Here is a 144179-nt window from a genome sequence, read left to right on the forward strand (position 1 = left end):
ACTGGCAGTTGGCAATGGGCTGGAGCTCATTAAAAGGCCACAGGGAATTGGGTGTGACAGTGACAGTTTCTGCTACACCAGGGTGGCAGGGGTCACAGGAGCAAAAGCAAGGTGACCTTTTTGCAGGGATCTGCCTCTGGCCACTTGGTTCATGAGTGACCTAAGAGAGTGGCAGACACTCAGCGTGATCTAGATTGTTTTCGTAGACAACGACCTCTCACTGCATTGAGAAGACCAAACTGTTTTTCCAACATAGTCTGTAATAATAACAGGCTAACATTTCATGCATTAACTCACTAATTCCTCTCAAATCCCTGCAGCGTAGGCACTACTCTTTTCATTTTACAGAAGAGAAAAGCGAGGCTAAGACAACAGAGACAATAATATCTACATGGGGATATCTTTTTCAAAAGGTTGTTGTACAGGCTCGATGAAAGTTGTGATGATGATAATTTACCTAGAAGGTAATAATATTTTGCTCCTGGCAGGTTTATTCATCCCACAGTCCGGTGTCTCACAAAGTGCTTTGCACATAGAAGATGCTCAATGAATGATGTGTTCAATTGGATTGAATCCATCCTGCTACATGGCACATAAGTGCCAAGATCATAGTTTCCACACCAAGGAGTTCTGGCTTATGAATGTATTTGTCTGAAAGGGATTGTCAAAGACAAAACGCACAGGAGAATTAAGGGGGTGATTTTATTCAGGCTGTTGCAACAGGGAGAGCCATCCAAATGTGAAGATCAAAGGGTCTTGTCAGAGCGGCATTATCTTAGACTTTTATAGGAAGGAGTAGATAAGTTACAAGGTGGGGGGATGTAGAGTTGGAATTGTTCTGCAATCAGAAGAAGTCTCAATCAGCCGATTAGGAAGTGTTTATCTTTGTGTCTGGCTAGTTTCAGAGGGATAAACCATTCTAATCTTAATCACTCAGGAGACAAAGAAGGGTCATCTGTGTCTGGTCTTGCCACAGATAAACAAGGGAGTCATATGTGAATTTGTAAGAGTAGTGACAACAGGTGACAGGGAGTCTTTTCTAAATTATTTGGGGAAGAGTGGTTCTTTCAGGTAAGTTATTTCCAGAAACACAAAAGTGTAGGGGATTTTGGAAAACAAAGGTTAAGGGGGGTTGTTGCTGTTTTCCAGGAGCACAGGACTCAGATAAAATTGAACATTGTCAATCTCACTGACGAAATAAAATTCATATTTTATGGCAAGACAAGAAAAATTTAAGCATAAAATATTTCTCTGCCTGTTTGGCCTCCTCCCTCCCCTTTAGTGTATACTGTGCATGTGCATTAACCAGACCTTCTTCGAAGATACCTTCCTTCTTGATCTTATAAAGGGTCATGATGACCCACTACTCCATAACTTCTTAGGAGATAATCTTACTTCTTAATCTTGTAAAGGGTCACAATGACCCACTACTCGCTTTGTACATGCAGATGTGGATTGTGTAAATGTCATTTAATGTATAACCCCTTTTCTAAAAAGCGTATATAACTGTGCTTTTTTTAAAATTTATTATTATTTTAAAATTTTTTGGCTGCATCACTCGGCACATGGGATCTTAGTTACACGATCAGGGATCGAACCCGTGCCCCCTGCAATGGAAGCGCAGAGTCTTAACCACTGGACCACAGGGAAGTCCTATAACTGTGCTTTGACCTCTAACTGGTGGAACAGTCCTCAGGGCTTTCTGAAAGACTGTCTCCTAGGTTATAATTCTCAGGTTGGCTTGAATAAAATTTTCTATTGTAAGGCCAACTGGCCCGAGGCAGGGGAACACAATCAAATTCACAGGTTGCATCAGACCGAAATTCTCTGGGCCACCCAGTTCCACAAACTGCCCTGGAGACATTCCGGACCACCCAGTTCCAGGAACTGACCTGGGGACTTTGAACCCAGCCCAGCCTTACCGCCTTTCGAGGGGCGGGACTAACTGTTCCCCAGGATACCCGAAAAGACCACCAAATAAGGAATACCCTGCGCCCTCCCAGATTCACCACACCCCTTTCCCTTCTTCCCCTATAAAATCTTGCCCAACCCTCGCCCGGGTGCGGCTTCTCTGGCCCCTTTCTCCCGGACCAGTGAACCTCGCCCGGGACGGGCGCTCCCTAATAAAGCTCCCTTGAAGCTTTCCTCTGTTTCGCGGTGCCGTTTGTTAAGATCCGACCTTACATCTGTTTCTTTCCAAGATCGGCTATTGATTATTTCTTGTCGATATCATGAAAAATGGATAAAAATTAATTATATTTGATTACATATTAAGCCTCATTTAATTCAAAAACAAAAACTACTCATACACATACATACAGATGCAGCAAGAGCAATCTTTTCAGAAGACGAATGCATCCCTGTCTCTACTCTGCTGGCATCCCATTGCTTTTAAGATAAAGGTCCAAGTCCTTAGCAAGGCCTCCAGGGCCCACCTGATCTGGCCTCGTCTCAGCCCCTCTACCCCTCCCTCTGTGCACTCCAGCCTCACTGCTCTTTCTGGAATATTCCATGTCCTCTCTTGCCTCAGAGCTCTTCTTGCTCAAGTCGTGTTCTCTACCTCAAAAGCTCTCCACGCCCCCTGCCCTCAGCCCCATGCAGTATAAACGCCTGAAGCTTGGCTGGTTACCCACTCCTTGACAGTCAGGTCAGGTCCTTTGTTAAAAATCCCTGAAGACCCCTCAACCAACAGAAGGTTAGCAACCATTTGAAACTACTTATCTTCATTTGAATGTCTTCTAGAATATGTAAAAAGTAAAAATTAACTCTATCTTCCATGCTTCCATGTACAATCAGAACAGATAGCTATGTCCTTATGAGTAGTGAATACATTCTAAACTAATTACATGTATTAACTAATTTAATCCTCATTATAACCCTATTATACTATTATTAACTTCATATGAAAACCTGAGGCTCACAGAGGTTTAAGAATTTTGCTGAAGGTCACCCAGCAAGTAAATGACAGGGTTGGGATTCGAACCTTGTTCAGTTTCCTTAGCCCAAGCAATGAGAGACCCCGCTTCCCTTAGTCCTTGTTGACCTGGGGCCAGGAAAGATTGTTGATGCTCCTTCACCTTGTTTCAGGCTTGTGTCTGAACAGCCCCACCTCAGAATGGGCACATTCTTTTCCTAGACTTGCTAATACATTCCCTCATCAGGGAAACAAGGCCTGGAATCAACTCTGTACCCTTCAGATGACTTTGCTAATCTTTGTTCTGACCTGTTGGCTCAAGACTTGAAGGCTTCCCTTGGAGGCAATTGCTTGACCCTCATTTCCTAGTTATTTGAGGGACATCTCCCCAGGGTACCCAAGTTCTGACAACAAACACCCACTCAGATAATCAGAAAACCCAAACCAGTCTGAATATTTCAGAGGACAGATTGTCTAGAGTTTCTCTCTTTATACAATAAACTTTTGAAATGCTGCGAGGAAAAAAAATTCTGGAATTTGTAGATATTTATATGCTTCAAGGAAGCTGGCTGTTAGAGAAACCCTGATGTGAAGGCTTTTGTTAAGTGGAGAGCTGGATTTGTAAATCAAACAGTTACTCCCTAGCCAGCAAAAGACAACAGCTTCCATTTCGTGGCACTTACTGTGGACTAGAAACTGTGCAAATCTTCACATCCACGTCTTTGTTTTCGCAACAGCTTTATTGCAACATAATTCACATACTGTACCATGCGCCCTTTTAAAATGTACAATTTGGCGTTTTAAGTATATTGACAAGAGTGTGCAGCCATCACCCCATCTAATTCCAGAACATTTCCATCATCCCCCAAACCCCCATACCAGCCCGCAGTCACTCTTCATTCCCTCTTCCCCCAGCCCCATTAGCAACTGTAGGGCAGCAAAACCTGCCGTCCCAAAGTGTCTCTTTAGCATGCAGATTATTTTGAACTGAAAATAATCAAGGCCCAAAAGACTCAGGAAAAACTTTGACCTTCCACCTAACTGCCTGAAGAATTTAGATAGAGGACCTGTTACAGGAGTAGAGCTATCACCAGAGTTGTCTGCAGAGAATATGGGCTAAGTGTGTTGGGGGAAACTCTTCAGAGACCAGAGTCCACTCTGTGTCCCACTGACTCAGCGTGGCCCAGCAAACATTTATTCACCAAGCATTTGCTTTTCCATCTCCGTGTCAGTTGCCTTCCTCCCTCTCTGAAGTCCCAAACCCCTGCCCCCACTATCCTCTTTTGTTTCAGCTGAAGATGGTATTTAAGGTGAAGGTTTCAGCCATTTTGGTGAGTTACTCAGTTTTCCTGGGTCTCTCCATGTATACACATTCTTAGGTTTTGCTTGATCTTCTCCTGTTAATTTGTTTCGTGTCAAATTTAATTCTTAGACGAGCCAGAAGAACCTAGAAGGGTAGAGGAAATCTTCCTCCGTAACAGCTCGCGATGAGGATAGGATGTAGCTTTAGTGACTATGTAACCGAGCAGGACCCTATGGGGCCTTCCTGGGACAGGCAGTCCCCCATGTCCTCTGCTTTAGCTCCTCTCTGAAGTACCTAGATAACAGTATTTGATGCACATTTCCTGAGTTGTTTTGCAGTGGTGAACCCCTCCCCACCACCACCAAATGGAAGCCCCAGGCCTCCTGGAGCCTAAGGTTTGACAATATTAACCCCTGTGACACCACCCTGCTACCTCACCATCAGGCAATCAGAGAACTGTGCACAAGCTGATCACGTACCCTGTGAATCCCCCCACCCTGCCTCCTGGCCTTTAAAAATGCTTTGCTGAAACCCTTCGGGGAGCTGGAGGTTTTTCAGGGCATGAGCCACCACATCTCCTTTTGTGGGCTTTCAATAAACCTTTCTCTGCTCCAAACTCCAACGTTTCAGTTTGTTTGGCCTCTCTGTGCATTGGGCACATGAACTTGCGTTAACAACTGGACACAATTCACCCCAAAGCTGCTGCAGTTAAGAGACCCTGGGACAGCTGACAAAACCTGATGGAAGGTGAGAATCCTTACCATGTCAGTCAGTCTCCTGGATCTCTGCCTACAGGATTTGTTGGAAATAAGAATGGTAAGAGTTTTCCTCTTTTCTAAAATTGGATTAGCAGGAAGAAACATTTGTAGGGCTAGCTCCTTGGACTCAGCAACTCTTGGTTTGCAATTCGATTGAGTACTCTTGGTTTGTTGATCCTTTTCTTCCCAGAGATGATCTCTGTTTCTCTTTGTTTCTGTCTTTTGTGTCCTTTGCTATAAGGAGGAAAACCATTGGTCTGATTAGGTTTTCCTTTTGTCTTGCTCTATGTCTTGAGAACTTGGCTTATAAACCCATTGGAATAGTCTCTCTGGTCTCTGCCATCCGGAAGGTGCACACACTGGTGTGCATTTGGCAGCCAGTCAAATAGACTGGGATTCCTAGCGGTCCCTTTGTCCAGCTGTGCCACCTCTCAGGGGAGTTTGTCATAAGGGGTCCCAGTCCATAAGAGGCCTTCGTCATGTCAACCTTTGTTGCTTTGTTATTGATGCAATAAAGTTCTTCACTTAAAAAATTTTATTTACTTATTTATTTGGTTGCACCAGGTCTTAGTTGCAGCATGTTGTCTCCTCAGTTGTGGCAGGCGAACTCTTAGGTGCAGCATGCATGTGGGATCTACTTCCCTGACCAGGGATGGAACCCGGGCTCCCTGTATTGGGAGCGTGGAGTCTTATCTACTGCGCCACCAGGGAAGTCCGCAAGGTCTTCACTTTTTAAGACTGTTCTTGGACCTTTCTGGACTTTGCAAGGGCCACATCCTTTGCAGTCTCTTGTGCAGACGCCTCTTGCGTCTTATTGGTTTGAGTCGCTATTAAGACCCTACTTGTCAATGGCCAGAAGATGGATCCTTTAAATTGAAAAAACTTCTAAATTGGTAAACTTTTTAGAGAGCTCTCATATAAACAGCTGTTTTATTGGTACCTGTGAAAAGAGCAAATTAAAAGGTGGACACAATATAACAGCTAACCTTAAGCATTCCAACAACAGTTTGGGAAGCCTTATGGAGTCTGATTGGTGTCTCAGCTTCCTCTCATGAGTCTTACAGATGCTAGTAAAAACATTCGATTTATTAGCAAGAGAATGAAAAGAAGCTGAGAGGAAAGTCAAGAGACTCTTGCCAATAAGCTATCTGGTCATATCTGAGTCTGTGCCTATCTCTCTCAAATATGACATTCCAGTCAAAGCCCTGGTAATATAACCAATGTTTCCAATTGTGCCCTGTTATAAGGAGAACAGATTCTTAGGGAACTTATGCAAATAATGATATTGCCTGAAAATAAGAATATTCCCTAAGAGTTTCCAGATTCTAGAGGGATTAGGGAGGGAGAAAAAGATAAATGTTTCAATTCTGCTTACAAAGGTATAATTTACCAAATTGCTGTAAGGCATAGTTGGCATACGAGGAAAAGTTCCCTTATGTCTGGAAAAAAAACAGTAATATTTCAGAAAAAAAGTCATAAAATTATATTCATATCCATCAGTTCATGTTTAGACAATCTTTGTGCCTGTTGCTCTGTGGTCCACTCAGAAAGTTTACCTGAATACCTGATGATATCATCAGAGACATTTTAAACTGCAAAAGATGCTTAGATGCTGACATTTAGAAATCTTCTTGACTGGCAGCTCTCAGGACTTAGACACTGGGTTTATAATTTGCTCCAATTGTTGACATTTGTTTCTCTTTTGTCTCCATAGAAATGCTTATTAAATACCTGATTGCTTACACTTTACAGACCTAACTTTGAGAGCCCACTTGCATCACTGCTTCGTGAAATGAATTTAACTGGACTGACCTAGTGTCAGGACTAAAGGAATGGGCTTAATGAGATGGAACAATCTACCAATTCAGCTTCCGGACCGTGAAACTTCTTAAAAGAAGGGTCAAGAATGGGAATGTAGGAGAGCAAAATTTGCCGCCCCAAAATGTCTCTTTAGCATGCAGATTATTTTGAACTGAAAATAATCAAGGCCCAAAAAAGACTCAGGAAGAAACTTTGACCTTCCCCTTAACTGCCTGAAGAATTTAGATAGAGGACCTGTTACAGGAGTAGAGCTATCACCAGAGTTATCTGCAAAGAATGTGGGCTAAGTGTGTTGGGGGAAACTCTTAGAGACCAGAGTCCACTGTGAGTCCCATTGACCCTCCGTGGCCCAGCAAACATTTATTCACCAAGCATTTGCTTTTCCATCTTATGTCAATTGCCTTCCTCCCCTTGGAAATCCCAAACCCCTGCCCCAAATATCCCCTTTTGTCTTCAGCTGAAGATGGTATTTAAGGTGAAGATTTCAGCCATTTTGGTGAGTTACTGTTTTCCTGGGTCCCTCCATGCGTACATGTATCAAGCTTTGTTTGACTTTCTCCTGTAAATCTGTCTCATGTCAATTTCTTAGACCAGCCAGAAGAACCTAGAAGGGTCGGGGAAATTTTCTCCCTTCCCGACACCACAACCTACTTTCTGTCTCTATAGATTTGTCTACTGTGAACATTTCACATAAATGGAACTGTACAGTACGTGGTCTTTTGTGCCTGGATTCTTTCACATCGTGTTATCAAGGTCCAATCATTCTGCAGCATGTACCAGGACTTCATTCCTTTTTATGAACATCTAGTATTCATTGTAAAGATCTGACACATTCTGTTTATCCACTCATCAGATGATACGCACTTGAGTCGTTACCACTTTGGGGTTACTATTATCTCTTATTTAATTTTTTTTTTGGACCTGCTATGTGGCATGTGGGATCTTAGTTCCCCCATCAGGGATTGAACCCCTGCCCCCTGCATTGGGAGCATGGAGTCTTAACCACTAGACCACCAGGGAAGTCCCACATTTATATTTAATTTTAATTTTTTAATGGAGGTAGAGTTGATGTACAATATTATATGTTTCAGGTATACAACACAGTGAGTCACAATTTTTAAAGGTTATACTCGATTTACAGTTATTATAAAATATTAGCTATGTTCCCTATTATGTTGTACAATATATCTTTGTAACTTATTTTATACATAGTAGTTTGTGGCTCTTAATCCCCTAGCCCTACCTTGCCCCTCCCCCGCAATGGTAACCACTAGTTCGTTCTCTATATCTGTGAGTCTGTTTCTTTTTTGTTATATTCACTAATTCGTTCTATTTTTTTAAATTCCACATACAAGTAATACCATAGAGTATTTGTCTTTTTCCGTCTGACTTATTTCATTAAGCACAGTACTCTCCAAATCCATCCATGCTGTTGCCAGTGGCAGAATTTCATTCCTTCTTATGGTTAAGTAGTATTCCATTGTATATATATATACCACATCTTCTTTATCCATTCATCTGTCGATGGACACTTAGGTTGCTTCCATGTCCTGGCTATTGTAAATAGAGCTGCAATGAACATTGTGGTACATGACTCTTTTTGAATTATGGTTTTCTCAGGGTATATGCCCAGGTGTGGGATTGCTGGATCGTATGGTAGTTCTATTTTTAGTTTTTTAAGGAACCTCCATACTGTTCTCCATAGTGGTTGTATCAATTTACATTCCCACCAACAGTGCAAGAGGGTGCCCTTTTCTCCACACCCTCTCTAGCATTTACTGTTTGTAGTTTTTTTGATGATGGCCATTCTGACTGGTGTGAGGTGATATCTCATTGTAGTTATGATTTGCATTTCTCTAATGATTAGTGATGTTGAGCATCTTTTCATGTGTTTGTTGGCAATCTATATATCTTCTTTGGAGAAATGTCTATTTAGGTCTTCTGCCCATTTTTGGATTGGGTTGTTTGTTTTTTGATATTGAGCTGCATGAGCTGCTTGTATATTTTGGAGATTAATCCTTTGTCAGTTGCTTCATTTGCAAATATTTTCTCCCATTCTGAGGGTTGTCTTTTCATCTTGTTTCCTTTGCTGTGCAAAAGCTTTTAAGTTTCATTAGGTCCCATTTGTTTATTCTTGTTTTTATTTCCATTTCTCTAGGAGGTGATACCCAGCTCTTTTGATCCTCATCACACCCTTAGAAGTGTGTACTGTCCTCCGTTGACTGACTGAATGAATTATGTTTTCTTGAAATGCCAAAAATGACAAATTTTCCCAGGAAATCATCGGCTGGAATTTAAAGTTCCAGAGATCAGTCAAGTAACAGTTCTTGAATCGGGAAAGGAGTTTCTGATTTTAGCCTCCTTTCAACCCCACTCCTAACCCCACCAAATGAAAATGTCCTGAGGCAGGAATCCAGCACCTTCTGAAGTACAGAGATACTTCTATCTAAAAGTTCTGGCATCATTCTATGCTCGTCGTGCTTGGTGAATTCTAGATCATCTGGTCCTTTCCACAGCCCACAAGATTCTCAGAGAAGAGCACAATGGGTCAGATATTCCACTCTGCAGCCCTGGCTAGATTCATACACCTTATCTCACAGTTAACAGGGATTTGACTTCGGGCAAGTTACTTAACCTCTGTGAGATGCAGTTTGGTCAGCTACAAAATGGGGTTAATAACACTACTTCTAAGTTACCATAAGGAGTTGTCAAGCGTTTAGGACACTGCTTGTCATATTGTAAACTCAACCACTGGCTTCCTACCTCCCTATTTGTGGTGGGAGACTTCTCTGTGCCATGTTGCTCCCCCCAAATCCACATATGCATGTCCTTTTCCCCTAATCACGCTCCACCCCCACTGTCTCCCACTATCCTTTCCTGGCTAACTTCTCATTATTCTGATATCATTTTAAATACCACTTCTTTGGGAGAGTCTTCATAGTCACCTCCACACCCCCTCTTCCTTATTCCTTCGTAGAGCAACCTGCGTTTTTCCTTCATTACTTTACCACAGTTTGTAATTTTCCCTTTAGTTTAATCTGGTTTTGCCCATAAACTGCGTGCTCCACCAGGGACCTTGTTGGTCTCGCTCTCTGCTGTATCCTCAGTACCAACAGCGGTCTCGGGTCGGAGCAGGCATTCATCAAATATTTATGAAAAACACTAATCCTTTCCTGAACTTCGGTTAAGAAAGGGAAAACACCCTTCCTCAAATCACACAGATTAGTGGCAGACTTCACCCCAAGTCTCCCTATTCCCAATTCAGATTCCAACCCAAGAGCCTGGCAAGAATTTTAGCCTGTCCCCAAATATATTCCGAGTGCCAAAGAAAACTCCAAAAAGGGGCGGGAGTACAGCAGTGGGCAAAATAGGGGAAAGTGATTTGACTTGGCCCCTCCTCTCTGGATCTCGATGTGAGCTTACTGTAAAGGGAGGGATTACTGCAATAACGACGTCGCAGAGCGGCCACAAAGATGGAACCAGAGAAAAGACAGACCTTGAAAGGGCCTTGAGCTGCGTGTGAGCAAGGAAGACAGCAACAGCAGGTCCTACGCAGGCGCAGTCAAGGCGCTCTGGTCTCCCGCCTCCGTCCCGTCCCGCCCCGCCTCGCCCCGCCTCGCCCCGCCTCACCTCGCCTCGCCCCGCCTCACCTTACCTCGTCCCCTCCGAGTCACAAGACGCCAAGCGAAGTCAGCTGACGCGGCGTTGCGGACGTCACGTGATGGTGCGCGGGGCGGCGGGCGCAGGCGCAGATCTTGGGCAGCTGGGTCAGCTGACCCGAGGGGGCGATAGAGCCAATTTAGGCCTGTCTGTGGCGTCTCGGAAACGCCGCCGCAGCTATGGCCAGTCAGTCGCAGGGTATCCAGCAGCTGCTCCAGGCCGAGAAGCGGGCCGCCGAGAAGGTGTCCGAGGCCCGCAAGCGTGAGTTTGGGGTCGGGGCGGCCAGGCGTGGCGCGAGTCCAAGAGTTGCGGGCAGGCCGCGGGAGGTGGTAGGTGGGTGAGGCCCGAAAAACTGCTGACGGGGCCGGGGGCGGGGTGGGGGGTTGATTACAATCGCACTCGCAGCTCTCTGGATCCGAGGCTTTGGAAGTCTTGTAGGTCGCCTGAGAGCTGCGATGTAGGCTAGTAGATAGGGCGTGGAGACAAAGTGGACGTCCTTCTTAGGGTCTCGGGGGTGTGTAAAGTGGATTATCCAAACGGAACGCGTTGTTCTCCCCCTTCGCACTTACTCCTTTGGGGTCCTCCGTCTCACTGTAGGGAGCCACCATCTACACTTTTGCCCAGTCTGGAAACAGTCCTTTTTGCCAGGTCTCAGACCCTCCCTCGTTCGCCATGTTTAGTCAGTTGCTAAGGTTTATTTGTTCACTTTTTCTCCATCCCTGCAGCCAGCATCTTAGTCCAGGGCATCAAGTTCTCTGAGGCTCCCGTAGTAGCCTAATTTGTTAATTCCTTACACTTGTTTTTTCAGTGCTGTTAATACGTGCCAAACACAGTACCTGGGACATCTGTGGTCTTTATTGCGGTATTCAAAGCCCCAGTGAAGGAAGCAAATTTGGGGTAGATTAATTGCAGGTGAGAGGAGGGCTAGAGTTGAGAAGTGTGAGGTTGCTCAAGAACTTAACAGGTAGATCGAATCTAGATTGGTGAGTGGGAGGCTTCCTCTTCTCTTCCATTTGGTTCTCCTCACTGCAGTCAGTCATACCTCTCAATTGCGAATATGACTTCCCCACCGCCCCTATAGTCAACAAACGTTTAGTGCTTGCAGAACAAAGCCTAAATTCCTTAAGAGGGTGTAGGAGGTGCATTTGCATCAGGCTGTGGCTTTCTTCTCTAATCTCCCCTTTAGATACTCGCTCCCGACACAGTGATTGCTCAAAGGCGCCTTGGTTGATTTCCCCTGCAAGCCTTTGCACAGCTGGTTCCTGATTGGAAGAGCCTTTTCCTAGTTACTCTTCATCCTCTAACACTTAGGCTTCTTCAGATATCAAAATTTAGGCAGTAGTTCTTCCAGGAAGCCTTCCCTGACTTCATCTTTTCCCCTCAGACTAGGCTAGGAGTCCTCCCCAAGTACCTATTCCCGTCATCACTGTGCAGTAAGCTGTTTCTTTATATGGCTCAGTCACTAGACTAAGCTCCTGGAGAATAGGGACTATGTCTGATTTAACTTTTATATCTTCAGTTTCCCATCTGGTGAGATAGATGTTTCTATTCCTATTTGACAGATGGGAAAAATGAGGCTCAGAGAAAAATGGTATGACCATACCCTGGGAAACAACATAGCTGGGGTAAAATACCAAAAACGATTAATCTTAGTAATTTCTTGGCGTGCTTTCCCCCAGAATAGGATTTATACTCTTATCCCATACCCAAGTAGATTTCAAGCATGGCTCTTTTACTTTTTCAATTAGGGGTTGTGTGGTACTCTGTATTTCATTGGAAAAGCTTTCTTTGAGGGAGCTGGAGATGGGAACAAGTCTTCTATTCTTGCTCTGGTGACTGGGAAGTTCTGTGTTCCTCATGGAGTATTTCTGATCATGACCTTGACGCAGTATTTCCAGAATGACTTCTCAGAGTTTGTCCTGTGATGGCTCAGCAGCGGAAGTTGTATCTGTTGGGAAGCATGTGAGAGTATTTGGGGGAAGTGTAAGGACAGGTATTGGGCATATGGTAAGAATGATTCTGAGTGCCTTGGAGGTAGGGGTCATATTATACATCTTCCTTTATCCCATCAGGCCTGGTGCATGGACTTGTATATCTCAGGTAGCTATTACATAGTGACTGAAAGAACTTGTTTTAAAGGAGTGAGTTTATGGCTAATATACATCTCAGAATTTGCGGTGGTTAGGAACAGAAGTATCGAGAAGACCTATAATTTGAAGATACTCTCTTTCTTGATCTGTAGTTATGGTTGACACACCCAGTTAGGAATGGGGAAGAGGCAGTGCATGATGTGGTAAAACGGTCCAACCCCAGTTTTTCATGAAATCGTTGCTTGGACCATAAACTTTTTTTTTTTTTCTTTTTGGACCATAAACTTTTTAAAAATTTGTATGTGGTTTGTCATTGGGAGTGAAACAAAACGCTGGCCTCCCCATGTAAGGCCCACAAAAAACAAGATTTAAAAGAAATGATTTCCTTCTCAGATATTTTCAGGTTTTCAGAGAAGCCAATGAAAATTGAACTTTGAAGGTGTTTGCTGACAGGCGGAGAATGGTTTACTAAGTGATTAATTCAGGGAGCCATAGTTGTTGGGAGTGATCGGGACAGTGGTATTGTGACATTATGTGGAGCTACTGCATAATGTTCAGGCTGTGTTAAAATTTGTTGGTTTGGAAAAGAACCTTGACTTTGGAATATGGCTTTGAATATATAGCAGATGAGGAGGACAGCATGTGGGGCATTGGGATAGAAGTTGGCTCCGGCAGACCTTAAATCGTAGGCACTAAATAGTACTGGAGTAAATATATACTTGGAGAAATAGTCCTTGTGGGGCTTGGACACCTATTGATTATTTTAGACTAGCCTCATGGAGGATTGATGTCATGGGGTCATCACCAGTTCAAAATCCTGTTCTTAATCAGGAGGTGGAAGGTTAAATTCAGTTTCATTCACCTACGTGGGCTGACTGGGATTTCGGCAGTTGCTATACAATGAATTATAACAGCTTGCTTTTAGATGCAGGATGTCTTTTACTCTGAATTAAATAAAATCTCAATTGATTGTCTAGGACCTGCCCCCCTCCCCCACCATCACATTTGGGTGTCTTAGAAGTTTGGTGAACAGGGAAACTTGTTGGTTGATCTTGTGGTCTGTTTTCATAAAGCCTCTGATAGAACCTAGAGACTTTTTCCAGCTTTATGTTAAACTATGCTCTTCTAAAAAGCAGAGCCGCTGTGTCTCCTCACTTCTTAGATGCTTGTGCAGTCTTATGTCCAGTGCTCCCCATTCAGAATTCCTTCCCAGAACCACTTTTACTTATTTCCTTGTGCACAGGCATGCGTTTTAGTTTCCAATATTACATCGTCTGTTTCATTAGTTACAGTTTAGGTTGATGTCCCTTGGGAGTGTATTAGCCTCCCTGCTAAGCTTCTAAGCCGAGCTCCAATTGTAGTCAGCAGCATAGGTGTTTACTTCTCAGGAAGAGAGAGAATTCCCCAGATGGCTAATGTCACCCATTTTATGTTGGTTCTTAGTAGTTGAGATGGAGAGAATATTCTGACACATTCCAAAATTTTTTGCATCATTTTTACGGTCTACTGTAGGTATAGAAGGCGGTCCTTTTTATCTAGTCACTTCCTTCTGAAGTACAGTCTAGTTAAGTACAGGAGGCAGGAGCTTGTACTATTAGTTAGCTCTGAATTCTCTCTCTCCCTCTTCCCCATGCATGTCTCTTGAGACTGTATCTTTAAACTTTGTGCTTGTTTATTAGAATTTACCATCTCAGTCTCTGCTTCCTCTTCTGCTTGTCTCTTAACCACTTCCTTTGAAAACAGGAAAGAACCGGAGACTGAAGCAGGCCAAAGAAGAAGCCCAGGCTGAAATTGAACAGTACCGCCTGCAGAGGGAGAAGGAATTCAAGGCCAAGGAAGCTGCGGTGGGCTCAGTTTATTTTCATTACTGCCTTAGTTTCCTGAGGCTTCCTTCTCCTCCTCTTCCCCTTAGGCTCTCAAAATATCCAGCGTAGCTCAGAGATTCTGATTGTGGTAGAAATTTGAAAATTTGGTTACTGGATGCTTAGGCTGAATCTCTTAAGGTGATTAATTTTTAACTAACATTTGAATCCTAGTCTTCATTTATCCAGTTAAATTATTGAGTTATTAATAGATATAATTAGATTTTAAATATAGATAATTTATATAGATAAGTTATTTAATATATATATTGAATATAGATATTATTAAATATCTTTTGAACAGTTAATGTGTGCCAGATGCTAGAGGATCAACTGTGAACAGAAATAGACATGGCCCTCATGGAGTTTAGCGTACAGCCTGGTGGTCAGGGACACTTAGTAATAAAGTGCCTGGTGGTCAGGGACACTTAGTAATAAAATGCAAACCAACAACTGAAGAGGGCTGTAATGGTCATAAACATAAATCACATGGAGCCCCACTTTAGTCACTTATCAGTAGTATAGGCTAGACCACAATGTGTAAGATGTGTAAGATGCATATAATAATAGTACAAAAACAGATACAGAAAGTACAGAGAAAGTAGGGAAAATTCTGGAAAAGGGAACGGATGGAGGAGGCTTCGTAGAGAAAAGAACCTCTATCAGGACTCTTGGATACAGGCAGCAGAAAACAGTGCAAACTGGTTTAAGCAAAATGGAATCTATTGACCTATATGCTTGGAAGCCCAGGTAAAGGCTAAGGTTTTTTGGGTTTTTTTGCAGGCCTCTCACTGTTGTGGCCTCTCCTGTTGCGGAGCACAGGCTCCAGACGCGCAGGCTCAGCGGCCATGGCTCACGGGCCCAGCCGCTCCGCGGCATGTGGGATCTTCCCGGACCAGGGCACGAACCCGTGTCCCCTGCATCGGCAGGCGGACTCTCAACCACTGTGCCACCAGGGAAGCCCCACTTGGACCTCTTTGAGCCCTGGTTTCCTCAACTGTAGAAAGGGGAGTGATAGCCTCCTCATAGGTTATGGAGGAATAGGTAACAGGTCATATGAGAGAATGCTCTGTAAACTGATGTGTTACACAAATGTGAAGGGATATAGTTGTAAACCTTCATAATGAGGCGATAGCAGTTTAGGTGATGAAAAGATTCAGGCACAAAAAAGTGATACCTTAAGAACCTGATAAATCACATTCTAATAAAGTAGGCATAACAGTTAACAAAGAGAAGACAGTGGACAGTAAAAGAAAATCTGTCCATCAGTGTGTGTGTTAAGTTGTAAATGGAAACTGAAGAGGTGAGACATCCATGCACTAAAAATTTCAAGCAATAAAATAGGGCAACAATGAAGGGATAGTTTCCCTCTCACCCAGACCCACAGTCCTCTTTAGAGATAACCACTGTTAACAGTTTCTTGTGTATTCTTGTAGAATATTTCTACTTGAAAGAACAGATGTCACGTATTCTTAATACTGGTGAAACCACTGTTGAACTTAAGAGCTAAAACATTAACCAGTAATGGTGAAACTCTATATTCCTTCTAAATTGTATTGCCCTTGTGTTTGTTATTTTTTAAGAGCTTTTTTTTTTTAAAAACACCATGTATCTACTCCCTTTAAAACCACACAAGGAGACATAGTACTAACCACCAGGCCTCAGTTGTTAGGTCTTTAGGTTCATTCCAGTCTCTGGTTAAGGCTGCACGTGAGGCTGTAGAGGGATGTGACTGTGGAACCCTGACTTCTCTCACGCTCTTCAGTCATGCTGCTGATTACTTATATTCATTATGAGACTGGGTTTCTTCAAAAGTCAGAACGTTGCTTATTAAATGTTGTTCCTGCCCAGCGGGAGCATCGTCCTGATGTTCCCTCTGTCATTGCTCCCCGACTCCAGGCTCTGGGATCCCACGGCAGTTGCAGCACTGAAGTGGAGAAGGACACCCAGGAGAAGATGACCATCCTTCAGACCTACTTCCGGCAGAACAGGGATGAGGTCCTGGATAACCTCTTGGCCTTTGTCTGTGACATCCGGCCAGAAATCCATGAGAATTACCGCATAAACGGATAGGGGAAGAGCAAAAGCGCTGTGCCGTGGATTGGCATTTTAGATGCCTTCATAGAATATGAGGCTTTAACAAGGCTTGGGTTATATTCTTGTGAAAAGGCATTAAATAATTTCTGTATATTATATAATAGGTCCCTTCACTGTTTGCAGAATAGCAATCATAGCTTCTTTGTACAAACTTATGGCCTATCCAAAGATTTTATCTTTTTACCTCACATTTCTTAGAAACTTAATGGGTATATGTTGTCTGTTTTCCTATACCTTTTCGCTCGAGTGGCATATTATGAACACTGACTTTTTCTTTCTTAGATATAGTTTTTTTTTCTTTTAATTTTATGTCATAGCTTTATGTTGCAACTCTACTTGTTCAAAAGTTAGATCATGAAGGTTCCTTCCTATGACCTTAGATATAGTTTAAAAAAAAACAATTTTCTTAAGAAAGAAAGGGATTAAATTTTTTTTTTTTCCCTAACTCTTTCTTGAAGGTCAGGGGCTTTATCTATGAAAAAGTAGTAAATAGTTACTTGTAACCTATGTGAACAGCCGGCCTTAAAATAGTCCTTTCCGGCCAGGAGTTAGTGGGTACTAGTACTGGGCTGCTTTTGGTTTCTCTTATTTAAAATTACTAGATGATGGAATTCAAGAACTTGTTGCATGTCACTGCTTGGTGTACTGATACTGTACGAATAATCATTTAAAAGTCAAGACTCTGTCATGCATATTTTTCCCCTCTGCTTCATCCTCTTTGATAATGCAAAATGCACTTTGACCCAGATGTTCTGCAGAATTTCACTAAGGAAATTAAATTAGCACATGTATCACACACGTTCTCATACATACTTAGAAAATATTCATGGTGCATATCTTAGCAGGAAGGAAATCACTTTCTTCGGTCATTTCACCCAACAACTGTTTTGAAAAACAGCAAGCAGGGGACTTCCCTGGTGGTCCAGTGGTTAAGAATCCACCTTCCAGGGCTTCCCTGGTGGCGCAGTGGTTGAGAGTCTCCCTGCCAATGCAGGGGACACGGGTTCGTGCCCCGGTCCGGAGGATCCCACATGCTGCAGAGCGGCTGGGCCTGTGAGCCATGGCCTCTGGGCCTGCGCGTCCAGAGCCTGTGCTCCGCAACGGGAGAGGCCACAACAGTGAGAGGCCCGCATAACGCAAAAAAAAAAAAAAAGAATCCACCTTCCAATGCAAGGGACAAGGGTTCGATCCCTGGTCAGGGAACTAAGATCCTACGTGCCGCGGAGCAACTCAGCCATTGCTCCGCAGCTACTGAGCCTGTTCGCCCTAATGAAGACTCATCGCAGCCAAAAAATTAAAAAAAAAAAAAACCACACACACACACAAAACAGCAAGCAATTAGTAGATCTGAAGTTTGCCTTTTCTCTAGAGCACCCTGTCCTGGGGCAGCCTTGGACAGGTTATCAAGCGTGTTTCCTTCCTGGTGGGCTAAATGCTGAGTGTAGTACCTACAGTAACTTCACTCTAGCACTTAAGAATTAAATGCCCTCTGGACTTCCCTGGTGGCACAGTGGTTAAGAATCCGCTTGCTAATGCAGGGGGACAGGTTCGAGCCCTGGTCTGGGAAGATCCCACGTGCCGCGGAACTACTGAGCCTGCGCTCTAGAGCCTGCCAGCTACAACTACTGAAGCCCACGCTCCTGGAGCCCATGCTCTGCAGCAAGCAAAGCCACCACAACGAGAAGCCCACGCACTGCAAAGAAGAGTAGCCCCTGCTTGCCGCAACTAGAGAAAGCCCGCGCAGCAACGAGGACCCAACGCAGCCAAAAATAAATTTATATTAAAAAAAAAATGCCCTCTGACCCCCTAGAAGCTGAAAGTCTTCCGCTGCAAGATAATATCTGGTACGTAGAAACAATTGAAAGAACATTGTGCTGAAACTATGGGGGAATTAGAGGGCCTTTTAAAAAATTGTATCTTTTATGTGACTGAGGATGGGTGGATCTCAGGCCACTTCCGTCTCTAGTTGCTGTTCCCTCTCGCAGAATTCCTCATAAGAATTTTCTATACGAGCTTTTCCATTTTGTACTGTTCAGGCACTCCAGTCAGGCTTGCCATGCCATTGAAACTGCTTGCTCGTCAGGGTCAGCAATGATGACCTAGTTGGGGTCCAATCCTCTGCCTGCTTGACCTTCAGTATCATTGGACAGGGTTGGCTATTCTTGAGCCACTTTCTTAGCCTCCCTTCTGCAGCCGTGTGCCGCCTTGCCTCTCCAGTCTCTTGCTGGTTCCTCCGCCTCTTTTCCTGTGGTTTTGTTCTTGTGTGTCTCTACGTCCCCATTTGAGACCATCTACATTTCATGGCTTTGATACCATCTATATTGAAGACCCAAATTTGTATCTCCAACTGTCCTGAACTCTAGAATTCTCAGATTGTTTATTTGATATTTTCATTCAGTTATCTGGTAAGCATCTCGATCCTAATATGTCCCAAACTATACCTGGTTTTGTTAGGACTTTACTCCTGGTATTGCTAAGTGTATCCAGACCACGGTCAGCAGTGTCCTTGACTTCTGCCCACTGGATGCCAGTAGTACCCTGTCAGTTGTGACAACCAAAAATGTCCCCAGACGTGGTCAAATGTCCCCTGGGGATCAAAACCACCCAGTTGACAACTACTGTTAAAGCAACAACAAAATTATTGAAAGTACCACACGATCCCTGGAACATTCTAGGTACTCAAAAATTGTGTCCTAATTTTCCAAAATTTGGTTCTCCTTTTCTCACCCTAATCATCCTTGATTATATGCCTAATAATAGCTCTTATTTGTTGGTATAGGATGTACTCTGAAGTCTCAGTGGCTTAATACAACAAAGATTTCTTACAATGTTTGATACATGTTGGGTGACCAAGGCAGCTGTTCTCCATGTGGTGATGCAGTGATTCAGATCACCTCCACTTTGTGGTTCTACCATTTTAGCACATGGTTCCCATGATTCCAGAGGCAAGGGAAGAAAAAGTTGGCAAACGTGCACCAGCTCGTCTATGCTTACGTCCTGAAATAAATGACACTTGTTCTCAGCTCACTGACGCTCGTGCATCACGTGAGCCAACCTGACTGCAAGGGAGGCTAAGAGATGAGGCAGATCCTGTGGTTATTTGGTGAGTAAAAAATCTCTGTTTTAATTGCAAACAGTAGCTTTCTCCATGCCGGCTAGTGACCATGTGCATTGTTCACGAGCAAGAATATTTTGAAAGGCATCTTTTTTCCCCAAGTAGTGGGTCTCAACAGTGGGTTTCAAATGTTCGGTAAACCATGTTGTAAACAAATGTGCTGTCATCTAGGCTTTGTTGTTCTATTTATAGAGCACAGGCAGAGTAGATGTAGCACAGTTCTTAAGGGCCCTAGGATTTTCAGAGTGGTCAGTGAACATTGGCTTCAACTTCAAGTCACCAGCTGCATTAGCCCCTAATAAAAGAGACTGTCCTTTGAAGCCAGGCACTGACTCCTCTCTAGCTATGAAAGTCCTAGATGGCATCTTCTTCCAACATAAGACTGTTTTGTCTACATTGAAAACCTTTGTTTAGTGTAGCCACCTTCATTCATTATCTTAGCTGGATCTTCTGAGTAACTTGCTGCAGCTTTTACGTCAACAATTACTGAATCATGGAGATGGCTTCCTTCCTTAAACCTCATGAACCAATCTCCACTAGCTTCAGACTTTTCTCTGCAGCTTCCTCACCTCTCTCAGCCTTCACAATTATACAGAGTTAAGGCCTTGCCCTGGATTAGGCTTTGGTTTTAGGGAATATTGTGGCTGGTTTGATCTTCTATCCAGACCGCTAAAAACTTTCACCGGGACTTCCCTGGCGGTCTAGTGGTTAGGACTCTGAGCTTCCACTGTAGGGGCCCCGGGATCGATCCCAGGTTGGGGATCTAAGATTCCGCAAGCTGCACAGTGCAGCCAAAAATAAATAAAAATTTTAAAAAACCAAAGTATTTCTTCTGGTTTTGACCCAGTTTCCTGACAAATAGCATGTGACTTGTCCAACTCCCTGCACATTCCTGCCAAGGACAGTGGTGTGTCTAGGCCCAAGCTCTCCCGTGCGTATCTTACAGGGGAGTACTCACTGTGTGATGTGACTCCCAGGATTTCGAATCAATGTAATGGAGCCAGGAGCAATGGAACGTACTGTGGGGCGTGCTTTTGGAAATACTCTTTAAGATGGCTCTAATTAGTGGCCAAGCCTAGATTTGAACCCAGGTCTGCCTGACTTCCCAGCCTGGGTTGCTGTATGATTTAGTTCAGTGTGTTCTATGGCAGAGTTTCAAGCAGTGTGTTTCTAAAAGAGAAAGTCAGTGACTCTACAACTGGCAGGCAGATTCCAAAAAACAAGATCTAATTTTCGATCTTTGCCTTTTCACTTACTCATCCCATGGTTCTGAGGCTCTCTCCTGTCCTGTCTGCTGCCACACTTGAAGATTCTTCCAGGCCAGGAAGAAGTTCTTTCCCTCTTGCTTCACCAAGGTTGCCAGCTAGTTGGCAGCTAACCCTCAGACATGGGCCTGTAACCCTTGCAAACATGACAGGACGAAGGGGCTAATTGCTGAGTAAGGGTGGCTTTGGCTGGGGTTTGTGGTTATTTGGATTTGTCTGTAGTTGAGGCCCTGATAATTTCATTCATAGCCATTCATTCTCTAATTCAGATGTGTGTAACAATAGCTGGGGGCCAGCTCTGAGCATGGGCAGAAACAGCCCTGTGCCCCAAAGGTTTATTCTCCTTTTGGGAAAGGGGACACTGAACATTGACCATAGCGAGTGCTAGGTGTGGCCATAGGTTAAGGAAGACTAACTATAAGAATGGGGAACTGGCCTGGGCTCAGGACAGGAGAGGGCTCCTAGAAGAAGGGCCCTTTCAGCTGAGACCTGAGAATGTGTCAGTTATCTGGGCAACGAGGTGAGGATGAGGTTTGAGGGTTACATTCCAGAGGGAGAAGGATGGCAACCACTGAGAACTGGAAGTGAGAGAGCACAGGTGTAGGAGGAACGAGAGATGGTCTGTGCTCTTGGAGCTTAGGGTTTTCAGAGGTTGGGGGACAGTGGGTAAAGATGAGTACAGGATAGGCTGGGGGGTGGGGAGGGGCTTGGGCCTACCACAGAGAGCCTTGTGAATCCATCAAGATAGCGCCACTGAAGACTGCTTTCCAGTGGACTTTACTAGGTATTACTCACCTTTTATCAGATTTCATTCATCTTTCTCCATTCTCCATGGAGCCCCCATTCCCTCACGCCATAGTGCTAGGCCTTGCCATTTACTGTATTTTTGGAGATGCAAAAGAATTGCCCAGAAATGCAGTTCACTTTTTTCTTTTTTAAAAATTTATTTATGGCTGCATTGGGTCTTCGTTGCTGCACAAGGGCTTTCTCTAGTTGTGGCGAGCAGGGGCTACCCTTTGCTGTGGTGCACGGGCTTCTTGCGAGCCACAACTACTGAGCCCTCGTGCCACAACCACTGAAGCCCGTGCGCCTAGAGCCCATGCTCCGCAACAAGAGAACCCACCAGAATGAGAAGCCTGCAGTTCACTTTTACTCTGCACTTTCTGCTAAGCACTTCATCATCTCATTTAATTCTTAAAATCTCTCAGTTTAGCAGATATTCTTATCCTTTTATAAATGAGGGAATTGAAACTCAGAGAGGGGAACTGGCCTGTGCAAGTTCACATGCCAGTGAGTGGTGGAGCCTGGTCAGCCAGTTCCAAAGGTCCACGTCTTCTGCCTCCTTAGCAAAGGAGGCTGATGTGTCAACGTTCAAGCTAGAGAGACAGGCAGTGAGAATGCAGAGTGAAGGTAGCTCAGCAGAAAGGGCAGGAGTATGACATCTGGCTTCATGTAGGAGGTAGGCCTTGCTGGGGAGGCAGGATTGATTTATTTATTTATTATTTAAAAAAAAATTAAACCTATTTTAATTTATTTTTTGCTGTGTTGGGTCTTCGTTTCTGTGCGAGGGCCCTCTCCAGGTGTGGCAAGGGGGGGCCACTCTTCATCGCGGTGCGCGGGCCTCCCACTTTCGCGGCCTCTCTCGTTGCGGAGCACAGGCTCCAGACACGCAGGCTCAGCAGCTGTGGCTCACGGGCCTAGTTGCTCCGCGGCATGTGGGATCCTCCCAGACCAGGGCTTGAACCCGTGTCCCCTGCACTAGCAGGCAGACTCCCAACCACTGCGCCACCAGGGAAGCCCGGGAGGCAGAATTTAGATGGTGACCAGTTCACACACCTGTCCCAGGATCCCTTTCAACATCCAGTCAGCAGGTAGGAGAACTCCAACAGCCCATGAATCTTGCTCCCATGCCCCCAGATTGTGTGTTGGGAAATTAGGCAAACTAAATAGAGATCTTGTGTGTCTTGCTCAGTGGTACCCAGAACAATGGCTGGCACTCGGCAGGCCCTCGGTGTCGATCTTTTGATGAATAAACGAATAAACTAATTTTTCGTAGCCTGCTTCCTGGATGCCCACTTGTCTGATGAATGCGGACGCTGCCCGGGCAGCATCAGGTGCTTATTCCTCAGTCACTGCTCTGCTCGTGTCCCCAGGCACTCCACCTCGGCCTCTGGCAGAGCATGAACACAGCTATAGCTGCTGAAATTAAAATTGCACCCATATTCTGACTCGGCAAGTCCACTTGTAGATAGGCAGCCTGTGGCATGTACCCGGCACTGTGGCTATGACCATCCCAGCAAGGCCTGTGAGCAAGAGTGGGAATTCCCCTTACATGTCCACGAGCGGAGAGAGGCAAAGGAAAGAAAGAGCCTTCCTATTACAATACATGGAGGTGAGTGCGCACCCCTTAAAAAGAAACGAGACAGAGGGGAGTGTTCTGGCATGAGGTGAATGCCAAGGAACTTTGCTGAATGAAAAAGCAGGGTGTCCAACAGAATAGAACAGGTTCCCTTTTGTGTAAATGCACAGTGTACACATCTGTCCATACGTTTCTATGGAAATGTACGCAAGGTTAGTGCTTTTCTCAGGGAAGGGGTTAGTTGTCACTGTAGACACCCCTGAAGTCTCGAGTGATGGTGCTGGGGGTGGCAGCCAACGTCTAGTGAGCGGCCATCATGTGTCCTGCAGTTGTGTACACTTCACACCGATTATCTGATTAGAGCTTTACACAATCCCATGAAACAGTATCATCTGTTGTTTACAGAAAACTAAGGCACAGAGAGGTTAAACACTATAGCGAAGATGACCTAAAAAATCGGAGACACCTGGCTTAGAGCTCAGGGAGCCTGATCCCCAAACCGATGCTGTTAACACAGTGCACATATAACTTTTCATTAAAAAACAAGTCCCTAAGAAATTTCTGGTCCAAATATTTCTTCATCCACCGGGTCCCGTGACTGTCAGACATGGGCTGGACCACGACGGGGAGACCGAGGCTCCGAGGGGGATTGGAACTCTTTCCGTCCGGGACGCGGAGACACCCCCCCCCCCCCCCACGCCCCCGCGCCTCAGAAGCGATGCGCGTGGTCGGCGAGCGCCGGGGCGCTTCCCGGCGTCCCGGGAGGGAGCCCGGCTTATGAAAGGCAGCTCCCAGCTCGGTTCCGAAGCGGGTCCGGGAGCCGGCTTCCCTCTGGGCCCCGAGGCGAGCCCGGCGGGCGGCTCCTCCCGGTGGGGTGACCGCGCGGGGCCGCCCCGGGCCGGGGGCGGGACCCGGGAGGGCGGCGCGCGGCGCGGGCGGCGGGCGGAGCGCGGGCAGAGGTGCCCCGAGGCTGCGGCGTTGTGGGGCGGCGGCGCCGCCCGACCTTCGGCGTCCCCGGGACCCCCGGGCGGCGGTGAGGGCGGCGACGGCGGCGCGGACGGGTGAGTGTGCGCGGGCCCGGGGCGCGCCCCCTGTGTTTGTGCGCGGGCCCGAGCGCGGGCGGCCGCGAGCCCCGATTTGAGCCGCGCGGGTCCCGTGCTGCCGCTGGGCTCCCGTGTCTTGGTCTGGAGTGGGCGCCGCGGGCCGCGTCCGCTTTCTTCCTGCGCCTTTGGGCCCCATTTCCCTCTGTCGTAAGTGGGAGCTGCTCTCGGGCGGCTCCTGGGAGCCGGTGGGCTTGGGACAGTGGGAGTGATTTCAGGGTGAGGGAGGCCCAGAGGCAGCAGACCCGGGAGGAGACTTGAGGGCAGAACCTGAAGCTAGACTCAGCTGCCCAAGGCCAAGGCCAGATGCGGCGGAGCATCCCTTGCCCGAATGAGCTCGGTTCCGTTGTGGCTCCATCCCCCACCTGGCTTCTTGACCTTGGAGAGTTCACTTTCGTTTCTGGGTCTTAATTTTCTCATGTGGAAAGTGGAGAGCTTGGAGCCATTGTCTCTCAAGGCTTTTCCACCGCAAAACTACTGTGACAGACCCTCTGTGGTCCCTTGTTGGGACTTTCCAGTTTAACAAAACAAAACCTGACATGTGAAAACTGTAGGAGTCCCCTTCTCCCCCAGCACACACGAAGGCACACATGCACACCCCTCAGTGAGGCACAGGGCCTCCTGGGGAAGCTGGGCACTCAGTGTCTGCAGAAATGGAGACCTTTGCTCAGCGGGACTTTTAGGAGATCTTCCTTTGCAGAGGCTTGCCACTCAGCTCAAAAAGATGGATAACTGGAAGGTCTGGTTAAGTGGAATCAGCAGTGGGAGTTAAGGAAGCTGGGAAGTGGATGACCCGTTAGTTACAGGAACCTCAGGGCTGTGCTCGCTCCCTGGCTCTGACTCCACCCCTGGTGCCTCTCCCTCCCTCCCTTGTCCCCTAGGGCTAGTGCAGGGCTGAGTGGGGTGGCAGGTCAGGACACACTGATGGGTGATGGCTCAGCGCCTGCCCTTGGCCAGTCTTTCCAACAGCCCTCGTGCCCTCTGCAGCCTCCAGGTTGGATGAGGGGCTGCAGGGTGAGTGCAGAGGCTGCCCTGATTGGGCCCATCCTGGCCTCTGGTTTGTACCTCTCCCTACTTGGTAGCCCCTTCTCTTGCTCTACCTTTGCCAAGCCAGGAGCCTCTTTCCCTGCTCCAAGAAGCCTCCTGAAACACTCTTCCCTCATTCCAAGGCACTGCCGGCCCCCTCTGACTGCCTTCTTTGGTCATTGTCTGTTTGTTATTTCTCTTTCTCTGAGTTTCTCTTTCCCACCAGATGGTGGTACCCAGCAGGGAGGGCTGAACAGGGACTTAAGATTTTATTTCCGGTTTTATAGTTTAGAAAGCACAGGGCCTGGCACTAGAAGGTTCTTAGGGAGTGTCTGTGGAGTAAAAATAATGATTGCTATATTCCTTTTTGCCCCGTGCTGCTCTCGAGTGATTCAGGTATGAATTCTTTAAACCTCACAACAGCCTCATTACATTATTCCCATTTACATGTGTAGAAACTGAGGCAGGTACAAGTCACTTGCTCCAGGTCGTACACGTGGGAAGTGGCAGGACTGTGCAGGTTGCTTTTATCCATTACGCTAAATGGCCTTCAGGTGAATGAATTCTCCTGGTTGGGACTTTGTGGAGGCTAATTGGGCCAACTGGGGTGCTGGGATTTCTTCTTCCCAAAGACAATGTCTAGTTGTGGGATTTTGCAACTAATGAACCTTCCATGCAGTCTGGAAGGATGTCTGTGCAGCCCCAGCTTGTGGGTGGTCCCTCCTGCCTGGAGGAGGGAGGGTGGGCTCAAGGACCTTTCTGAGATTCCAGTACAGCTTCTCCGGGCAGCAGGTTCCTAGCTATGATGTCCCTGGGTTCCTGGTCTGGAAAATGGATCCAAGGATTCTGTTTGTCTCCTGGGCCTAGGATGTAATCAGGTGAGGCAGCAAAGGTCCTCAGTTATTGCCAAGTGCAGGGCTGACATCCTTGGGCTGTTGTTGCTTTCATGCCTCTTGGGGGATGCAAGATAAGAAGGAGGAAGTAAGGGGTGATATGACTGACCGGTACTCAGTGATATTTGGGAGTGCCTGCTGTGTGCCAGGCTTGGGCTAGGTAAGGGGAGGTGGTCCCTGCCATCCCACAGCTTGGCAGTTCAGATGCCAACTGGAGCTTGTTACTAGATCACACCTGGGAAATGCAGTCTCCCTCTACCCAGTCCTTTTTTTTTTTTTTTTTTTTTTGTGGTACGCGGGCCTCTCACCGTTGTGGCCTCTCCCGTTGCGGAGCACAGGCTCCGGACGCGCAGGTCCAGCGGCCATGGCTCACGGGCCCAGCCGCTCCGCAGCATGTGGGATCCTCCCAGACTGGGCACAAACCCGCGTCCCCTGCATCGGCAGGCAGACTCTCAACCACTGCGCCACCAGGGAAGCCCGACCCAGTCTTTTTTAAGGTGGTTTAAGGAGGAGGCTCAGCGATAGCCAGAGCTGGGTGCTGAGGTTCAGGGACATGGGCATGAGGGGCTTGTATTCTGCAGCTGGATAGCCTGGTCCATCTCCTGTCTCCACAGCTCCCAGCCATCCCACCTTGGGCAGGTCATGTCACATCTTTGACCCTGTTAAATGGGAGAAACCTGTGAGGAAATGGGCCTTACGATGAGCAGGGTACTGGATGCCATACTTATGTTTCCTTGTGTTACCCCCACAGCAGCTATGCCAGATAGGCCTCCCTGAACCCATTTTACAGATGAGGTCAGAACGGCTCAGGGAGTTAAGTACCTGGCAGTGAATGTCCCAGAGCATGTGAGGGCTGAGTGAAGGTTCAAATCTAGGTCTTTTGGTGCTAAAGTCCTTGCTCTTTTCTTTTCATAACATTTTGCTGCTTTGTATAAACACGGCTCCCCATGATGAATATATATCTATCCTGTACTCAGTCAGGAAGGGAAATCCCAGATGCCTGGGAGTGGGGCCTGGTCAGCTCGTGAGTTCTCTGTGGGTCCCTCGATGTGTCTGAGCTGGAGAAGATCCCAGAGCAGAGGAAGTCTCAGCCAAGACCTTGAAGGGTTTTAGCCCTTGCCCCTCACTCCCTCTGAGAACGTTCCTCAGCATATCAGCAAGTTCACAGTCCAAGGGAAGACTCTGGGTGGCTCTCACTGGTCTGGTGATGGCTTTGGCCTTGAGAGCCTGAGGAGCCTGGCCTGCCCAGGACCAGGCCTGAACTTCTTTCTCGTGATGTTGTTTTCTGAAGGCAGGCGAAGCTGAGCTGGCTGCTCCAGGATGCACCACAGCTCTGAGAAGGGGAAGCAGAAATCCTGCTGGCTCTGCTATGGCATGTGAACCGCAGATGGACCCCGGCGGGGCGGCTGGCCCCTTGCCCACCTCCTCCCCTGGGTGGAGCGCCCTGCCTGGCGGGAGCCCTCCTGGCTGGGGGCAAGGTAGGATCATGACCCTTAATTCCTTCCTCCCCTATCCCCCCAGGATGCTGAACTGGACTCACATAGTATGATTGAGGGGAGGGGAGCGGAGGGGCACAAAAGTGTCTTTAGATAAGGGTGGGCATTTGGAGATGTGTTTCCAGGCCACTTTCTGTCATTTCTACCTCTTCTCTCTGTCACCAACTCCTTAGATTGCCCTCTGCCAGGATCCCTGCTGTACCTTCCTAGCACCTTTCCTCCTTGCCTCTTCTGTTTTCTGCATGGTGTTTCAGAGAGATTTTTTAAAATGCACAGCCAACCAAATCGCTTTCTGTTTCAGTGTTTCCCATTAGGCTTAGCATGAAGATCTATCATTCTCCAGCTTGCCAGGCCTGCCTAAATGGCTCTTGCTGCCCCTGTTCTCTGTTCCTGCCATGCTGCCCTGCCCCAGGACCTTTGCACCTGCTGTCCCTGCTGTGTGTTATGCCCTTTCCCTGCCTCCCTTTCCCTGCTTAATTTCCATCCATCCTTCAGAGCTAAGTTCAGATATCCCTTCCATGGTGAATCCTCTCCTGATGGCCCAGCCTAAGCCGGGACCCTCTGATATATTCCTGTTTCTCCCTATAGCAATTACCAGTCTGTAATTAAATAATTACCTGTGTAATAAAGTGTTGAATGTCCAGTTTCCTCACTAGAATGTAAGCTCCACGAGTGCAGGGTCCCTGTTTTGCTTTGTTCATCACTGTGTCTATAGTACTTAGCACATGGCTTGGCCCATAGTATTATTATTTAAAAAATTTTATTATTATTTATTTTATTTCTTTATTTTTCACTGCATTGGGTCTTTGTTGCTGTGTGCAGGCTTTCTCTAGTTGCGGTGAGCGGAGGCTACTCTTTGTTGCAGTGCGTGGCCTTCTCATTGCAGTGGCTTCTCTTGTTGCAGAGCACGGGCTTTCGGCACCCGGGCTTCAGGAGTTTTGACTTACGGGTTCTGGAGCGCCGGCTCAGTAGTTGTGGCGCACGGGCTTAGTTGCTCTGCGGCATGTAGGATCTTCCCAGACCAGGGCTCGAACCCGTGTCCCCTGCATTGGCAGGCGGATTTTTAACCACTGCGCCACCAGGGAAGCCCTTTGCTCATAGTAGATGCTCAATAAGTATTTTGTTGAATGAATGAATGAATGAGTGGCTGGGCATAGGCAAGGGGAGATGGCATTTTGCATTGTGGCTTGTTTCTTAGATGATTTAAAACTTAAAAACAAGGGTTCCTTTTATGACTACTGTTATTAGGAAAGCAGTTCACATACACACACACCAGTAGAATGAAATGGAATGGAATAATTTACCTTCAGCTCTTTGAAGATATAGCTCTACTGGTTTTTGGCAAGCTAGTTCTTGCCCCTTTATAGGAAATAGCTCCCTGTACACACACACACACACACACACACACACACACACACACACACACACGCTTCTTTGGTAGCTTTTTAGATCCTTTTTCTTAAGTGGAGGACTTGCAGTTCTCACGTTGAGGAGCAGATGAGAGAGATTATTACCAAGAATCCAGGAACTCATGGTTTGAAAGGGAAACAGAGACACTATGAAAAGTCCTCACATTGCTCAGGCAAACACTGTCCTCATAGTGCAAAGAGCCAGGCTAGGGGAGTGGTTCACAACCTCCATGCCTGGGATCCAGGTCAGTGTGTGTTTTCTGCTCTGTGCTGTGCAGTGGAGGGCTAGTCTGAGGCTCCGCACAGCATGACTGCCTGCGTTTTGTATGCTACCCTTTCTCTTCACTTCTTCTCTTCTTACTTTCATTTCCCCTGGTACCACCAGGCAAGCTGGTTCTCCTTTCCGAGGTTCAGTTTCCTTTTCCATTGTAATGGTTTTCCACCTTCTAGGAGTCTTGGAGGATTAAATGGAATCACGACTGTGAGCCTAAGCCCATGCCTGGTGCATAGGATGGGATCAGTCCCTGGAAGCTCTTCTTATCGCATTTTATTGTTCTGTTTTATTTTGGTCTTGATCTTCTTTTTGTCTGTTTTCCCTCATTTACTTATTTTTAAATCTAATTTTATCTTTTCATATTTTATTTTATGAAGCCACCTTAAATCCTTTCTGGAACAAGGTGTGGGAAGGTAAAAACCAACACAGCTAAACTGGTGTGCCTTTATGGTAACGTAGGAGCTTTGACAAGCTGGCTTTTAAATTATGACAACAGTAGCAGCCAGTCATTCAGTACCCATTTTGCACCAAGCGCTTAATTTTCATCATCTTAATTATTTGCAAAATCCTCCACGGTGGATATAATCATCCTCTAAGGGGATGGCCAGGGATTAAATTGTTTCTTCAAGGTGCTCTGTTAGAGAGAGGCTGAGTTACCATTTGAACCCCAAAGCATCTAGCTTGTGCTTTCCCCACCTCATTTATACAGGAAGCATTTATTTAGTGCCTACTGTACACCTGGCACTGAACCCAGCTCAGGGGATTCAGTGATGTGCAAAACCAACGTGGGAGTATATAGTCTGATGGAGACAGTGGACTTTAATCAAGTAATTGCATACACATGTGCTCATCTTTGATAAGCATAAAGGAGGAGAGCATGTAGTTATGGGCAGGTTTATCAGACAGATTTGATCTGCTATGAGTTTAGAATGTCAGGGAAGACTTCCTGGGCAAGGGATTAATGAGCTGGAACACAAATGATGACTTGGATATAAGGGAGTGAGGCTAGGTGGATGTGTTCTAGGGAGAGAGCTGGAAGAGCATGCACAAAAGCCCTGGGGTGGGAGAGAACACTACATGTCCAAGGGGCTAAGGAGGCTGGGGTGGCAAGACACAGAGTGAGGCTGAGGCTTCAAGGTGAGCTTGGCAGGAGGCTAGTTCTTCGAAGGGCCGAGGGAGCTTGGTAAGGAGGTTGGTTTTTGCCAGAGGACTGGGAGGCTCTTGAAAGTTTTACTCAGAGAATTTGTATTAATCTGATCTGTGCTCTGGCTGCTGTGTGAATGCATCGTAAGAGGAAGAGCAGGTTGGAGAAACCAGTTAGGAGACTACGGCAGGTACAGGGAGGGGTGAAGGGAGCCTGGCCTAGGGTTGTGGTGAAGACACCAAGGGGTGCACGGAGCTGGGAGAGACTTTGTTGGCCCAGGTGGCAGGGCCCAGGGATGGACGGGGTGAGGGGTTAGAGGAGCGTTTGGGTGGGCCAGGGATTCCCAGGAAGGTAGAGCTAGTCATTTTGCTTTAAGACTCAGGGATTAACCCCGAGCTGGGCCCTGAGCCAGCAGGTAACATGTTCATGGTTTAATCCCTTCAGCCCTGCCTCCTTTTCTGAGCAACAGCTACAGAAAACGTGCTGAAATATTCAGCTCCCAGCCCTGTGTGGCTGAACGCTGGGATCCTAGAATCTCAGGGCTGGACTACCCTGCAGCAGCTGCCCTGGCTGCTCTCTGGTGGCTCCCTGGGCCTCGTACGTGATGGAAGGAGATCTCGGTCCTTTTGTTCAGAGTTTCTCTACTCAGAACGGAAGTTGGTTTGGCTTCTTTCTGCTGCCCTTCCTCCCTGGACCCGAGGGGATTTCACTGTAGCTGGCCTCCCTCGGGTCTCCTGGTCTGGCTTCATTGCAGCCCTGCAGGGCATCCTCGAATAAATTTGATAGCCATTGTGACAAGGCTGAGATGATGTGTGTTTTTGAGGTATGACTTCACTCAATATATGCTTTTAAAATGTTGAGCGAGTGCAGAGACACTGGGGAGGGCTTGCCCGTAAGTCAGTGGATTAGTTTTCTGTGACTGTTGTAACAGGTGCCACTAACAGTGGCTTAGCAAATGCAGTTCTTCTCTTACAGTTCTGTAGGTTAGAAGTCTGACACTGGCCAGACTGTTCGCTCACAGCCTGACAGCCCTGGTCAGCAAGGCTGCATTCCTTTAGGAAGCTCCAGCGGAGAATCTGTTTCCTTTTCTTTTCCAGCATCTAAAGGCCACCCACAGTCCTTGGCTGCTGAAGCCTTCGGCCATTTGTTTTTTTAATTTTATATTTATTTATTTACTTGGCTGCGTCGGGTTTTAGTTGCGGCGTGCGGGCAGCACACGGGCTTCTCTCTAGTCGTGGCGCGCGGGCTCTAGAGCACTCGGGCTTAGCTGCCCCGTGGCATGTGGGATCTTAGTTCCCCGACCAGGGATCGAACCCACGTCCCCCTGCATTAGAAGGCGGATTCTTAACTATTGGACCACCAGGGAAGTCCCCTTCCGTCATTTTAAAGCCAGTAATGTTCCATCTCTCTGTACCTTTCTTCCGTAGTCACATCCCTCTTGGCTCTTCTGCTGCCTCCCTCTTCCACTTCTTTTTTTTTTTTTTTTTTTTTGCTGCGCTGAGTGGCATGCGGGATCTTAGTTCCCTAACCAGGGATCGAACCTGAGCCCTCAGCAGTGAAAGCGTGGAGTCCTAACCACTGGACCGCCAGGGAATTCCCTCTCGTCCACTTCTGAGGATCCTTGTGATTACAGTGGGCCCACCCAGATAACCTAGGATAACCTCCCTATTTCAGGCCAGCTGGTTAATACCAGTAAGTTCACCTGCAACCCCCATTCTCCTTTGCCATGTAAGATAACGTATTCACAGGTTCTGGGGGTTAGGGTGGGGACATCCTTGGGGGTTCACTGTTGTGCCTACCACATTGTTACCTGCTACTTAGACTCTGAGCCCACTAGGGATGTAAGTTGTTTGGTTGCACTTCCTTTGCCATCCTCGAATAAATGTCTGCTGGATCATCTCCTCAGTGTAATTAGTTGTTCAGTCTCTGTTTAAATATCCCTTGTGAGGGGGAGCCCACTACCTCCCAGACTTTGTGTGGACAGAGCTCACATTCTTGAGAAGTTCTTCCTTTTATGGTCTCAAATAATGTCCTAAAAGCCTCCGGCCTCAGTTCTGTCTCCTGGGAGCTTTCCAGTCAAGTCCAGTCCTTCTCCCGTAGGAGTTGGAGGATGGCAAGTCCCTCCTTGCCATGAGAATGTTCTCAAGGCCAGAGGAGGTGATGCCATCAAGGTCTGGGCTCACCCAAAGTCCTTATTGCTCAGCCTGATGAAGCTCCTGGTCTGCTTTCAGAGCTCCACAACGGCCAGGTCCTCACAGTTCTCCGGATTGACAATACCTGTGCACCCATCTCCTTCGATCTGGGAGCCGCCGAAGAACAACTGCAGACCTGGGGCATTCAGGTGAGCGCTGACTTTATGGAGTCCTTAGTACTTTTTCTTCCATACATCCATCCATCCATCCACCTGTCTGTCCGTCTATCTATTCTATCATCCAATTATTCACAACATTTTTATTAAACACCTACCCTGTGCTCAACATGGTAGGGAATATAAGGAAGATGTCCTCTCCTTCCAATTAATTTACTTAACAGATGTGTGTTTTGGGGTGTCCACCCTGTGCTGGCCACTTGGGCGGTCACTGAGTACTACAGAGGTGACTAGGTCCCCGTGCCTGGTGTCACACTGCTCACAGAGCCCAGTGGGTGAGAGAGACATGCGTCAGGTAAAGCAGAACAGTATGGTATAAATGCTGCAGTAGAGGGATGCACAAGACATTGAAGACATTCACAGGAGAAAATGATAAACTCAGCTCAGGGAGCAGTGGTTATGAAAGTGTCCGCCTTAAAACTAAAGCAGCCCGTTATTATACTGGCAAAATGGGTTTATTCGGTAATAGCAGAAAGTTGCAATTCGGGACAGGCATGCTATAGTAAAAACTGGGCAAGTCTGGAGAAACAAAGGAAAGGACTGTTCTTTTATAGAGGTAAAAGAGAGGTTGGGAGGGGCTCTTATAAACAAGGAGGCCAGTGGGGGAAACTGGGGTTCGAAGTGTAGTGGCTTTTCATTGGCTGAGTTGTGACAGCCTCTGGTTGGCTGGGCTGTTGCCAGGCGAGGAGAAAATCTTCCTCCTGCTGAGGTAGTAAAAGGCAGAAACCGACCTTCTTCCTGTTGGAGATGCAAGGTGATTCTCTTCGTGTTTGGAGTCTGCAGATGACAATGAGTGGTAGGGCATGAGAGCACCTCCTTCTGGCCTTCCCAACTCCAGTATAAATGAGCTTTCCTTTATTCATTCTAACAAAAGCTTTGCAGTGGAGCAGATACTTGATCTGGGCTCTTGAAGGAAAAAGAGTTTGCTGGGTGGACAGGAGGAAGGGCATTTTAGGAGAAGGAACTGCTTCTGCAAAGGGAAGGGTGTGTGAATTCATTAGATGATAATGCAGTACCTTCGAGCATAGTGATTCGAGGCATAGGCTTCACGGGGGTTCATAGATCTGGATGCAGATCCAGCTCAGCTGCTTACTGCCTGGGTGACTTTAGGCAGGTGACTTAACCTCTCTGAGCCACAGTCTCATCATCTGTAAAACGAGGTTAATATTAATGCCTATTACACAGGGTCTTTGTATGGATTAAGAGAAGTAGTGCTCGAGGAGCACTTGCGCTGGCCCTGGCACATAGTAAATGTTCAATAAATTGTGGTATTGCTATTAAGTTCCCACAGGTGTGGTTCTTGCCCTTCTCAAATCCTCCAGCATGATTAGGCCTTCATCTTCACTGCCCAGGGAGGATTATTTATGGCTGAGGAAGCTACATTGCTAATTTTACCCTGAAGACTCGAGAGTTTACTCCTTGCATTATGGTTTAAAACAACATTTTATCACCATTAAAGGGAAACTTTCCAAGTTGACAGTACTAGCCCCACATCAGCACATGAGCTGGTTTTACTTCTCACGCTTCCTTTCAGCCTTTGTACAAAAGAACATTTTTCTTAAACAGTTGTCTTCAGGTTGGGTTTTCTTAACTGATGAACCGTTTACATCTTGTTCTGCCATGTTCCTAAATATCTCTGATGATTAAATTCTGTGTTCTTAAGCAATCCATTCTCATAGGACCTTTGCTCTATGACATTTTTTGTTTGGGCAGGAAGATGTGAATTTTCAGGATCTTGGACTGTATTAATAGTTATTGATGGTACAGTTTGAGAATAACACTTGTGTATCAAGTGTTCACTACGGAACCAGCACCGGGCTTGTGTACACATACACTTAGACACACATATCTATCTAAGTAAGAGAACAGAGGCCCCCAAAGATGTCCAGATAATATGTGTCTACATACTATATGTATATTTATTGTATTTATTGTAAATATTGTATATGTATTATTTAATATGCCTATCACCTCTACAAGGTGTACTTTGATTATCCTCATTTTATTTTATTTATTTATTTTAAAAATTTTATTTATTTATTTATTTATGGCTGCATTGGGTTTTCGTTGCTGTGCCCGGGCTTTCTCTAGTTGCGGCAAGCAGGGACTCCTCTTCGTTGTGGTGCGGGAGCTTCTCATTGTGGTGGCTTCTTTTTGTTGCAGAGCACGGGTTCTAGAGCGCAGGCTCAGTAGTTGTGGCGCGCAGGCTTAGCTGCTCCGCGGCATGTGGGATCCTCCCGGACCAGGGCGTGAACACGGGTGCCCTGCACTGGCAGGTGGACTCCCAATCACTGCGCCACCAGGGAAGTCCCTATCCTCATTTTAAAGAGGAGGAAACTGAGGAGAAGTGGGGTTACTTGCTCCCGGTCACACAGCACATGAGGGGCAGGGCCAAGGTTTGGAGACCCAGGGCTGGCTGACTCCATGCCCTGCACCTTAACCATTAGGCTATCCTGGGTCTGCTGTGAGGTGCTGAGCCTTGGGCTACAGGGATCCCTCTCCTGGACGTCCTCCTGGATCTCGAGCTGTCCCACCTCCCCAGTGGTGCCTGTCCTTCTCTGAGCTGGAAGCTGCACCCTGTGATTGCCACGCCGTGCTCCACGCTCCCCATTCTGCCTTTGGGGGCAGCCAGGAATGCACCTCATCCCCCTTCCACGTGATAGCCACGTGAACTGGCCACAACACCCCTGCTGGTGGGAAGGAGTGGGATGTGGTTCTCCGGGGCTGACGGGCCTCTTTCCCTTGGGTGGCCAAGCAGGTCCCGGCTGAGCAGTACAGGAGCCTGGCTGAGAGTGCCCTCTTGGAGCCCCAAGTGAGAAGATACATCATCTACAACTCGAGGCCTATGCGGCTGGCCTTCGCTGTGGTAAGAGAGAGGGAGGCCTCTGAGGCACTGCTGAATTCGGCACAGTGCGCTGGAGCCTGTTGGTGTGGGTCACGGGTTTGGGGGCTGGTGGCTGGGCTGCCTGGGAGAGAGCAGTACACCTGGACCTGGGTTTGGTGTAAGAGGAAATTCATGGGGGAGAGTTGTAACCAGCTCTCCATGCAGAGGATGGGAGGCAGGGTTTACTAAGGGCAGAGCTGGGGGATTGGGAATCTGTAGACCCACCACTGAGGCTCTGGACTCAGTGTCTGGCTTTGTCAAGACTTTCCTCCTCTCTGGGACTTGGTTTCCCCATCTGTTCAACAGATTGGTCTATTTCAGCTCTAGTCATATATGTGTGTGTGTATACATATAAACATATGTATACACCTATATATATACGTAAACACACACAGGCATACAGAATATGGCACAGCCAGTGTTGGAACCCGGGCACTCTGGTTTCTGCATCTGTGCTCTTAACCGCTGTGACCTGCCACTCCTCTGTATGTATAAATGGTCAAAAAGCACTCTTGACTCCCATGTCCTGCTTCTGGGAGCGGAAGGGATGGCCACTGGCAGTTACTGATTTCCTAAGAAGTGCTAGGCTGTTACATAGGTTATCTTATTCACCCTTATAACAACACTGTGAAGTAGGTATTATTATCCCCATTTTACGGATGAGGAAACTGAGGCCCAGAGAGTTGTTACAACTTGTCTAAGGCCACCTAGCTGTTGAAGGATCAACGTGGGCTTTCTGATTCAAATTTATCTCACTCCCAAGCCCCCTGCCCTTTTCTGTTTTATTTGAATTCAGAGTAAGCAAGGATTTGGAGTAGCTATTCTAACCCCTTGCCTCTCCCTTTGCTTTTGAACAAGGAACAAGGGCCCATTCTCACAGACCACCCCAATCTCCCGCCCCCATCAGCCTCTGACTGGCCTTGTGAGCTCGCGCATCCATGGAGGGCATCAGAAGTGGCCAGAGGGTGTCCCTTGGAATGGAGCTGCTTCGTTTGAGGACTGGTGTTCCTGACCGTGCCCTTTCTCTGGCTTCTTGCAGGTGTTCTATGTGGTGGTATGGGCCAACATCTACTCCACCAGCCAGATGTTCGCCCTGGGGAACCACTGGGTGGGTGTGCTGCTCGTGACCCTGGCTGCCATGAGCCTGACCCTGACTCTTGTGCTCATTTTCGAGAGACACCAGAGGAAGGTAAGACATCCGGGGACTCCAGCCACGCTCCCTCCAGAAAGGCTGTGTGGACAGGATAATCCCAAGTCAGATTTTTCTTTTACCTGCTTCAAAGAATTTCCCCAACCATGAAAATTCACCCTGGCCCATGTGCCCAGTGACTAAAAGAAATCAAATCACACATGTGATTAAATCCTTTCTGTTTTTCTCTCTAATGCCTGTGGGTTGTTTTTCTGGAAGCAGGCTGTGTTTTGAGAGAGTCTGGGAGCGGGGAGGATGGCACTTTGAGGCGACTGAGCCCTTCCATGCACCTCCTCTGCCTGGGTGCTTGCCACGGCCCTGTGAGCGAGGGTGTTTCCTGGACCCACCTCACAGCATGGGGTACCTGGGGAGAGGTGGATGGACTCTACCTGGTGCTTGGTTGACAGTTGTGTCTCATTTAACCCCAGTAATGACCTCTGAGGCAGAGAGTGGGTGGGTGATCAGGGAGTTTAGGTAACTTGTCCCAATCCCACTCTGAGTGTCAGAGTGGAGCTTCAAAGACTGAACCCTCTGATTCCTGATCTCATTCACAAAGGAGATCGATACCCCCTGGCTTAATGTATGGTTTGCTAATTGTCTTCTGCTTCTTCAACATCTGTCTTTTGTTACTGTTGAGCACTTCATATGTGGTAGGTCATCTACTAAATGCTTTACATGCATTAACTCATTAAACCCCCCAGTAAATCTCTGGGTAGAGGCTTTTACGTTCATTTTGCAGGTGAGGAATCCGAGGCTCCGAAAGGCCCAAGAAGTAGTCCAAGGTCATGCTGCTAATAAATGGCAGAGCTCAAATTCAAGGCCAGGATGCTCAGATTCCAAGCCATCTTCTCAGTCAATACCCACCTGTATTGGTGTTCTGTGGCTGTAACAGATAACCATAAATGTAGTGGCTTAAAACAACAGAAATGTGTTGTGTTACAGTTCTGTAGTTTAAAAGTTTGACAGGGCTGGGCTGCCTCCTTTCTGGAGCCTCTAGGGGGGGCATCTGTTTCCTTGTCTTTTCCAGCTCCTGGAGGCCACCTGCGTTCCTTGGCTCATGGCCCCTTCCTCCATCTTCAAAGCCAGCAGTGGTGGGTTGAGTCCTTCTCGCATTCTTGACTCTGAGTCTTCTGTCTCCCTCTTCTACTTTCAAGGCCCCCTGTGATTACATTGGGCTGTCTAGATAATCTGGGACAATCTTCCCATTTTAAGGCTAACTAATTAGCAACATTAATTCCATCTACACCCTTAATTTTTCTGTGCCAAGTAACATAAATTCACAGGTTCTGGGAAGTAGGATTTTACACATCCTTGGGGGACCCTTATTCTGGCAACCACCCCTCCACTGTCTTTCCAGCTGCTTCGGAAGCTCCCCCAGCACCTGGCACAGAGCTGGACTTTGAGATCTTTAGCAAACACTCCACTCTTGCCTCACTCAGGAGGAGAGGGCGCGATGTTGGGAAATGTGGTCAGGGTTCGGGGGTATGAATTCCATTTAGTGCCTGTGCTCACAGGGACAAATAGGAACTTCATGGCTTAATCATTCTGAAAGGATCTTTGTCGGGCTTTGCGATGAGGCTGACAGAATAATGCTGCCCTTGGACTCTGTGAAGCTCTCATGGCCCCTGTGTTTGGCCTATAAAAAAATCAGTGGAGCTGGCTGCTTCTGCAGCAAGAACCTTCTCTTGGGGAGGGGGAAGAAGCAAAGTGCCCTGCTTTATCAGGAGCAAGCAAAATATCTGGCACCTGGCAGGTGCTTCAGGGAGGCAGTTCAGGGAATGCCTGCCGTGGCTCTCTGCCTCCTTCCTCCCTTTCTTCCTTATTCAGCTGGCATTTATGAAGCCTCCGCAAGTGCCTAGGAGATGTGCTAGGCACAGGGCACAGAGACAAACAAGACCCTGGATCTTTACGCGTAGGGGCAGCGTGGAGGCCCCAGGTACATAATAGCCCTTCTGTCATCACTGTTTGTTGATCCCCTCCAGGATCCTTACTTTCTCGTATGACCATCGTTTAACGAGCACTTATTATGTGTTCTGTGTTTGGGGCCTGATATCCATGCCCAACAACAGCCTCACAAGGAGGCAGGGTACCTCTGCCACTTGCTAGCCCTGCAACCTGGGGTGATTTATTATTTAACCTCTCAGGGCCTTAGTTTTCTCATCTGTACAATGGGATAATAATTTTAGCTCCCTCATAGGATTGTTGGGAGAACTAAATGACTTAATACATGCAACGTGCTTATAATCTTACTTGGTGTTACATAAATGCTCACTATGTATCAACTGTCATGATTATTTACTCTTCACTAGTGGTGAAACCAAAGCTCAGAGCGGTTAAGTAACTAGTCTGTGGTCACACAGCCTTGCTCAGGTCTTCCTCTGAGCCTCAGCTCAAGGACTTCTTTATCCTCGGATCCCTCATCTCTCAGGACCATGCAGATCCCCCTTCCTGACCATTGTCACTCTTACTGTTTGTGTCCTACCCGCATCACATAGCATCCTTGAGAGCCTCAGCATTTGTACACACTGCCTTGTTTTCCCCTTGTTTGGGTCATTATTAGCCTTTTTCAAGATCAGAAGGCTTATGAAGGCAGGCAAGACTCTGTCTTTTATCCCCTAGAGAGTAAAACACATCACTAGGGTATGTTGAAAATTCCTAAAAATATTCGTTTGTGGCCAACATGGTACAGTGGAAAACATGATGTCTTCAGTTCAGTATCGTCATCATAAAGATATTACTGGTGACATATATCGAGCGTTCATTCTTCCAGGTGTCCTACGTGGATTAACTCATTTCATCCTTATTCTAACCCTTATTATTAGGGGATGTTATCTCCAATTTGGACGTGAGGGTGTGGAGGCAGAGATGGTGACTAATTTGCCCAGGGTTATATAGGTAGTTAAGAGATGGAGTCAGGACCTGAAATCTTGGTGATAGGGGTTTCTGAAAGGGTGAACACCCTTGCTAAAGTTCTAGGCAAAACAAAATATAATCACCCCTTGATTTTTATAATACAGGCAGACTTTGGAGATACTGTGGGTTTGGTTCCAGACCACTGCTACAAAGCGGATATCACAATAAAGAGAGTCACATGAATTTTTTGGCTTTCCAGTGCATATAAAAGTTATGTTTACACTATACTGTAGTCTATTAAGTGTGTAAAAGCACTATGTCTAAAAAAAAGCAATGCACATACCTCAGTTAAAAAATAACGCTAGTGGAAAAATGGCGCCAATAGACTTGCTCGACTCAGGATTGTCACAAACATTGTTTGTAAAAAAAAAAAAAAAGCAGTATCTGTAAAGTGCAATAAAGCGAAATGCAATAAACGAGGTGTGCCTTTAGTGGCATTCCTGGAAAATTCGATGTATTTTAAAACCTATTCACAAAACACTTTAGGTTTATATGTAAAATGGAATTAGGTTGGCCAGTCAGAGAATTATGAAGAGAGTTTTTCACATGTGCTCGTGCCCAGTGGGACATTTAGGGTTCAGGTAGGCTGGGGGACAGTTCTTCCACGTGCAAGATTCTCTGTCATGGGACGTGGCCTACGGTGGAAGGCATGTGTTTAGCATCCCTGGTCCTCGTCCCTAAATGCCAGCATTGCCTGTCCTGTGCCTGTGACAACCGTAAGGGCCTTCTCACACATTCAGAAGCTCCCTACAGGGGTCCTTCCTGTTTTGGGGACCATTGTCCTCGATTGGGTTGCCTTCTAATTGCATCTGAAAGTCCTTGTAGGGTCTTTTAGAGGTTTGGGTCCTGTCACCCTTCCTGTCCTCTCCTGCCCAGTCTGCTTAGCACCTACTTTGTCATCCATGGCGTCAGTTGGTTCTGGTGGGAAAAGAAGGAGATGGATTCCCAGAGCCCCCCTCCGAGGGCCAGTCACTGGGTTAGGTAGTATGGAAAGTAGGTGCTTTATTCCCACAATCGATGCTCAAAGGTCTCCAACCGCCTCCTCCCTCAGTTATGTGTGGCCCCCGACTGTGTCCCAGGCACCGGGTTAAGTGCGTCACACACACAATCTCAGTTCAATCTCACCATGTTCCTAAGGGCCGGAGATGCTTTTTATCCTTCTTCAACAACTGAAGAAAGCAAGACTCAGAAGGGACACATTTGTCCAGGGCCACACCGCCGGGAAGTAGCAGAGCTGGGCTTCACCCGAAGCTCTCTGACACTGTTGAATTTATTGTCCCAACAATGCCACAGTCTGTTTTATAGGGGAGACAATGGATGTGTCTCGGAGACCAGGATTGTTCCGTGGTGTCTCGGGGAGGGACAGTGTGTGGTTATTGCTCAGGCCCAAGAGCTCCCCGGCAGCATGGAGGTTGGGCCATGGGGCTGGCGTTTGTCTTACAGGCCAACGCCAACACGGATCTGAGGCTGGCGGCTGCCAACGGAGCCCTCCTGAGACACCGGGTGCTGTTGGGGGTGACAGACACGGTGGAAGGCTGCCAGAGTGTGATTCAGGTACTGTGTCTCGGAGTGACCTCTCCAGTGAACCCACTTTGGGGCTGGGCTCTCCCAGTCTGTGCAGTGTCCCCCGGAGTCTGCTAACGGAGATGGCGTCGGCAGCCCCTCCTTCCTCTCTGCTCCAGTGTTTCTTTCTGGAGACTCCTCTCTGGGTGGTAACCAGCAGCCTAGAACCTCCACGAGGCGGGGCTGGAAGGGAAGCTCGGAGACCATCCAAGCCACATTCCTCATTGAACATTTATTCAGCAAAGAGATGGGGCCTCCTCTGTTTCGAGCCCTCAGTACCCAGACAAGGTCCCTGGGGAGGCAGGTCAGACCCTGAGGGCCTTGTCCTCCTGGCATGGTTGTTTTCTTGGCCCCAAGGCAATGGGGAGATCTGAAGTGACTAGAAAGAGGTCACACAGTGGGTCTGGGACACAGCTGGGCTGGTTGAGGCCCAGGGTGCCTGAGCCTGGCTGGGCTCTGCCTGGGAGGATTGATAAATCTCCTCAGCACCACGTTCGCATTCTTAGCTGGTGAGGGGCCCAGGGTGTGGGTACAGGTGGGCCCCCAGCAGGCACAGGGTTTGACATTTTCCAAATCTGCACACGAAGCCACTTGTCTACCAGACCCCGTCGTGCGGGGGGGACTGTGGGAGAGAGCAGAATGGCATGCTCACGCCGGAGACTGGGATGAATCTGGTCATCCCCAGAAGGGCAAGTCTCCAGCGAGGAGGCAGGAGGTGAGGCCCGTCTCAGAGATGGAGAGTTCGAGGTCTGGTGGGTTTTGGCCTCAGCAGTCATGGCTGCTTCTCTCCCCAGCTCTGGTTTGTCTACTTCGACCTGGAGACCTGTGTGCAGTTTTTGTCCGACCATGTTCGAGAAATGAAGACGAGCCAAGAGGTGAGATACCTTAAGTGAAAAACAAAAAAATAAACCAGGAGGCTAGATTGTATAGATTGCATTACCTCAGCGTTGGAACAAGTGTCTAAGGAAAAGTTACCTGGAAGTAAGAATACCTCTGTGGAATCATGGTTGTTTTTGCCTAGGGAATTATGACTGTTTTTATCTTCCTTTTTAAAGAATTTTTTAAAAATAGAATTATTTATTTATATTTAATTTTTGGCTGCGTTGGGTCTTTGTTGCGGCGAGCGGGGGCTACTCTTCGTTGCGGTACGCGGGCTTCTCATTGCGGTGGCTTCTCTTGTTGCGGAGCACGGGCTCTAGGTGCTTGGACTTCAGTAGTTGTGGTGCGTGGGCTCAGTAGTTGTGGCTTGCGGGCTCTAGCGCGCAGGTTCAGTAGTTGTGGCACACGGGCTTAGTTGCTCCGCAGCATGTGGGATCTTCCCGGACCAGGGCTCGAACCCATGTCCCCTGCATTGGCAGGCGGATTCTTAACCACTGTGCCACCAGGGAAGTCCTCTTTTCCTTTTTAACTAGTTGCATTTTCCACATTTTCTACAGTGAATATAAATTTTATCTATAATAATAATAAATAACAGTGAGAATATATTTCATTTATAACACCAACAATAAGAAAGATTCTGGCAGAGGAAAATACCGTATATTTAGATGACTTTCACTTGTTTGAAATCCTGAATGTTTTGAGAAGGAACCGGGAGAGTTTGCTCCAGTTCCACAGAGGAGGAAACTGAGGCTCTGAGAAGCCGGCATAGCTGGTTGGTGATGCTAAGTTTGGAGCCCAGCTCGCCTCTCCTCGAGCCCTGTGCTTCTTCCCCGGGATCCATTTTCGGGCCCCCGCAAGTGCTGTAGTTGGTTTTGAAGTCAGGATTGTGGCTTAGCCCTGATCCGGACCCATTGGTTCCCGTGTGGCTTTGGGCAATTCCTTTGAGCTCCAGTTTGTTCATCTGCAACATATGGGTAAAGATTCCCACGTCCCAGGCTGCTTTGAGGAGCACATGAGAGCATGGAAGGAAAAGTGCTTCTGACCATACTTTTGCAGGAATTATCTGATCTCGCCAGAGTCTCCTGAGGTCAGCATCTGAGTCTGTAGACAGTCTCTCCGTCCTATGTGGGTCTGCGGCTCAGGGAACCACCCGGCACTGAGCCCCTCTCTGTTTCCTTTGCAGTCCTTGCTGAGAAGCAGATTGAGCCAGCTGTGTGTCGTCATGGAGACTGGGGTGAGCCCCACAGTGGCCGAGGGGCCGGAGAACCTGCTGGAGGAAGCTCCTCTCCTGCCCAGCAGTCCTCGTCCCTCGGAGAGGCCACTCATGCAGACCGAACTTCGCCAGCTTATTCCTGAGGCTGAGCCGGAGGTAACAAGCACCTGGGCCAGTCAGGTCCCCTCCTCCCCCACCAGGTGTTTGCATAGAGTCCGTGTGGGGCTCTCAAGTTCTAGATTCCTGGGGACATGCCTTTACTGGGTTGGTAGGGACCATACACATCTTCTAGCCTACTAGTTTTCAATATTCTTTTCCTCACCCCAGCACTTTAAAAGATAGCTTAGAGGAATCATTTTATACTTATTGGGTGCCCCCGCACCCCATTTAAAAAATATCTTGGTATTCTTTTGTGTAGTTCTATTGGATATGTAGTTGCATATTGATGGATCATAGCCTACCTAACCATGAACATGTTGATGAATATTTGGGTCATTTTTAAATCTATCAATCAATCTGTCATCTCTCCATCCATCTCCTTAAATTGCAGTTGGATATTTAAATCTTGTATGCATCTCTGTTGAATTCTTTCCTCCTGCTCCGGAGTTCTGTTGGGTCCTGCCACCCAAGCTGTCTGTTGGGTATGGTCAAGAGCTAGTAGACCAGAAGTCTGGTAATGTGGTTTGCGGCTTGTGCAACCCTCTTCTCACCACGAGGACAGACCCACTGTCTGGGAGACATGCAGTGAGGGGCAACCTTCGGCAGGGTGTGATACAGGAGAGCACTTGCATTTTCTTTTCAGCCAATAGATTTGGGGATTAAAGGTCCAAACCAGCCCAGACTTTCCCTTTTGTATGGATGAGGAGTGGGGGGACCTGCAAATAGGACCATTATGAGAGAAAATGTTAATCTCTTCAAAGAGCTGAAAAGATTGATAAGTTCTTTCTTGTGCATGCATGCCTGGGTTTATGTGAAATAGCTCATTAACTATGACGGGTCTTTTAAATTATTTTTTCAAATTCATTCAAACCAATAGTACTACAATTTCCTGTCATGAATATCAAGTCTCAGTGTGTGTGCACATGTTTTTAAAGTAGCTGCCCTTATAAAATAGCAAAGGAAAATACAAGCAATGCCCAAGTCTCAACCTGGGCCAGACTGTCATATTTCAGGAGGAACCCAGTGTGTGCAAAAGGCGGAGAAATAGTTATAATGACCTCTTTCATTTTCACAGGTTTTTATCATGCATAAAATTCTTTAGCATATCCTCTGAAGTATAGATTATTTTCCCTTCTTCCTTGATGGGTGAAATAAGCTTCCAAGAGGTCAGCTGACTCACCCAAGGTCGCAGAACAAGGGAGAATGTGGCAAAGCCCAAAGCAGAAACCAGTCCTATGATCCTCAGGAGGCCAATTTCTTGTCACAGTTCTTTGTTTCTTATGTTATCACTTTTAGAATAAATGGGCGGGAAGACCAATCTGAGTTAGTAAGTGGTAGGCTGTTTGACGTTTTCAACATTTTTCTAGCACAAAGGATAACTCCAAGGAAACACGGATCCTACAGAGCTAGGTGGAATTTCTGCTTTTTGAATAATGATAATGGTAGTGATATTGATGCCATTTATTGCAAATTAGGTATTGGGCTTTCTATCCATTAGTGCCTTTAGTCCTCACTCCAGCTCAACCAGAAAGGTGCTGTGATTTTCTGTCTTTTACTGATGAGGAAGTGGGCTAAGCAAGGTGAAGTGACTTCGCTCAGGGTCCATCCCAGGGTGGCTGAGCTGACATTCCCATCTGGCCCTTTTGATTTAAAAGCCTATTCTTGATCCCTAACTGTATTGACGTAAACAGGCTGGGTGTAACCCACACTTTACTTCATTACATTCAGACTGGACACAAGTACTGTGAAAGAGTTCCATTCCACACAAAAGAAACTGGAGCATCTTTGCTGGAATCCCAACTGCCAGACAGGTGGATGGAACTTTAGAGACCAAATGTGTTAAGAGCATGCATTAAATACAATTAAAAACATTTTTTTCCTCTTTTTCACTTTTTAATTTTTTTCACTGCAGTAAAATATACATAGTATAAAATTCACCGCCTTAACTATTTTTAAGTGTACGATTCAGTAGCAGTAAGCGCATTCACATCGTTGTGCAACCATCACTACACCCTCCTCCAGAACTTTTTCATCCTCCCAAATTGAAACAGCATACCCATTAAATACAAATTCTTTTACCTTACCCAGCCCCTGAAAACCACCATTCTACTTTCTGTCTCTATGAATTTATTGCTCTCGGTGCCTCATATAAGTGGAATCATACCGTATTTGTCTTTTTGTGCTAAATCCAGTTTTGATAAGCACTTTTAATATAGGAGTACTGTCTGAAGCAATTCAGCAGGTACTGCTGTGTATGACTTTAAGAATCCTGCCGTCAGAGGGGTATTCCCCCAACCATGCCTCCATTTACTGGTGATTTTCTTCAAGTGCATTACCTTGATGTCATGTACTTTACAAAATCACAGACACTTGAAACTGGAAAAATGTGTGTGTGTGTGTTTGTGTGTGCACAATGGGCTGGTATAAACCAATGGTAATTCCTCTAGTGCTTTGAGGCTCCCTAGCTTTTTTGTGCACATTATTATCACCTATTAGCAGTTAGGTTACCACCTCAGAGATGTGGAAACTGAGGCTGCAGGAGCTCCACAGAGCCTGAGAGCTGGAGTTCCAGACCAGATTCAGGCATCTTGCAGTTGTCCCGGGTGAGGGCCTTGCCGGGTTCTTCCTAGTGGGCATTACTGCTGGTCCAGGGGTGCAAGGACCACTTGGCGTACCCCTCATGCTTTAGACACTTTTCTATGGCCCTCACTCTGCTTCCCTACCTCTTCCAGGAAATGGCCCAGCAGCTGCTGGCAGTGTTTGGTGGCTACTACATCCGGCTCCTGGTGACCTCTCAGCTCCCCCAGGCGTTGGGCACACGACACACAGACTCTCCAAGGATTCCATGCCCCTGCCAGCTCATAGAAGCCCACATCCTGGGTACAGGGTGCTGCCCATTCCTGGCCAGGTGACCTAGGGGCGAAGGTACTCATCTTCTTCCAAGGCTGAAGGTGAGAAGTCTGGGAGGCCTCAGGAGCCCAAGGTGGCCGACGGTGAGCCCTAGGCGAGGAGAGCAGCATCTGGGGGCACTCTGAGGCTGTCAGTCATGTCAGCACTGTGAGTATCGTGCTCACTCCAGGACCCTGCACAAGAATGGCTTGTCAACATCCCACACTGACCCCTGGCCTTTGCAGAAGCCGATGGTCCCACTCTGAGGTACTTTCGGTGCTGCTTAGAACTGTGGGCATGGATGAAAGGGCCACCCGCACACCCCTTTCATTGTCTGGAGAGCCCAGGAAATGTGAAGATGACCAGACTGGACTGAATGTGTGTCCAAAACTTGGTCTCAGGTGATGCTTCTGTCCCCACCCCCTTCTTGTCAGATGGAGACTCAGGGAGGACACTGCTCTTTGTGGCATCGCCTTGGGCCCCTTAGATTATAAGAAGCCTCTTCCCAATCTGAAGTGAAGAAGTAAATTCTCAGAATGTTCTCCATTTTTAAGTTGTTTTTTCCCTACATTTTCTGAAAAAAGATGGCACTTGGGCTTGTATGCTAGCACACAGGCCTTGAGGAGTAGGAAACAAACGGCCTGTAACTGCTAATGGGAATATTTGGAAGAGACTGATCCTGTCTGATTGGAGGACATATTTTGTTCACAGCATGCTTGCTTGTGGGATGGTTTCATACTGCAGACGGAGAATGGCCGTGTGTTCCTTAACACTAACACTGTCCTGGAGTGAAGCGTAATCTGTCACTTGTGGAATTCCATGAAGAGCTCAGAGGCTGCCAGGTGCTCTGCTTCTGAACAAGTTTGAAGACCCGTTGTTCCCTAGGCCCAAATCCAAAAGCCCTAGCCTGGCATTTAAAGGCTCCCCAGCTCCTAAGGCCTGGCCTTCGTCTGCAATTTTGGCTTCATCGCCCGTAAAAATCCTTCGTAGGTTGAAACTCTTTTCCTGGACTGACATACCTGTTCCTTTGTATGTGCTGGGCTCCTATGCATGCTTTTGTAAAAAAAAATTTTTTTTAATTGAGGTATGGTTGACGTAAGATATATACAAGGTTCAGGTGTACAACGTAGTGATTCACCATTTTTAAATGTTATACTCCACTTACAGTTATTATAAAATATTGACTGTATTCCCTGTGTTGTACAATATATCTTTGTAGCTTATTTATTTTATACATTGCAGTTTGTACCTCTTATCCCCTCCCCCATCTTGCCCCTCCCCCTCCTATGCATGCTTTAATGCTCAGCTTTCCTTACCCCTCCTTCAGGAAGCCTTTCAACATAGCCAGACCTGCCACTCTCTGCCTCCTTTATTTTTTTATTTTTATTTTTAAAAAATTACCTCTTAATCCATGAATCCAAATCATCTCACTTTTTTTGTTTGTTTGTTTTGTTTCCCACGCCACGTGGCTTGCGGGATCGTAGTTCCCCGACCTTGGATTGAACCCAGGCCACCGCAGTGAAAACACCGAGTCCTAACCACTGGACCGCCAGGGAATTCCTGACTCTGCGGCCTTTAAATTCTTGATGTAGTTGCTGCTTTTATTCATGTTTTATGTTATTGATTCTGTTTTCCTGTGCATATACCTATTCTTCTAGCTAGACTATAAGCTCCTCAAGGACAAAGACTGCACCTTGTACTTTTTGTGCATGACCTGGACTTGCTAAGGAAAAAAATCCTGTGGACTGAGTGCTTTGTCATCTCTATAGTAGCTTTTGCAAATTACTCTCTGTACTCAGTTGAATGATGAAGTTGTCACAGACTGGGGTTCTGGTCCTGAACTGCCACTTTTAGCTATGTAACTTTAGGCTGGTCCTCAGTCTACACATCTGTATAGTGGGTAGATTGGATGATTCTTAATGGCCCTTTCAAAGCCAAAGATCTGGGAATTTCCATCTTTTTCTGTTCCATTTTAACCCTTGGCCTTTCTCTCTGTTATGCCTTTATCTACATGCAGAAAGGTTCTATAGACCCACACAGGTGAGGTGTCCCAGACCTGATACCCCTTTGGATGGAACACTGGCCTAGCCAGCAGGAGAGCTGTATTCTCATTTCAGATCTGCTACTTCTTAGCAGTGTGACCTTGGCTAGGTTAACCTCTCTGAATGTCAGTTCACTCTATAAATGAACCTGGTGAACATGAAATGTAATTATGTGGGTGACTTACCATGTAAGAGGTGAATCTGACTGTTCACTTTCTCTGGGCCAGAGAAGACAAATCATGTACATAGACCAGCCCTTGGAAATGGCTCTTTTAGGCATTTCTCGTCAGCCGACAAATGCTGCGGCCCGCTTTGCTCAATGAGAATTATTCATGAAGGCGATCATTGTCTTTCTCACCTGCCACAGCGGAAGTGTGGGCTGTGAATGTGATCAGTAGTAGCCCATATTTATCATCCAACCATAAAACCCTGGTAAGTATAATAACAGAGAATAAAAATGTGTGTGTTTTGACCAAACAGCAGTTTCTCCATTTGACAGCCTCCTTAAAGGACCCTCGATGTGTTGTTTCCTGCCTTTTCCTCTCTTTAGAGTTTCTGGTGGTGTCACCCAGTGGGTAGGGCATTCAGGTGTGCCCATGATGTACATTTCTTCGCATTTGAGCCTCAGTTTCCTCTTTTAGAAAATTCTGTGATCTCTGTCTTGCCTGCTTCACAGGGTTGCTGTGAAGATGAGATTCCACAAAGGAACATGTGCGCCGTTTCAAAGCTCTGTGTTGATGGCAGGCATGGAGCTGGTGAAGGTGGTGCCATGTCGTGAAGTGGGAGCGGAGGGCTTGGATTCTAGAGTCACAGGTATTCAAATCCAAGGGCTGCCACCTAGGAGCCGCGTCCCTCCCATCCTTGGGTCTCAGTCCTCAAGTGTGGAATGGGGTAAGTGTGCCTACCTGGCAGGTGATTGTGAAGATTAAATGGTATACAAAATGTAAAGTGCTTGCAACTGTGAGTCGCAAACTTGAGTAAGCGCTCAAGAAATTGTTGCTATTATTATTTTTTTTAATCTCTCACTATGTCTTAAATGCTGTAGGTGCCCGACTTATGCTTTTGTGGATGATGTAGTTCATTAACAGTTAATGTTTATTCATTCTGCGTCAGACCTCAGTTACTCCAGCACCATGGGGTGTATTTATGTGAATAAAGATTCTACTCTTTATTCTTTAATCTAGGGAAGATTCTGCTTCCCTAGCAGGGAAGTTAAGCACAAGCTGGTTGGTGACGTTGGGCCAGATGCTCACCCTCTCTGTTCTTCCTCATCTATTAAGGGGGCATGTGATAATAGGGAGATGAATTGAGGTGACGCATGCAAAGCACAAGGCCTGGTTCATAGTGTGGTCCATAGTAAGGGCTCCGCCATCTGAAGATGACTTTTCTTCAGCTGCTGCATACTGTTTTCTACCTGTGTCTATTTGTGTGAGTTTTTACTTACCTTATTCAAATCTATATCCTTACTGATTTTGGTTGGTTGGTTCTATCAGTGACCAAAGGAGGAAACTCTCCAGCTAGGATTGTAGATTTTCTGTTTCTCCTTTTACTTTTGACAAAGTTTTTTTTTTTTAATTACACAGTTTAAAAAATTGAGATGTAATTAACATACCATAAAATCCACCATTTTAAAGTATAAAATTCAGTGGTTTTTAGTATATTCACAAGATTGCACAAACATCACCACTATTTAATCCTAGAACATTTTCATCACATCTTCCCCCCACAGAATCCCCCTACCCATTTGTAGTCACCCTGTGACTCCCTGTCCCCAGCCCCTGACAATCACTGGTCTACTTTATCTCTCTGGATTTTCCCATTCTGGACATTTCACAAATGGAATCATGCAGTTTGTGGCCTTTTATGTCTGGCTTTTTCACATAACATAAAGTTTTCAAGAATCATCCATATTGTAGCATGTATCAATACTTTATCCCTTTTTAATGGTTGGATAATATTCCATTGCACGGATAGAGCAGATTTTGTCTATCCATTCATCCAGCTGGGTTATTCATCAAATCTACTTTTTGGCTATTATGAATAATGCTGCTATGAACAACTGTGTACAAGTTTTTGTGTGAACGTGTATTTTAATTCACTTCTGACAAGTTTTGCTCTGTTATTCCATGCATACAAATTTAGAATTATTAGAACTGCCTGATGGTTTGACCCTTTTATCTTTATGAAATATCCCTCTTTAGTAGATTTTTGCCTTAAAATCTACTTTGTCTGATACATTAGCTTTCTTTTGATTGGTGATTACATAGTATATCTGTTCATCCTTTTACCTTCAACTTATCTGCATCCTTGTATTTACGGTGCTCCTCTTGTGAAAGTGTGGGATTAAAAAAATTCAGTCCGTTTTTTAACTGGAGTATTTACTATGCTATGTCCAGTGTGTTTCCTGATATATTAGATAGTTTTGGGCTTAAATGTTCCATCTTACTGTTTACTTACTATTGGTCCTCCCCTTCTGTGTTCTTTTTTCTGTATTATTTTTGCCTTCTTTTGCATTAAGTTTTTGTGATTTGTATAATTTCTCTTCTAGTAGCTTGTGAGGTATGTATTCTTTTCTCTTAGTGGTGACCCTAGATTACAACATGCATCCTGCACTTATTCAATTCTATTATAAGAGGATCCTTCTATCACTTTCTGGACAATCCAAAGACCTTAGAACTCTTTCACCTTTCTGTCTGTGGTGGTCTTGTTATCATGGATGTCAATTCTTGCTATATTTTAAACCACAACAGACATTATTATTAATGCTTTGTATAGCCAGTGTTCATTTAGGTTTATGCACATGTTTACTTTTTATTATTCTTCATTTATTGCTTTGTTATTACTCTTTATCCCTTCCTGCATTTCCGCACATTTGTCTAGAATCATTCACCTACTCCTGAAACTACCTTTGGAATTTTTCTTTAGTATAGGATTTATATATAGAAGTACCTTTAGTATCTTCCTTCCAGTACAGATCTTCTAGTAACAGATTGAGTTTTTGTTTGCTGAGAGGTCTCTATTGTGTTTTTATTTTTGAAAGAAGTTTCTGGTAAGTCAGGAATTCTAGAGTACTACAGGTTTTTTGGGTTCTTTTCAACCTTTGGAAGATGTCATTGGCTTTCATTATTTGTGAAGTCAATTATCAGTCTTGTTGCTGTTCTTAAAATTTTCTCTTTGCTTTGGGTTTCAGTAATTGTATTTTGATGTGCCTAGGTATAACTTTTTTTATATTTATCCTGTTTGGGATTCGTAACACATCTTGAATCTGTGATACAGTATTTTTCATCATAGCTTCTGCCCTCTTTTTTCTCATCTTCTTCTGGGACTCTAAGGATATGTGTGTTAAGACCTTGTCACTGTATCTCTAAGACTCTCTGTGTTTTCTATTCTTTTGGTTCTTCATGACTCAGTCTGAATATTTTTTACTGACTTATCTTCCACTTCATTACTCTTACCCTCAGTTATGTTTACTCAGTTGTTAATCCTTTGACTTGAGTTCTTTTTTTTTTTTGACTTGAGTTCTTAATTTAAGCTATTGTAATATTCAGTCCTGTAATTTTTAACTGATTTTTAAAAAATAGTGTACAGTTCTCAGATGAAATTATCCATCTTGTCATCTGTTTTCTTCAATATTTTAAAGTCCACATCTGCTGACTCCAGTATCTGGCTCTTCTGTAAGTATGTTCCTTTTGCGTTTTTGGTCAGTTGGTCCTATCTTCCGGTATTCCTGGTAATTTTTTATTGAATGCTAGACACTTTTAAAAAAATGAAACATTGAAGAGATGCACAAGACTCTGGATATTCCTTCAGAAAGGATTTACTTTTGCTTCTGAGAAAAGTAAAGTTGGGTTAGTTTGACTCTGGGTTTTAGTCCTAGTAAGACTTAGTATATTTCTGGTTAGCACTGATTTGCAGGTTCTAGCTCTTCAGAGATTTTAACTGGAAACGTACTTTTAAAAACTTTTAACAGCCAATCCTCTTCCTCCAGGGTGAGCCCTCAGCCTCTAAGCTGTGAGTCTACTGAAAGCTCTGCCCAGTTTTTCAGCCTTTTAGACTCTTTTTAGGAGTTGGCAAGTGCCTCGAGGAGGTCAGAAGACCTTGATGTCCATTTCATCTCTCTGCACTTTCTTTCTCTTGAGGATCTTGGCCCCTCAAGTCCACACTGCATTGGTAGCTCTGTGACATATTTGGACAGATTTAAGAAAAAGAAACTACAGCCTTTTAAACTGCTCTCAGTAGGAGGATTGGTCTGATACCAGCTAGTTTGCCATGGTCAGAGGTAAGGTCCAGCTGTGGCTTCCATTATTATTTTTATTGTTATTATTTGAAAATCCTCTAAAGAAAGATATCACCCTGAGGCCAAGAGCCCTTTGACAAGTTCATAGGATGTGAGCCTCCCCCCATCTTTCTGTGAAGTGGCTTCTAAATGCAGGAGGTGACATTTAAGGAGCATCTTTTATGTGCAAAGCACCTGCTGAATCTGTTGCAGGAAACAGTTCCAAGACATAAGGAACATAGGTTTTTCTGGAGATTCCCTTGTTTCCTTTCAGCCATTGTTCTTTTAACTTTACCTGCCACATATTTCTAACCTCCTTCTGGATGTGGCCACCTGGATGTCCCATAGACTCATTTAGCTTGACATAGCGCAAGATGAAACAATCTCCTGTGTGTGGTGAACTTGGCCTCACTACCACCCCCTTCGCAGTTCTCTGCATTACAAAAGAAGTGAAGAACTTCATTTTGCAGAATCTTCTTCCCTGTATGGTTCCGAGTTCGAATTGGCCAGCTTTACCTGAGATATATTTTGGAACTTGGGGCTCTCGTCTCCATCTTAGGGATGCTGACCTAGTTCATACCTATATCACTGTCTGTCCTGATTGCCTAGGCAGCCTCTTTTTGGATGTCTGTATCAGTTAGGGGCCAATCAGAAGACAGAAAGCACACAGTAATTTGAATATAAGAAGTTTAATATAAAGAATTATTAACTTTAACAGGGGGTTGAAATAATGGATTGGTGAATAAGAAGCAAGATCCTGTAAAGAATATAGAAATAACAGGTCTAAGGCATAGCCGCCACCACAGGGCTGAGATAGAGGCCCCAAGGAAGAGCCCCCCCGCCCATCTCCAGCTGAGATATGGACCTTGGGAACGACATGGCTGTGGCCCATTGGACGCAGAGAAGTCGCTGAGATGCCATGTTGACAGAATGTTCTAGAAATCTGCCCTCTAAGGTGCTAGGGAAAGATATCACAGAGAGATGGAGGCACTACCCCATTTGTTGGGGGTAAGTCACCGGGAGAAGCTGCTGGCTGCTAAGTGCTGCCGACCACCATATACAGCAGGATCTGGGCGCTGGAGAAGCCACGTGAACTGCCAGAGCCAGATACCCAAGGAGCTACATGTGCTGCTCCCTGCTAAATGAGCTCCCCAGAACAGAAGGAAGGCCCTTCCTCTTCCAGTATCTCCAGCACCCCCTACTGACGAAGTCTAACATTGCACTAGCTGCCAAGGGAAAAAGATTTAAAGGGCCCAACTCCAGTTTTGAAGAACAGGCAATGAACTGTCAATTTGGAGCCAAAAGCAATCACTGAATGTCATTCTACCATCATTGTGAGGGGCAGCATAACTGGTTGGTTAAGAGTATCAATTCTGGAGTCAGGTGTCCTGGGTTCAAGTCTCAGCTCTGCCATTTACTATTAGTGTAATCTTCAGAGGCTTGTTTAAGTTCTCTGTGTCTCAGTTTCCTAATTTGTAAAACCAGAGTAGTAACAGTACTATCCTTGTTGGGTTATTATGCTAAGTGAGTTGATATTTATAAAGCATTGAGAAGAGAAATATACCAGATTTATACACTGCTGTTATCGTTATTGCTCACACTTCTTCAAATTGCACATCCTTCAAATTGCAGCCAGGATGGGCTTTCCATTGTAGGTATGAATCTCAATCTATAATATTGTGGTATAAGACATCATCTTCCTTTATTCTCCTCTTCAGTGCTGGGGGCAGACACAGGGAGTGCTAATGTGTTGTCTTAACAAACTCACCATGTTCATATTGCAAAAACCAGAAATATGGCTATGTCACTTTGTTGCCTAAACATTACCTTCCCTGGCTCCCCATTACCTTCTGGATAGAGTCCAACTTTCTTCTTCTGGATACGAGGGTCTTAAAGCTCTGTTCCCCTCACCTCTCCCAACACCCTGGCTTAGGTTTTCACTTTCATCTTTCCAAGCATCGAAGTTCGCTACTTTATACTCCTGCCAGCTTGTGTCTCTGTTTTCCAAATTTGCTTATTCTGTTCCCTCCTTCTGGAATACCATTCCCCTCTCCTCTTTGCTTGGCTAATTCCCTTTCAACTTTCAAAAAACTCAAGCACCATCTCTTCCAGGAAGGCTTCCCCAAATCCCCAAGTTGTCTATAAGGTGAAGTGATATGCTTCTGTGCTGGCTCCCTGGCTAAAGTTGAAGCCACTTGGGGTGTCTGGCATGTTACGTTTGCATGCTCTGCGTTTTAGCATAGACAGCTTTCTACAACTGCATGGGCTGTGCATTGCATCACTGTAGGGCTGCTTGTTGCAGAGTTGTGCACTACCTGCCCCACTGTCCACTATGACCCTGAGCACCAAATTGAGTCCCACAGTAGGCGAGCAGTATTGTGCCCTCAAGCTCTAGACAGTTATTACAGCATCCATTTATAGCTGCCCATTGCTGACCAGCCTCTCCTAAGTACTTCATTAGGTTGGTAAGGAGTGACTGAAAGTGTTTTAGAATCAGACCTCATTTCTTAATAAGAGATGCCTAATTCTAATTGTTCTGTATTCAAGGGAATCTCAGAAGTAGGGCTGGGAGAGGGGAATAGAGGAGGGACCCAGGCCTAAGATGCAACTAAGGACTTTAATTGGAGGCAGCTCCTCCGCAGTGGCTTCTCCGGGAGCCGAAGTGACTCTTGCTGGAGGCACAGGGATGGCTCAGACGTCTTCTCCTCCTCTGGGGAGTTTCCGAATCAGTCTTCATGGCCCCTGTTCACCGTCCCCTTCCTGCTGGAGACCCTCCAGCAGCCGTGCAGCCTCGGAGACCTGCGAGGGGGCTGCCGTCTAGAGGGCTCAGGGTCTCCCAAGAGTACATGCCTTCAACGCCAAAATGTCGGGGCGATGGTGTGGGTGTCTCTTTTGCATACTATTTCTGTGAGGATCTGCATTCAGATCTGAAAGAGTGAAGGAAAATATTTACCCTGGGTAAAGGCTTTGAATTATACGTGAATAAATGGTCTTGGTCATACTCCACTCAGGGATGGCTCATATTATTAGTGACTTTAAAAAAATACTTTACAGATAACCCCAAAGTGGGTTAAGGAATTGAGATCTTAGAATTTACTTGTTACCTCAGCATAGCCTAGCTGGTCCTGACTGCTGACACATACACAGTTACCATCTGTTGAGTGCCTGGGTAGGACCAGAGTCTAGGCACTTATATACGCTGCCTCATTTCATCCTCCCAACAACCTGAAAAGTAAGTAGTGTATTGTCATGATCCCCATTTTGCAGAGAAGATGCTAAAGCTCAGAGAGAGGTTCAGGGACATGCACAGTAAGTGGCTGAGGCTGAACTCAAACTGGTATGTAGGACTAAGCCAGTCATCTTTAATATCTAATAACTAATATAGTTTTTAGGCTGTGCTGTTACAGGTTTGGGTAAAAACTCCCTTTCCACACCCCAAAAGGCTTGAAGGAAATCTGAGGTGTCCCAGAGCAGAAGGTGGCCGGGGAGTCAGAGGTCCAGAGAAATAACTCAGGTGTTTTTGCCAAACCACCACACACCCACACGTGGAACACACTGAAGGTCCGTGGATAATGCTGTTGGCAGGTACTTGGATTGTAGGAGCCAACAGTGGCAGAAGCCCCCTCGCCGGTGTAGCAGCAACAGATCTTTGACGCCATGTTTTGGTGGGCTGTGGGAAGAGGAAAGGGCACTGGGGTGTCTGTAGCCCCAATCCCAGAGGCCCATTGTTATTTAACCAGTGGCTCATTCTAGGCCAGCCTCTCCCAAGGTATCATACCCCTCCTCTCTCCCAAACCTTCTGTAGCTCTGGCAGGTCCAGGTCCTCTTTTGTCCAAAGTTCTCTTAACCATGGAAAGGACTGGGACCTCTACTCTGCCAGTCTTTACCGCAGGGCTGCCTTGTTGAATCAGCAGATCTTGGGGTCTGATACAGTTCTCTGGACGGGGCTGTTTCCTAAATGAGCGTAATACTGTGACCAGAAAAAGCCAATCTCTTTTCTTCCAGGTGCTGTGGCAGTGGAAGCCCAGCTCACATGGCAGTGCCCACAGACAAGCCCATGCTTAGGAGTCAGATCTGTCTTCTGCTTTCTAGGTGTGTGCTCTTGGGCTGATTCTGTAACGTCTTTGAGCCTCACTTTCCTACCTGCAAAATGGGAACAGTAGTACCCACCTTAGAAGAATAAGTGATTAACTATGCACAGTGACCACTGGGATGGCAGGTGCATACAAGTGCTGGCTCAGTGTGCATTCCATTCCCTCCTTTTTATCTATTTCCACTGGGTCCTGCTTCCATGGCAGCATGGTAATGCAGCTCAGCCTTGCTGGTTCAACTCCTGCTTCTGCCACTAACTTGCTTTGTAGCTCTGGGCCTAAGATCCCATCTGTAACAGGAGGCAGTTGGGATGCACGATCTCTCCAAGGATCCTTCCAGCTCTGATGACACAGGTTGTAAGTCCTTGTCTTAGTCCCAGAGTCCTTTCTCTCTTCCATGTCCCTGGCCATCTCCTGCTCTCACTCCCCCTTCCCTGTGGCCAAAGCCCCACCCTGGGAATTTCCATCACGGCGACTGTATTCACTAATGTCACACTGGCCTCACTCCGTGGCCTCACCGGTGGGCACTGGCTTCCCACCCCTCCCAGCCACCACCATCTCTCACCTGGATTATTGCAATGGCCTCCCTGCTTCTTCCAGCCTGATCTCCATTAGTGTCAACACAGCAGAGCCCTCTTACAGGATCATGTCGCACCTCTGCTCTGAGTCTCCCAGTGGCTTCCCATATTAGGCAGAATAAAAGCTGAAGCCCTTCTTTGGGACTTCCCTGAAAAATTCGCAATCTCACCGCTACCTTCGCCCCCTCCTCCTCTGGGCTCTCCTCCCGCCCTCCCTTCACTCCATTCTAGCTGCACTCAGTATTCTAACACGACTGCCTTTGCATGAGCTCCACCTTTGGCATGGAATGCTCTTGCCTAGAGATCCACAAGACTCATTCCCTCCCTCCTTCAAGCCTCTGCTTAAAGGTCGCCTTTCTACTGAGGTCTTCTGGCCTATTCACCATAATTATTCATGTTATTTAAATGCCCCTCCCTGTTCCCCTGCCCCACTTCATTCTTCTTCATAGCCCTTGGCACGTTCTAACACATCCTAGAATTTATCTGCATGGCCCTGTCTTCCCAATAGTCAATCGCAGGAAGGCAGGGGGGTGTTCGTCATTCACCGCTGGATCCCCCGTCAGGGGTGTAGAGCAGTAAACATTTGTGGAATGGTTGAATGAACCTTTGGTTAAACTTTGGTCGTGGGTGCAAGGCGATGCTGTCACCAGGGAGCAGCAGGGGGTGAGGTGAATCATTTTTGCTCCCGGAACCTCACAGCTGCTAGGACGCTGCTTGTCTCGTCCACGTGCCGAGCTGACTGATGCTTTCATAGGTTTGCTTCTGGCTGCTTGCTGGTGGGGCTACCTGCCTTCCTCACCCTCTTCAGTGCAAACCTAGTTTTTCTCCTCTCATGTTTCCTATTTTGGGGTTAGGTCCCACTCTTCACTTTGTGTCAGGGGCTGGAAATGGGGAACCCCCTTTGCTTCCTGCTGCCCCACTTCCCTTCTTTCCATATTCAACTATTCATCGAGGCATTTTGATTCTTGAATCGAATATCTCCTTGATTCGTGATTCACATAGCATGAGTAACTCCTCCACTGCCTGCCCCTTGCATCCCACTGCCCTCACCACGCCCCTCCGTCCTGGACCACCACAACCACAGCTTCCCCACTGACCTTCCTGGTTCACCTGCAACCAGAAGATCTGCTTCCAGTGTAAACCACATCAAGTCACTCCTCTGCCTCCAACCCTCAGCGGCTCCCATTCTGCTGCTCAAAACCTACCTTGTGATCTGGCCCCACCAACTTTGCCAGCCTCATTTGCTCCCGGCTTCACTCGCTACTCTGGCCGTAGGAGCTGCTGGCAGCGCCCCAAACGTGCCCTCATTGTGCTACCACTGTGCCTTTGCACAAGCTGTGCCTTCCACCTCCATGTTCTCTCCGCATTCCCTTCACCCATCAGCCTTGAAGACTCAGCTCAGGCGTCACTTCCTCCGCGAAGCCATCTCTTATGCGTTTTTTACTTAGATGGACTCGGGATTGAATTCTTGTTGCACCTTGCTGTGTAGTTTAGAGCAATTTAACCTCCTTGAACTTCAGTTTTCCTATCTGTAAAATCTACCCGAGAATATTATTGTGAGGACTTGGGTGACATGAAGATGTGAAGCGCTTAACACAATGTCGGGCGCACAGTAAGTGCTTAACAACGGGATTGACCGTATTGTAGGAGAGATGCTGGCTGGGGCAGGGTGGATGTGGTGTTTCTTGCACTACCAGCGCCCTCCTCTAGGTGGAAGCAGGAGCCAAAGAAAAGGGCCCTTGGGTCACCCCCAGTGGGCTGTGAACTTCAGGTCTCCAGTGACCCCACAGAACTTTGACCAGAGCAAGAAAGATCACTGAGGTCAAACAGGAAGACTTCTGGAGCTGGAGGAGCCCTTAGGGGTCATTTGGCACAGGTGGGGAGACTGGGACCCAGAGAAACAGTGGGGTCATGGTAAGAGGGATGGTGTCTGCTTCCTGGAGCAACGTGAAAAGGTGCCCAGGAGTGATGGAGACATTGTCCCTTTAAGTACAAAAAAAAAATATCCCTCCTACTCTCAGGTCTAACTTTTGAGCCTCACTTACCTGCAGCTGGCAGAGCAGAGATGGGGCTGTCTGTGATGTCACAGGGCCTGGGAACCAGGGAATGTGGGGACAGAATGGACCCCACAGGTAGAGAGGAAGAAGGAGGTTGACTGACCCTCTCTCCAGTGGTCCTTCCCTCTGTCCATGATGCCGTGCTGTCTGCCATGCTCATCAGGCTGGCGGGGGTAGTTCCACCTCAAGTATCTCTTATCCTTGGAATAGTAGGCTAGCTGGGGTATGTTCTTCTCAAGGGGGTTCTAGAGGCATGAGACAGCAAGCCCCACTGTGAAAACACATTTCTAAGCCTCCACCGGTGTCCCATCAACTAAGTTTCCATTGGTTAAAGCAAGTCATATGATGAAGCCCAAAGTCAAGGGGGAGGAAAGTACACTCCACCCAAGAAGACATGGCTAAGAAGGGTGAAGTACTGGCCAGTAGTTTGCTCTGCCACAGGTAGCTACCATTGCTGTACCCATTTTACAGACAAAGAAACTGAGGGACAGAGTGTATTAAGTATCTTGGCTAAGGTGACACAGTTAGTAACTGGCAAAGGGAGGTGGATCAGAGACTGGGACTTTTTAAAGGTTCAGATTGCTTTAAAAATGGGTTGTCCCAATGTAGTTCCTGCTCTACTAGGGAGGCAATGCTGGTGTATTACCTGCTGCTGCTACTTCCCCTCCTTGTGTCTTGGCCTCTGTACTGTCATGGCAGAAACCAGCCCCAGAGCTGGGATGCAGAGATTCTCCCCATGTGATGAGATGGGGCTCACCAAGATAATTGAGATTATCTCTCCATTTCAAGGTCAGCTGACTAGAACCTTAAGTATGACTACATGCTTAATCCTCTCTTGCAATGTAAGGTAGCATATTCATAAGTTCCAGGGAATGGGACAGAGACATCTTTGGGGGGCCATTATTCTGCCTCCAACAGTCCTTAAACACTTGTATCAAGAAAATAAAAGAATGGAATAAATATCCAATTCAAAAAGCTAGAAAAAGAACAACAAAGTAATCAAAAGAATGTACAAGAAAAGGAAGTACTAAGGATTAAAAACAAATTACTGAAGTAATTAGTATTAATCTAATTAGTGAACCAAAATCTTTTTTTTGAAAAAAAAATTAACAAAATAGAAATACTATATAACCGAATCAGGAAAAAGCAAGAAAGCACAAATTTTTAAGATTCTTGTACACCTGAAACTAATGTAATATTGTAAATCGACTATACTCTAATAAAAGAAGTTTTAAAAACAAAGGATAAAGGGAATGTAATCATTGAAACAAAAGAAATTTTTAAAATCTTGAGAGTATATTATATATCTTTATGCAAATACATTTGAAAAACTACATGAAGTGGATAATTTTCTTGGAAAATACAGTTTTCAGGATGACTGCGTTAGAGGTGAAATAACTATAAATTTCTATAGAAGAAATACATAAATTTATCAAGGAACTAACCCTCCTCCTAAAAGAAAACAGGCCCAGATGGTTTCACAGGGAAATCCTATAATTTTTCAAACTACAGGTAGTTCCAATTCTACATAAATCACTCTAGAGCATATACAATGATAGAAAGCTTTCAGTTTCTTTTTATGAAGCAAGTATGTAATATTAATAACTAAGTCTGAAAGAATACACAAAAGAAAATTACAGAGCAATATTATCTATCAATATTGGTACAGAACGCCAAGTATTAGTGAACAGACTCCAATTCCATACTATAAAAATAATACATCATGATCAGGTGGAATTTATTTGTGAAGTGGAAATTTGATTCAATGTGAGGAGAGAGATTAAATGATTTTTTTCCATACATGATAGAAGAAAGAAAAGGAAATTGATGGATATTATCTTAACATGATATTTCTATCTCTACCTCTATACTTTTGTCCTAAAATGAGCTTCTTCTTACTTAATAGGCAAACACTAGAGGTATTTGCTTTACAATTAGGAACAAAGCACAGATGTCCACTTTCTCCAGTATTCAACTTTGTGCTGGTGGTATTAACCATTGCAATTAGGCAAGATAAGTCAGAGACATAAGAATTAGAAAAGGAAGAAGCTAAAGTGTCTCTACTTGCAGATGGTATAACAGTATTCCTGATAAGCCATGGAGAATCAGTGACAAGCCTGGCTCAAACAATACCATAATTCGGAAGGGAAGCAAAACATAAGATTAACATAGTGAACTCAATAGTGTTAAATACACAAGCAATGACTAGTTATAGCAATAATGATAGAGGAAAACCCCACTTACAATAGCAACAAAAAGATAAAATACTTAGGAATAAATTTGCAAAATCCTGCGAAGAACATTTAAAAATAGCCCTGAAAGACAGAAAAAGTAGGTTTGAACAAATGAAAAGCCATTTGTAAGTGGGTGGGAGGAATCAACATTATAGAGGCGTCAGTTCTTCCTATGTTAATTTATAATTTTCCCTAAGTTAATTTTAAAATTTAGCACAGTCACAATGAAAATATCAATTTTTTTTCTTTTTTGTTGGCCACACCGCACAACATGTGGGATCTTAGTTCCCTGATGAGGGAGTGAACCTGTGCCCCCTGCTTTGGAAGCACAGAGTCCTAACCACTGGGCCACCAGGGAATTCCCCCAAAATATCAATATTTTTTAATGGAGCTAGACAAATTGAAACAAATATTTATAATTAAAAAAAATCCAGGAATAAGACAAGGTGGTATCAGCAGATGAACAGACAGACTTACCAGTGGAATAAAATAGAAATTTCAGAAAGAAACCAAAATGCATATGAAATTTTCATACATGATGATAAAGGAGCCATCTCAAATGACTGGGCCAAAGATGGTCTTTTAAATAATGTGCTGGAATGACTATATAACCATTTGGAAAAAAGATATAGAACCATACCTAATATATATATAATAATAAATGCCAAATGGAGCAGGGATCTAGATGTAAAAAATAAAGCCATACAAGTATGTAAGAAACATGGATGAATTCCTCTATAAACTGAATGTACCGGTAAGAGGGAGGGGAAAAGAGGAGGGACACAGTCCTGTGACGTCAGCAAAGACTTTAATTGGAGGCAGCTCCTCTGCAGTGGCTTCTCCGGGAGCCGAAGTGACTCTTGCTGGTGGCACAGGGATAGCTCAGACGTCTTCTCCTCCTCTGGGGAGTTTCCGAATCAGTCTTCATGGCCCCCGTTCACCGCCCCCTTCCTGCCGGAGACCCTCCAGCAGCTGTGCAGCCTCGGAGACCTGCGAGGGGGCTGCCGTCTAGAATGTTCAGGGTCTCCCAGTGAGGCACGGCTGTTACGGCCAGCGATCCTGGGAGTAGCGGCTTAGGTTTCTCTTGTGAAATCCTCTTTTGGAAACGTGAATTCACATCTGAAAGAAGAAAGGGAAAAATCACACTGAGTGAAGGCTTTGCTCTGGCCCTGGGTGGACTGTTCTGGTCGCCGCCATCCCTGGTCATTGTCAGTTTCTGGAATACTGTGTGAGCCACGTGGATCCTGGCCTGGGACGCACTGGTACCCCATTGGAGCATTCAATGACAGCAGGGTGTCTTGCAAAGTGCAGTGGCCTGGAAAATAGAAGAATTGGGCCCATAATGGTTCTGACGTTAACATTACTCTCTGCTGGGCCTTTGGAAAGTCCCTTCCCACTGTGGGCCAAAGCCTTCTCTACACAGTGAGAGGTGGGTTTATTTTTTTTTAACATCTTTATTGGAGTATAATTGCTGTACGGTGTTGTGTCAGTTTCTGGTGTATAACAAAGTGAATCAGCTATACATATATCCCCATATCTCCTCCCTCTTGCATCTCCCTCCCGCCCTCCCTATCCCATCCCTCTAGGTGGTCACAAAGCACCGAGCTGATCTCCCTGTGCTATGTGGCTGCTTCCCACTAGCTATCTGTTTTACGTTTGGTAGTGTATGTATGTCCATGCCACTCTCTCACTTAGTCCCAGCTTACCCTTCCCCCTCCCCGTGTCCTCAAGTCCATCAAGAGGGGGATTTTTAAACTATGCTTCATGGAGCCCTGTGGGGGGGAGGGGAGCTAGGGGGGCTCCCAGACCCTCACCCCCAATTCAAGTAGAGCAGGACTCCTTAGATTTTTTATAGAAATTGGACTTTGAAATTTTGTTTGCCAGGAGGGTTTAGCTGTTACGAGAATTCTGAGGTGACTGGGCTGGATGACGCTTACCTCTTAACAGCCAGCCTAATAGGGTGGTTGTGAGCTATGTGAGAGCACCTGGGTACAGTATGGGTGCCCATCAATGGGGCTGCATTCCTTCTTTCTGGATGTGGCTACACTCCAGGAACCAGAGGCATTTCTCCCCCCGCTGGACTACGCTCAATCCACAAGCATTTTCTGGCATGTTTATTTGCCATGTACCTGGTTGAGTTTGGAGGAACAAAAGTGATGTAGGCCCTGCCCTCCTGGAACTTATCGTCTGGTGGCCGAAGCAGACATGAAGCAAACAATCACATGCAATACACATATAAGACAGTGCCACAAGGGCTTAGAAGGGAAGTATGGATATGTGTTCTTTCTTCCCAGACCTCCTGCTCTTCCTGTAATTCCCAGCTCAGAGGGTCCTGCAGCCAGGTCTTAGTCCCCTGGACTCTGTCCAGTGTGTCCTAGAATGTGACTGCAGCTTCCTGAAGGGAGCAGTCCTGTCACCCCACTTAGCTCAATATCAAATTGGGGTTTGGTCATTAGGACAAGGCCCCCTCCCCCAGAGGTTCCTGGTCAGTGTTAGGACCCCAGTTTGGAACTCACCCTCAAACTCACTGCTGCTGAAATAGGATGTTCTCTTTTCTGGATGGAGCAGGGAGTTTCCCCAAATCACATGGGACGCTTCATTATCTTGCTTGAGATTTTGTCCGTCAAGCTCATCCTTCTGCAGACCTGGCAGTGGTAATTCCACGTGGTCATGTGGGGAGGCTCAGAGGTGAAGGCGTTTTGCCAGCTGGAGCAGGGCACATGGACCAGTGGTGATTATCGTGGGGTGGGGAGTACCTGAGTCTGCGTCCTCTAGTCTTCTGAGTTCTCTGCCTCATAAGCAGGCACTGGATTCAAAATATGTATTCTTTTTAAAATATAAAGTTTACTGTTTTCCTGTTTATAAATATAATGCATACCCATTATAGAAAAGCTAGGAAATATTGAAGAATATGAAGTAGGAAAAAAAGCCCCAAACACCCCTCCCCTCAGATATGATCACAGCTCCAGTGTTTGCCTATATGCACATTTCTACATAGTCCATCACATCCTGTATATTATGCATGCATTTCACTTTTTACGTATCATAAACATTTTTCTCACGTCACTAAATTTTAAGAATTTTATGGATAATTCCGGATTTATTTAACCAATGTTCTATTGTTGGGTGTTTAGACTGCTTTCAAATTTCACTACCGTAAATACCATTGTGATGACCACTGTTGTATAGAAGGCTTTGTTTTGACATACTCCTAGATTCTTAAAAGAATAACATACAGTCTTGTCAACAGACTAAGCTGTATTCTGTAATAAACGACTGTCCTTTTCTAGCCGCATACCTTGAACAAATTGCTTCACCTCTCTCTGTCTGTGTTTTCAGACCTGCAAAATGATATATCCATTCTGGATAATCAGGTCCACTTCTTAGAGTTATTACAGAGATTAAATAAGATCACTTTTCTAGTGCGTAAGCTCTGAAACAGTAGGGGACTTATCTGATCACAGCTGGGTCCCTTGGGCCTCGACAGTGCCTTGCATGTAATTGGGGCTCAGTAATTATCATTATTATCATCTTGGACAAAGGGACTGACATTTTTAAGTTTCTTGGTTTTTATCGTGAAATTATTTTCAGGGGAAGTATTTTAAAGGCCCCTGCTATGGATTGCTGGCAAAATATGCCATGAGAATTTTTTTCCTGCCACTGAACTGTCCTGTCTCCCAGTAGGACTGTGCCAGCTGCCTGACCAGCCTCCCTGACCCCACCACTCACCACCCAACTGCGTGTTTATCAGTCCTAGCTTTGCCGGATCTTGACAATAATGCTTTTTTTTTTTTCTGTCTGAAATTGCTGATTTTGACCCCCAGTCTTCTCCACTATGACCTTTTTTCCTGGATCATCAAGAAGGATGTAATTACAAACTGAAGGTCAGGATGCCTTCTCTCTCTCTCCCTCTCCTCTTATACATGGTGGCCTTGGAAACTGTGTGTTCCAGATGCTCTGACTAAAGATGAAAATAGATGTGTAATAGACTTTGCATGAGCAAGAAATACACTTTCGTTTCGTTTAAATGATTGAGATTTAAAGGCATATTTGTTTTAGCAGCAGGGCCTATCCTATCCTGGCCAGTACCTATATACCATAGTTGCCATTTGTTGACCTTTGTTGAATGCCTACCTAGTGCAAGCCCTGTGCTTGGTGCTTCTATATATTCCCTCATTTAATCCTCCCAGTGATCCTGAAAAGTAATAATACAGTATGGATATCCCCATTTTACAGGTAGGGACACTGAAGCTCAGAGTGAAAGGGTAAGTGACTTGCCCAATTCTGTGGCAGAGCTGATTGGATCTAACCCCAGCCCCAAAGGCAGAGTTTAACTGCTATCTTTATAGTCTTTAGACAAGTGATTCTCAGACTATGATGTATGTTCAGGTTTCCCTGTGGGTCATGTTAAAACGTAGGTTCTGACTTGGTAGGACTGGAGTAGGGTCTGAAAGTGCAGCTTTAACAAGCTCCCAGGTGATGCCAATGTTCCTGCTTCATGAATCACACTTTAAGTTTCAAGATTTTTAAGCTCTATTGTTTATTTATTAATTTTTTTTTTTTTTTTTTGAGAGGTACGCAGGCCTCTCACTGTTGTGGCCTCTCCCGTTGCGGAGCACAGGCTCTGGACGCGCAGGCTCAGCAGCCATGGCTCACGGGCCCAGCCGCTCCGCGGCATGTGGGATCTTCCCGGACCGGGGCACCAACCCGTGTCCCCTGCATTGGCAGGTGGACTCTCAACTACTGCGCCACCAGGGAAGCCCTATTGTTTATTGATTTGGGTACTTAACCACCCAATCTTCACCTCATTTTAGGTTGGAATTATTCAATCAAAAGCTGAAGGAAATCTGAGGGTATCTCAGCAGGAAGGGGGATGAGCAAAATGAGGTCTCGAGAGGCCAGGCAGGGTGTTTTTGCCTGGTACCTACCATGCTTTGATGGCTGAAGCTCTTGGGTTTGGGGATCTTGGAGTCATCTGTGGCATTGGCTTCCTCACAGCATTTGCAGCATATACAGAAGATCTTCGAGGCCAGGTTTCGGTGGGGGCTGCTGTATGAAAGAAAGGAATGGGGCCTTGGGTTCTGGGTCCTGAATTCCAGATGCCCCGTTGGAAATTTACTGTGATGGGGGTCCTACAGGGTCAGCCTCTCCCAAGGTATAATAACACTTCCCTCTCCCAGATCTCTTGTAGCTCCCCACGGCCAGCAGGCCCAAGCCCTTCAGCCTAGGTTGCTCTCTCGTAAGGTCACTATTCCTATTTTATACAAAATTTTCTTACCCATGGAAAGGAGTTGAAGCCTCTATTCTTCCAGCTTTGCTTGCAAGATCAACCGATCTTGAATTTGAGCCCAGTTCCCTGGGCAGGGTTGTTTCCTAAATAAACATAAGACTGTGCATGAAAAGTGCCAGTCCTTCACCTGTGCTCACACTCCAGGTAGGATCCCACTACAGCAGAATCCCAGCCCATGCGGAAATCCACGTAAACATGCTTGGCTTTTAACCAGATCTGTATTCTACCCCGTTTCCAGGGGTAGGTTCCTTAACCTTCTCGAGCCTCACTTTTATCATGTGGAAAATGGGAAAAGCAGTGCCTACTTTGCAAAAAGTAAAGGTTTAAACATACGAAAAGTGACCCCTGTGGTGATGGGTACACAAAGTGCCCAGTCAGTGGTCATTGTATTTCCTTTCCCTTCCCTTCATGTAGCTCATTGGCTCCAAACTATTCTAGCTGGTCCAGGTCCCATGAGAACATGGTGATGAAGCACAGTCTTATAGATGTAGGTCCTGGTTCTGCCACCAACTTGCTGTATGGCTTTGAGTAAGTCCATGCTTATCTCAGTGTCTCAGGCTTCTCATCAGTAATAAGAGGAAGTTAGGTTAGATGATGTCTTCAAGGATCTTCCTAGTTTGGGTGGTCCAGAATTACAAGGCCTTGTTTTCGTCCCAAACTCCTTTCACTATGTATCAACTTTTCCAGATCTCTGAATGCTTCCTGTTCTCCCTTCCCTTTCTGTGGCAAACCCCCTCGTAGGAAATTCTTCTCACAATACCCAACTCACTGAGTGAGTTGTCTCACTCATGGGCATTTGCTTCTCATTTTCTCTACTCTCATACCATCCAAGCCACCATCAGCTCTTGCCTGAATTATGGCAGTAGATTTCGAACTGATCTTACTGTTTCTTTTACCCTTGACTTCTTAATAATTAATACAAAATTTCTAACTTCCTGCACATAAGCTATTCAATACAGCACAATTTATATACTGTGGCTAGACACAGCCAGCAGACTAGACACGTACGATGTCCCCATTGTGTGGGATCCTTGGACCAAGAGGGGCACTTTCTGGGCCCATTTAGCTTCAATCTCCAATAGTCCTTTGGATCTGCTGTCAAGTGAGTTTTTAATCATAATTTGATCTGTGACATATTTCTCTGAGCTCTCTTTAATGAATCTATTTTCTTAGGATTTATAAGCAAATAGAAATTAATATAAGGCAATTAGATCTTTTGTTTTGGAGATGCACCATTTAGCAAATATGCTTGCCATTAATACGCTGATTCTTCTGCTGCTTGCTATAGTTTCAGTCTTCATCTACTTATATAAACTCTTGCTTCATGGGCTTTTGTTTTGTTCTAGATTGCCTTATGTATGTTGAGTGTAGAAGGAAGTGCTTCATAAGGAAGAAACGAAAACATAAATCTGACCTACCTCCACCACCAGGCAGCCCTGGGAACTAATGGTTGGAGGTCTGTTAGATTGGTGGTCAGCTTGTATAAAGGAAATTGATAAAATTTTGCCTTGGGTCTCTCCAAACCTTCATGAGCACATGTCTGTCTTGGTAAAGCAATGAAAAGTCACTTTTCTCAGCCTATATTTTGGAGTTAGTGATTTCTAGGGCATTGATCATATGAAGCCTTTTAGGTTCTCCTTGGCCAAGGAATTCAAGATGTCATGCATAGTACAAAGTTTTGGCTAACTGTAGTGTATTCTTTCCTGTTTGTCAGGGTGTCAGCTGCATTAAAGTTGCTTCCTCTTCCCTGGAAAAACTCTTGCTTTGTATATATACTCTCACTGAATGTACTCTGATGTGCTTATCTTAATTAATGGCAAAATTTTGCTAGATGACTTAAAATTACAATGGCCATTATGGCAAACTTTCAGTGTCAAAAATAATAGATTAAAAAAAATAATAATAGATTTAAGAGGGGCGGTAGAAGAGAGAGAAGACAAAAACACCAAACAGTCAGTAGAGGGCTTCTTTGATTGATATGCTCTTGCTCCAGAAAGAAGAAAAAAAAATCTTACTACTACTCAAACCTGAAACCTACTTGCATTGCATGTCTCCCTCTCTCCACCTAGCTTTATCTCTACCACCCGCTTAAACTTCTCTTGTTCCTTTCCCTAACTACCTAAATAAACTTTCTTCATGGGGCATTTCTCTAGAAAAGAGAACAAAACATTGCACAATATTCCCCTAAAACTCCTGTACCAGAAGGTGGATCCAGAGAGGTTGAATTTAAAACCTGGGTGAGAGCTGAATTGAGGAGAAATATTTTAAATCATCTCAAATTTTGGAACAACAGAAAGTTGCTGTCTAGTTCAGGATTCTGTTATTGTTACTTATTGGCCTAGACTACCACATTTGTATCAATTAGTTAACTTAATTGTTAACCTTCAACAATGGAGCAAAATGTTTAAAAGCAGCAGGATGGAAAAGACCAGAAGATTTAAATAACCCATCTATGCATAATTCCAAAAAATTAAGGGCTTGAGAAGTTAAGAAACACAGAAAAGGCACCACATAAAATTATTTCAAAAGTTATTTCAAAAGGTAAAACCTTTTTCTTAAGGGTAGATTGGGTAAAGATTCAGAATTGAAAACAAAATCAAGATGAATCAGTAGGAGACTGAATAAACTTCAGGACGTTCTGGGGTAGACCAACAGCTTAAGGGAACCTTTTCTTCTTTTCTTGCAGAGGACTCAGACCTGAAATAGTGAACTTAGACACAATAAATTGGAATGAGAAATGTCCACTTTGATCTCCCGATTATTTTCAAATAGTCCTAAAAATTAATTAGAAATCAAGATAACTTTAAGCCCTCTTGGACCAAAAGTTCCTCTGTTCTTAAAGAATACGGAGCCTGTGGATGAGGACACGTGTGTGTGTGTGTGTATATATATATATATATGTATGTATGTATATATATATATATATATATATATATATATATATATACTTTGACCAGAAAGACCATTGGAAGAACTCATGTTCCATAATGGCCAAAGGACAACTGTCCAGGTCTGTCCAGTGATACCACTCTAAGGAGACCTTAGCACTCAGCACTCTCCTGTTCTTCCTCTAAACTCCCAAGGAAAATTGATAAATAAAGGTGGACGGTAATACTGCTTGATTGTTGACACGGTTTATTTCTTACTGGGAAATCAGACTCTTCAATGCCAACTGGGACTAAGACCTACTGTTCTTTGTGATGACTGTGTGCCTTTCCAAGTGTGCAACTCCCGGGCACCCTCAGTGGACAATGTTTCTTACACAGTGTTGGAAGGGAAAAAAAATCCTTCATGGGGTTATCAATATCCCAGACTTCTGAGGACAGTGAGCCCTCCAAAGGAGGTGGACAACACAAGGGGCTCATTTTCCTTCACCTTGACTGACATAGTACGCAACACAGCCCACATCCTAGGGCACAACTGACCAATTGAAAATTCTTAGGTAATAGTGGATAATAGAATAACTTTGGATTTTATTTTGGCTAATCAAGGGGATTATGCACCATTGCTTTCACTTCATGCTGTACCTTGATTAATACCACAGGTGAGGTTAATCTATATCTAAGCCCAAAGAAAAGGCAACCTGGCTGTTTGAGGCAGACACAGTGTATCATTTGAAATTTATCTTCTTCCGTCATGCCTGAGAAATAGTTATGATTCTAGACTGCCTTCCACACTCTCTTAAAAATACTTTTAATTATTATTGTTTGTCTCAGTCATTCATTGGCTGTTGTCCAGAGAGTGGAATACTTTTATGCGGCAACTGTTTCAACTTCTGGCTCCACAGATGATTGAAAGACAGAAACAAGAAGACATCAGGCTGGCTGATGCTCAAACTGAACATCAGATCTCTGTAAGTGGAAAACTGTAACTGTGTCTTCAAGGAAAGTGGACAACAGTGGTGAAGATCTGACAGTCCCTGAGGGTCTCTCCTGAGGCTTTGAGGGAGGGCCAAAAGGGGGAGATTGAGAATAAAAAAGGAGTTCCCACACTCCTAAGCGAAGACTGATTGCTCTGTAACCATGGTAACAGATAATCACCAGCAACTGTTTAAACCCGTTTAATCTGTTAATGAACTTTTATCTTGATGACCATTCTGCTGAAAGTAACATCCACAGACAGTACTTCATGGCCTATGGTCTACCACTCCTAAGCACTCCCGCCTCTGAAATACCACCTGTCCACGAACTCAGTGCCTCCACAAACCCCTTAAATATTAGCCATTAGCTTTGTTCAGAGACTTTGTCACCAGAGCATAGTTCTCTCTTGTTTAATGAGAAATAAATTCAGTTTTTGTTCCACACGTTGAGTGGAGGTCTCTTCTGCTAAAGCAGCTTATACGTACACAGCATCTTGGAGATCATTCTGTAGTAGCAGCTCAGCAGATATTGTCAAATATAAGTTTATCTGAATCTAGCACTGATGCTTTTCATATCTTTACTCCCCAGCAATTTCCCGAGAAACAGCAATTTCCCGAGAATCTAGCACTGATGCTTTTCATATCTTTACTCCCCAGCAATTTCCCGAGAAACAGAGGGGAGTAGAACCACTTTCTTCTCTAAGTGTTGGTAGCCAAGAGTTTTGAACTTCTGAACCCTTTCAGAAATGGAAAGGATCTTAACACTGTAGCAATCACAAGCACGTTCTTTGGGGTATAATTCCTAAGGATTTACAATTTATTAGCTATGAAATTTAAAAGAATTTAACTTTCCTGAACTTTTGTTTTCTTATCTGTAAAATGGGAATGATAATAGTATCTACCCTAGAATGTGGTTGTGAGGATTAAATAACCCTCACATAAATAATGATGGAAAGTGCTTAGCACAACTGTCTGGCACGTTGTAAAGGCTCAATAAATGTAAATGCTGATGCTGATGAGAATGTGGAGTTGATTTTGGTTAGGGCAGGGTGGGTGTGTTGTTTCTTGCACTACCAGCGCCCTCCTCTAGGTGGAAGCAGGAGCCAAAGAACAGGGCCCTTGGGTCACCCCCAGTGGGCTGTGAACTTCAGGTCTTCAGTGACCCCACAGAACTTCGACCAGAGCAAGAAAGATCAATGAGGTCAAACAGGAAGACTTCTGGAGCTGGAGGAGCCCTTAGGGGTCATTCAGCACAGGTGGGGAGACTGGGACCCAGAGAGAGAAACAGTGGGGTCATGGTAAGAGGGATGGTGTCTGCTTCCTGGAGCAAAGTGAAAAGGTGCCCAGGAGTGATGGAGACATTGTCCCTTTAAGTATGAAACAATATCCCTCCTGCTCTCAGGTCTAACTTTTGAGCCTCACTCACCTGCAGCTGGCAGAGCAGAGATGGAACTATCTGTGATGTCACAGGGCCTGGGAACCACGGAATGTTGGGGGCAGAGGGGTTTGGACTGACTGCAAATGCAGGGAGGAGGGAGGATGTCTGCTGATCCTCTCTCCAGTGGTCCTTCCCTCTGTCCACAATGCCATGCTGTCCTTTGGGGCACTGGAATGGAAGTCCTGGTGCCTCTGGTGAAAGCATCTTGAGGATGGCTGGGCCAGAAGGGGGCGGTATAGCACTGGATGCAGAAGACCTTGGTCCACATTCTGTGTCCGTAGCCAGCAGGGTGGTAACCTTAGGCAGATAGACGTCATGTCTTGGTTTCTTCCTCTTTAAAGTGGGAATAATGGGACTTCCCTGGTAGCACAGTGGTTAAGAATCGCCTGCCAATGCAGGGGACACGGGTTCAACCCCTGGTCCGGGAAGATCCCACATGCTGCGGAGCAGCTAAGCTCGGGCGCCACAGCTATGGAGCCTGCGCTCTGCAGCCCATGAACCACAGCTACTGAGCCCACATGCCACAACTAAAGCCCGCGCGCGCCTAGAGCCTGTGCTCCGCAACAAGAGGAGCCCCCACTCGCTGCAACTAGAGAAAGCCTGCACGCAGCAACGAAGACCCAACGCAGCCGAAATTAAAAATAAATAAATTTATTTTAAAAAAGTGGGAATAATAATTACTTAATTTTAATTGATATTTTTAGGATTAAATGAGGTCAGGTAAACATTTAAAACGGTGCCTAGGTATAGTAAACATTCAAGAAATGGTTGTTATTAATGATATGTGCAAATATAAAGTGGCATTCTCTTCCCAATCTATCTTTCTGGAAAATTGAGTCCTGACAAAATCTCTCACCTTTGGGGAACTCTCAGTTCCTTTATTTAGGACAACCAATTTCTATTTGGGGAAGCCAAATTAGGTTAAAATGTTCTCAATCAGTGCTATCTTTGGATGCTTCTACAGGTCACCTGATACAAAAGGAACAGAAGCCAGCAAAACTTGAGCACAGTTTTGGATGTTCCGTTGGAGGGGTCGATTGGGGTTCAGGTGGTTACTTTCAGGAGAATGGTCATCAAGATAAAAGTTTATTAACAGATGAAATGTGTTTAAACAAGTTCTGGTGATTATCTGTTACCATGGTTACAGAGCAATTGGTCTGTGTGACCTAAGCCATACTAAGTATTCGATAGTGGTAAAAACAGTCTTTTAAACCTCAGTTGTAAAGAATTACTCCTAAGTGGTAATATTGAAGGTTCTCAATTCTGGCTGCAAGTGAGATTCATCTGAGATGTTTTTTAAAACATAGGAATACCCTCAGGCCTCACTCCAGATAAATTAGAATCCTTGGGGATAGCAGTGGGTGAAGCCTGGGCATCAGGAGGTTGACAAAGCTTTCCAGGTGATTCTTATACATAATCAAGACTGAGAACTACTAAGTTACATTGTGGAGATGGCTAATTACACACATAAGCAGTGATTCTCTGCAAAGGCTGCCCTTAGGGAGGAACATTTAAAAATGCCCACGCTCAGGGCTTCCCTGGTGGCGCAGTGATTGAGAGTCTGCCTGCCGATGCGGGGGACACGGGTTCGTGCCCCGGTTCGGGAAGATCCCACGTGCCGCGGAGCCGCTGAGCCTGCGCGTCCGGAGCCTGTGCTCCGCAACGGGAGAGCCACACTGTGTAAGGCCCGCGTACCACAAAAAAAAAGCCACGCTCAGTGCCCACTCTATAGGCCAGTAAAATCACTATTTCTGGGCATTGGTAGTTTTGGAAAGCTCTCCAGATGATTTTCCCCCATCGCACTTTTAAACAATTGAGATATAATTGACATATAACGTTGTATAAGTTTGAGATGTACAGTGTGTTGGTATGATACATTTATATATTGCAGTATGATTACTGTGCAATAGTAGTGTTAGCTAACACCTTTATTGCGTCACATAATTATTTCTTTTTTGTGTTGAGAACAATTAAGATGTAGCCTCTTAGCAACTTTGAAGTTTATAATACAGTATGATTTTTAACTTGCAGCCAGCATTGAAAACTACTGACCTACAGAACAAATTTTAAAAACCTAACTTTTCTTGATGCTGTATAAATGTATTTTTTTAGCTTTTCAGGGACAGTATTATATATGGATTCAATAGGACTATTTTTCAAATAACTTAGAAATGAAAATATACTCTGGAAACCTGTGTTAGATGAAAATTGTGAAGATACTGATGTTAGAGGTATGTGAGAAGCATTTGAATGAAATTGTTTCAGAAGATGGGAGAATGAGGATAGCGGTATTTCTAAATTAATATATTTTATAATATATAATATGCCATTGTATACACACATCCTGTATTGAATCCTTGTAAATAGATGTTTGGTTGTTTCACCTATAGCACAAAACATTTATATATTCAGGTTGGCCAAAATACTTAAAAAGAAATCTTTGCATGGGGAAATTGGGAGATTGTCTTCTGTTTGGGGTGGTTTACCATTCAAGCTTAGATCTGGGGTAGGAGTCTAGTTAGCAGGTTCCTGCACTAATCCCTGGTCCAGGTAGAGAATAATGAACTAAGGCGCTGGCCTAAGGTAAGTGGGTGGATTTTGAATCTGGTGATTCCAGAGGGTATGGGCTCTGGAGTTGGGCTGCCTGCATGAGAAACCTGCTGTGGTAACTTGCTGTATGACGTTGGCCAAGGTCATTTACCCCTCTAATCCTCAGTTTCCTTACCTTTAAAATGGGAATTATAATAGCGTTGATGTGAGGAATACATTAGACCAGCCATGGAATGTCATAAGTGTATAGTTGTCCCTCAGTATCTGCGGGGGGAATTGGACCCCCAAGGATACCAAATCTGAGGATGCTCAAGTCGCTTATATAAAATGGTGTAGTATTTGCATGTAACCTAAGCACATCCTCCTGTATACTTTAAATCATCTCTAGATTACTTATAATACCTAATACAATGTAAATGCCATGTAAATAGTTGCTGGAGAGGTGCAAATTCAAATTTTGCTTTTTAGAACTTTCTGGATTTATTTTTTTTTTCTCCGAGTGTTTTCTGTTGTGGTTGGTCGAATCTGTGGATGTGAAGCCCTCGGATGTGGAGGGCTGACTGTAGTACCTGGTAGAGAAGCGTTCAATAAATGTGGCCTGTTACTATTATTATTTGATACTGAGAGTGAAGGGTGAGTCTGGGCTGATGCTTTCATACCTGTGGATGTGAAATTAGAGAATTCAGGAAGAGTACATTTTGGATAAGGATAAATTTAGGTATTTTGTTTTTGTTTTTTAAAACAACTTTATTTTGAAATAATTACAAATTCACAGGAAGTTGCAAAGAAATGTGCAGTTTTTTTTTAATTTTTAAATTTTATATTTTTATACAGCAGGTTCTTATTAGTCATCAGTTTTATACACATCAATGTATACATGTCAGTCCCAATCACCCAATTCATCACACACACCCCCCCCCCCGCAGCTTTCCCCCCTTGGTGTCCATATGTTTGTTCTCTACATCTGTGTCTCAACTTCAAGTGCAGAGAGTTTCTATGAATCCTTTACCCAGTCTCCCCCAATGTTAGCATCTTGTGTCATTAATGATATCACAACCGGAAAATTAACATTGGTGCAATCCACTAAGCTCATTCGACCATTCACGTTTCGTACGTACTCATATGTGTGTATGTGTGTAGCTGCACGCAGTTTTATCACATGTGGCTTCATGTAACTGCCACCACAACCAAGACACTTAACTACCATCACCACAAAGTTCCTTATGTGCTACTTCATTATAGCCACACCACCCCCTTTCCCCACCATCTCTAACTCCTGGAAACCACTAATCTGTTTCCCATTTCTATAATTATGTCATTTCATGAATGTTCACAAATGGAAACATGTATCTTTTTGTATCTTTTTGAGTTTTTTTTTCTTTTGAGGTACGCGGGCCTCTCACTGTTGTGGCCTCTCCCGTTGCGGAGCACAGGCTCCGGACGCGCAGGCTCAGCGGCCATGGCTCACGGGCCCAGCCACTCCGAAGCATGTGGGGCCACTCCGAAGCCCCTCTTTTTGAGTTTTTTTTTTCACTCAGCATAATTTCCTTGAGATTAATCCAAGTTCTAGCATGTATCAATAGTTTATTCCTTTTCATTGCTGACTCATAATCCACAGTATGCATGTACCACAGTTTGTTTAACCAGTCATCCAGTGAAAGATATTTGAATGGTTTCTAGTTTTTGGCCATTACAAAGAAAGCTACTTTGCGGGCTTCCCTGGTGGCACAGTAGTTAAGAATCCGCCTGCCAATGCAGGGGACACAGGTTCGAGCCCTGCTCCGGGAAGATCCCACATGCCACGGAGCAGCTAAGCCCGTGCGCCACAACTACTGAACCTGTGCTCTAGAGCCCGTGAGCCACAGCTACTGAACCCCGCGCGCCTAGAGCCCGTGCTCTACAACAAGAGAAGCCACCGCAATGAGAAGCCCGTGCACCCCAACGAAGAGTAGCCCTCGCTCGCTGCAGCTAGAGAAAAACCAGTGCGCAGCAACAAAGACCCAAAGCAGCCAAAGATGAAATAAATAAATTTATGGAAAAATAAATAAAGCTACTCTGAACATTCATGTACTAGTTTCTGGGTGAAGATAAGTTTTCACTTCTGTGGGGTAAATGCCCAAGAGTACAATTTCTAGATTGTATGGTAAACCCATTTTTAGTTCTAAAAGAAAATGCCAAATTGTTACCAGCCCTTCCAAGTTGGTCCCCAACAGGGGTCTTCCTGCCTAGTGTCGCTCGCGCCAATATAACTAGACTGACCTGGGTTCAGAAGCAAAGGAAAGTTTTATTCTTTTTTTTTTTTTTTGCGGTAGGCGGGCCTCTCACCGCTGCGGCCTCTCCCGCTGTGGAGCACAGGCTCCAGACGCGCAGGCTCAGCGGCCATGGCTCACGGGCCTAGCCGCTCCGCGGCATGAGGGATCCTCCCGGACCGGGGCACTAACCCGCGTCCCCAGCATCGGCCGGCGGACTCCCAACCACTGCGCCACCAGTGAAGCCCCAGTTTTATTCTTTGATCAAAGAACGCAGAGGTGCCAGCTCCCGCTCTAAAGTCTGCGCTCCGCCCGCTCCCCCTCCCTAGGCCATCAGGGCGGGGCTGCTTTGTAGTGGGGGGGGTGGGGTGGGTGTCTCTTCAGCGGGGGGCGGGGCCGGAGTTCTCCTGGGTCTCGCGCAGTTACGCTACTCACGCTCCAGATCACAGTGCCGGGTGCAGCCTCTCTGCACGCGGCCTGCTGCAGCCATCTTGAATTGCAGTGTCGTGCTGCGCTTCTGCACGGCCCCGAGTTGCGGTGTCGGGCGAAGCCCTTTCGCACTAGGAACTCTGGTCTGAAGTGCCGGGTGGAGTTCTCTGCCCATGGTATCCTGTGAGAAAGTGAAGCTAGACGGGACACAAAGAAAAAGAAAAAAAAGGTTAGACTTTATTTTATTACCCAGATTCTATTTTTATTTTTCGGGAATTGTGAATGGGCTCTGCTGTTGACCAGGTTATTTTCCAGAGGGACTGTGCCATTTTAGATTTCCACCAGCAACTCTCCTCTTCTCCAGTGTTTTTTTCACTGTTTTTTATTTTAGTCATTCTAATAGGTGTGTCTTGGTATCTCATTGTGATTTTAATGTGCATTTCCCTAATAGCTACTAGTGTTGAACATTTTTTTTTTAAAGAAGATGTTGGGGGTAGGAGTTTATTAATTAATTTATTTTTGCTGTGTTGGGTCTTCATTTCAGTGCGAGGGCTTTCTCTAGTTGCGGTGAGCGGGGGCCACTCTCTATCGCGGTGCGCGGGCCTCTCACTGTTGTAGCCTCGCTTGTTGCGGAGCACAGGCTCCAGACGCGCAGGCTCAGTAGTTGTGGCTCACTAGTCCCCAACTAGCGGGCCTAGTTGCTCCGCGGCATGTGGGATCCTCCCAGACCAGGGCTCGAGCCTGTGTCCCCTGCATTGGCGGGCAGATTCTCAACCACTGCGCCACCAGGGAAGCTCTGAACATCTTTTTACATGCTTATTAGTCACTCATACATCCTCTTAGGTGAAACGTCTCTTCATGTCTTTTGCCCACTTTCTAACTGGATTGTTTTGAAAATTCAGTTTTTAAAATGATAGATTATTGAAATATAATTCATATGCCATAAAATTTATACTTCTAAGGTGTACATAGAATTGTGCAACACTGTTTAATTCCTGAATATTTGCATCACCCCAAAAGGAAACTCCATGTCCATTAGCAGTCACTCTCCATTCCCCCTTCCTTCCAGCCCCTGGCAACCACTAATCTGCTTTCTGTCTCTATGGATTTGCCTCTTCTGGACATTTCATATAAATTAAATCATACAATATGATTTACTTTTTCAACGTACCTCCAGATTGTACCATATATCAGTTCTTCATTCCTTTGTGTTGCCAAATAATATTCCATTGTATGGATATACCTCATTTTGTTCATCTATTGATGGACATTTAGGTTCTCTTCACTTCTTGGCTCAAAAAATACTGCTATGAATATTTGTGTGCCAGTTTTCTTATGGACATGTGTTTTCTTTTATCTTGGGTATATATACCTGGAAATGAATTTGCTGAGTCAGATAGTAACTCAATTTTAACTTTTCAGAAATTGCCAGACTGTTTCCAAGGTGGCACTACCCTCGGCAATGTATGAGGGTTTCATTTGCTTTATATCCTCAACAACACTTGTTATTGTCTGTCTTTTTTACTTTAACCATCTTAGTGAGTGTGAATAGTATCTCATTGTGGTTTAGATCTGTATTTTCCTAATGACTAATGATATTGAGCATCTTTGCATGTATTTATTGGCCATTTGTATACCTTGATTGGAGAAATGTCTGTTAAGCTCCTTTGCCCATTTAAAAATTGGACTGTCTTTTTATGGTTGAATTTTAAGAGTTCTTTATATATTCTGGATATTAGACCGTTATCAGATATATGGTTTGCAAATATTTCTCGCATTCTGTTTTTCTTGCATTCTCAATGTGTCTTTTCACGTTCTTGCTGGTGTCCTTTGAAGCACAAAAGTTTTTAATTTTGATGAAGTTCACTTAACCATTTTTTCTTTTGTTGCTTGTGTTTTTGATGTCATATCTAACAAATCAACCACCTCACCCAAGGTCATGAAGATTTACTACCATATTTTCTTCTAAGATTTTATAGTTTTAACTCTTACATGTAGGTCTTTGGTCCATTTTGAGTTAGTATTAAAGTAGGAGTCCCAACTTCATTGTTTTGCATGTGGGTGTCTAGTGGTCCCAGCACCATTTGTTTAAAAGACTATTCTTTCCGCATTGAATTGTCTTGGTCTTGGCACTGTTGTCAAGAATCAGTTGACCATAAATGCAAGAACTAAAATTTACTTCTGAGAATGTTGCATTTGATATTGTAAGAGAGAGTCAAATGAAGGTTTCCAGAAAGGTCAAATGAGTGTGGTAGATGGCACTGTTGGCCCCAATTCTTTACCCCTGCCAATGGTCGTACGTTCTCCATGGCATCATCATAAGCAGAGTGTATTTCCCTGTGTTTGATTTTGGATGTGACTAAGTGACTTGCTTTGGTCAATGGTTTGTGGGCAAAAGGGACAGTATTAGAGTTTTGAGATTAGAATTCCTAGCATGTTGCCACTTCGGCTCTTGCTCTTCTGCCTCTGCCCTGACAGACTATGTCCCCATTAGCCCATTAGTCCCAGAAGAAGAATGAGAGACATAGATCAGAGTCACTCCAGGCAAGCAGTCAAGCTAAGTCCAGCTTAGATCAGCCAACCCCCATTCAACTCACAGACAGTTAGAGGCCTTGGGATGTTTGCTAGGCACAGGCATTCATATTTTCCCAAAGTGTGGGACGCAGTCCCCCAGTGGGAAGTGCAATGATTTAAGGTCAAACATGGACATGACACTATATAGCATTGAATCATATCATGAGAGAGCAACTCCCTTTTGAGTCTTCAATTACCTAAGGGGAGAAGTCTCTGCTAGGTGTACCCACTCTGTAATGCCTCCAGAAAGTTGACAATTTCCCTTTATAACAAAAAGAAAATAGCCTGCAGGCTCAGAGTCTTTGCAGGTGACAGCATCATACCAGGATTTCAGCACATTATTTTGTTTTCATTCTGTTTTTTAATGTTGACCTTTTCCATTTGTGGTACATTTGTTTTAGTGTAAAATAATGAGATGGTTTAAAGAAAAATATTAGGGGAATAATAGTAGAGATAATAGGCAGATCCAACAATGTTATGTGAATAAATGCAGTTTAGGAAATACTGATTTGATATACAACATCATGTCTATGACCTATATAATAAATATTAAGAGAGATTTATGTTTGTCTTCTAAGCAGCTTGTGGAAGGGCATCATTTTATTTATTTATTTATTTATTTATTTATTTATTTATTATTGGCTGTGTTGGGTCTTCGTTGCTGCGCGCAGGCTTTCTCTAGTTGCGGCGAGCGGGGGCCACTCTTAGTTGTGGTGCGCGGGCTTCTCATTGAGGTGGCTTCTCTTATCGCGGACCACAGGCTCTAGGCGTGCGGGATTCAGTAGTTCCGGCGCTTGGGCTCAGTAGTTGTGGCTCGCGGGCTTGAGAGCGCAGGCTCAGTAGTTGTGGCGCACGGGCTTAGTTGCTCCGTGGCATGTGGGATCTTCCTGGACCAGGGCTTGAACCTGTGTCCCCTGCATTGCCAGGCAGATTCTTAACCACTGCGCCACTAGGGAAGTCCCAGGGCATCATTTTAGTTGTAAACTCATCTCTTGCCCGTACTTTTTGAGCTGAAAATTGGGTTTATTCTTTCAAAAAATGTAGGCTTCTCAATTTCCAGGAATCTTAACCCCTAGACTCCCTTCAAAGCCCCAGGGTGATGGTAGCAAATAAAACCCTTTTGTGGCTCTTACATAATTGATACTTAAGAACCTTTTGGAAAAATACTCCTCTGTAATCTCACATTCTAAAAATAGGCTTGACTTTTGGATTGCTTCTAAATAAAAACATATTTTTCGATTACACTGGAGACAAAGAAAAAAACTTTCCAGTATCTATTTGAGACTTGTGGGAAAACGGAGAGAATCAAAGTTTCACTGTTCTCGGTGAAGGTTTTGGTATTGAAATCTTGTCATGTTGGCTGACTTTTGAGTGTGATGGCGGTGGGGAGGAAGGAAGGGTAAACATTGTCACCAGTCATTTAATATGTCACTTATTACTCAGATCTGACACTAAATGCAAAGGCTGCGGCAGGAAGACGAAGCTCGCATCACCGTACATGCTGTGGTCCAGGAGAACATCTCTGAAATGCTATGGCTTCTCTGAGTAATTACTGAATCATCTCTTCATTACAGTGAAACTTCACAGTGACACTATTTGCTGTGGAGCAGAACCAGAGGGCTTCATTCTGGGACTTCTTGGGCAGCAACTAAAATGGCTTGGCTTCCAAAGAGGCAAGGCATGTCCCTTTACAAGTCCCTCTCAACTGAGCACAGCACACAGGACAATGCTACAGTGTAGGCTATTTCTCAAGAACTCCCTCTTGGTGCTGAATTTTGTTTTTTCTCCCTCCTCTTTTGAAACAGTGGAAAGAAAAGAAGGAGCCATGGGCAGTGTAGGGTAGCATGTAATCCAGAGTTAAACTGTGGTCTTTCCCTATTCATTCAAGGATGTTTTCCCCTTACACCAAGTCATCTGCTAGGTCCATGGTCTAAAAAATTACTTACCCTATGTGGATTCAGACTTCTGCCTTTCCCATTCACGGCAAATCACTTCCCTTCTTTGAGTCCCATTTGCTTATCTCTGAAATGGGACCCATAATTCCCACCTCTCCCAGGGCAAGAAGAACGGGCATCTATGAAATTGCTTGTTGAACTGCACCATGTGTGTATTTTGGAAGAACATCTGTGCCTTCCCCAGTGTCTCACCAGGCTGTCTTTATATAGCCACCCGCCTCTCTGTGCTCTCTTGGTAAGCTTTTGTGCTCACAAGGCACCATCATATTACCTGACCCAGAGGGGGATAGTGTAACTTGACTGAACGATAAAGGGGGAAGCTTGATACCTCACCTTTTTTTCCCTGACCTTTGAACAGCAATATTGTTTATTATGTCTCTTTATATTACAAATCCCAGCAGAGTGCCATATACATGTGGAGGAGGGTACATAAATATACTTTAATTGGATTTGAGTAAGAATCTATATTTATTGTTGCCTCGATGCTTGAAAGAAGTAAACAGAGGGGATATAGGAAAACATACTCACACAGTGTCAAGCTATAGGGGGATAGAGAAGAAGTATGTTACAAGACAAAGGACAAAGTCTTACAGAGAAAAACATTTAACAAATGAGTTGAGAAAGAGAGATTCATGGTTTACAAATCAGTGGATTTGGATTTATCTACTGGTGTATCCACATATGTTCTTCCAATATTTTCTCTGGTCTACTGATGGGCAAAGATGCACCATTAGAATTGATAATACATCCATGTGCAACGTACAGAAAGTCTTCCATTTCTAACATCCAGCCACCTGAACTCCATCAGTCATCTCTTCAACTGGATAAATTAGAGGTTGCTCTTTGTAAAGAAAGATTGGAAACTACCAATTTGGAGTCCCACCCTTTTCATGGTGATTCTCCACTTAGCCTTATAACTGATTTCAAGACAATTTGCCAACTCCCCAGGCATATGGAAGAGATTATTTCTTAAGATTGTTTTAAAAAGCCCTAAAAAGTGAAATCCAACATTCTCAAAAACTTTGACTTTGGCAGGGATGCCGGAGTTCTACAGGAGAACTTATGGACTTCTCCCATGGAAGTCAGCTAGATGCTGTGGGTTAGAGGATCCCTGGGGCCACCTTGCCTAAGTATAGGCAAGAGTCATTTTATGGGGAGTTAGCACAATAGTAACATGAGTGGAAACTCTGTGCCAGGCAGTGTACTAAGGGCTTTGTTTGGGAGAAACTACCTAGGATGAAATATGACCTTTTACATGTTATGTGGTTTCTCTGAGCTTCAGTGTTCATGCCTCTAAATGGGGTCAGAACACCTAACTCTTAGGAATTTTTAAGGATTTGTTGAGACATTGAACTCAAAGTAATAGGTACAGAGGAAACACTCAATACCTAATGTTGCTGTTTTCTTGTTATTCATACATTTCATACAAAATTCAGGCAGCCATGAATTTTCATGGCAGATGGAGCATTCCGCCTGGCCCTGGGCTTCGGTGCCATTTTGAATTTTTTTCTTCCAAAGAGAGAGAGATTTAAATTTTAAAGGAAGAGGATTTCTGAGTTGTAAACTAAATGAGTCTGATTTATAAAAGTAGAACAATTTTGACTGCAAATCCAATGACAATGATTTCAAAGTAGATAAAGACAAAGCCATAGACCTAGGCTTATTTTGGAAGAAGAGATTCTTATGTCTATCAGATGGAAGAGACTTTTACTCTAAGATTTGAAAGCCTCGTAATATTATCCTAACCTAGAAGGGAGTAAGTAGTTTCTTTCATCACAGAATTGTAAGGCTTTATAAGACTTGTAGAAGAATTTAATTAGACTCTGAGCAAAGGTTTATTTCCTCTTTATAAAGTGCACATATGGGCTATATAATTTGATGGTGGTAAATTAAAATATGTTTGTTCTCTATTCCCGCTCCAAACAGGGTCACATAAATGTCGCCTGGCTGGATTTTGAATATCTGACTGCTCCCTTCACAGATCTTTTTGGATCGCATAGCTTCCTTGCACTGGGTCAGGAGCGGGAGTTGAGCGGTGTAAATTGATCTTTGTTCTCTGACCACTACTAGGGTTATAGCTAAGATCAGCCTTAGGACCTCCTGGGCTCCCGAGACAGCCACTTCTATGCAACTCAAAAAGTAGCAATGAGAGAGCTCAGGTAGATCTCTATCCAACACAGGTTTATATTTGGCATTTTTCCTTTTATTCACTAAATGCTTTCAGACTAAAGAGGAGATGTCACCTGGGTTCATAAATAGGTATATCTCTGATGGAAGGCTAACCCACTCAGAATCTTCATTCTGTGATTCTGGAAAGGGAAGAGCCAGAAGGAGATTAAGAGGCCATGCAGACCAACTCTCTCCTTTGCCCCCATTGTATAGGTAGGAACACTGAGGCCTGAAGAAGGAAAGAATTTTCCCAAGTTCGTAAGTTGAGGTCCTGGTTGAGCTATGATATGGATCTAGGTCTGTTTGATCCAAAACCTGTTTGGACTTGCAGCAGAAACTACTAGTTGTTTCCCAATTTCCATCTTCTACTTCTCCCTTATTAATAGAACCTCCAATTTGTGGCTGAGCATATAACTGTCTGGAAAACGATTTATTTTCCAGTCTTCTTTGCAGTAGAGGTAGTCAAGAGACTAAGTTCTGGCCAATGACAAATAAGTGGTAGTATCCTATGCGTCTTCTGGAAATATTACTTGGTCCTTCCTCCACCTTACTGGTTGTAATATGGAAGTGAAGGCTGGAGCTTGAGCAGCTGTCTTGGATTACGAGGTGGAAGCCATGTGTTGAGGATGGGGGAACATCCAGAGAGCAGAATCCTGGGTGCCTGACTTCACAGAACGTGATAGCAGCCCTGAAATGCCCATCCCTGGCCTTTTTATGTGATTGAATTATTTTTTTAAAAATTTCATTTGCTTCTGGATCTTATCTTTACTGATACTCCACTACCTCGTTCTGCCTCCAGTTAAGTTTTCTTGTTGTTAAGAAGATAGAAGTTAGGTCTTGGGAGTTCTGCGGGGGGATGGTGAGGTAATATCCTCGTAGATAAAGAAAAAGATGTTCGTGTGTCTCTTTCAGCAGATTGGGATCCCTAGGAGGTAGGACCATGACTAAATTTTCCTTGTGGCTCAGAACTCAGCATAGGATATAGAAGACACTGGTAAATGTTGTTGGATCTTATGACAGTAATTTATTGCCAAAATAACGCTGAGTAACAAATAACCACAAAACCTCGGTGGCTTATGACAATGCCTATTTATCGCTCATGTGTCTGGGCTGGTCAGCTAGGCAGCTCTGCTGAACTTGGCTGGGCCTGACCACACGTCTGGGAGATTGGCTGGCTACTGGATGATCTAGTGTGGCCATGGCTTGGGCAACTGGGGTGACTTGACTCTGCTTCACATGCCTGTTATATCCTACCAAGCTAGCTTATGCCAATGGAAGAGGCCACAAATGATGAGTAGAAACATGCAGGTAGTTTTTCTTGCCTCTGCTTGTGTCATATCTGCTAACACCCCCATTGGCCAAAGCAAGTGCCATGGCTGGACCCAGAGATAAGAGTGGGAGGTCACTTAACTGTGACATGGCAAAGGCATTGGTACAGGGCGGGATGAGAACTGGGGCCTTAATGGATCCAGTCTTCTACAGATGGATGACTGAATGGATGGAGGGATAGATGGAAAGAGGGAGAGAAAAAAAGGCAGACAAGGGTAGGAAGTTCTAGTCACTGTGTCCAATACAAGGGAAAAGAGGCACTAGAGGGTGGTTTCGTAAGCCTCTAATGCTCTCTGGGGTGAGCAGCTTTGGGCTCGGGGACTGCCCATGGCACATGGGGTCTGCAGCTTTGGCACAGACCCAGGCTATGGGGTATTTATATTGTGACTTGCTTCTGTGCTGGGGAATCTTTGCTTCTGAGTGAGTAATTATGAAAGGCTTCGCAGGCTTTACCTAGTGGTTGGGAAGAGTCTATTTTGGAGACGAGAAGCCTTTTCAGAGAGAACTAATTCATAACATGAAGACTGTTGTGTCGTGGCCTGAGAACTGAACTGGGAAGCAAGGGGCCTAAGTTTCAGTCCTGCCTCTGTCAAGTCAGGAAGAAACACCATATATACAAGCTTCTCTTAGGCAACTTCTGAGCACTATAGTACTTGTCAGCAAGAGAAAAGGCTTAAAAGAAAAAAGAAGTTTTAAAGAATACATTTTTCTCCCAGTCTTTATGGTTGTTTGAGCTCCTGGAAATAATATTATTATTACTATTTTTTAGATGTTGGGGGTAGGAGTTTATTAATTAATTTATTTTAATTTTGGCTGTGTTGGGTCTTCGTTTCTGTGCGAGGGCTTTCTCTAGTTGCGGCAAGCGGGGGCCACTCTTCATTGCGGTGCGCGGGCCTCCCACTTTCGCGGCCTCTCTTGTTGCGGAGCACAGGCTCCAGACGCGCAGGCTCAGTAGTTGTGGCTCACGGGCCCAGTTGCTCCGTGGCATGTGGGGTCCTCCCAGACCAGGGCTCGAACCCGTGTCCCCTGCATTAGCAGGCAGATTCTCAACCACTACACCACCAGGGAAGCCCTGGAAATAGTATTTTTTAAGAAGATGAAAATTCTCTAGTGCTAATAAATTTGGTAACTTAGTTTTCTGTTATATGTATTGAAGATCCTTTTTCATTTGTTGTTTCAAATGCTTTCAAAATAATGCTTAAATGTTTATATCATAAAATGATGGCTAGTATGAAAATTAAACATTATTAATGTGAACATTAACAATGATTCTAAATTTCATAATTGTTGATGCAAGAGATTTACTGGTAAGTCTAATCATGTTTTCCCTCAAAGATGGGAAAAAAAAACTCAATTGGTTCTGATGGTGTTAGGATGAACAATTCTCTTCATTTTCCTTCTGTTGTAGAAATGAAAGTGATCCTGGCAATTCTCCTGAATCTTCAACACAAAGTAAATGCTTTGTTTGCTTTCTCAGCTTAAATGAAAGGAAAATTAGATCCAATTCCTTGGCAACTGCAGATCCTGCAGGCTTTTCAGAGTCAAGGTCAGGAGCACCAAAGTAGGCCACCTTCCAAGGGATTGAATTCTGCAGGCCTGAGACAGGTCTTTCTGATCCTCTTTTTGATCTTTCCCCACCTTTAAATTCCCGGGAATCCTGTGGCCTGGAAGAGGAAAGAGACTTGCCTGTGTGAGTCTCAGAGGGCCACCGGGAATACTGGATCCTCATGCTGGTTCCCTGTACGTTGCACGAGATCTCGTTCTTCCATCCTACACAGCTTGTGTCCCTTTAAATAGTGACTTGCCAGTTCCGAGATGCACTAATTCAAAACATATTTCTTTTTTTTTTTTTTTTCAAAACATATTTCTATATCTGCTTTCAGAAGAGAGCAAGCAATGTCATATAATGTTGCCCCCGAGGAAAGTGGAGAAATAGCTATTTCATTTCCTTATTACTCGAGCATACTCCGCTTAAACCCCAGAAGTTTGTTGACTAGAGCCAGGGCCTGTCTCATTCTGTCTCAGTCCTTTTTATCCCTTTCCTCCGTGGCTTGTACTGAAATATAGAAAAGATGCCTTCTTTTTGCTTGTGCATGGTTTGTGATTTCATTATGAATTCAGGATAGGCATGAGATTGAAAGCATCAGCACGAGGCACTGAGAGCTGTGGGATGGAAGGGCTCCCGGGAGTGTCTCAAATCTCCCTCTATCAGACGTCAGATAGATCTTAGAAGGGCTTCTGTTCCTGCAACTTTGATTCATGTAGACAATGATGCCTGTGTGCAGAATGATGGCTTCTAATACAGGAGGTGATCTTGAGATTCATCTGCTGATTCCTTGAGTCAAAACCTTGCAGCTGGAGTCTTAATTCTTTAGAGAGAAGCAACAGTCCCCATCTCCCTTGCTGACAGTGGCCAGGATTGGGTGTGCCTCTGGTATCAAGATTCATAGCTGCTTCTTTAGATTTTGTGTTGTTCCAAATAGGATGAAAAGAACCACCTCCAGACTATTGGCCTGGAAGGCATCCAGGGTTCTGAGTTTGGAGTGAGTCTTCAGAGACCCTAAAGTCCCATGGCTTTCTCACTGGAGTCTGTAGTCATTTTCCCTTCTCTGACCTCAGTTTTCGCCCCTGCCAAAACTGATGGCCATGTAAAGACCACCCCGGGGGGTTAAGGAAAAGCTGAACAGAAAGGGCTCTGACGTCTTGCATAGGCTTTAAAAAGAGCACCTCCAGTCTTAACAATTTCATAAATTGAGGATACCTGTAAGATTGTGTTCAAACAAAGGGCCCTGCTATTGAAGAAGAAGCTTGAACTCTTCCTCACCTCTTTTATCAACGTGACCTATGCTTGATATCTGAGAACTTCTGTTCTTAAATATTCCCAGGGACATGAGGTGGTAGTAAGGAAACAAAATTCCCCAAACTCTTCATTGTTTATGACATCTTGGCTACGACTGTGTAAGGCCAACTGGCCCGAGGCAGGGGAACACGATCAGATTCACAGGTTGCATCAGACCGAAACTCTCCGGACCACCCAGTTCCAGAAACTTCCCTGGAGACATTCCGGACCACCCAGTTCCAGAAACTGACGTGGGGACTTTGAACCCAGCCCAGCCTTCCCACCTTTCGAGGGGCGGGACCAAGGGCCCCCCAGGATACCCGAAAAGACCACCAAATAAGGAATACCCTGCGCCCTCCCAGATTCACCACACCCCTTTCCCTTCTTCCCCTATAAAATCTTGCCCAACCCTCGCCCGGGTGCGACTTCTCTGGCCCCTTTCTCTCGGACCAGTGAACCTCGCCCGGGAGCGCTCCCTAATAAAGCTCCGTTGAAGCCTTCCTCTGTTTCGCGGTGCCGTTTGTTAAGATCCGACCTTACAGAGTGGACTTCTGCAGTATATTTTTTTGTTCTCTGTATGTTAATACTTTCTTCTCATCTATGCTTTTTGGCCCTGGATTGAACCCCTGAATCCCTGAGTAGTGATTAGCCTTGGGAGTAGACATATCTTATCCAAGTTCATAAGGGACTAATGTACAAACTGGATGCCGTGGTGTCAGTTTACAATCTATATAAATAAAAATATTTGTCCATTTGCCTGTTATTACATGATATGAAAATATTGATTGACTTCAGAGATTATGTTTTGGATGGAATAACCTAAATAATAGTCTCTGTGTCCGTATTAGTCAATGTTTTTTGCTTGGTAATACTGCATAACAAATAATCCTACCTACCCACCCCCATATCGGTGACTTATGATAACGTGCATTTTTCTTACAGATTTGCTGGTCAGTTCACGTGTCTCTGTTGGGCTTAGCTTGGATCAGCAGGGCTTGGCTCTAGGATGAAGGTCAGTGCAGGTCTGCCTCACATGTCTTCATTTTAGGACCTGAACTGAAGGGGCAGAAGCTGCTTGGGGGAAGCTTTTAACATGGCAAATAGCAGGAGTACAGGAGAGGTGAGCAGAAGCGTGTGGTGCCTCTTAAGGCCGTTGTTAGAACTGGCACTTTGTCACTTCCACCCACGTCCCACTGGCTAAAACAAGTCTTATGGCCGAGTCCAGTGTTAATGGGCTTGGATATATACTTTATTTCTTCTACTCAGAGGGAATGACAAGTGACAAGGCAAAAAGGATATGTAGTCCTAATAGTAATGACAGGGCAGAGAACTGGGACTAGTAATTCAGCCTACTACAGAGGCATATGTTAAATTCACTTAGTGGGAGGCACTGGGGAGCACTTCAAAGAGACAGCCATTCACCTCCCAGAGTAGTTAAAATGGAATTACAACGAGAGCCCGTGTTACACTGCCCTTCAGAGCCTATCACATAAGACAGCAAGCAGTGGTTTCAAATGTGAGCTCTACATTGAAAATCACAACGATAAGCAGGTAGGTAAAGGTAGGTATTGGTTTTCAGGTGAGCTGTTTCCCACCACACGGCATCTCTATTCATTGCACTCCTGGGCTGGCCGCACCACGTCCCAGCTGAGTCCACACTTAACCTGTGAACTTTGGCTTTTCCAAAAAAGATCAGAATTCTTGTAAAGATGGCAGCTCTCATGAGTTTTTTGTCCATTTGTCTTATTTTCATTCTCAGGGTTCTAGATATGACTGTTTCTGTCACCTTCATATTCTGCCTACAGTAATGCTACTCAGCATAGGAGAAAAGGGAGTGAGAATAGAATCCAGACAAACAGGAAATGGAGAGTGACCAGTCTACCTGCAGCACTCGTGACAGACGCTGATGAACAAGTGTCCTCTCTCCTGCTGAGCTCACGCGAACCATCGTTCTTGTAACAGTGAGCTCCACGCAGCCATTGCCAATCCATCCACCTGACAAGAAAACTATTTGCTACCTTTTCCTAAAAGGAAATGTGCATGGTGCCAAAGATAGTGTCTGTCCCGAGAGAGCTCCAAGGAGAGAGGCAAGGCAGTGGAATGAAAAGAGCTTTGACCTATGAGGGACACAGGTTCTGCCCCCAGCCCTGTGGGTGACCTCCTGTGTGACTTTAGGCAAATTGTTTTCCCTCCTCTGACCTCAGTTTCCCCAATGCTCATTGATATCTATGATGGAAGTAGTGGGTTTTAGTCCTGACTCAGCTGTGTGGCCCCAGTCATCTCATCTGGGCTTTCAGAATCCCATTTTTCTCATCTGGTAGAGTGAGGTCAAATTTTCTGCAATAACTGGGACAAGAAAGTGACCTGTAAACTCCAAAGTGTCAGAGAAATGGGAAGGGCTTTCATCCAGGGGCTTCTTGATCAGTCCTGGAAGAGCCAGGATTCTCCCTGCAGTGGCTTTTTCAGTTGACCTGGTAGAAGGCAGAGGACTGGGTCCCAGAAGCTTTGAGGGTCCCTTCCTCCCTGACTTGGATGCTTTTGCAACCTTTGCTCCCAGAGAAGGTGAAAGGCCCCGTTGCATGCTGGTGTGAGTGTGCATGTTGGAAAAACAAAACAAAATCCCACCACTTTCTGGCCTGGGGCCTCTTCTGAATCTCTCTGCAGAGAGAAATTAGGGATGCCCTGAAATTGAGAATGTGGCAGAGGACTGAGGTCAAATTGCTCACCACACAGTTATGTGACGGATGCTCAGTCATATCAGGACCCAGAAGATGCGCAGAGCCCTGCCCTGTGGGCTGTTTGAAGGTCACACCGACTTTGCCCTGCTGGGAAACGAACTCAGCGTGTCTGTTTGCGGGTTCCCCGTGCTGAGGGCATGGTTCCCTGGGGCTCTGGCTCCCCTATTCCCACTGCTGCTTGGCTGTGTCTCTACCATCCGCTTTCTGGGCCCTGCTCCAGAGCCCCTCCTTGTGGGGGCAACTTTTAGACTTAATTACTTTTGAATTCTCCTCTTTTTTGGTGTGTTTTCCTCAAAATTTGTTATAAAAGGGGCAACTTGGCACAGGAAGTGCAGCTGTGGCCTGAGGCCGTTTCAGTCTAATTGAGTCTGGGCCAGAAAGGAGCTCCTGACTCATCTCTGAGGGAATGAAAGCAGAATGACCCCTGGGACTGCCCTGGGGTCATGGGGTCACTCAGGACGGTGAAGGAAAATGATTTCTCTGGAGCACTTGCTGTGCGGCAGTTTTTCCTAGGTAAACCTCACAACCCACAGCACAGGGCGGGAGGTGCTCCTGCTTTGCAGGTGTGGCTCAGGGAGGAAAAAAGCTCCTCCGTGGGGGAATGAATAGCCCTGTGGCACCTCCTTTTTCAGCCCCTCTGCCTTAACAAGTGTGTGCTGTGGAGGATAGGGTGTCATTCCGTTCTGTTCTGTGTCTTTAGGAAAAGCCCTTTTCTCTCTGAGTTTCAGTTTCTGCTTCTGTAAAACACTGTCATTGGCATTAGACCTCCTTGAGCTCAAGAATCCTATATTCCATGGATTCCTATATTCCTGTATTCCATATATTCCATTCCACTTCCCTCAGTTCTCCTTAGCTCCAGAACAGGCTGGATAACTTCCTGGGATGTTGGCATCCATTTCAAGGAGTGACCCCACAGACAGCTGTGGATCTAGTAGTTAGGGTGACAGAGGTACCTACCTAGATGTGGCAGGGAAGATGGTGAATGACTGTGAAGCGGACTGAAAAGATTCCTCGTGTCTGCAGTGGAAAACTAGGTGTTTCTGTTGGGCCGCTGTGCCTTTCATTGCCTTTGAGCTATTTCAGAGCTCTGTAAGTCATAGATAACTGAGAGCAGCGCAAATGGTTTGTGTTCATGATTTTTTTTTCCAATGCAAGTACAGCTGGTTTAGCACACCCGCTGTGGAATAAGCCACTTGTGCATCTATTTGTAGGTTCATTTCAACATTTCTTGTTGTTTGTGTATATGTGATTCTTTGAACCAATTGTGACATCTTACTAGTTCTTTCACTGATTAGCGAGCTAAATAAAATCCTTGATATGTGTTTATTTTATATTTCTGTGAGGGTCATGATTATATCCTTTCAAATAAACTCTCCTTGAACAGTGTATAGTAACTGCAACATAAATCGGTTTGGCGTAGTTGGTGGGTAAGGGGTTGCAGGTGGGGGTATATAACCCTTTGTCTATACTTCTAGCCTAGAGGCTGCTTTTCTGGTCCAGACTATTTCCCTCAAAACTCTGGTCCCTGGAAAGGGGCCCATTCTTCCCAGCTTCCTACTTCAAAGCTATGCTTGAAGCCTTGCTAACCTACTACCTACTTCTGTGTTTAGACTTGACCCATCATGATTAGGGGGATAGAAATACCTCCCATGGGGAAGTGAGAGCATTAGATTAGGCTGTGCATGTCTGAGGGTACTTATCTGCAGTCATGTCAGGTACCAACTGAGATGGCCACTCGAGGGATCAATGCCTTGTGCCTGCCTTAAGTTTGTTCATGAGAATTGGGCTCCCCATTTCCAGTCCACTCCTCTCCCCGCATCTGGTCCTTAGCAAGGCTGGTGGAATCCTCTGCCACCTAGAGATGAAATCTGGGCCTGAATAGCCGACCAGACCAGGATGTTAGGTGCTTCTGCTTCTCAGACCAGGTGACAGGATTTTCTGAGGCCTCCAGTATTTCTAGGAATGACCTTTTCCAGGATTTCCTCACCAGCATTTTCCTATTGACAAAATGTATGTTCATCCATTCTGAGTTGAACCCTACAGTAACTCCTTGAGCTAGGCTGGAAGAGTTTGATTATCCCCCCACTTCACACATGTGAGACATGAACTTCAGAGAGAGGAAGTGACTCAAGGTGAGTGTGGCAGGGAAAGAACCCAAGTCAGGACGTGGCAGTCCTCAGACCTCTATCTCTACACTTCACTTTGATCTTAGGCTGCCAGCTCCCCGCAGCCTTGGCTGTCTTCGACATTTGTGTCTTTGGTCAAAGAGAGGATCTGAGTGAGGCAGGGGAGGACTCTGTTCCACCCTTTCCTTATTCTTGGGATATTCCTCTGCCCTGATGTTAGCTGACTACTGTTCTTTGAGATGCAAATAAAATGGGGTTGATGGCTTGAATGTTATCTCCTCGGGAGTGGGGACCCTGGGGCTCTCCTAGTCTCTCTCCCTGGGAGTATCAGTTAAAATGCAGCTGGCCGCAGGTACCAGAAAACTCAATATACAGTAACCTACAAATTAGGGATTTCTCTTGATTAACAAGGAGTTTGGAGATGGATGGCTCAATGTCAGGGTCAGAGATTCTATGATTCTCTAGTCCTAGCTGTCCAATAAGTAGCTTCTGCCACATGTGGCTATTTAAATTTAGGTAAATTAAAATTAATAAAAATTAAAAAGAATTCAGTTCCTCAGTCATACTAGCAACATTTCAAGTGGCTAGTTGCCACTGCTTTGGGCCAGTACAGGTATAGAGCACTTCCATCAGTGCAGAAGGTTTTGTTGGAGAGCAGCAAGATGTCTCCTGCTGTCTAGGTGTGGAATAGACGGCAAAGAAAGAAGAAAGGTAGAACATGATGGTGCTACCATGCTTGTTCCTTTTTATTGAGAAGGAAAGGCTTTTGTAGAATTCCTACAAGACTTCTATCAGTGTCTTACTGATGATGTCACAGGGCCCCTCCTAGCTGCCAGGGAAGTTTCTGATAGCAAGAAGAAGAGAGAAGGATTTTGGGCAGGCAGTTCTGTGATGGAGAGAGGCTTATCTTTTCCTGGTCATGTCTGCTCTGAGATCCTCTCTCTGCCCAGTGTGTTCTAGGTCCTTGGGTTGTCTCTGTGTGTGTTGACCTGGTCTACCCCGCTTTCCCCAGCACCTCTTCTTCAATTTGCACAAAAAAACCCCAGCAATACAAATGTCCACAGAAGTCACACTCTAGTAGAGGTAGGTTCCAGGGACTTGAAGGGGCCTTAGATCTTATTAATGCAAATCACTTAACACTAACGTTGGGAGTTCCCGATCTTACCAATCTGTCTGTGTCACACTGTCATGTTGCTCTGCCATCCGGTTTCTCCCCTCTGTTTTCCCATTATTAGGAGCCCCACCTCTTAGGCCACCTGATTCCCCTCCTTTTACTAAGTAGAGCAATTTAGGCTGACACTACAGACCACGTGGCCTGGGGGGGGGTGTCTCTTTGCACAATCAAAGATGCTGCAAAGCCATGGCAGTCTTCTTCATCCTCCCTCCCCCAGCCTCCTGCCTTTTCACTAGGGCAAGAGAAACAAGGAAAGGCCTTGGAATGTCCGTCTATTCCTTTCTCTGTCCCTATCAGCTCTGTCAGATAGAGGCCACTGTATAGATATACCTTCACTGATGAAAATGATTTCATCTGTCTTTGGAAGGCACCAACAACCACAGCTAGTTTTGATTTTAAATAACAATTTTTGTTCTATTGCATTCATATACAGCATTTTCACTATTGAATGTTGACAATACAATTAATCAGGCGTTTTGGTTAAGAACCAGATTTTTGAAGAAATAGAATAAAATAAAGTATTCTTAATTCTGGAGGCAGAGTGGCCCATGAGTCAGATCTGAGTATGAGGGACAGTCCTGATGGCTGAGTGACCTCAGACAAATGTACTTAAACTCTGTGCAGTGCGAGGGTTAAATGAATTAGAGACCCATGGACCATGGTCTTCAGGCCAAATTCTGCCACAGGTCTGTTTGTGTACAACTCCTGAGCTACGAATAGTTTTTCCATTCTTAAATGGCTTTTAGGGACTTCCCTGGCTGTCCAGTGGTTAAGACTGAGCTTCCAGTTCAGTGGGCGTGGGTTCAATCCCTGGTTGGGGAACTAAGATCCCACATGCTGCATGGTGTGGCCAAAAAAAAAAGGCTTTTAAAAAATAAAGAAGGATATGCAACAGAGATTGGATGTGACCCACTAAGTGTAACAAATATACAACTTGGCCCTTTACAGAAAAAGTTCACCCTACCCTGGATTAGATGGTCTCTGAGTATTTTTCCAACTCTCAGGGTCTAGATGTCTGGGATCCTGGTAGACTAGATGATTCAGGATGTGTTAAGTCCAAGGCCTTGTGAGGCTCAACAGTGGTTTCCTTCATTTCTGGGGTCTCTCCATTCTGTATCAGAAGGAAAATGGGAGGGGGCATGACTAATCAGGGACTGAGGCTGGAAGTTACTGGAGGATGGCTTTACGGTAAACCTGCTGATGTGGTCCGTGGAGAGAGATTTCCCTCAGCAGGTGAGCAGCAGGCATGTACGTCAGATACTGGAAACTGTGGGGCAGAACGTTCTGGCCTTCTAGCCACAGCCAGGCGTGCCCATCCGGGGCAGGTGTCAGCAGCTCCGACTGCGGTCAGCTGGGCAGCTCTGGCACCAGGCTGTGTGTGTGTGGGGCAAGGTGGGAGGTGGAGGAGTTGGGGTAGGGAAACTGGGTCACATTTGCTCCCCCTGGAGGCACTGAGGTCTTGAATTCCCCCCTGGTAAGGACTTTGTATGGGGACTGCTACCCTTAGCCTCTTACTCTGAGGTCTGGGAAACCAGGCCTTTAGTGCAGGGCTTCGAAGAAGCCCAGTCTTCACTTCCGTTCGTCTCCAGGGTGACCACGAAGCAAGTCACTTCACTTCTCTCTGTTTCCTCAACAGTAAGATGGTGCTAATGAATCCTAATCTACAGACCTCCTTGGGTTGTTGAGAGGGCAAAAGCAGATCTTTTATGGAAAATCAGTTACAAACAGAAAAGTACAGTAAAGCCCCAAAGGTTCAAGGGGAGCTTTCTTTAAAAACTACCATTTGTTGAACACTTACTGTGCCAGGCACTTGGATAAGCTCTTTACATAGTTTATCCATTTAAACCTCAAAACAACCCTCTGAGACACGTATTATTATCCCTGTTTATGGATGAGGTGACTCTGGGTCACGAGCATTTTAGGCTGCAGCACTGGGATCCAGTCCCAGGTCTGGGTGATGCAGTTTTTTTGCTCCTAACCACTTTTCAAGGTCTGGAAAGACCATCAACTTCTGGAATTGACACTTAAGTGGCTCTGTGGATTCCTCATTTCATTCGTGGGAATGGCTAGTATTGCTTTAGACTGGCCTATTTTTTTGTCATCTCATAGAATTTTATTTTGGCTCCTGAAAATTCGCATGGGTGATTGTCCTTATTAAAGCTCTTAACTGGCGTATTTATACTGTTTAGTAACTTTAGAGAAAAGAAAAAAGACAATGTTCTCAGGAAACAAACACCCAAAAATCTCAACCCCAAATAAAATAATCATAGCCATGAAAAGCCAGTTAAGATGAAATTTTCATGTTTGTGCCATTAGAGGTTTCAGAATCCTTTGATTTTTATCTTACCTCTCCCACTGCTAATTCTCACCTTTTCTGCTTGCGTTCGAGATAATTATGGGATGGAAACATTTTAGAATTACAGATGTCCAGTCATATCTGAATAATTATTATCCTTTTATGGAGTCATGCTACAGAGTTTTCTAACCACTTTTATTTCCAATATGTTAGTCGAATTTTACAGACACTTTCTGAGGTCTGGAAAGCATGAAGTCTGCTGTCTTTAAGAGGAAGCAGAGGCTCAGGGAGGTTAAGTGACTTACCTAGACTCACACAACTACTACACAGCAGAGGTAGAATTTCTAGGACTCACCACATCTACCCACCTCCTCTGGGGAGGGCAGCCTACTCTGATTTCAGGGTGTACCCAACCACTGCAAATATTGACTGATCATGGTTTAATTACTTTTCCTCATTAAATTCATCAAATTAATTTATTAAATTCATTACATTTATTTATTTATTATATTATTATACTATATTATATTGTAGTTTATTATACCAATATAAATTATAGTATACTATAATATACTATGTGTATTATAATATATTATTATACCATATAATATATTATTATAATATTTATAATAATATCATTTATTTATTATGAAATCCATTATATTTATTAAATTCATCACATTAATCATATTACATTATAATGTATTATAATGTATTGTTATACTATATATATTATAGTATGCTATAATATACTATATATAATAGTATATTTTATACTATACATATTATATATTATATCATATTTTAAATAAATATTGTTATTAAATCCATTACATTAATAATTTCCTCATTAAATTTGTTACATTAATTAATTAATTTCCTCATTAAATTCATTACATTAATTCATGACAACCCTGCAAAATAGGTATTTATTATCGTTGGAGTTTTACAAATGAGGAAACCAAGACTTAGAGAGGTGGGTATTTGTTCAAGTTTACTCAGCCAAATAGAAGCAGAGGCAGGATTTGAACGCATCTCTGCCTGACTCCAGAACCATGCTCTTGCCAGCTATCTTCTACGCCATCATTGGCATAGCCAGGGAAGGTTTAAAAGAGGCAGAAGGGAGGGTATAGGGTATCTTGGTTCCAAAACCCATTGGTATTTTATCTGGCCCACTGGAGAGCCAGGGTGCGCATCTTGTGAGTGACCTTAACGCAGGTTTGGTGATGGAGATGGAAGGGGTGTCCTGGCCTCGATCACCAGATGGGTCTGCACGAAGGCAGCTAAGAGAGTGATCTAAAAGCAGCAGCAAGTCTTGTCAGTTTGGGCAGGTGAAGTGTGTGCCTATGTGGGTGTCTCTTCCCTTTCTCTTTTCTAGCTCAGGATTCAGGGGTTAATAACACTTATTAAGCCCCTCTTAGATACCTTGAGCTCACTGCAAGCTGCATGCGTATGATGTCCGTTTCAAAAAGGAGGAAATGGAGGCTGAGAGGTGTGCCATGACTCACCCGAGATCATACAGCTGGAAGGGGCAGAGCTGGGATTTACACCTAGGTCTCTCTGGAATTAAGACGCTCCGCCTGCTGCCTTTGTCTGTCTTTTCATTCAGTCCTGGACCCCTTCTTTTTCAAGTAGCACTCCCTGCCATATTTCTAACCTCATTTTTCCCCAGGCCCAGCTGCTGGAGAAGTCCATGCTTCTCCAGGCAGGAGAAAACGCAATGCCCAGAGACCCAGGTGCTGCTCCTGTGTACGCGCTCTGCTGGGTCAGTGAGCTCCTGACTTCTAGTCCTTGTTACCTTACTAGCAACTTGCATGACCTGGGCAGGCGGTCCCCATGAGGATTAATGGCAGTAATAGCTAACAGATGCCCAGCTCTGCACGCTCACATTCATTCTCCATCTGAACTGGGAAGGCTCAAACACTTCATGAGTGTCACCCCCTTCCTGGGTTCCTGGGTCCTGCTTTAAGCTCGGCCAATAATCTTTGTATGGCCCTGGCTCCTCGCCTTCCCTTTTTTGGACCACAGCTTTTCCATCTGCAAGTGAAAGAGATCCTTGGAAAGCTTCCAAGGGACAAATCTGAGGCCTGTGGGTTCTGTATAAAATTATCTCCTTTGTTTTTCAAATTTTGAACTATGTTAAACTACTTCATTTAATTTTATAGAAATACCCAAACAACAACAACTCTCTCAAACCTTTTTTTTTTTTCCCCTGCTTTTGCGGGGAGATCCTTTTTTCTTCTTGTAGTATGACCTTTGCCCATTATTCTTCTCTAGTCCACCTCCAAGAAATGGGGAAGTGGAATTTAGCTTTGAGGCGACTGCTTCTAATCCAGCACAAAGTCTCACTGTCACAAGCACATTGGGATGATGACACACTTTCCACCCAGGTGACCGTATCTGTTTCCGTCGCCAACCTCATCCCTCTCCCTCTCACTGAGGGCTCAATTCTTGGACAATTTTAAGAGCTCATTTTAGGGAAAAGCCCATTTTTCCACCCTGACAATAGAGATTTCTTTTTGGATCAGCTTTAGAAACTGCAGCCCAGGGAAAAAGATGGCTCCCTTTTCTTTGCCAAATGCTTTTTCTTTTCCCTTTATGGTTATTTCATGAGCATCTTTTCACCCATCACTATCCCACCCTCACCTCTGTGCTAACTGGAATGGGTCTAGGATGGCAAACAGGACATGAAACCTGGAACAGTGTCTTACCAGGCTGCAAGGAGAGCTGCAAGGGTAGGGGTCTGGTTCCATTCTTTGCCACTCTGTCCCTTATGGCTGCACAGCATCTCCCGGCCAGTTGGGGAGGTTTTCCTCATCACCTCTGAAGCATCATAAATCAGCTGCCCCTGCTCTATGCTTAGCTGAGCTCTGGAGGTTTGCAGAGAAGTCTGAAGGTCTACTTTTTGTCCTCAGGGGGTGTTTTGTTGAGGCAAGTAGATTTGATTGGAAAAAGTTCAGAGTTGATTAAGAATGGTCTGAGGCCCTACTGAAATTACTAACATGCCGCCTGGTCCGCCCACGAATTCTGGGGCTGCAGGCTCTTCCGGGTTTGTGCTAACCACCTGGGGGTTTGCAGATCAAAAATAAATTTAGCTATTTGGTCTTTGGAGGCCACAAGATAGCCTGGTAAAATACCACTTTCATAGTGTTCCTGCTTTGCTCAGGAATACACAGTGATTCCTCGTGATAGTTTTCTGCTTGTGTGTAACAATTACCCACAAACCTAGTGGGTCAAAAATTTGGGAGCAGCTTAGGCATGTGGTTCTGGCTTCAAGAGGGTGTGTCCTCACATCTCAGCAGGGGAGACAGATTCATGAATGCATATGAATGCTATGGTTTATGTTACCAGCTTTGAGTGTGAAAAATGCCGCAAAAAATTATTAGGCAATATATTTTAAGAGCGAAAAGGCCTAAAGAATCTTGTAAGACGGGTGTACTCGACCTATCCTAAGAAACAAATATTTCCAATTGTGTAGAAACTCCTGGGTATCCCTTTCCTATTGCATGTTCCCCACCATCTCTTCACCCAAATGGTAACCAATTCCTTGAATGAAGTCTTTATCGGTCCCAATCATTTCTCTTATACTTTTATTGTACCAGCATGTATACCTAAACAATGTGTAGCATTGCTTTGCAGACTTTTAAATTACATTGAATTATGTCATAGTGCACGTGCTTTTCTGCAATGTGCTTTCTTCACCCAACATGCTACATGTGAATACCCTTGTTCATCCAGTTTTTGCTGCTGTATAGTATTACACTGTGTGGCTATACTATAATTTATTTGTTCATCCTCTTGTTGATGGATACCTGGATTGTTTATAATTTCTTTCAAATTAATCGTAGGAGCTCTCCCTGCCCCGATTAACAGAATGTTCTCTATCACCCCCTTGAGATTCTATGATACCCCCCAAAATGGATAGGAACCTTAGGAATTTTCTTAGGCATAAGGGATGAGTTCTGCTCAAGAGCTGAATCAGTCCATGGCTGCCCTTGCTTCTGTGATAGTTACATGGCGTCACTGCTCAAAACTTGTTTCTCGTAGTCCTTGGCATCCTTATTCCCTGATATGGTGACATCCCCAGGAGAAGAGCTGAGCAGGTGAGTATGAACCAAAGAGCCCTGACCTGGAGTGTGAGCTTGGGCCACTGCTGGTCCCCTGCAAGGACCCAGTCATCACCAAGGCTGTCCCTGCAGCAGGGCAGTGGGGGCAAAGACTCCCATCAGCCCCAGCACACTGATCTAGATAAACGATCGGTAACCATGGCTACAGCCACGCTGTGAGGTTGGAATTCTCCTGCTGAGGCCTCTAGAAGCACAGCCTTTCATGTATTGGCATTAACAGGAGGCACGTCTTCATTTTTCGGCATGGGTCTCTTAGCCTCTGTGTTTTAGTTTCCTCTTCTGTCAAGAATGCATTACCCCATGTGATGCAGACAATCATAGTCATTGATTGCTTAGCTGGAAGCAACCACTTCTAGTAGGGGCCCCTACCCCCGACATACCCTCCTCCTTCCCGAAGGCAGTAGCTCTTTCCTGGGCTTCCCTGCTAAGAGGCTACTTAACTCTGGCATGGCCAGGACACTGCTCTTGGAACGAGAGGACCCGGCCTAGGCCCCATTCCATCCACATTCTTGCTGTGTGATCTTTTTCATATTCCTTAACCTCTCTGAACCTCAGGTTCCCCATGTGTAAACACAGGGAGAATCACCTCTCTGCAGAGAATTGCTATGAGGGCAAAATGAGACCATGGACTTGAAAGGGCTTTGAGAGGCTGGAATGGGTGGGGTGAGGGTGGGGGTCTTTTCAGCTTTGGAGCAGCGCATTCTTTTGTTAAACAGTTCTGACTTTGCAAACATGTGAGTCGGGTCCTGCTTCCCCACAGCAGACTCTCGACAGCTTTTTGTGAATTCAAGACTCCCAGCATGTTCAAAACATCCGTCCACACCCCAGGTCTTTTCTTCTCCAGAAAAATCTTCCTTAGTTCCTTCACAAATTATATTATGGGTCACAGTTTCCATAAAACAAAAGAAGGTTGTAGAATATAAACTGCTTGCAAAAATATAAAATGCCATATAGTTCTAAGGTGATATCATTGTTAATGAGACCATTTATTATTATAACTATGGTGAGAATGACAACCTCCTCTGTTGAGGGCAGAGGTCACTGATGACTTCCATGCCCCTAAATCCAGGGACACCTTTCAGGCCTCATCTGACTTGATTTCTCACCTGGCCACGTTTCTTAACACACACTCTTTCCTTGGCTGCCAAGGGGACAACAGTGTGTATTTCACTGACAACTTCTTCTCAGCCTCTTGCTGTCTCCTCTTCTTCAGACCAGACCTTAAATGTTGTAATCCTCAGGGATAGGTCCCAGGCCCTCTATTCTTCTCCCTCCTCACACCATCCCTGGAAGTTCACCTATGCTCATCTACTCCAACAGCTTCAATGACCATTCATGGGCTGATGACTTCCAAGGTCATCCAGTCCATATTTCTCTCCTGACCGCCAGCTCTATAACTCCAACTGCCTGTTAAACATCTCAGTTTGGATGTCTTGTTGGCATGTCAATCTCATTGAGTCCTTCCCTCAATCCCAAACTGTCTTGTGCTATACTGTGAAAGCTACCACCATCCACCCAGTTGCCCAAGCCAGCAGCCTAGGAATCCTTCATGACTTCTTTCTTGCTTTCTATCCAGCGTGTAAAGAATTACCAACTCCTGTCAACACCATCTGTTTCTCCTTTCCCACCACCACTACCTCTGTCTAGGAGTCAACAGCTCATTTATTGCAGTAGCCCCTTATCTAGTTTCTTGAGCTCCAATATTGCCCACTTCTAATTCAGTTTCTACACTGAAGCCAAAGAGATCTTTCTAAAGCCCAATCAGACCATGGGGATTTCGGGCTGGATGGTTCACTCCACTCCTGCTGGCCCTCCTGCCCTACCCCCTGCCACCAAAACCTGAACTCTGGGGACATTATGGAAGGAGAGTGAAGCATGGAGGCACTGAAGAACTGGCATGAAATCTGTGGGAAAACTCTGGGGAGGACATCCTGACTTGGCATGTGGAGGGAACATGAGCCAGAGGCAGACGGGGATGGGGAGCCTCACCAGGGGACAGATGTGACTTCTGCTCTTTCCCCTCTCCCACTCATTACCTCAGGGCACCAGTGCCTGCCTGGCACAACTCAGCTGTGACACAGAAAACTATGGGGGCACCTTGGGTTATCCTTGCAGCCAATACCAACAATAAGAAATGAGAAGTTAAAGTCCTAACCCCCAGAACCTCAGACTGTGACTGTATTTGGAGATAGAGTCTTTAAAAATATAATGAAGTTAAAATAGGGTCATTAGGGTGGGCCCTAATCCAATAGGACTGGTGGCCTTGTAAGAAGAGGAGAATGGGACACAGACATGTACAGAGGAAAGACCATGTAAAGACAGGGAGAAGATGGCCATGTGCAAGCCAAGAAGAGAGCCTCAGAAGAAACCAATCCTCCTGACACCTGACTTTGGACTTCTAGCCTCTAGAATGGTGAGAAAATAAATTTCTGCTGCCTAAGCTATTTAGTCTATGGCACTTCGTTGTAGCTTCCCCAGCCAACTAATACAGAGGTGTGAAGACTGAAGGGAAAAGGTAAAGCTACCATTATTTGCACGAGTTATGATCATCGACAAAGAAAGCCAACTGAATCAGCAAACCCTCTTTTAAAACTAATAAGAGGATTCAGCAAGATTGCCAAACACAAGACCGACTACTAAAAACCAATAGCACCTTTCCACACCAGCAAACACCAACCACAAAATACAAAGAGAAAATATGATGCCACTCACCATAGTTACAAAAACTATACCTAGGAGTTATTTTATCAAGGAATAAACAAGTCATCTATGGAAGAAAAATTTAAATTCAATTAAAGGATGTAAAATGAAGTTTTAAATAAATGGAGAGATATTCTCCATTCATGATGGAATAATATAACATTGTACACATGTCCACTATCTTCAAATTAATTTGTAAATCTGATACAATTGCAATCAGAATTCCAGATAGATATGTTGAGAAACTTAACAAACTTATTCTGAAATGGATAAGTATAAAGGTCTTCAAATAGCTGAGGCAACTTTTAAAAAGAGGAGGGACATATCTTCTAGATATTAAAACACATTAAAAAGTCATGGTAATAGAAGAATTGTGTGGTTCTCATGGAAGGATAGGTTAATAAACCAATGGAAGAGGACAGAGAGCTCAGAGACAGACCACACATACATGGGAACTTGATATATGATAAATATGGCACCATAGATCAATGGGAAAGGTCCCACTGACTTGCAGATGGCTTTGGAAAGCTGGTTGATTACATATATCAGAAGAGAACTGGATTCCTACTTTACCCAGAACACAAAAGTGGACTCCAGATAAATTAAAAACTCAAAGGTTAAGCAATAAAACTGATTGATTGAAGAAAATGTAGGGGAACATTTTTATAACCTAGGCATGAGGAAGTCTTCTCAAAGAAAACCCCCAAGACAAAGTATAATATCAAAAATTAATTTATTTTTAATCAAAATTATGGATTTCTAATCAATGGGATTAGATAACCATAACCCGGTGGGAGGGATAACCTGTAGACCAGTGGTTCTCAACTGGGGGTGATATGGCCCCCCATCCCAGGACATTGGCAACATCTGGAGACACTTTTGGTTGTCACAACTGGCCTGGAGGCACTACTGGCATCTAGTGGGTAGAGGCCAGGGATGCTGTTAAACATGCTCCAATGCATAGGACAGCCCCTCAGGGAAGGATTATCAGGACAAAATATCGGTAGTGCTGGGGTTGAGAAACTCTCCTATAGACAGATATCACATGCAGATGCCACATCTAAAACCTGGAATATACAAGAAGTCCTGTAACTCGTTAAGAAAAAGGAAACTCAATGGAAAATTGGACAAAGTGTACAAATAAGCAATCCACAACAATAGAAACCAAGTTGGCTCATGAATATATGAAGAGCTGCTCAAACTCGTTAATAATGGGAGGTACGAGTTAACACAACAGTGAACATTTACACTCACTAGACTGGCAAAAATGAGAAAATTGGATAATGCCAAGCATTCACAGAGATCTGGAGAAGCAGAGACACGTGCACACCACTGGTGGGGGTGTAGACTGATGTAGTGACTTTAGAGAGTTATCAGGCAGAATTTAGTCAAGATAGTGTATCCATACCGATGGACCCCCCAGTATCTGGTGAGCATCCAATGCTTTCTACATAGGTCCCTAAGGAAACATATTCAAACATGTTCATCACAGCATTGCTTTTGGTAGCAAGGTGATTGGGAGGTCCTTAGGGTACACTGGGGAAACAGAAGAATAAAATATGGTATAGGCACATGATAAAATATGATGCATCAGTCAGAGTCCGCAGACTGGATATATGTATGGCATCGTGGATAGATTTTAAACAATTGTAAGAATTAAATGAAATAAAGTAGAACCGTGTCTGGCACACAGCTTTGAATGATGTTTTTGCATGTGCCACTTAGATAAAATTAAAACAAGTGCACATACAGATTTTACCAGAACACGCACATCTGTGTTTTAAATTTACCTAAATTTGTTCTCTGTCTAGCTTTGTTCAACTCAGTACTATGATATTGTGTGCCAGACGCTATTCTTTTTGTTACCCTCCTCCTCAAGGCCTGGTAGGTAATTATTTTAAGGAGTTTGATATATATCATTTGTGTTGGCAATAAAAAGGAATAAGACCAGGAGAGAAGTGTTGTATTAGTCTGCTTAGGCTGCCATAATAAAACACCACAGACAGGGTGGATTAAACAACAGAAGTTTATTTTCCCACAGGTCTGGAGGCTGGACGTTTAAGATCAAGGTGTTGGCAGGTTTGTTTCTCCTGGGGCCTCTTTCCTTGGCTTGCACATGGCTGCCTCTGGCTGTGTCCTCACATGTCCTTTTCTCTTTCTGCATGCCTCCCTGCTGTCTCTTCCTCTTCTTACAAGGACACCGGTTCTGTGGGATTAGGGCCCCACTTTATGACCTTATTTAACATTAATTACCTTCTTCAAGGTCCCATTTCCAAATACAATAACATTGGAGGATAAGGCTTAGACATATGAATTTGTGGTGGGGAGAGGACAGTTCAGATCATAACAGGCCTATTGGTCTTTTTTTTTTAAAGTTATTTATTTGTTATTATTTTTTGGCCACGCTGCACGGCATGTGAGATCTTAGTTCCCCCACCAGGGATCGAACCCATGTCCCCTGCAGTGGAAGCACAGAGTCTTAACCACTGGACTGCCAGGGAAGTCCCAGGCCTATTGGTCTTGAAGGGGACGTGAGGAAGACTCTGGGATGCTTGCTTCCTGGTCCAGGTGCTGATTACACAGGTATATTTAGTTGGTAAAAATTCATTGACCGACACTTATGATTTATATGCTTTTCTCTAGGTATGTTACCCTTCAAAAATTTTTTTTAAAAAGGGTTAATTTTAGCAACTGCTTTTATTACCTTTACTGATATGTTTATATGGATTTTCTATTTTATTCTTTTTCTGTGGTATTGTATTAGTTTGCTAGCCCTGCCATAACAAAATACCACTGTTTGGGTGTCTTAAACAACAGGAATTTATTTTCTCACAGCTCTGGAGGCCAGAAGTCCAAGTTCAAGGTGTCAGTAGGGTTAGTTTCTCCTGAGGCCTCTCTTTTTGGCTTATAGATGGCCATCTTCTCCCTGTGTCTTCACAGCCTCTTCCCTCTGTACCTGTGTCCAAATTTCCTCTTCTTATAAAGACACCAGTCCTGTTGGATTAAGGCCCACCCGAATGACCTCATTTTAACTGAATTATCTCTTTAAAGACCCTATCTCTAAATACAGTCACATTCTGAGATACTAGGAGTCAGGACTTGAACATATAAATTTAGGGGGACACAAGTCAGTCCATAACAAGTATAGTGCATTAACGGATTGTCTGAAGGAATATTCTTGTAATACTTGAGCATGATGTATTTTACACATTGCTTGCTGAATTCAAATTGACAGCATTTTATATAAGATTTAAAAAATACTGTGGCCATATTTAAATTTGTCTTATATTTTATTTTATGGCACCATCCCTATCAGGTTTAAGCATCAGGGTTATAATAGCTTCATAAAATGAGATAGGTAATTTTTGCTCTTCATTCTGTTCTATAAAACAACTGTTGTAACCTCATTTTATGTGTGCCTTGAAGGCTTGGGGAAACTGAACTGTAAAATTCCACTGCCTCAACAAAAAGTAAATCAAAGGGAGAAAAAGAAGAAGGGCACTTGTCAAGGTGGATGATGAACACCATGAGCATATTTTCTTTATCCAAGGTTCAGTTCTGCTTCCTCAAAACAGACAAAGGGATGAACAAACCAAGTTGGATCAAGTCACTCTCCTGCTCAGATCCTTCACTGGCTTTCCATTGCCCTCAGGAAGGAGCCTACTCTTTACCACAGCCTTCTAGGATCTTCGTGTTCTGGCTCTACCAGCCTGTCCCATCTTGCTTCCTAAACCTGGTTGGAATGCATTTGATTTGATCTCACTCCTAGGGTTTTGCTTAGAATGCTGCTCTTTCCCCCATATCCTTACCTGTGGAACTCCTCCTCCAGTTCCCATCTCAGAAGTCACCTCCTCCAGGAAGCCTCCCAGACCTCTCCCTTGCCAACCCCCAGGCTCAATTAAATAACACTCTCTGTGCTCCTCCTGCCCTTCATGCTTCTCCCAACTTCAGCTCTTCCTACCCTGTCTCTCTTATTGCTGGGAGCCCTTCCATGGCCTGGGCCTATAGTCATGGGCTCCAAGACAGACCCTGCTGGATGAGTGACAATCTGAGACCCACAGAGTCACATCATGAAACAGCTTTCCCCAGTTAAACAGGCAAAGAAGTGGGAGTCAGCTCTTTTAAGATAATGGCTCTCAAATTTAATCTAAAGTTAAACACTACTCAAGTTCTTGTTTTAGAGTGAGATGGAGTTGGGTGGGTGAGGGACACGCAGCTCCCTCTGTCTTTTCTTAAAACACAAAGCCTGCTGGAGGCAACTTCTGTGCCTGCTTCTGTGCCAGCTGAGTCAGGATCCCTTGCTCTTAAGGGAAGGTCTCAATCCTCTGACTTTGTGTTGCCTCCCATCTCTTCTTTTTGCCTTGAATGGACCTATTGAAAAATATCTGACTCTTCTTTGAGTCCCAGGGGCATTCACCCTCTGCATTGAGAACCTGACAGTACCCAGGGGATCTTGGAGAATAGCATCCCCTCCAGTGCTGTAGACATAGGGAAATTGAGTCCGGACAGGGGAAGGGGGTTGTCCAATCCACCTCCAGTGGGGCAGAGGCAGGTCTGGACACAGGGTTCTTGCTACCAGATGGAGACTCTGGGCAGTGTGTTTTCTAGGCCCAGTGTGAGGCCAGGAGATCCACCTGTCCCCCAACTGGGCTGCTGTCTTCCCTCTTTCATGTCCCCTCTGCCCTCTTACTATGGACTGAATGGTATACCAGCTCCCCTCAAATTCACATGTTGAAGCCCTAACCCCCAGTGTGACTGTATTTGGGGAAAGGACCTTTAGGGAAGTACTTAAGGTTAAATGAAGTCGTAAGGGTGGGGCCCTGATCCAATAGGCTTAGTGTCCCTATAAGAAGAAATACAGAGAACTAGCTCTCTTTCTGTACCACGTGGGGATACAGCTAGAAGGTGGCTGTCTGCAAGCCAAGGAGAGAGTCCTCAGCAGAACCCAGCCATGTTGGCATCCTGATCTCAGACTTCCAGCTTCTAGAACTGTGAGAAAAAAAATTCTGTTGTTTAAGACTCCCAGTCTATGGTCTTTTGTTCTGCGCTAGGACACCTCCCAATTCCTTCATGGATCTGCCCTTTTCCTTACCTCTGATGGCTTCATTTGTCTAACCCTTTAGCTCCTTTTCTTCCTAAGATCCTAAATGTTGGCATTCTTTGAGGCTTTGCCCTTTACTCACTCTCTTTCCCCTCCTTTTCTCCTGTTCCCTCTCTTTCTTTTCTTTTCTCTCCTCTATTCTTTGGCTCTCATATCTGCAATTCTAGCCTCACCGTAGGTAAAATCTCCGTTTATTATTTCTTCCCTCACTCCCACATAGCATCTCCTGCTACCTCCTGGACTTTTCTACTTGAATCTCCTGCTGTTGGGGATGGGAATCCTCTCCTCTCCTACTGACCAGAAAATTCATGCCCCCTCCTGACTTCCCTGTTCACATGTTTAGCACCTGCCCCCCAGAAAGAATCTCACAGCCTTGGAATAAATTTCCATGTCACGCTGGCCTTCCACTCCCTCCCTGTGGACCAGAGAAGAGTGGGTGTGGGTTGCAGCCTTAGGGAGTGGTTAGTAAACTCAGTTGAATAGTCAAAAAGCACAGCTCCTCTAGCCACAGAATTTAAATACCCGGCAGGAGTGGCCTCTGTGAGTCATGAAGGATGAAACCACACGGTACCCACCTCTTGTGTTTTTCTTGGAATCGGGTGTGTGGGTGTGAGCATCCTCTCACGAAGACCTTTGAAGATTTGCGTCTTAAAAGGGGGCTGACAGTTCACCTGTACAGGATGCTCTGCAGGTGACAAAGCGCTTTCACATACCTTGATTCATTCCTACCTTATGACAACCCGTGAAGTTGGAATTGCCATTTGCAGGCAAGAGCTGCAGAGTCTGAGCCCCCCGGGAGCGGCTTGCCTAAGGTCATCACTGGTAGGTGGCCCAACTGCCACTTGAAACCTGGTCTTCCTGCTCACAGATGGAGGAAAGAGCATGCACTGGGCACCTCTCACTGCTAAGTCCTCGGCAGTTGTTACCTTGATGTGTGAGGGACGTTGAGGCTCACCTAAGTGGGTTTGCTCAGAGTCTCCAGCTGATGAGCGTTATCGTGAGGGTCTAAACCCACATGGCTCTGACTCCAAAGTCAGTGGATGTGTGACTTCATCAGGTTCATGGCCTTCTAAATCGAGGCCTTCCCACTGACCTAAAGGGACTTCCCGATGGCCACTGATGGCTTGTCATCATGTTGCAGTAGTTCCCAATCTGGAGAGAGTCATTATCTCCATCATCACCCTCACCTTTGGTACCACTTACTGAGTGCTTCCTGTCTGCTAAGCCTGCCCCAGATGCATTATATAACTGATGCTCTGGGCTGAATTGTGCCCCCCCTGAAATTCATGTGTTAAAGTCCTAACCCCCGGTACCTCAGACTATGACTATATTTGAAAATAGGGTCTTTAAAGAGATAATTAATTTAAATGAGGTCATCAGGGTGGACTGTAATTCAGTATGACTGGTATTTTTGTAAAAAGAGGACATTATGACTTAGACATACACAGAGAGAAGACCACGTGAAGACACAGGAGAAGAACACCATCTGCAAGCCAAGGAGAGAGGCCTCAGAAGAAACCAACTTAGCAAATCTTGATCTTGGACTTGTGGCCTCTGGAACTGTAAGGAAACACATTTCTGTTGTTTAAGCCAACCAGTCTGTGGTACTTTGTTATGGCAGCCCTGGCAAACTAATACAACTGATCTTATGAAGTTCTCACAGGCATTATGGGAAATGGGGAGCCTGAAGGACGCAGGAGTGAGAGGGGAATAGGCCTCATGTGGTTGCCTGAGAGACGGCAGACAACCCGCCTGGTGCCCACAAAGTGGCAGTTATCCTGGTACGTCTCCGTGATGGGGACTGGCGGCCCTCAGCTCTGTGCATTCAGACACCCCTGGGTCAGCCCACTGAGAATGAAAACCACCCAGCTGCCTGTGGCTGGGCTCTGGCTCTGTGCTGGGCACATGCCCGGTGCTGTATGCACACCGTCTTGCTTCCTTTCCACGGCAGCCCCCTGGGGTGAGCGTGGTATCTCTTCACTTTACACATGGGGACGTGGAAGCTCATGAAGAAGGTTCCCTGACTTGCCCAGGAGAACGCAGCTCATACGGACTAGAAGTAGAATGTGAGCCTAGTTTTGCCTGGCTTCAGAACTCGGAGTGACACCAGCCAACTCAGAAAGAATGATGCGCATATGGTGCCCCCCTGATGCCAAGGGGTCCGTTCCAATGAGAAGACGGCCCCATGTGGTCTGGACTGCTCTGGGGGCTTGGAGGGGTGTTCTGTTCCCCATGGTCATGCTTTCAGAAGTTTCCTGGTAATGCTGGCATTGGAGCAAGGAGAGGGAGAAAGCGTGCCTGTGTTTTTCTTTTCTTGAGCCAATAAGGCACAGTGGCTGCGAGAACACAGCCCTGGGCTAGCCTGCGTAGATTCACATCTCACCTCCATCACTTGTATGCGGTGTGACCTAGGACGGGTTGTGTAACCTCCTGGTGCCTCAGTCTCCTCTTCCAGGAAGCATAGAAGGTTTTGCTCACAGAGCCCCCTCCTGGGGCTGCTGGGAGGACTGGCAGGTCTGTGTGTCTAAAGCCGCCACTGGCCCCTGTCCCCGGTGGGGTGAGGAGGGGGCACATATCCATCGAGGGTGGTCTTGATGTCTGTGCCAACCTGTCCCCCTTGTCCTTCCCTTTTCTCGACGCCATACACGATTGACCCTGGTAGGTTTATTATCGTCCCCCAAACAGAATCCAGTCCACTGACTGCAGATCATACTCCCTGGGGCTTTGGAAATCAAGCTCTTCACACACACATTCTTCTCTTCCACACAGACGGCTCATCTCTTCCTTCTTGGGTGGATTTGGTAACTTGAATATTCTGTCCCTCTCTCTTGCTTCTAGGCCTTTGTACATGTGTCTCCCTTTGCTTGGAAACTTCTCCTCCTGCCTCTTTGTCTGATCAACTCCTACTCATCTTTCAGGTGTCAACTTAAATACCACCTCCCCTGAGAAGCCCACCCTGATTTGATCCTGGCTTCTGGGCTCCCACAGATCCTACCATAGAAATGGCCACAACATTGCAGTCGCTCCTTCCTTGTAGTGGTCTCTACCTGCGCCTTCCCCTACCCCATTGTACTGTGAGTTCACCAAGGGCAGGAGTGGGCTCTCCTGTCCACTACTGGATCCACAGTGAGTGTCTGACACACAATATGTGCGTCACACATTTTAATTGACTTAAAGGTGATATTGTATGTGAGGACAAAACTGATGAAAGTAACACTGCCGGCCCTGGTTATCCCTCGCCTGTTTTGCAAGGAGCACCCTTGGTTGGCATTGCTTGTTGGGGTGTGGAGAGGAGCAAGGTGGAAGCCTCCAGGGCCAGGCTTCTCTACTTGAGGGGCTGGGGAAGGGAAAAGAGTGTGACTCTCAAGTTCTAGGATTTGAGCACAGTGAGAATGAGTGGGAAAGGGCAGAGATTTGAGCAGGTTCACAGAGGAGAAAACTCGGCAGAGAGGGAGAAATGTTGAAGGAGGAGTTTAAGGAAGCTTTGTGTGTGAGAGGAGCTGTCAGACTCCCTCCTTGACGTCCTCAAAGGGCCTTCAATAAAGTGTGGTCCCTAGAAGAGAACCAGCAGCCCCATCACCCAGGAATTGTCAGAAATGCAGATTCTCTGGCTCCGCCCTGGATCTGTTGAATCAGAAAACCTGTGGGTGGACCCGGCAATCTGCGCTTTAACGAGCCCTCCAGGGGATTCTGACTCACATTAAAGTTTGGGAACCAACTGCAGTAAAACCATACACATCTTTTTGTTGCTCTGTAGAGCTGCTCTTGTGCTTCATCTGGGGAAGAGCCCCCTCCGTGTAGAGCTAGGCTTCGGGTGGAGCAGCAAAGCCAAGTGCTGGTCCCAATTACCTGCAAGCTCTTGGTGTGCATTTGCTCTCTTCTAACCTTGAGGTACTGCCAACAGCTTCTGTTTGAGACAGACTGAGGCTCAGAGAGGTAAGGAGCTTGATCTAGAGACATCAGTGGACTGAACAAGTCAGGCTTTGGAGTTGAGACCTGATTTCTAGCATCACTTGTGCTTTTCTAAAGCATTTGTCACTCTGAGTCCAGGTATTTTGGTCTGTAAAATGGAAACATGGGTGCCTTGAGCCAGCAATGGGGTAACAGGTGTGGAAGGAAAGGGTAAGGAGCCTCATAGGGAAGATGCTGTGACAGTAGAAGTGCATGGTCCTGTTGCTTACTAGGGACATGGCTTCAGTAATTTGACACTTATAATTGAGAATTGCTGACTCCAAGAGGTACTGTCTAAGGCTGGGGGAAAGAGAGAGAGAGAGAGAGAGAGAGAGAGAGAGAGCAAGGGAGAGGGAGAGAGAGAGGACTTGTCACAAAGCCTTTTTGCTCATGAATGCATTTGGAGGAAGTCTTTGTCTGTGTCTGATTTCTGTGCATCTATTCAGGACTGGAATGAAAGTCAACAATGTGTGTCTTGGATGATACTGCTGCAGACCTATGGTTTGCAAACTTGGCTGACCGTTAGAATATCTGGGCAGTTTTATAAAATGTCAGTGTTCTGGCTGCACCCCACACCAATGACTTTAGAGTCTCTGTGGGTGGGCCTGGGCTGCTGGTGAGGCTTCCAAGAAGTGATTTCCAGTGGAGATGACAAAGCATTAAAGGTGAAACTCAAAAGATTGTTATAAGGAAAGCGGGGAGGGGAGATTCCATTTACTGATCACCTATTCTTCTGTGGTCACATCTTCCTCTGACTTCAGCTGGGAAATATTCTTGGCTTTCAGGGACCCATGTGATTAGACTGATAATACAGTTTAGACACAGATAGTCCAGGATAATTTTCCCACCTCAAGGTCCTTACCTTAAACACATCTGCAAAGTCCCTTTTGCCATGTAAGATGATATAGGCACAGGTTCTAGGGATCAAGGACATCTTCGAAGGGCCATTATTCTGCATACCACGAGTGCTTAGCAGAGTGAGGGCTCGGTAAGTTTAGCTGTTAACCTCATTTAGTTCTAGCAATGACTTGGAGAAACAGACACTATTATTCTGCCTAGTTTTTATCACATCCTTGATGTGTGACCTTGGGCTGGTTACGTAGCATCTCTGAACCTCAGTCCCCTACTCTGTATAATGGGGGATAATAGTACCTATCGTATGGTGTTGATTTTGATAATAAAGTGAATTATTTCTAAGCAAAGTGCTTAGAGCATTGTCTGGTATACAGTGAACTTCCAATAGGCATTAGCTCAAGTCGTCATCATCATAACAACATCATCTTCATTTTACGTGGCATGGAGAAGCAGGTCGTTCAAGGTTCCAAGGTCTGTCGCAGATACAAGTTTGTGATCCCAAGTTCTGTGCTTTCTTCTGGAGCAATGGAGGGTTCTCTGGAGTAGAATAAAGCCTGAGGGTAGACTCTCCAAGAAGCAGATTTCAACTCAGTGAAAGAAGTTTCTATCAGGCAAGATGTCTGGCAAAATGTGCGCCTCCTTCCCTGGGAACGGCAGGGAAGGAGGTGCACATTCCCCGTATAGTCCCCTCTTCCAATTCTGGAGTCTGTGAGTCTCGCCGAGGAGGAGGGTTGGGGGCCCAGGGAGGGACAGAGGATGCACCTTGCTGGCTTACTGACCTCCTCCAACAGGAACGGGGCTGAGGGGGGTTGGGGAGCTCACTTCATAGTGGGTGGCGAGGGCTTCTGTTTCTCCTCTCTGCTCCCATCCTCCCTTTTTCAGGAAACCATGGCTTGTGAACATAGAAGCAGAATCAGAGAGGTGGCAACCTCTGCTGGATCATGGGGCCCTCACCCCCCATTTTACAGATGACGAAACTGAGGTCCAAAGAGGTGCAGGGATTTGCCTGAGGTCATAATGCGAGTGGGCAGAGAGCTGGGACTAGAACCCGGATCTTATGGTTCCCAGGAGCAGCTTCTCAACCCCCATCCCTCCCAGTACAAGCACACTGCCTGCTAGGCACTGTGCCAGATGCTCCGTTCCCAGCAGGGAAAAGACAGACACCCACCTTGCTGATGTGCTTCCTCTCCTGTGGTCCATCCTCGGTAGCCTCCTGTCCACCCTAATGTGTCAAACACTCTTCAGCCTCCAAACGTTTGTCCCTGCTGTTCTCTGTGCCTGGAGCCTCTTCTCCCTGCTCTGTGCACAGCTGGCTCCTATTCCTTCACATCTTTGTTCCCAGGGAAGCTGATTCCAGCCCTTTGCCACATACACAATGGCTCCCTCTTCTTTCTCTCGTGGCCTCATTTTGTTTACTTTGCTTATTCCCCATCACCGTCTCTGCTTACACTGATTGACTTGCTCATCGTCCCTTCCCCTCTTGGTACTAAGCCCCACCAAAGGCAGGGACTCTGTCGTTGTTTTCACCACGGTGTCTGCATGGCCTCTGTGCTCAAAATATACCTGGTGACTGAATGAATGGATAAGCCTGCTTTCCAGTGGGCAAAAGAGTCATTAACAAGGCCTCCATCCGATGGGTCTATCACTGTGCATTGTGGTCACTGCTGTGAGGGAGGTTCACAGCACTCACGAGGGCACGCTCTGTGGGACCTTGACCTCTGCCGAGTCTCCACTGAGGCACTCGTGACTGTGGGGTCGTAATGGGGGTTCCTCTGAGAAGCATCCCTGATCCCCAGACTAAGGCAAGCCTCCCTGTCCTGTGGCCGGATAGCTCCCTCAACACTTTCTCTACAGCACTTACTGCAATGATACACACTTGTACAGTTAGTTTTATTTTTATTGAGGTGAAATACACATCACATTTACCATTAGTGACATTTAGTATGTTCACGATATTGCTCAACCATCACTGCTGTCTAGTTCCAGACATTTTCATCATCTCAAAAGGAAACTCCGCACACTTTAAGCAGTCACTCCACATTCTCCCTACCGCCAGCCCCTGGCAACCACTGATATGTTTTCTGTATCTATGGATTTACCTATTTTGGATATTTCATATTCACGGAATGAAATTAGTATTAAAAATTTGTTTTCCTATTTTGTCACCTCCCGCAGGGTAGGAGCTGGGGCTGTCTGCCTGGTTTATCTTCACCAAGTCCCTGGCACAAACAAACAGCTGTGGTGTGACAGGAGGATGTTTTCTCCATCACATGTCAGTGAGCTCATGGAAGCAGGCTCTGCGTCTCAAAGGACCAGAGGAGTGAGAGTCCTTGGGTTCAGTTCCTCCAGCTGTCTCTGCTAGATCAGGTGTCACCTGAGGATAGTTACTTAACACCTTGAAGCATCCATTTCCTCATCAGTTAAATGGGGATAATGGCAAGGTTTACCTTGTTTGGCTACACGAGGACAAATGATATGCTGCCTGCAAGAATGTGCCTGGCCCAGAGCAGATTCTCATGAATACTTGCTATTATTTTTTTCCTGTGTTTTTCAATCCCAGGCTCTGGGTTGGGTAATGGGCGGGGTCCAAACCTGGTAAATGCATTTTAGTTGGAATGATGCCTAAAAGGGTTTAAAAATTAGGTAGGTGGACCTTTAGATAAAAATTGCAGAGAATTCAGTCATGATGAGAATAAAGAAGAGGCCCTTTGCATTAGCTTTTGCTGAGTTATTCTGCAGTGACGAAGAGCACCAACATCTCAGAGGCTTGCAACAATAAACGTTTGTTTTGCTCATGTTGTAGGTCCTTGTGGGCAAGTTGCTTTCTTCATTTGGGGTCCAGGCTGAGGAAGCAGCCCTCATCTGTGATGCGTCATTGCTGTGGTGGAAGGAAGAGGCGGGGAATGGTTCCCAAAGCTCCCTCTTCTATGTTGCTTACATCATTACTGCTCACATCCCGAGGCCACACCAATGACATGGCCAAGCCTCATTTCTGGGGCGGGGGCGGGGGGGTGGGGAGTGTACCACTATCCTTCAAGGATGCACTGCAGACCACAGAGCAATGAGTGGGATGGGTAATCCTCTTCCAGGGAGGGAAGCCAATAACAGGGACTAATAATACACTGACCACCCTTGGTCTGAGTGCTTTAGCTATTTGGGGGGCATGTTCTGATGCATCCCTTCAGCTTGCTCACCTTGATTCTCCACCCACATCCCAGAAGCGTCACTCTGGGAGATTTGGGGGGCTGTCAACTAAGAATAGATACAATGAGTGGTCTGTGAGAGTCTCTTGCTCTACAGAATGGGTCTATAGACTGAAACCTTTGAAACTCCCTTCGTGGCAGTGTTATTTATGGTAAGCAGGAACAGCATAAATATCCAGCAGGAGGGTAATGGCAAAGGCACAGTGGTTTGTTCCTGCAGTGGCATCTATACCACCATTAAAATAAGTGAACCGCAGCCAAAGATTCTCCAAAACATAACAGTGAGTGAAGAAAGTAGATGCAGGATGATACCAACATACAAACATGTAGAGTTTTGGAAACAGGCAATTCCTCAAAATGTTAAACAGAGTTACCATATGCAATTTCACTCCTAGGCGTCTACCCAAGAGAACTGAAAACAATTGTTGACACAAAAACTTGCATATGAATATTCTTAGCACCATTATCCATAATAGCCAAAAAGTAGAAGCAGTCTAAATGCCCATCGAGAGATAAGTGGAGAAACAATTATGGCATATGCACAAAATGGAATATTATTTGCCCATAAACAGAATGAAGTACTGATACATGGAACAATAGGGATGAACCTTGAAAACATCATGCAAAGTGAGAGAAGTCAGACTCAAAAGACCATATATTGTATGATTCCATCTGTAGGGAATGTCTAGCATAGGCAAATCTGTAGAGATGTAAATAAGATGAGTGTTTGTTAGGGGCTGGGGAGAAGAGGAAGTGATTGCTTAAAAGCCACAGGGTTCCTTCTGGGGTGATGAAAACATTGTGGAATTGGATAGCGGTGATGGTTGTACAACACTGAGTATGCTAAATGACATTAGATTGTACTCTTGATTAAAATGGTAAATTTTATTCTCAGTGTTTTATCATAATAAGAAAAAGCGTACAGAACAACACATATGTAGTGTGTATAAAAAATCTGCATGGAACTGTATACACCAGTATCAGGATAGTGGTTACCTTGGGGATGGAGGAAAGGGGATGGGAGGGAAGCAAGTTTCAATTTTATCTGTAACATGTTATTGCCTTAGAATGCCTGAAGTGTATATGGCAAAATGTCAAACTTTATGAAATCTGGGTTAGTATGTGAGTATTTATTGTATAGTTCTCTGAATTTTTCTGAATGTTTGAAATATATCATAATCAAAAGAGAAGAAAGCCCAGAGGCTTTGAAAACTGTTTCTGGGCAGCTGTTAAGTGTGAGTGTGTCTTCTGCCCCGTTGCACTCTGAGAGCAGGTGACTTAGGGAAAAGGGAACATTAGATTTCTCTGTATTTTTGCCTGCCTGCATCCCATTATTTTAGATTCTATTGAAATTAATGATGCAGGGACCTTATTTTTCTCCATCTAGACCTGGAACTTTGACTCTGATCAATGAATTCCATCTTTTGAAGGCACAGTGGTGGGCTGGGGGTTTTCATCTCAGATAATTGCTTTTTTCCCCTTTGTTTGGTGGAAGACACAGTCTTCCTTTCAGGCCCAAACCATTCAAATATAAGGCAGTAAACTTGTTTTCTCAGTTTGCGATTTTTAAAATGAGTTATTCCATCATCATTATAAGCAATTCTCCAATCTGTGGAACCTCTCAGAGATGATGAAGTGGGAGAGGGAAGAAGCTTGGGTGCTAATTTTAGATGTTACCGATTATGTCTCCGAAGAAACAAATTCAGAGAGTATCTCCGGGGATGAGGCAGGAGATGGTCAGAGGTTGTTTTTCCTCAAAGAGATTTAATACCTCTCTGGGTACTATTCGTTTTCTCTGTAAAATGAAGTGATCGTCTTTGTTGTTTCAGAAGCACCTATGCAATAAAGTTAACTATAATTTAAACAAAACTTAGCTAAACTCATATATCCAGCAACAAGCATAATGCCACTGGGGTTTCCATTATTCAAACCTTTCCTGAAGGTTCCTTTAAGGTCATGTTGTCCAACAAACCCACTTTACAGATGAGGAAACTGAGGCCCAGTTTAGCAACAGGTCTTGCCCAAGATCCCAAAATCCGTTTCTCTATTTCAAGGTCAAATTTCTATGTAGTCTATGTACAGATCCACCTCACTTGTCAATCTTGACTTCAGCTATCTATTGTGTATTTCTAAAAAACTTTCCTTCCAAGGACATAGATTCCCCACCAAAAAGATTTTTTAATGGGATAATTGTTCTATGAAAAGAACACTGTTATATGTATAGCTGATTCACTTTGTTATACAGCAGAAACTAACACACCATTGTAAAGCAATTATACTCCAATAAAGATGTTAAAAAAAAAAAAAAGAACACTGTTTATTGGAGTCAGAAAACCTGGTTCAAATCCTTGTCTTGCCTGAGAAACTGTGTGATTTGGGGCCAGTCACTTCTCTTGTTTGAGTGTCAGTTTCCACCCCTACAATTTGGGCCGAGGATCCCCAAATCTGAGGGTTGTTGTAACATGGCAGATGTTCCCTGTGTTTGAGAAACTTGAAATCAAAGAAAAGGACCCAGCTGGGAGGAACTGGGCATAATGGTTAGTTAAGATGGCAACACACAGTCAGTCGTCACGTACTGGCACATTGCCAGTGAAAACTAGCTTCTTGCAGACCCTTACTATGTGCTAATCACTGTGCTTATCACAGTTGGTGGACTTTCTTCTTTAATCTTCATACAACTCTATAATGTAGATGCTATCATTATCCCTTCTACTTATGGGAAACTAAGGCACATATAGGCTAAGCAGCTTGCTAAAGATCACACAGCTTCTTAGGAGGAGCCAGAATTTGCATCCAGGCCTGCTGGCTCCATTGCTCCTGCATGTAACCACAGGGCTGTCATTCCTCTCTGCTTTTGTGTCCAAGTAGGCATTTGAAGATCAGACCTCTTCAGCAGGTGAGTCCCAGCACCTTCTTGTCTCAGTCTTAGGGATCTTTGGAGCATCTTCATGGATTACCAAGGAACACTGGGGGACAATGCAGCAGAAAGTAGTAACCAGATGGTGTTATTCAAGCCCCAAAGTTCCCTTCCTTGTCAGGAATAGCCTTCTTGTTCAATTCCTGGCTGTTAGCAGGATGATTTCTAACAAAAGGGCTTGTGCCAGTACCATACTGTTTTAATTACTGTAGCTTTGGAATATATTTTGAAATCAGGCAGTATGATGCCTCCAGCTTTGTTCTTCTTTCTCAAGATTGCTTTGGCTATTCACAGTGTTTTTTGGGTCCCATATGAATTTTAGGCTCGTTTTTTCTTTTTCTGTGAAACATGCCATTGGGGTTTTGCTGGGGATAGTGTTGAATTTATATAGATTGCTTTGGATAGAATGGACAGTAACAATGTTGTGTTCTGATCCCTGAACACAGGATGTCATTTATTTATTTGTGTAACAAAAATCAACTCAAAATGGATTAAAGTCTTAAATGTAAGACCTGGAACTGTAAAACTTCTAAAAGGAACAAATAAGGGAAAATCTTTTGACATTTGTCTTGGCAACGATTTCCTTAATGTGACACTAAAAGCATAGGCAACAAAAGCAAAAATAAACAGTGGGATTACATCAAACAAAAAAACCTCTGCACTTCAAAGGAAACACCGAACAGAGTGGAAAGGCAACCTATGTAATGGGAGAAGATATTTGCAAAGCCTATATCGGACAAGGGGTTAATATCCAGAATATGTAAGGAACTCCTGTAACTCAATAGCAAAAAGACACACAATTTAAAAATGGGCAAAGGACTAGAATAGACATTTCTTCAAAGAAGACATACAAATGATCAAAGGGTATATGAAAAGGTGCTCAACATCACTAGTTATCAGGGAAATGCAAATCAATACCACAATGAGATATCACCTCCTACCTGTTAGGATGGTGCTTGTCAAAAAAACGAAGGACAAGTGTTGGCAAGAATATGGAAAAGTTGGAATTCTTGTTCACTGTTGGTGGGAATGTAAACCGGTATGACCATTATAGAAAACAGTATGGAAGTTCCTTAAAAAATTAAAAATAGAGCTATCACATGATTTACCAGTTACACTTCTGGGTATATATCCAAAGGAATTGAAATCAGGATCTCAAAGAAATATCTGTACTCTCATGTTTATTGCAGCTTTATTCACAATGACCAAGATAAGGAAATAACCTCTGTGTTCATCGATGAATGAATAAAGAAAATGTGCTACATACACACAATGGAATAAAACCTTAAAAAACAGAGAAATCCTGCCATATGTGATAACGTGGTTGGAGGACTGTATGCTAAGTGAAATAAGCCAGTCATAGAAGATTACATATTGCATGATTCCACTTATATGAAGTACCTAAAATAGTCAACCGTTGAAGCAGAGTAGAAAGGAGGTTGCCAGGGGCTGGGGAAAGGAATACATGAGCTGTTCATTGGGTATACGGTTCACTTACGCAAGATGAATAAATTCTAGAGATCTACTGTACAGCATTGTACCCATAGTTAAAAATACCGTATTGCACACTTAAAATTTTGTTAAGAGGATAGATCTCATGCTAAGTGTTCTTATCACAACAGGAAAAATAAAACAGCTTGTGGAATTTCACTTTCTTGAGAAAAAGAGAGGCTGAAGAGAAATAGATGGGAGACCATGCATTTTGAAACAATGTTTTGAAAAGCTGACCCAGGATGAATGCTCTTGTTTTACAAATTCCAGATCAGAGCAGTTTTCTCAGCATCCTTTGTTTCTACCCATCCTGTCTGCACCAGAAAAAATAGCAGGTGATTTGCCCAACAGGGCTCCTGACCTTGTGAATGGAGTCCCTGGGGTTTTCACTGCAGTAGGGATTGAGCCACAGACAATGAGTTTGGGCCCTGGTGAGAACATTTCTTTGGTGATCAGCAGGGGTCCCACTAAAAATCTTTGCAGGTGATTTGTAATGCATGTCATATAGATGTGCCCTGGACCTCTTTCTCTTCTGCTGTATAGGGTCCTGTTACTTTGTTGCCACTTCTCCATGCTAGGTGAGCCCTGAGTAGGGAGGAAGGTCAGGAAGAAGGTGCAGTTTGAATGACACTGTTTTCTCTTTCCTACCCTCTCTTGCTCTCACTGCCCCTTCCCTTGCTTTTCCTTTCAATCATGTACTTATAGCTTCATGGACTGACCTTCCTGTGACCCCCATCCTCTCCCAGTCCTTGTTAGCATGTAGTTTACAGGTTGGTGGAACACATTTTATTGACTAATCTATTTTTCTTTTCCTAAATAAGTTTTTCAGTATCACCACATAACGTGGGCCTGTCTCTTGATAGTCTCAACAGACTAGCCTGAAAGTCTGTTGTGTTCTTGTTAATAGAGTAGGTCCTTATCTCTTGTGTGCAGTTCTGAAATCTATGATGCTCCATAAACCAGAAGCTCTTCTGCTGGGAAAATTCTTTTTCCTAACTTCACCTGAATTGATGTGAGGCTCTTTGTATTCTTTATTTATCCCACCCAGGGTGACTTTGCATCTGTTTTGCTGCAGTATTAGTGTGTTCGAGTGTGGGCTGCCCCAGACTTTGCTGGGTGTGATATACAATAGAATAGAAGCTTGGGATTGACATATATACACTAATACGTATAAAATGGATAACTAATAAGAACCTGCTATATAAAAAAATAAAATAAAATTCAAAAGAAAAAAGAATAGAAGCAATGTATAGCTTTTCTAAAATTGGAAATATTTGATTTCCAAAATATATCAAGCTGTAAGGGTTTGGAGTAAGGGATTGTGCACCTGTATAATGGACCACATGGTCTGCTTGGCTGTTCTCTTGTTGCTGTGTGTTTGAGATGTTTTCAACTCTACATTATCGTATGTTGTGTCCCTCCTCACCAACCCCTCCTCATATTGGGAATATTTTCTTGGGAACACTCTCACAGTGGAATTATTTTATCAGCAGGCAGGAACAGTTTTATACTTCTTAGGCCTGGTGCCAGGTTGGGCCCCCTACACAGGTTTGTGACTTTTACCCACTCATGGTCACCCCCTCTACACTCCAGGGAGGGGAACTTTTATGATGATGCTGTCTTGCTGGAATGAGTCCGTGAGGGTGAGCAAGCAGTAGGGCTCCATACAAGTAATCAGTTACCCTATGAATGGCTTCTTGGATTTCCTGGGTGCAGTATGGTCTCCTCAATCCTGTTGGCTGAGGCCCAAGGCCATCCTGTTGGCTGGCTTTCTAGGGGGCGGAAGGCGAGAGCATGGATATTGGAGGTCTTTATTGCTTCATAAGACTTAAAGCATGGCAGGGGCCTTCTCCTTAGGAGGACAGACATTCATCTATCCATCCATCTTCCATCCTTCATGGGTTATTTATTGAGGATCTATCCCTAGGAACTGGGGATAAAAGCAGCAAGCAAGACAGACAAGGTTCTTGCTCTTATGAAGCTCACAGTACAGTAGGGGTGGAGAGCAGGAAATGGGCAATAAACAAAAAAAATCAATAAACAAGATGATATAATATAGAGTGAAGTATCATGATAGAAATAAAACTGGGCAACAGGATTGAGGGGGCTGCTAATCTGGACAGGGCAATCAAGGAAGGTGACACTTGATTTGAGGCCTGGTTGGCAAGAAGGGTCATTGAACAAAGATTTTGGGGGACAAGCCTCCTGCAGAAGGAGTAGGAAGTATGAAGACCTTGAGATGAGAGGGAGATGGTGTTTTGCAGGATGACATAAGGGCTGCTAGTTATTGGTAAGGGAACATAGAACAAGTGTCTGGAACTAATTCTCTGAGGATGTCAAAGAAGAATTTGAATGAAGGAAAGAAGGAACAACAGATAAATCTGCCATGAGGATTCTCATACTTCTCTAGGACCCTGGACCAAATGTTCTTTCTCTCTGGGGTACAGATCTCTGGGCAGTGGGTGGGTTGCCTGAAGGTTCTCTAAAAAGTCCTTCTAATCTGATATTCTGATCTTTCCCAGTCTGTCAGGTGTATGCCTCCCCTGTGCTCGTGGTCTGTCTAATCCTGAAGATGTCCAAAATGGTAGCCACTAGTCACATGTGACAAGTAAAACTAAAATTAGTATTGATTAAAATTAATAAAAAATATATTTAGTTCCTCAGTTACACTAGCCACATTTCAAGTGCTCAGTTGCAAGCTACATAGGGCTACCTTTTTGGATAGTGCAGAGAGAAAAACATTTCCATCATTATGCAAAGTTTTATTGGATAACACTGGGCTAATTTGAAATATAATCAAGCCCGTCATTTTCCAAAGAACCCCTGGTGACTGTTATGAGCTGAACTGTGTCCCCCCCCCAAATTCATATATGGAAGTCCTAATTCTCACTACTTCAGAATGTGACTGTATTTGGAGATAGGACATTTAAAGAGGTAATTAAGGTTAATTGAGGTCATTGAAGTGGACCCTAATCCAATAGGACTTGTTTCCTTATAAAGAGGAGATTAGGACACAAACATACAGAGGAAGACCATGTAAAGACACAGGGTGAAGAGAGCAATCTCCAAGCCAAGCAGAAAGGCCTTTAGAAGGAACAACTCTGCCAACACCTTTTTTTTTACTTTTAGGCTCCAGAATTTTAAGAAAATAAATTTATGTTGTTTAAGGCACCCAGTCTATGATGCTTTTGTAGTACTTTTTTTTTTTTAATGGCAGCCTAGGCAAACGAATTCAGTGACTTTGACCTGCTTATAGCACAGGAGAGCGCACTGAACTGTTTGGGAATGCAGTTCTGTCCAGTCGTGGCCTGTGGAAATAAACTAGTCCTGATAGCCCTGGAATAGGTGTTAACTCATATCCTCCTTCTGAGTATTGATATGTCATCCCTGATATCCAGTGCTATTCTGTTCTCCACCCTCTATCACTTGACCTTTGAGGGATGGATACAGAGTTGCCTTTGTGGATTGCTTTCTTCCTGTAATTAAGTTTACAGCCTTACTCTCAGATCCTTAGTGGACACCTTTTTTAATAAGTAACTGAGAAGTACAATCTACTCATAGAATAGACATAAGAAAAATTTCCTAAGACATTATTAACAGTACAGGATCAGGAGCAAGGGAATCAGATTTCTGGCCCAATATTGAATAGCATGGGGTTTAAAAGTGTTATTATGTAACATTGTTATATATAGTATTATACATATGCATGTGTGTATCTATAATTAGAGCTCTAAATATAGTAAATTAAGAAAAATATTCAAATAGGTGACCCTACCACCCAGCAGGGAACTTTTCCAAAACTATTGAATTGATCCATATATTGCTTCCTAATCCTATTCCTTCACATATTTCTCAGCAGTAATCACTACTATAAAATAAAAAAAAATTTTTTTTAAAAAATATGTCTTCACTACTTCTCTATGTATCCCTAAACATTATCTAATTTAGGATTGCTTGCTTTGAATTTTATAAAAGTGGTATAACGCTTACATGCATTGTTCCATGAGTTGGTTCTTTTCATTCAATACTATGCTTTGAGGACTAATCCATGCTGCTTATAGCTTTAATTTCATTTTTTCTTGCTATATAGTTTTTTTATTGTATCGATGCTCTATAAATTTAATCATTCTCAGTTGGTAGACATTTGAATTCTTTACAGTTTTCTGTTATAAACAATCTTGTTTTGAACGTTCTTGTGCACGCCTCTTTTTGTACATTGCAAGAATCGCTTTTGTGTATTTCTGATGCTTTTACAATTTAAAAAGTTTAAAGAATGTGTAGAAATGTAAGATATGCTTGAAAATAATTCTACTCGATTTGATTAAAATTAGACAAATGGATTTCTTTTGTCTGAAACAATCTAAATATCTTAACTATAATGCCCCAGTTTTAGGACATCCAGAGGGCTGATACTTTAGTGTATTATTAGTATTTCTTATAAATATCTCATTTCTTAAAATAAATAAAGGTAGTTCAGAATATTTAACTCAGTAGCTTACATCATTGAAGGACTTTTCACATTTTTTATTTGAGATGCTCTAATCTTCCTTTTATTTTTATGTCTGTACCCTGGTTTCCTGACTGGATGGTAAGTATCATGAAGATACATAAAATATAATGAGAATTTATTGCCTCTGTTTATAGGGAAGAAAACTGAGTCTCAGCAAAATTAAGTAACCTGCTTAACATCGCAGAACTGGGAATCAGTCTAAAGCCAATGCACATCTCACTGCGTGATGCTGCAGGTCACAGGTGTGCATCCTCCTACCCAGATGCCCACCATCACCTCTTGCTACTGGGGTTGGCATAGGAAGAAAATAAGTCTCTGAATGCAGGCTGATTGTCTGCTAATTGCCACTATGTTTTGTATGCTTACTGTGTGCCTGCCAGACACTGCTAGGTATTCATGGATGGGTTTGAACTAATTCTCATAACAACAGCATAATGTTGATATTATTATCCACATTTTCCAAGATGAGAATGAGGCCCAGAGGGAATACAGTAATCCCCACTTTATCTGTGGTTTTGCTTTCAACGGTTTCAGTTACGCATGGTCAACCATGATCCAAAAATGTTAAATGGAAAATTCCAGAAATAAACAATTCATAAGTTTTAGACTTCAGTGTGATAAAAACTCGAGCTGTCTGCCTTGACCTGCCCAGGATGTGAATCTGCCCAGGATGTGAATCATCGCTTTGTCCAGCCGTTCTCATTCCCGTCTGTTAATCAGTTAGTAGCACCTCTTGGTTATGAGATTGACTGTCATGGTATCACAGTGCTTGTGTTCAAGGAACCTTTATTTTACTTAATAATGGCTCAAAGCACAAGAGGCGTAATGCTGGCAGTTTGGATCTGCCAAAGAGAAACCGTAAAGTGCTTCCGATAGGTGAAAAGGAGAAAGTTCCTGACTTAACAGAGAAAAAAAAAATCAGATGCTGAAATTGCTAAGATCTACGGTAAGACAGAATCTTACCTGTGAAATTGTGAGGAAGGAAAAAGAAATTTGTGCTAGTTTTGCTGTAGCACCTCAGACTGCAGAAGTTACGGCCACAGTGTGTGATAAGTACTTAGTCAAGATGGAAAAGGCATTAAATTTGTGGGTGGAAGACATGAACAGAAAAAAGGTTCAGTACTATCAGTGGTTTCAGGCATCCACTGGGGTCTTGGAACGTATCCGCCATGGATAAGGGGGGACCGCTGTAAATCTCCAAGGACAAGCAGGTAGCAGAGATGGCAGAGTTGGGTCTGAAATCCAGGCCTGTCTGACTCCAAAGCCTTTATTCTTCTTGAAAATTTCATATTGCCTTCAGAAGGAGGAAACACCCAATGGGATCCCAACGTGGTGTCACTTCCTATCTGGCTGTTATTATAGATATATACGTATGTTGCTAGAAGGAAGGACAAAAATGCTTAGAAAGAGCATGAAAATTCAGTTTAGAGGTGTCTTTGGGAGGACACTGGGCTCAGACTGAAACAGAACCTTTTGTGATTTTGACCTTCAGCTCTGGATTGAAGTCCCACTCCCTACTAGGATTTAGCTAACGGATGGTAAAGATAATCTTCCGAGTGGGGTTGGATTTAAGAGAATGGACTACGAAGTCAGGTGGAGTTGGCTTCAAACTTTGACTCTTTCACTTATTAGCTGTTTGATCTGGGATGAGTTACTTAACCTCTGTGAGCCTCAATTTTTCTATCTCGAAAATGGGGATAATTAATAGTGCCTTCTGTACAGAGTTTTCGTGGAAGTTGGGTTAAGCCATGAGAACCTCTTAGAATAGTGTTGCTGTAATCACTCAATACCAGGTACCGTTATTGTTGAGTAAAAATAATAAATAGAGGATTGAATCAGGCTAAGCTTCAGGATCCTGTCTAGACATGGTACGAGTACTCAGGCTCTTCCTGAGTGGGGGATTAAAATGTGTGACCTGGGATGAAGTCCCCTAGATCCTCTCAGTAACCCTGCAAGGCTGGCAGGACCTACTGGATGGCTCCCCGCTACCCATGAGAGAGCTGGGGGGAGGGTAACTCACTCAAAGTCCCACCTGCTCTCTCTGGGGACAGAACTCAGGTGGCTTATTTGAGCCCTACCTTGAATGAAGTCTTCCCTGTGGCCGGTTCAGATTCCAAAGGGATTTAGAGGCTAAAAATAAGACTTCTAAGAACTGTCTTGAATGGGAAATTTTCTCTCCATTGCAAAGACCCAACACGACCCACTTTTAGCATTTGTTATGATGACTAATTGGGCACCATTAGAATGTGGTGTCTTACATAAGTCAAACTCAGGTTGGCAGTTGCATTGATGTGAAGGTGATTTGCATTCAATTCCTCTGGACTCTTCTGTCTTCATAGACAATCACCTGTGGATGAGATTGGTGTCTGAAAAAAAGGGTTTCTCTAGTTCATGGAGAAGTCAAACATTCTGCTGTTCTTTTCTCTTAGAATTATCCAGTCATGCTTGAGAATATTTTCTAAGTTTCTAAGAAGTTGCCATAGTTAGAGCTTGGCTTGTTTGTATTGAAATCAAAACATTGACATGGTAGGTTTTAAAAAGAAGTAAAACTTTTTGACAGCATAACTGGGTGGGGAAATTACCCAATCTTGGTCAGAGTTCAGCTAAAGCACTACTTGCTGACAGCATAGCTGAGCTGTGCCGAGGGTTCAAGGTCATGTGGACACTGACCACTGAGGGTTTCTGTGTTTCATGTCACAGAGGATGACCTCTGCTCTGGATGGTCATTAGGGTCTGGGGTCTGGCCCTGGCTCTGACCTTTGTTCTTGGTATGACCTCAGGAAAGTCACTTTTCCTCTTGGCCCTTTATTAGTGTCCCATATTTAAATGAGGATGTTAGATTAAATGGTCTCGAAGAGCCCTTTCACTTCTGGAATTTTAGGATTCTGTGAGTTCTGTTTTTGTAGCTTTGTCACCCATTTGAAAACCGTACCCTTTCCCTTTAAATCCACCAGGGGGCGATGTGACTCATGTTTTGGCCCTGCCCCTGGTCTGAGAGACCTGATCACCAAGCTAAGGGTCCAGAAAGAGGAAAGTTTGACCCAGTCCCTGCCTTTCATGGGAGGTAGATGGAAAAAGACACTATTTAAAGTGTCCCTTAGGTCTTCAGTTGACAAGGGGTCTTCATATCTATTTGTCCTTTTGACCTCTTATCAGTTTCCTGGGCTAGATGCTATCTTCCCATTTCATGGACTGGGGAACCAAGGCCCACAGTATTGAAAGGATGTGCTTGGGCTACATGGGTTTCCAGTGGTGGACTCAGGACCTAATCTCCTCATCCCCACTCATTCCTCTGGTCATTTTCCACTGGGCTTCAACAGGCTGCCTCTGTTTCTGAGGGGCTTCTGTTGAGCTGAGAAGACAATTTACACACAAGTTGACTAGGGCAGAATTCGAATCCATGTTCGATAAAGTCAAGGATAGTTGCTGAGCTGCATGGGTAGACTAAAGCTTCTTTCCAATAAAACTCTTCTTTTGGGATTTAGACTAAATGATTTATAAAATGTGGTGGCTGACAGAAGCTGTTACAGTCCTGGTTCTGCGCTGCAGACAGAAGAATCCGCTCTGGCTCATTTAAGTAGCAAAGGAATTTTTGAAAGGGTTTTAGGAAACTCTCAGACTCTCCAGGAGGGCCAGAGAGCAAGAATCCAAAATGAATGTAGCCAAGACCATGACCAAGTACACCGTGAGGGCTTTTCTAGGAAAAAACCACTGCCACCACTGCTTGGCTACTTGGTACTTGGGACTGGGTACCACCACGGGAATTACCACTGATTGAGCCCCTTCTATGTACAGGGTATATACCTTATCTCAATTGATACCTGCAGGACTGGTATCATTATCTCTCATTTACCCATACTTGCTCAGTCAAACCCAGGCCTCTCTGACTTCAAAGTCTGGGCTCAAACAGAATGAGAGGATATAGACATTAGACTAGAGTTAGGGTCTACTCCCAGTCCTGAGAGGATGATTTCAGGAGAAGAGAGATATTACTGGTGTTTCCCACTGCCTTTGTAATGCTTTTGTTTTCTAGTAATGTGGAAGAAGAAGAACAAAAAAGAATGTTAAATTCTCCTTTTCTATTTATTTTATCCCCTTGTGCCTCTGGTCTTTCTGACGAATAGAAATAGCCCCAAAGGAAGGGAGTATTTCCCACTTGATACTCTATAGGCATTGCTTAGATCTGACTCTCTTCGAATAAAAAGTTGTTTGACTTGGAAAAGACCGTGACAGAGACTCATCCAATCCCGTTAGTTTATTAATCAGGAAAATGAGGCCCAGAGCAGGGAATTAACTTCTCGAAGTCACATAGTAAGATTGTGGCTTTCATACATCCAACAATTATTTAATGAGTGCCTACTATGTGCCAGACACAGAACACGGTATAAGACAGACAACTTCCTTGTTGCCATGGAGCTTTATTTCAACAGATACCCCAGAGGTAGCCTTGCCTCTAGTTCTCCAACCTTATCTTAATCTGGAGCAAAAATACTTTTAGCTCTTTTTCTTAATTTTTAAAAATAATAATAAAAAAGAATGCCATTAGGAAATGCCGCAGGAAAAGAGCTTAACTTTATTAGTTAACAAACAGTACAAATAAACCTTTTTCCTTTCTATCAAATTGCAATATTTAAGAGAAAAGACTATCCAATGATGATGAAGGTATGTGGAGTTCTTGTAGTCTCATATACTATTTTTTACAATAAATTTATTTATTTATTTTTGGCTGCATTGAGTCTTCATTGCTGCGTGGGGGCTTTCTCTAGTTGTGGCGAGCGGGGGCTACCCTTCTTTGCGGTGCGCGGGCTTCTCGTGGTGGCTTCTCCTATTGCGGAGCACGGGGTCTAGGTGCTTGGGCCTCAGTAGTTGTGTCACACAGGCTCAGTAGTGGCTCACAGGGTTAGCTGCTCCGTGGCATGTGGGATCTTCCCAGACCAGGATTCGAACCCTCGTCCCTTGCATTGGCAGGCGGATTCCTAACCACTGCGCCACCAGTGAAGTCCCTCGTATACTATTGATGTGAGTGTAAATTAACCTTTGTAAAGAAAAAAAATTGAATATGTATCAAGACATTCTTGACCCAGAATTTACTTTTTAGACTGTCTCCTAGAAAAATGACTGTGCATGTATCTGAAGGTACATCTTATAAGGATCACAGTATGGTTTATAATAAATAGCGTAATCTGAAAAAACCTGAATGTTTGATAATTGATTGATTATATGAAACATGCTATAGCCACTCTACCAGGCAGGATTATATTTGGCTTTGTATAACAGAAACCCCCAAATAATAGTGACTTAGAGATGTATGGATTTATTTTTCTCTCCTAAAAGAAACCTGGAGGTAGGGAGTTTGTGGTTGGTAGGGAGGAGTGACAAAGTCATCTAGAACCCAATTTCCTTCTGTCTTTCAGTACTGCTGTTCTTAGTGCATGGCCAAAAGTGGTTGCTGGAGCTCCTGCCATTGTATTCACACCTCATGTGGAAGGCAGAAATGGCAAAAGTGAGCATGTTATTAGCCAGCATTTAGTCACCTGTCTGTATTTATCTGCAAAGAGACTTGGAAGTGTGGATTTTCAGCTGGGCACATTGCCAGCAGTTCTGGTATAAGGAACAAAAGGAAGAAAGAATGAATGTGTATTGGGTAGGCCTAAGGTCTTCAAACATTTTTGCTCACATATCCTTTAAAAGAATTTTGAAAAATTATAGACTACCTTGTACACTTTTAGATTGTCTCTGAAACTTTTTATTTTTTATCACAGGCATATATGAATATGAAGGATAAAATTTCTGGCCTATTGTAAATATTGACATAAAAAATAAAACTCTTGTGTCACCTTTGTTTTTTAAACATCTTTATTGGAGTATAATTGCTTTACAATGTTATGTTAGTTTCTGCTTTATAACGTGTCACCTTTTAAGATACATCCAATGGAATATAAATACCATTGCAATACAATAACCACCATCCTCCATCTAAAAAATAAATAAACAAGGTTTTAAACAGCTGGAAATTTTCTGTCATTCCTTTTCTCATTCTGCTTCCTCTACAGATTTTTTTCTAATATATATTTTCCTGCTTGAACATTTTTTTTTTATTGATCACTTTATCTTACCTCTCAGCCACAATAATATTTATAGAAGTGGAAATTTTAATTTAAAGTGGCTACAGGACTCTAAAGTATTAAATTTTTTTTTCAAATTATCATTATAATTATTGATACTATACAATTGATTAAAATAATGTAAGCATAGCATATATTTTGGCAAATGTGAAACAAAAAGGTATCTCTTAATGAGAGGGATGAGGCTTTTAAACTAATTTATGTGTCTGTGTATGGTTACTAGTGATAGGAAGTATAGGCATAACCATCAATTATATTTCTGATTTTATTTTCCTAGATTGAAGCACCGAAAAACCTTGTTCCATAAATAAATAAATGGAAATGGAAGGAATTATTTTATAGCAATGTCTCTCAGTTCCTTGAACTCTTTTTGAGGGAATGTGAAAAATCACACAGTAGTCTACCATCAAATATTATTTTTAATCATCTCTCAGTTGACAACTCACTCCTTCAGTTTTGTTGCAAACAAGAATTGGAAACCATCTGACTTGTGAAGGAATTTGTTATCCAGTTCTTAGCTTGATTTTTCAGAGTTGACACCTACATTTTGAATTATCCCTTTTGACAACCTGTATCATCATCACCACCACCATCTTCATCATCATATTCAGGTTGGATGAAAATTGTGTCTTTCTGTTGTACAGAGAGAAAAAAGTGACTTTGAAAGGGAAAGTGGGAACCCAGAAGATAAGCCCAAAGCCTTACCTTGACCAAAGATGTATTCTCAGGCGGGTCAGTTTTAGGAAAGTATCCAAATGGACAGAGATGATCTAGTCATCAGTTTCTTTAAGACTATTCCTGCCTAAGTGCCCCTGGGAAAAATCCCTAGTGAGAGAGCTAGCAGGTTTTGCCACGTGTCTCTACAAGGTTATACAATATACTTGTGGTGTACAATGTCGTTGTATTCCAGTAGGTGCCGTGTTATTGAAGGACAAATTACAAACTATATTGTTAATTTAGAAAATGACTACAAACTAATATGAGCAGTATGATCCCATTTTTGTTGTGTTTGTGTCTGGAAGGTTAAAAACAAGTGCTTTTCTCTAAGTGAATTAATTAAACACGATTTTAATTTTTCTTGTAATGCAAATGTCCTAGGCTTCTAAAACATCTTTTCCCTCTCTCCCTCCCTCACTTTCTTTCTTATTTCCTTCCACAACTTAATGTATATTTAAAATTGATTTTATATACTTTACATTTTAAATCATTTTAATATATTTTAGATGTATTTATAATATGTATATTTAATATGTATTTTATATTTATATTTTAAATTTAATTTTATTTATATTTGTTTATTTATTTATTTATTTAGGCTGCGTTGGGTCTTCGTTGCTGCGTGTGGGCTTTCTCTAGTTGCGGCGAGCGGGGGCTACTCTTTGTTGTGGTGCGTGGGCTTCTCATTGTGGTGGCTTCTCTTGTTGCAGAGCACGGGCTCTAGGCACACGGGCTTCAGTAATTGCAACATGCGGGCTCAGTAGTTGTGGCTCGCGGGCTCTAGAGTGCAGGCTCAGTAGTTGTGGCACACAGGCTTAGTTGCTCCGCGGCATGTGGGATCTTCCTGGACCAGGGATCAAATCCGTGTCCCCTGCATTGGGAGGCGGATTCTCAACCACTGCGCCACCAGGGAAGTCCCATGTTTAATATATATTTTAAATTCAGATCTTAAGTATACCATTCAAGCAATTTTGATGAACACGCATCAAGACACCGAATATTTCTATCAACCCAGAAAATTTCCTCATGTTTCTTCCTAGTCAATTCTTGCCTTATTGGTAATCCCCAAATAACCACTGTTTTCACATCTATTGCCATAGGTTATTTTTGCCTATATTGGAATGCCCTGTAAATGGAATCATACAGCATGTACTTTTTTTGTGTTTGGCTTCTTTTACTTAGTACAATATCCTTAAGATACAACTGTGTTATAACATCTATTACTAATCTTTTCCTTTTAATTGTTGAGTAGTACTCCATTGTGTGAATATACCACAGTTTTCTTCTGTTCATAGGCATCAATTCAATAAAAAATAAAGTATTTATTTTAGAGTCATTTAAGATTTATAGAAAAGTTGCAAAGATAGTACAGTTTCCCTGGTTGTTAATGTCTTACATTAGTATGGTACATTTGTCACAGCTGATGAAGCAGTATTGAAACAATATTAAGTAAAGTCTGTAATGTATTTAAATTCCTCAGTTTTCCCCCGAGGACTTTTCCTTGTTGTTCAAGGATCCCATTCAGGATACCACGTTACATTTAGTGGTTTTTGGGGGGTTTTTTTGGTTTTGTTTTTTTAAGACTCCTCTGGACTGTGACAGTTTCTGACTTTCCTTGGTTTTGATGATCTAAATAATTTTGAGGGCAGGTTTTTTTTTAATAGGTTGTCCTTCAACTGGGGTTTGTCTGATGTTTTTCTATAATTAGACTGGGGTTATAGGTTTTGGGAGGAAGACCACAGAGGTGAAGTGCCCTTCTCATCATATCATGTCAAGGATACCTGCTATCGACGTGACTTATCACTGATGATGCTAAGCTTGATCTCTTGGCTGAGAATAATGCTTGTCAGATTTCTCTCCTATAAAGTTAACCATTCCTCCCCCGCCCCACTTTTCCATAGTCTGCTCTCAGGAAGGAAGTCGCTTTGCTCAGCGCAAACTCAAAGAGTTATGGAGTTATGCTTCACTTCCTGGAGGGCAGAATATCTACATAAATTATTTGGAATTTCTTATGATCGGAGATTTGTCTATCCTCCTGCATTTGTTTATTTACTCACTCATTTATTTCTATCAGTATGGACTCATAAATATTAGTTTATACTTTGGGGTGAATCCAATACTACCTTATTTCATTGCTAAATTGTTCCAACTTTGGTCCTTAGGAGCTCTTTTAGTCAGCTCCTATGTCCCTGGGGCATGCCTCCATTCTTTTGTTTCTTGAGCATTTTCTTACTTTCTGGCACTACAAGGTGCTGTAGGCTCATCCTCTCTATTTTCTGCCATTGGAGAACCAGCCATTTCTCCAAGGAGCCCTGTTTTTTGTTTTGTTTTTTTATTGGAGAATAGTATTACATACCAATATCTGGGTGCTGGGTTGTGATTTCTTTTTTATACATAATTTTTTGTCACTCACAGCTCTGCTTTGCGAGGTCCTTTCTGATCACCCAATTTAAAATAGCATCCCATCCCCAACCAATCGCTCTCTATGACATAACCTTTAAAATATTTTATAGGACTTATCACGACTTAATATACTTATCGTGACTTGTATATATATACACACACACTTGAAACCAAGCTATGCATTGTGTTCTGCAACTTGCTTTTCCCACTTCCACAATATATTATGTATATCTTTCCAGATCAATATATATGATTCTATCTTATTAAAAAATAACAATTTCGTATTCTTTTTTCTTCTCTGTCTGCACACACGTGATAATTTTTACATTGATGGAACAAAAGAGAATTTCAAATTTCCTACTATTACAAACAGTGCTACGAAGAATGTGTATACCTTTGTGAATTCTTGAGTGTTTAGCAGTGGCTAATATTTTTTAAAAGAATTTACTAAGGGATTTTACATGTATTAAATCATATTTAATCTCAAACAAGTTTATAAGATAGCAGTTACTATCATTCTCATCTTACAGGTGAGAAAGCCTAAGATAGGCCAGGTAACTTCTTCAGTATGACCTACTTGGTAGGGGGCAGAGTCTGGATTTGTCTGAGTCCAGAACCAAAGACTTAAATATCATGCAATTCTTTTTTTTATAGCTTTTTTAAAATTAATTTTTATTGGAGTATAGTTGCTTCACAATGTTGTGTTAGTTTCTGCTGTACAGCAAAGTGAATCAGCTATACATATACATATATCCCCTCTTTTTTGGATTTCCTTCCCATTTAGGTCACCACAGAGCACTGAGTAGCGTTCCCTGTGCTATACAGTGGGTTCTCATTATTTATCTATTTTATACATAGTATCAATAGTGTATATACGTCAGTCACAATCTCCCAGTTCATCCCACCCACCCCGTTTCCCCCTTCGTATCCATACATTTGTTCTCTACGGCTGTGTCTCTATTTCTACTTTGCAAATAAGATCATCTATACCATTTTTCTAGATTCCACATATATGTGTTAATATATGATATCTACTTTTCTCTTTCTGACCTACTTCACTCTGTATGACAGTCTCTAAGTCCATCCACATCTCTACAGATGACCCAATTTCGTTCCTTTTTATGGCTGAGTAGTGTTCCATTGTATATATGTATCACATCTTCTTTATCCATTCCTCTGTTGATGGACATTTAGGTTGCTTCCATGTCCTGGCTATTGTAAATAGTGCTGCAGTGAACATTGAGGTGCACGTGTCCTTTTGAATTATGGTTTTCTCTGGGTATATGCCCAGTAGTGGGAATGCTGGGTGATATGGTTGTTCTATTTTTAGTTTTTTAAGGAACCTCCATACTGTTCTCAATAGTGGCTATATCAGTTTTCTTTCCCACCAACAGTGCAAGAGGGTTGCCTTTTCTCCACATCCTCTCCAGCATTTGTTTGTAGATATTTTTGGTGATGGTCATTCTGAGCGGTGTGAGGTGATACCTCATTGTAGTTTTGATTTGCATTTCTCTAATGATTAGTGATGTTGAGCATCTTTTCATGCGTTTGTTGGCCATCTGTATGTCTTCTTTGGAGAAATGTCTATTTAGGTCTTCCACCCATTTTTGGATTGGGTTGTTTGTTTTTTGATATTGAGCTGCATGAGCTGCTTGTAAATTTTGGATATTAATCCTTGGCCAGTTGCTTCATTTGCAAATATTTCCTCCCATTCTGAGGGTTGTCTTTTCATCTTATTTATGGTTTCCTTTGCTGTGCAAAAGCTTTTAAGTTTCATTAGGTCCCATTTGTTTACTTTTGTTTTTATTTTCATTTATCTGGGAGGTGTATCAAAGAAGATCTTGCTGCAGTTTATGTCAAGAGAGTGTTCTGCCTATGTTTTCCTCTAAGAATTTTATAGTATCTGGCCTTACATTCAGGTCTTTAATCCACTTTGAGTTTATTTTTGTGTATGGTGTTAGGGAATTCTAATTTCATTCTTTTACATTGTTGCTGTCCAGTTTTCCCAGCACCACTTATTGAAGAGGCTGTCTTTTCTCCATTGTATATTCTTGCCTCCTTTGTCACAGATTAGGTGACCATATGTGCGTGGGTTTATCTCTGGGCTTTCTATCCTGTTCCATTGATCTATATTTCTGTTTTTGTGCCAGTACCATACTGTCTTGATTACTGTAGCTTTGTAGTATAGTCTGAAGTCAGGGAGCCTGATTCTTCCAGCTCTGCTTTTATTTCTCAACATGGCTTTGGCTATTTGGGGTCTTTTGTGTTTCTATACAAATTGTAAAGTTTTCTGTTCTAGTTCTGTGATAAATGCCATTGGTAATTTGATAGGGATTGCACTGAACCTGTAGATTGCTTTGGGTAGTATAGTCATTTTCATAATATTGATTCTTCGAATCCAAGAACGTGGTATATCTCTCCATCTGTTTGTGTCATCTTTGATTTCTTTCATCAGTGTTTTATAGTTTTCTGTGTACAGGTCTTTTGCCACCTTAGGTAGGTTTATTTCTAGGTATTTTCTTTTTGTTGCAATAGTAAATGTGATTGTTTCCTTAATTTCGCTTTCTGATCTTTCATTATTTGTGTATAGGAATGCAAAAGATTTCTGTGTGTTAGTTTTGTATCCTGCAACTTTACTAAATCTGTTGATTAGCTCTAGTAGTTTTCTGGTGGCATCTTTAGGATTTCCTATGTATGGTATCATGTCATCTGCAAACAGTGACAGTTTTACTTCTTCTTTTCCAATGTGGATTCCTTTTATTTCTTTTTCTTCTCTGATTGCCATGGCTAGGACTTCCAAGACTATGTTGAATAATAGTGGCAAAGGTGGACACCCTTGTCTTGTTCCTGATCTTAGAGGAAATGCTTTCAGTTTTTCACCATTGAGAATGATGTTTGCTGTGGGTTTGTCATATATAACCTTTATTTTGTTGAGGTAGGTTCCCTCTATGCCCACTTTCTGGAGAGTTTTTAATCATAAATTGGTGTTGAATTTTGTCAAAAGCCTTTTCTGCATCTATTGAGATCATCATGTGCTTTTTATTCTTCAATTTGTTAATATGGTGTATCACATTGATTGATTTGCATACATTGAAGAATCCTTGCATCCCTGGGTGCAATTCTTGTATAACAAAGGAATTTGAAGGGAAAAAGATATATACACATTCCTAAAATTCCCAGTACATATCCATATCCAAACTACCTTTCTATAAGCTCTATCCAGTCTTTCTGTCTATAATTCTGCTCCATATCTGGCAAAAATAAGAATTCCTGCTTCTGATAAAACTTACATGGTTAATAATCCTCTAATAAAAATATTTCCCAAAGGAACATATATTTCTCTACTTTGATATCTAGGACCTTCTTATTTTTTAGTAGCCATTAGTGCTATTTATCAAATATTTCCAGATCTTTGCTTTCTGGGTGTATGGTAGAATTATATTTCCTCTAACTTTGAGTTTAAATGTGGTGATATTACTTTCTTTGACCAAAGAAATATGACCAGAAGTGATGCATGTCAGATGCCTGCAGATCCACACTGAACATGTCGTGTGAACCAGAAATAAACTCTGGTTGTGTTAAGCCATTGAGATTTTGATTCTGTGTGTTAATGCAGTGTAGCCTAATTTATTCTGATGGTTACAGCTCAGTCTACATTTCCAATTTTCCCTCCTGTAATTTTCCATTGTAGAACCTTTACTCCATTCGTATTCCTTAAGAATACTTTATAGCCTCCTTTCTCTGACCCTTTGCCACCCTTCTTTCTGTCTTTTTAAATCATCCTTATTTGCTATGGCCATGATGAAGTTATACCTCTTTCAGGAAACCTCTTCAGACCACCCAAACCTTAGGTAAAATATGTGGCTTTGGTAAACCTAAATTTAAATCTGTTTTCTGCCACTAACAAGTTGGTTGACTTTGTGCAGGTAATTTGATGTCTTTGAAATCTTTTGTGTTCATTAACAAATGTTAGCTACAGTAATGGATAAACCCCTGAACTTTGGTGGCTTATGACAATAGAATTTTCTCACTAACCATGCAGAGATTCCAGGAATCAGACCCAAAGTGTCTCTGTCATCTTCAACATGTGACTTCCAGGATTCTTCTGGCTGTGACATAGAGATGAGGGAAAATGAAGGATCACACGGAGTTTTTGTGGACCAGAGTTCCTCTTGGTCAGGACTCATACCCATAGCCATACCTGCAAGGGATTTTGGGAAATGTAGTCTACATGTATGAACAGGTAAAAGAGAAATGAGTTTCCTCAAGGTTTGTCAGTCTTTGCTACACTTTCTTCTCCCACTGTATATAAAATATGGAAAATAATTTGTATTTCATGGCTTGTTGTGAGAATTGAATGAGATGCCACATGGAAAGCACTGATATAGTATCTGGAGTATAGTGGGTGCTCAAAAATGTTTGGTTTCCCCATCTTTTGAATTTATGACTTTAACTTGGGTTCTGTAGACAAAACTGCCCTGGCCGATAATGAGTCTTCTTCATCCTTGAGCTTTCCATTGCGCCAGGCACGATGACTGGCATATGGCAGGTGTTTGATACAGATCTGGTAGTTCATTGCATTTGCTGAGAAAGGGAGAAGGTTGAGGCCTGCAAACTCCAAAACTCCAGGAGTTACAGACATCAGAGAGCATTAGTTGATCTAAGCCCAGCACTGAGCAGAGAGAAGTGGTTTAATAATTGTGGTGGCATGTTACTTCTTTTTGGCATGCTTTCCTGAAGAAGCAAGGGGGGTGAACATTGCTGTGACACCAAGACCACAGTGACCAAGGAACCATGGGTGTGCAAGGCGAGACTAGGGAGTAGGTGGGGACAATTCTCCCATAAGAGGAAATGCTACCTTTTGCCTGATGTTTCCTCCCTATGTACAGGGACTGTTTTAACTGTGGGTGAAGGGCTGGCAAGTTGTGTGGTGGAGATAAAGAAAGTCCAGGCCCCAACCCAGTCTGGTGGGGAATTTGAGCTGGACAGAAATGACTCCGGGTGATCTCTCTTAGATTTTCTTCCTTTGCTCCCCTAAAGGGGAAGTGCGAGCTTCCAGGGTGATGTTAATGACGACCAGCCCCAAGGTGATCTTGGCAATTTGGCCTGTTGGGGATCCCTTGTTCCTGGGGGCTCCTACAGTCAAGAGGAGTTCTGTCCCAGCTCCACGTCCTCCTGACTTTATGACTTTTCGCCTCACGGACTGTTAGTGTCTCCATTTATGAGATGGGAAGAGTGTTATCTATCTTACAGGGTTGTTGTGAGTGGTATATAAATAATGTATGATATTAAATACACCACCTTGTTATTCCCTGAGCCAAACATGTTTTACCCCTGGCACCATCTAGCTTTGAAAGTAGCACTACTATGCTTCAGTTACTGCAGCCAGAACCTGGGCATCATACTTGCATATTCTTCTCCTCCAATCACTACATTCTATCAATTGTCAAAGGCTGCTGAATGCGCCTTCTGCATGTCTCTGGTCTTCATGCTTTTCTTGGTCTCTCTGATGATACTTTAGTCCAGGCCACTAGCCTCCAAATAGATCTTCCTGACTCTACTCTTGTTCCTAACCAATTCTTTCTCCTGAGTGCAGCCAGGATAATCTTCGCAAGCTGGAAATCATATCAAGTTCTACCCCTGTTTCAAGCCCATTCATGGCTCCCTAGGACTCCTAGAGAAAGTCCACAGTCATTGACATGGCCTACAGTACTTCTCATCCGTGGTTCCATCTACCTCTTCAGCCTCATCTTTCTTTGTGCCCTCCATCTCCGCCTCTCAGCCCAGTGCTCTTCTCTCAGTCAGATTGAATCCCTGTCAGTTTCCCAAGCACATCAGCCTGCCTTGTACCTCTAGGCCTTTGGCTGGGCTCTCTCCTCTACTTAAAACTCTCTTTGCCAGGCTAACTCTTATTCAGGCTGGGAGGACTAGCTCATGGTCCCTTCTGCTGGGAAACTTGCCTGTGATGCTCCCTTCACTCTTTCCTGAATCATCTGGTTCCTTGTTATCTCCCACACTAGGGCACAAGCCCCTTGAGGTCATGGCTAGCCGTGTGTCTGGGGCACATAAGGTCTTGAACTGATAATTGTTAGAGGGAACGGAAATTAATTTAACAACCTATAGCCTCTTTTCTGAAAGAGTCCCCGGTCAAGACAAGGACGATAACTGCTGGTGTTAATGATCATACGCTAACACTGTGCTCGGTACTTGTTCTCTTTCTGAATGAAGCAGATTGGTCTGAAACAGCATATTTTCATGTCACTGGAAGTTGCCAGGTAACATTGGGTTTGCAGTAGAGATAGCACCCTGTTGAGTTGCTAGATTCCTCCAAACCTCGTTTCAAGAAAGTTTAGTTCTTGGTGAAGGACTTCCGTGTGCTTCCAGGTGCCAGAGCAGAGCAAGTCTGATGGCCTTCATCAGTGAGAAGTGAAGGGATGGGGCATAGAGTCCGGAGAGGTACTGGGAGGGGAATCTTGATTCTGTGTGCTGTCAGCTCTCCTTCCTCTCCCCCTTGTCATGGAAGGCCATTTGACTTGGGAATGGGAAAATACTGGGAAAGCCCAACATCTTTTCCCTCACCCTCCTCTCAAAGTTGGGAGGGCAGTTTATTTCACTTCTGAAATCTTTGTGAACATCTGGACCTGTGTAGAACTTAGAACTCTAAGGCTGATGCTGTTGGTTGTAGAGAAAGGGGTAGGTGAGAGTTGGTGGATCGGAGAGAGGAAGTGTGGGTGAGCTGCGTTCTCTCTGTAACGATAGGGGATTCTCTCTTGGGTGGAGTAAACCTCAGAAAGGTGCCTGGGGCTTAAACCTTCCTGCTGATTCCTCTAGGTGGACCTGATAGGGGAAGGGGCCTCTCTGCCCGCAGGGGCTGTAGGATGGACTTACCTGGGGGTGGGAGGGTTGAAAGAAGAGGAAGATGTCAAGCCTCAGCTGGGCCTCCCAGCCAGGGGCCTGGGTAGAGAGCAGTCCCCAGAGAGCCCCCGGACAAAGAACTACAAACAGCCTGTACAAGAGAGCCTGCATTTGGACACTGGCCCCTAGAGAGAAACAGCCAGCACTTCCAGAATCGGACTGAGAAGCAGAGACAACCAAAAAGAAGGTCACCCACCTTCACCTCGAAAGATCCCTGTGGGTTTGCTCACAAAAGGGAACAAGAGTTATGAGCAATGTAGAAGAGAGGAGAACAGCCACTCCCTCACCAATAGCTGGGTGAGAACAAACATCAACCTCTTTCTCCCTCCTTCCCACCCCAACAGAGGAAGAAAGCCAGGGAAGAAGGAAGAGCAGAGTACGTACCGCATGCAACTCCTGCCCCAGGCTGCTGAAAGCACGAGCACAACCTGGGCTGGGGCCCAGGATGAGAACTTTTAGGAGGTGGCTTCAAAACCAGGTGGACCAGGCTGTAAAAATAGAAACTAGACCATGTTTAATATTTAAGGTGACTGAGAAGTAGTAGAACAGAAGTGAACCATATTTAAGGAAGCTCGTTATCCAAAGGGAAGGGAAAGCTGGACAGAGTATAAAAGTAGCAAGAATTAGAAAAATAAAACCTTTCACTGTGTATGTACCAATAAATCGAGAGGCTCTTAATCCTTCCCAAAGCCCTGCAGCATAGGTATTATCGCCTTCATTTCCAGAGATAGAAATTGAGCGTCATTTAAGCAACTTTGCTGAAGATCACCCAGCTGAAAGGCGGACAGTCATATTACAGCGTGACAGCAACACACACTGGGGAAAGGCACAAGGTGGGATTGCTCCTGTCTCGGAGCGGAGTGGAAGAATTAACATCTAAGCTGGCTTTGGAGTGACGAAGAGCGTTTTCCTGCGATGAAGAGTGCTGGAGTCAGGAAACCCAGAGAGGTGGCGGGGGTCTGGCAAAGGTCGGATGATGCCGAAGAACAATGGTCTGTGTTTGTAGAGCAACAGTACCTCTTACGCAGCTGGATTTTTGATAAGTATTTGCTAAATTTCTCTGCATACTTTCTCTGGCAATGTATGGAAGTGCCTTTTCCCACGAACCTTGCCTATTTTGGTGTTCACATAAAAGACACTGCCCGTGAGATTTTCAGAACATGCCATCTCAGCATTTTATCTTGCATTCTCTGATTGCCAATGAAGTTGAAATGTTTTATTAGTCTGTTTATTGGCTATTTTATTTTCTTCTTTTGTATATATGTATCCTTTGCCCGTTTTCCATTGGGGTGTTTGTTTTTCTTCTTGATTTGCAAGAATTATTTAAATAGTGATGTTCCTAATAAATTTCCTAGTTTTTGGTTGACTTTTTAAATTCTAGTTTTTGATGAATAGAAATTTAAAATATTCATCCAGTCAAAATGTCTGTCCCTTTATGGCTCCTATTGTCAGAGTTTATAGGAAGGTCGCCCGCTATATCTTCATATGACTTTATCCCATTTTCTCCTAGTACTTTTGCTGTTTTATATTTTATCCCTACCTAATTTTATACTTCTTAGTTTTGGTAGGTTTGTAAAATGGAAAGTTAAACTTAGCAGAATTACTAGTAGGGTCATAATGAAGGCCTTGCCTTTTTTCTTTTTAAGCCAAGTTCGTGACCTTGAGTGCAGGTAATTTTGAGTTATTTGTGGTTTCTCTCTCCCCTTCCTTACCTCAAATTCTCCTGTCACTTCCATCAGGCTGTGGTCCTGTGGAAGATTAAAGATGGCCACAGTTTCTTTGCTAACCTCCTATTGGAAGGTGAAGACTATTTCCCCTCCCCTTGATTCTGGGCTTACTTTGATTAGTAGGACATTGTAGAAGCAGTGCTTCATGACTTCTGAAGCTAGCTCATCAGAATCCCTGCAGTTTCTGCCTGGGTGGGTCTCGTGGTCTGGTCCCTCTTGCAACACTCCTTCTCAAAACTGAGATGCCGTGAGAAGCCTAAGCTATGTGGAGAGGCCACATGTAGTCAGTTTGGTCCATAGCCCAAGTGGAGCTCCCAGCTGACTGCCAGCATTAAATTCCATCCATGCTGGATGTTCCAGCTTGATGATTCCAGATGACTAATCATCCCACCTCACCACCCGATACTACGTGGAAGAGAGGAGCTGCCAGTCAACGCACAGAATGATGAGAAATAATAAATTGTTCTTTTCAAGTTCTTTGTAAGTACTTGGTGATCTGTT

At 44.2% G+C, this 144179-nt stretch overlaps 4 protein-coding genes across 8 annotated transcripts; 2 read left to right on the forward strand and 2 right to left on the reverse strand.

The window, feature by feature from the left end:
* The first annotated feature begins 10546 nt into the window (after positions 1-10546).
* ATP6V1G1 (ATPase H+ transporting V1 subunit G1) lies at positions 10547-17183 on the forward strand. The gene is made up of 3 exons (XM_022578934.3): positions 10547-10717; positions 14290-14390; positions 16308-17183. Exons 1-3 carry the CDS (start codon positions 10636-10638, stop codon positions 16479-16481), a joined length of 357 nt encoding a protein of 118 aa, XP_022434642.1. The 5' UTR covers positions 10547-10635; the 3' UTR covers positions 16482-17183.
* Positions 17184-17298: 115 nt separating this feature from the next.
* TMEM268 (transmembrane protein 268) lies at positions 17299-72086 on the forward strand. Of its 5 annotated transcripts, XM_022578930.2 has the most exons (10): positions 17299-18349; positions 19427-19608; positions 27555-27741; positions 32818-32927; positions 35713-35820; positions 36878-37027; positions 41384-41494; positions 42298-42378; positions 43566-43751; positions 46487-72086. In XM_022578930.2, the coding sequence occupies exons 3-10, from the start codon at positions 27633-27635 to the stop codon at positions 46664-46666; spliced, it is 1035 nt and encodes a 344-aa protein (XP_022434638.2). In that variant the 5' UTR covers positions 17299-18349; positions 19427-19608; positions 27555-27632; the 3' UTR covers positions 46667-72086. The 5 variants fall into 5 exon arrangements, with proteins under 5 accessions (XP_022434638.2, XP_089769786.1, XP_022434641.1 ...); XM_089913660.1 differs by having other exon boundaries at positions 17299-19608; XM_022578929.3 differs by lacking the exons at positions 17299-18349; positions 19427-19608 and adding an exon at positions 24177-24305.
* TEX53 (testis expressed 53) lies at positions 55883-56661 on the reverse strand. Its single transcript, XM_089913661.1, has one exon. The coding sequence runs from the start codon at positions 56618-56620 to the stop codon at positions 56363-56365; it is 258 nt and encodes an 85-aa protein (XP_089769787.1). The 5' UTR covers positions 56621-56661; the 3' UTR covers positions 55883-56362.
* Positions 62939-77911, reverse strand: TEX48 (testis expressed 48). Its single transcript, XM_089912649.1, is given in 9 exon segments — positions 62939-63029; positions 63031-63163; positions 63166-63186; positions 63189-63236; positions 64438-64566; positions 66850-66879; positions 66882-67053; positions 72497-72777; positions 77743-77911. Coding segments are annotated over 9 exon segments (1074 nt in total).
* Between the last annotated feature and the right edge of the window lie 66268 nt (positions 77912-144179).

The sequence above is a fragment of the Delphinapterus leucas genome, chromosome 6, assembly GCF_059928025.1.
Source record: "Delphinapterus leucas isolate spDelLeu-1000000601 "Yukka" chromosome 6, BTC_Dleu_Yukka2, whole genome shotgun sequence".
In the NCBI taxonomy this organism is placed as follows: Eukaryota; Metazoa; Chordata; class Mammalia; order Artiodactyla; family Monodontidae; genus Delphinapterus; species Delphinapterus leucas.

Bases quoted from the DNA above. Each gene is read 5' to 3' on its own strand.
- TMEM268 (XM_089913660.1), top strand. From the start codon at position 27,633: ATGGCATGTGAACCGCAGATGGACCCCGGCGGGGCGGCTGGCCCCTTG. The intron at 35,821-36,877 runs GTAAGAGAGAGG...GGCTTCTTGCAG, and splicing joins TGCGGCTGGCCTTCGCTGTG to GTGTTCTATGTGGTGGTATG. The intron at 43,752-46,486 runs GTAACAAGCACC...TACCTCTTCCAG, and splicing joins TTCCTGAGGCTGAGCCGGAG to GAAATGGCCCAGCAGCTGCT.
- TEX53 (XM_089913661.1), bottom strand. From the start codon at position 56,620: ATGGCGTCAAAGATCTGTTGCTGCTACACCGGCGAGGGGGCTTCTGCC.
- ATP6V1G1 (XM_022578934.3), top strand. From the start codon at position 10,636: ATGGCCAGTCAGTCGCAGGGTATCCAGCAGCTGCTCCAGGCCGAGAAG. The intron at 10,718-14,289 runs GTGAGTTTGGGG...CTTTGAAAACAG, and splicing joins GGTGTCCGAGGCCCGCAAGC to GAAAGAACCGGAGACTGAAG. The intron at 14,391-16,307 runs GTGGGCTCAGTT...CCCCGACTCCAG, and splicing joins TCAAGGCCAAGGAAGCTGCG to GCTCTGGGATCCCACGGCAG.